This window comes from Epinephelus fuscoguttatus, linkage group LG18 (genome assembly GCF_011397635.1).
Source record: "Epinephelus fuscoguttatus linkage group LG18, E.fuscoguttatus.final_Chr_v1".
NCBI classification, from domain to species: Eukaryota; Metazoa; Chordata; class Actinopteri; order Perciformes; family Serranidae; genus Epinephelus; species Epinephelus fuscoguttatus.
In genome coordinates this window covers 668,667-812,845 of record NC_064769.1, presented here as the reverse complement: position 1 = coordinate 812,845, position 144,179 = coordinate 668,667, and the positions used below count along the sequence as shown (strand labels likewise).

Sequence of the window (144,179 nt, the reverse complement as noted above, 5' to 3'; positions counted from 1 at the left end):
TATAATTTTATATAGTCCTATAAAGGTTGATGCAAAAAGCTTAAAATGAGGTAGTGCAAATGCAATATTTTTTCCATTGATCTTTTCAGGACAAAATTACAAAATACGGTATACACCATGTTACACAATAGTAACCAAAAAAGACTAAGGAAAAAGTGCTCTGACATAATATTAAACAAACAAAAATAACACTAACCTAGTTAGTGCATCAAAACAGAAAACCACTTATTAGTGCAATAGTAGGCTTAAGGGTAGTGAACGAACTCTAAGCAGTAATAATAATAATCACAATAATATTATTTTAATTACAAAGGAGAACGCTGTAAAGTAACAACCCTGAGTGCACTAAAAAATGAAAAAAGTCTGCTCTAACAGAGCTATTACAGCTCACCCAGAAGTTTTGACAGGAAGGTTTTGACATAGTCACTGGCTTCCTCCGCTGAAACGAAGTTTTTCTCAACACTGTTGTATGTGATGCAAAGCCGCGCCAGGTGAAATAATCCATTACAAGCGCTGTTGATGTCCGGAAGTTGGCGCCTGATGGTTGAATGCTGCCCGAGCCCGGGCTATCTTGGCAGTGTGGTCCGGGAAGACTGAAATGGTCAAGTCCCTGACTTTAATCTGTCGGAGCTCTCTCGCACGACGTAAGATGTCAACACAGTCACTGTGATAATGCAATCTGCACACAATGGCTTGTGGTCATGCACCAGGTTTGGGCTTGGGTTGTAGGGTCTGGTGGGACCGGTCCAAAACTGCCTCCTTTTCCAGAGCGAATGCTTCCTTTAGCAAGGCAGCTACAGCAGCAGTGGCAAAAGTGTCGGGACCCTCTGGAACTCCCACTATCCTAATGTTGTTACGCCGTGACCTAGACTCCAAGTCTACACATTTATTCTCCAGCTTGGCTAAGTTAGCAGTGAGGGTCTCAATAGTAGTTTTCATCTGAACGATGTCATCGGTACAAGCAAAATGTGCATGCTCCATTTCCCCGACAGTACCTTTCAGTGTAGACATAATAGCATCTGTAGCAGCTTTATCTGTCGACAGCTGTGTTTTCACAGCTTGTAGGTCAAGCTTGACAGTGGACAGGGCATCCCCGAGAATCTCCTGGAGTTCCTTTTTAAAATATCGGCAATGTCTTTCCTCGGCAAAGCCAGCAACTCAAGCTTGAGGGCGTCATGTCGGAGTCAGCCTGTGGCATGGCTCACTCAGCTGGAGCAGGCATCTCACTCAAGGATGTGGTCACGGTGTGTTGACTAGGCCTCAGTTGTGTCTGGATAGTATTACGAGTCTTCCTGTTCTTTCCAGACATTTTAATGTATTCCAGAGTTAAACGTGCAGACAAAAAGCAGAGCGGAGTAAGTCAAGATTGAGTGTATGAACAAAAAGCGCAAATGAATTACAGTTTTCAACACCATACAGCCTGCGCTTCTGAGGGACAAACTGGAGCACATAGGGGTGGCTAATCACCTCACATCCTGGATCCTGGACTATCTCACGGACCGGCTGCAGTATGTCAGGACCCAGGATTGTGTATCGGACTTGGTTGTCTGCAGTATGGGGGCCCCGCAGGGGACGGTGCTGGCACCGTTCCTCTTCACCCTCTACACTGCAGACTTTTCACATGACACCCCCACCTGTCATCTGCAGAAGTTCTCTGATGACTCTGCCATTGTTGGCCTCATCACAGATGGGGACGACAAGGAGTACAGAGAACTGAACCAGGACTTTGTGGACTGGTGCCTGAGGAACCACCTTCAGATCAACCAGGTAAAACCAAAGAGCTGGTGGTGGATTTCCGCAGGTGCAGACTCCTTCCCCCAACACCGGTGAACATCCAGGGAAAGGACATTGAGATGGTGACATCTTATAAGTACCTGGGTGTTCATCTTAACAATAAACTGGACTGGACTAATCACATAACAACACTGTACAGGAAAGGCCAAAGCAGACTCTACCTGCTGAGGCGGTTCAGGTCTTTTGGAGTGCAGGGGGCGCTCCTGAATACCTTCTTTGACACTGTGGTGGCATCAGCCATCTTTTACGGAGTGGTCTGCTGGGGCAGTAGTGTCTCGGCCGCAGATTGGAAGAGACTGGACAAGCTGATCAAGACGGCCAGCTCTGTCCTGGGATGCTCTCTGGACTCTGTGCAGGTGGTGGGAGAAAGGAGGATGACAGCCAAGTTGTCATCTCTGAGGACTAATGACTCCCATCCTCTGCAGGAGGAGATAAAAGCTCTGGAGAGCTCCTTCAGCGATAGACTGATTCACCCAGAGTGTGTGAAGGAACGCTATCGCAGGTCCTTCCTGCCTGCTGCTGTCAGGCTTCATAACCAGCACTGCACACAGTAAACTGCACCATGGACACTTTAGGGACGCTATGGACACTTTACTTTATGGACACCACTATAAGCATTGCTGTCCCCCATGTTGTTATTTGCACATTCAATATTCACTTGCACTAAATATGTTCACTTTAATCCATTGCTCCCTTTTTTATCCACTGCTCATTATTATTATTATTATTGTTATTATTTATTGCTGTTTCTTGTATCTTTTATACTTTTTTCTGCATGCTTAGTTTTTTAAGTTTTTAAATATTGAAAACTTTAATTTGACTCTTTACCCTTGACTGCTGTAACACTGGAATTTCTCAATTGTGGGATCAATAAAGGTGTATCTTATCTTATCTTATCTTTTAATCGGAATCGGCAGAAGCCTCCAAACTCATGTCCTACTCCATCGACAGCTCAGCAGCGCCCCTGTATGACATACACTTTTAGTAATGAGTGGATCTTTAGGCGTTTATATATACTAATTTCGGCCAGGTTATGTGAACTGCATATATTCTGATCCTCACTCAAAGAAAAGAAAAAAACCCTGAGCTTGCCTTAGAAGGACTAAATGTACAAACCCACTATTTTTAAATATCCAGTGGAGAGAAACTCTCACTGCAGCCTGTTTTATTTTGTTCAGAAAATGTCGACGCGTCTTTTGGTTCCAAAGGTACCATACCGAAACTGTTTGGCGCAAACGGGGCTTGAAAGAGAGAGTACTATTATTCTCTCGGCGCTTCTGTTACTTTTGCCACTCTTTGTAATTGAGAGCCATGCTGAGAGAGGCGAAAGCATTGTTTACACACGAGAACAGCTGATCACGCTGTGTAAACCTGTGCTGCTGCCAGAAGCAAGGCCTGAAATCCTGGGAGAGCTGCAGAGGAGTCGCTGGGCAAAGCTGGAGCCAAACAGAGAGAGAAAAGAAAGACACATAGACCTGCCGTCCCAGCAATTATCTTGGGGAACATGAAGTCTTTGGGAAATAAGACGGATGAGCTCGCCACACTGATTAAGACCCAGAGGGTATGCTGTAAGTGCAGCATCTTGTGTTTTATGGAGACATGGCTGCACTTGCATATCCCAGACCACAGCGTGGTGGTACCCGGCTTCAGGACAGTAGGGCGGGCAGAGATGTTTCACGGAGCAGTAAAAAGAAGGGAGGAAGGATTGCACTGTATGAGTGAGAGGTGGTATTATCTGGGACATGTTCATGTGAAAGAACGTTTCTCTAGCCTGGAAATTGAGCTGCTGGCTGTTACCATTGTTACTGCTGTTTAAATTCCTCCATTAGCTGATGCAGCGGTAGCAAGTGACGTCATTCACTCAACAGTTGCAAGGCTTCGAACTCAGCACTCAAATGCTTTTGTGGTGATTGCCGGGTATTTCAATCATACCACACTGAACGAAACAGTTCCAACATTTTATGAGTATGTTGACTGCCCAACTAGAGACAATAGCACACTGGTCATGGCCCACCTGAGGCCGCAGGTGATACCGTTGCTGGACCCTCTGCAGTTTGCCTACCAGCCTCACCTGGGAGTGGACGATGCCGTCATCTACCTGCTGCAACAAGGGCAGTGTTTTGTCTGACGTGGTGGTGGTGAGTAGCACAGGAGCTCCACAGGGTACTGTTCTCTCCTTTCCTTTTCTTTTCTTCTTGTACACCACAGACTTTCAGTATGACTCTGTGTCATGCCACCTGCAGAAGTTCTCTGACGACTCTGCAATGGTTGGGTGTATAAGTGATTGATGGGCGGAGGAGTACAGAGCACTGGTGGATGATTTTGTGGAGTGGGCTGGAAGAAATCACCTGTTGCTGAACGTGGCCAAGACCAGAAGGAAGAGGACGGCTTCTCAACCCCTGCGCATACAGGGAGAGGACATCAACATAGTCAAGGAATACAAGTACCTCGGCATTCACATAGACAACATGCTGAATTGGAAGGCCAACACCAATGCTGTGTACAAGAAGGGGATGAGCAGACTCTATTTCCTGAGGAAGCTGAGATCCTTCAGTGTGTGCAGCAAGATGTTGGAGATACACACAATATAAAGGACAGTAGAAAACAAAATGAAACTCATTTTCTATGTCATTTAAAGAACATATTGGACAAATCCATCTTTTTTCTTCTAAATTAACATACCGTCCAGTTTCCACAGCCAGAGGTAAAATGCCAGATCTCAGCTGGGCACATAAAGATCTCTGCTTTTTTGACAAATTATATACAACATAATTCTCTGTACCATATTCAATTTTTATCCTTGTAAAAGTACGCAGTTTTGGTTTAGTCCATATATCATCTGCCCACTGTACTTTTTCCTCAGTGAACACAGATTCTCTAAAGAAATTAATATTAAGTTTTTCATTATTAAAAAAGGCATTACCAAACCCAGAACTACAAAATAATGTACGTACATCTTTGGACCAGGAACCATTAATTTGTTTATCCCAATTGAATATTTGCCTTGTCAGCCTACTTTCTTCCATATTAAGTAACCGATTCCATAACTGAACAGTACATATCTTACAGCGAACCTCACATGATTCCCATCCCATGTCCCCCACTATAGCCAACTTTACTACGTATTTGTGCACACCCAGGAAATATCTTATAGCACTGTTTTGTACTGATTGACACATAGAAATACTTCTAAGGCCCCTAACCCCAGCAGTATAGTCAAGCACTGGACATACACAAGCTTGAAACAGCTTGGAATATGTTTGGAAACTCATATCTTTCAAATTTTTACTCTTACCAATAATTCCTCCCAGAGCTCGACCTGCGGATTCGGACAGAATTTTAACACCTTTCATAAAATTCATATGTTCATCAATCATCAATATAAAGACCAAGGTATTTATATGAGTCTGCATAATTCAGTTTATGTGATCCAACTTTAAACTGGTAAGTACTACAAATAAATGAAGGTTTTCTAAAATGAATTATTTCAGTTTTCTTTTGGTTGATAAGCGGTCTCTATTTTTTTACACCACTCATTAGTGTAGGAGAGCATCTGCTGCAATTTGTCTTCAGATGGCAATAGTAAAACTATATCGTCTGCATACAAAAGAATGCTTATCATTTCCCCTCCACACATTACGCCACAAGTTAAAGCTTTAATTTCATTAGCCAAGTCATTTATATAAATTGCAAACAGTGTGGGGAACAGAGCATCGCTCTGTTTCACCCCTGATAAGGTTGGGAACCAGTTTGTGTGATACTCATTCAATCTTACACATGCTATGGGCTCACTGTAAAGAGCTTTTAAAGCCCTGTAGAATTTTCCATTCACCCCATACTCAATAAGTTTATAAGCTAAAAGGTCCCTATTGATCATATCAAAGGCCTTCTGAAAATCAATAAAGCAGGCGTATGTTGACTTATTTTCACTTATTCCTTATAATTGTAGACAGTACAAAGATATGATCAAGACATGACCTTGTCTTACGAAACCCATTTTGCTCTTCAACAAGGAGGCGTTCTTTCTCTAAATACAGTGTGAGCCTCTCATTAAGTACATTAGAATACAACTTGTAAACTGTGGTCATTAAGCTGATCCCTCTGTAATTTAATGCACCCTCGGATCCTCACGTTGGGATTTTGGTATTGGGTTTATAATAGATTTAAGCCACATAGATGGTATTTTGTCAAATTCAAAACATATTCTAAATAATTTGCATAAAATATCAAATAATTTAGGTGATTGTAATATCTCAATTGATACATTTTCAACTCCAGTTGCTTTCCCCAATTTGGCTTTACTGATAGCTGTCCGAACCTCATTATCAGTAAAATCCTTATTAAGGTCCTCATTTACACAGTATTCCTCCTTTAATATTTGGCTCTCTAACACATTTTTCCTCAAACATATGTCTTTATAATAGTCATCATCAAAATATAAGATCTCACTGGAGAAGAGACCTTTAAAGTCTCTCTCCCACCTATTAATTACCTCAGATAACTTAATCACAATACTGCCATCAGGACCCAGGACTTCATAGGTATTTTCCAAACTCGCCTTGGACCCAATTTGTTAATTTCGGACCAAAATATCTTGGGATTTGATGTTTGAATTTTCTTCAAATTTATTGTCTGTCCTCTTTGAAAACGTCTTTTATAGAATCTGTATCTTTTGTCAAAACTGCACTGCCTATTCTTGAAAGCGTCTAAGTTTTTTCTTCTCCATATAGTTACTTGAACAATTCATAAACAATTTTTCAGCTTTACACATAGACTGCCATAATTCTTTTAACTCATTATTCCAATATGGTTTCCTGCTACGTAACTTTCTTTTAGAACAATGGTTGTCTCCAGCTTCATTATCAAGCTCTATTTCTTTATTGATCAGTTTACACCTACCATACCAATTATCTAGACTGTTGTTCTCTAAAACAAAATTGTAAATCATTCTTCAATTTCAAAAAAGTTAATTGTTGTAAACCAGAAGACAAAAAGTTGGTTGATAAAACCCTGCTGACTTTCTTTTTTGTAGAGGAACGTGGGTGACTATCTTGAAGAACTGTATGTTCATAAGCCTCAGTCTTTATTAAGAATTTTAGCAACAATAGAGAATGATCTGGGACTCTACATCTTTCTCCAATTAAATCCGTGCAATTTGCAAGTTTAATTAGTTGATTTGGAGCTAATACTTCAAATGAGTCACAGATTTGTAAGCAATCATATGGTACAAATATATAGTCAACTACAGCTTTACACTTAACAGATACAGATGTATAATTATCATTCAGGGGGCATGTCCTTCCATTAACAATGCATAATTTGGATTCTTTTAAAAATTCGATCATTGATTCCCCATGCCTATTTACAAAATCATCCAAAGAGGATCTAGGGGGCATGTCATCCACTTCTTTTACATAATCATCAAATGCACCAATCCTATTGTTGAAATCTCCACAGACAAAAATTGCCTCAACTTCTGAACACAAATAAATTTGACTCAAAAGATGATTAAAGAAAAGCGAGGCGTCCCTTCCCCATACTGACATTGCAGGTGGCAAATAAAAGGTGAAAAGTACAAATGTATATCCTGATTTCAAATGTAGGAATTTCAAACCTAAAATACCATCCACCTGTTTGTCTATGACATCTATTCTATAAAGTTCCAACAGATCATTCTTAACAAAAAAACCAATACCCCCTGAACCCTTGGGAACATTAACATGTTTCACTCTATTATAACCAAACCACTTACAACCGTACAGGTCAATTATACAGATGCGTCTCATTTAACGAAATTATGTCCGGTTTCAAAGTATGCAAAATAACAGATCTTAACTTACAGTTTCCTACATGATCTATCACTCTATCACTAGGGCACACTGGAATGTGAATGGATGGTCATCCATTCACATTCCAGTGTGCTAGAGTGATAGAGTGATCATGATGGGCCAAAGAAACACTTCATCTTCTGTGATCTGAAACACGGCGTGGGTGATCTTCATCTCGTTTCACAATGCATCCGTTCCCCGTCACCACAAAGTCTTTCCCCGCCGGGATCTCCTTTAATATGGTGTGAAAATTGAAATCCAATAGTCTCTCCACATGTGATTTTGCCGAGCAAATAAACACCTTGTTGTATCAATCATCATCCCTTAGTTTCTGCTTCCTTCTCAATATCGCAATTTTATCCTGAACTGAGGCCAGCTGGATCTTGACTGGGCCAGGTCCGCGACCTCTTGGCTTCAGCCTCTCCACTGCAACCAGGCTGGGCACAGTTGCGCACCTCAGCCCCTCCGATAGCAGTTTGGACACCAACCTCTCCACCTGTTCACCTTCCTCAAAAGGCAAGCCAAAAATCATTATGCCAGTTTCTGGGTTGAAGTCCGCCGTAGCAGTCTTCTTAATATTTCATTCCACCTGGTCAATACGGGCCATCAATATTCCGATTTCAACATCCAGACTGTTCTGCATCACCTTGGTATTTTTCTCAATTTCCATTTTAAGAGCATCGTGGTTTTCTTTTGTTAATTTTAACATCTCTTCACGGAAATTGTCAATTTTACTATTAAAGTTCTTGTCCAAGGATGCGTGTAAACTTCTTATCTTTTCGTCAAGCATCCTCTCCAGGCTGTCATTCAATCCAGCGATGCGCTCGTTTAGTTTTCTTAATTCTTGAGTTGATCGCCTGATTCTCATTTGGCTCCACGTTTTTGTCGGCATTGCTCCGCAGAGTCTTCCCACTACTTCTCTCAGTCATTGTTGCGTTTTAGTTGCAACTTCTTTGACAGATGAGTCGTGCTAAATAAACAGTCCTTCTGAGAACTAATGAATGTCGATGTAAGTTCTCTATCAGGTGTTTTTCATCAAAAAAATTCTAGACACACAGCTCCACATGTAACATTTGTCTTGAACCGGAACCGGAAGTAATAGTCAACCACGATAAACTCAACAACTGCAATAAACTCAATAAACTATTTAAATATTTACTATTTAAATCACGCTGACAGCATTTGAGCCAACCACAAGAATGTTTGGAATTTCGTTTATTTCATTTATTGTTTGCCCTGTCCCGGTGCAAACAGCGTTTTTTGACGTCCGTGGTCCAGTTGTGGAAAAATCAAACATCCCAGTACAATAAATTAAAACGCACCCCAAGCGCTGTGTTTTGGAAGTAGGGGGGACAAATTGGAGCACATAGGGCTGGCTTATCACATCACATCCTGGATCCTGGACTACTTCATGGACCGGCTGCAGTATGTCAGGACCCAGGACTGTGTATCGGACTTGGTTGTCTGCAGTATGGGGGCCCCGCAGGGGGCGGTGCTGGCACCGTTCCTCTTCACCCTCTACACTGCAGACTTTTCATACGACACCCCCACCTGTCATCTGCAAAAGTTCTCTGACGACTCTGCCATTGTCAGCCTCATCACAGATGGGGGCGACAAGGAGTACAGAGAACTGAACCAGGTCTTTGTGGACTTTGTGCAGGTTAACTTCTATCACAGCGGTGCCTAGATAGTGTGACGTGTGTGGTTGTGCTGCTGCCGTGGTCCTGCCAGATGCCTTCTGCTGCTGCTGTTATCATTAGTCATACTTCTACTGTTATTATACACATATGATTATTGTCACATACATATACTATCAGATGTTAATATTTACTTTCAACATATTGTACCACAATAGCCAGAATCATAATTATAATATTATTACTTTAATTTAATGTTGTTGTAAGCTTATTAACATTATCGTCTGTCCTGCATCTCTCTCTGTCTCTGTCTCTCTCGCTCTTATCCGCTGCGAGGGTCCTAAGGACAGAGGGATTTCGTATGCTGTAAAGCCCTGTGAGGCAAATTGTGATTTGTGATATTGGGCTTTATAAATAAAATTGATTGATTGATTGGTGCCTGAGGAACCACCTTCAGATCAACGCGGGGAAAACCAAAGACCTAGTGTTGGATTTCCGCAGGTGCAGACTCCTCCCCCAACACCGGTGAACATCCAAGGAAAGGACATTGACATTGTGACATGGGTGTTCATCTTAACAATAAACTGGACTGGACTAATCACATAACAGCACTATACAGGAAAAGCCAAAACAGACTCTACCTGCTGAGGCAACTCAGGTCTTTTGGAGTGCAGGGGGTGCTCCTGAAGACACTGTGGTGGCATCAGCAATTTTCTACAGAGTGGTCTGCTGGGGCAGCAGCATCTCGGATGCAGATAGGAAGAGACTGGACAAGCTGATCAAGACGGCCAGCTCTGTCCTGGGATGCTCTCTGGACTCTGTGCAGGTGGTGGGAGAAAGGAGGATGACAGCCAAGCTGTCATCTCTGAGGAATAACGACTCCAATCCCCTGCAGGAGGAGATAAAAGCTCTGGAGAGCTCCTTCAGCGATAGACTGATTCACCCAAAGGGATACTAGGGACACTAGGGACACTAGGGACACTTTATTAACACCACTGTAAGCATTGCTGTCCCCCTTATTGTTGTTGTTTATTTGCACATACAATATTCACATTGCACTAAATATGCTCACTTTAATCCATTGCTCACTTTTTATCCACTGCTCATTATTATTATTATTATTATTATTGTTATTATTATTATTATTATTTATTGCTGTTTCTTGTATTTTTTTTTATTTATTTTTTTGGATGTCTAGTTTTTTAAGTTTTTAGATATTGAAATCTTGAATCTGACTCTTTCCCCTTGACTGCGGTAACACTGGAATTTCTCAATTATGGGATCAATAAAGGTGTATCTTATCTTATCTTATTATATTATATTATTATTATCCATCCATCCATCCATCCCTCCATCCATGCGGTATTGTACAGCCTGGCTCAGCTGTCTATCTGTGAAACTGAAAACAGAATTATACAATCAACTCCAAATTTGCGCTAAGACTATTGGCCAACCTGTGGCAAACTCCTGTAAAGCAGCCCACAAACAGCGCATGCTTAGACTTGTTTACAAACATTTCTGACCCCTTGCATGATCTACACAGAGAATACCAACTTCTGTCCTCCAACAAGCGATTCAGAGTCCCTCCATTTAAACATAACAGGCTGAAATATTCATTTATACATCAGTCTGTCCTGTTAAGATAAGATTAACTTTATTGTCCCACATGTGGGAAATTTGTCTTGGGCTGTAAGAGGTGACCGTCACTGCTCACCATAGATTCCAGTAGAGGGCTCTGCCTGTGCTCATAGAACTAGCATTACAATATTGTAACCTTTGTTTCAGCTCATTGTCTAGCTGTTTTGCTTCACCTCACTGGTCTCATGGCAGTGTTTTCACAGCAGGCTGTTCTCAGTGAAAAAAGGTGTAAAAACCTACTGTACCTGCTCAGCCAGTAAATATTGTACGTACATTTGCCAGGTGATGATATGTCAATGTTGTGTTCACAATTTCTGCCTCCAAGTAGTCACACAAATTCTTTATTGCAAGTGTAACTGCATCTAACATCCTGTCCTACAGATGGAAAGGAGAGAATGTATCCACTACAGAGGTGTCAGAGGTTTTAGGTCTTCTTGATTTTATCCAGGAGGCCAACGTCTACGGAGTCACCATACCAGGTCTGTGAAATCTTAGTGTTAGACTCTGATTTCTAATACTGCATAATTGACAGAGTCAGTCTCTTTGCCAAGTATGTATTGCCACTATGAACAAAATGTCATGGCAGCACAGCCAAAATTGAGTACAGCCAGTGTAAGGGTTGACAGGTGCCTGATTCTTTTCAGGTACCAATCAGACAGTGATGAAGTTGAGACAGATATTGGTCCCAAGATCAAATTTCCATACCAGATAACCTTAGATGTGGACATCTATATGGACAACATCCAGTTCAGTTCACAGTGCGACCTTGGCAGTATAGACCATTCAACCCTTTTTTTTCTTCTTTTTTTTTTTTAATTTCCTGCCGACCCAGAGGAAAGAAAAATTCATAGTAAGATCTCTTCTTTGTTTAGCCTATTTCTCCTTGACATAACTGAGCTCGATATAATATCAATATGAGCCATTTTTGAGCTCATGCGTGGGTACTGTAATACAGTACACAGAGCTATCCACCATACCAAAGTGATAAAAAGAAAGTTTCGCAGAAACAGTGTTGAAGTACTTAAAACTGATGACATTATCAGAAGCCTGTAGCACAGTACGTTTGTCATCACTGGTATTATGTTGAGAAACTCTGAATGTATAACCACCCACTTACACTTGTTTTCCAAATCTAAAGTTTGCTCTTGTTTGTTCATTATGATTTTTTATTTAATGTGACATTGAGTATGTGACTTTCTCCGATGTGTGTGTATGCAGGATATGAAGGTCGGGCAGGTATGGCGGCTATTGTCTTAAAACAGGATCACAAATGTAATGGACCAAAACTCTACAGCCATTTAGTAAAAACACTTCCTGCGTATGCCTGGCCTTGGTTTCTCAGAATACAGGTAAATCATGCAGGTGTTGTTATTTTTAAAGTCCCCCTCCAGATATATTCTAAACTCTGCTATGGTTATTATTTTGTTTTAACATAATTTCCCAACATGAAAAAGTGAAAAAAAAGTCTAGCCCAGCACTAAAAGGAGGTAAGTCTGGCTATATGAAACTAATGTTTGGTTGACTGGTGGAAGAGCAGTGCAAATCAAGATAGCTAGCATTAGAGAAAACATCAGAGAGATCCAGCTACACATGCTTTAGTCTTAGTCAGATGCAGACTTAGACGAGAAGTCTGTTGTGCGCCAAAATTGGTGACTAGCAGACGTAACAGAATGCTCAGTGAAGTAAGCATCTTTTATTTGTTCATGTTGTTTGTTAGCTTTTTATCTTTTAGGCCAACTGACATAGTTTTGGTAGCTGTGAAACAAACAATATTCAGGGCTGCCAAGTTTTCAGAAAACTTTGAAGTTAGATCTGATGCAAGTTGGGTGCACACTTTGCATGCGCAGCAGGATTTTTTGGATGCCTGTTCGGGGTTGCTACCACACACTGAAGACATTTGTTTTTATAAAATTTGTACTTAAGGACAAATTACTATGTATAGCCACTTCCCCAGTTTCATGACTTCTAACCCTAACCCCATCCATTAAACAATGAACAGAGAAAAAAACATTGCCCACTAGAGGGATCATTGACCTGGTGGCCAAAGACTGCAGCCTCAGTATTTTCAGCAATGTGGACAAGATGAAGTTGGTGGATGAGTGAGTGACTGAGCCAGAGAGGGACATTCACTTTTTAGGCTGGTGCCCTACACTTCAGGGCCCAGCAAAAAATTGACTTTGTGAAAAGACAAGTAAACACACAAATACAGGCAGAGCATGGCACAAGACACAGCATGCCTCATTTTGTACATGTATTTATTTTGGTAAGGTTACTTGGTCTACACTTCATTTACAAACATGATAACAACCGCTTTTAATGCTATTAATAATTAAGAATGAAACAAAATGTGAATGAAACAAAATGTGACAAAAGATATTTTCATAAAAATATTCATAAACTAGAATTACTGCCCCGCAGTGTGGTGACACATTGGGACACAGCTCTGATAACAACTGCTATTTAAATAGCAATTTTAATGTAATATAAATAAATACACATTAGTAATAAGAATAAGTGCACTTCATGAGGACAACACAGTATAATTTTTTAATGATAATTTTTACTAATAATAGCATGTCAGAATGAAGGTAGCCTAAAACATTACTTTTATGTTATTTGAACAGTAATACACTGATGATCAGCCCCCAGCAGTTAAATAGTGGGCACAGAGATGAGGTATCCATTCTCCCACTGCCAACATCAGGTGAAGCTGAACAGCTGGGTCTGGAATGAATGTTTGTCCATTATCAAACTTAAAATTAACTTCAGTGTGGTGTGACAGCAGTGATCAGTGCTGCTGTTGTGCTGTGCTGCTCAGTCTCATCTGTCCATGTCCTGTCGGTGTCATCTTTTCATGCCGTGACATCATCAGTTATTAATTTATTTTTCACTGGGTGAGAAAATAGATGTGAAAGACAGCCCAGATAATATCTGTTATGATGGGGTTTTTGGTAGATAGTGGAAGGGAGCTCTATGGTCCGCTTTACATCCAAAACCTACACATTCCACTGTGTTTGCTCTTAAAACCTTCACTCTGCTAATAGAAACTCCGAACTCTGTACTGACAGGTCCAGTCTGCACTGGAGGTTTCAGGTTTCATTGCCAGTGTTGGCTTTTCCCCTGTGTTTTCCATATTGGGGTCAGAGTTAGGGGGTTAGTGATTGGCTTCCAGATTTGTCATGTAGCTTTCTCAGTGTACGTTTAAATCTCAGAAATTAGGGAAGTGCAAAGACTCCTTCTCCCTCTTCAGCACAGGAATGTTAAATCTCTCTGGTGACAAACTTTGCACTGATACAAGTGAGTATAGTCAAGGACTGGAAATTAGGGGAATTAACATAAGAAAAACACATTCACACGAGTGAAGGGGGCCTTTGAGTTGTGTTAAGGTTTTCAGTTATATTGTTCATTTGTATCCCCTGCCTGTGTTTTCAGAGCTCTCTGGATGTGACAGAGACCTTCAAGCAGCAGAAGATAAAGCTGGTCCAAGAGGGATTTAATCCGGACGTCACCCAAGATCTTCTGTATTTCTTAGATGTCTCTCAGAAGGATTATATTCTCCTGACTGTATGTCTTTATGATGACATAGTCTCTGGAAAGATCAAATTATAAACATTTTAGGACATGTTAATGCAGTGTGAGTACAGACCGTACATTGAAAGAGAAGTAAACATAGTCCATGCCGTGGCCACATTCCTGTCTGTCTGTATTTAAAACCTGGTTTGTGTTCAGTGCCACAATGAGTGGCTCCCAACATTTTTACTTTTCAGCCCCTCAAAATAAAGATGTACCTAGCCCGCTCACAGTTTGCATGTGTAGGCAAGTTCTGAGAAGTTGATTCTGATTCCTCTTTCTCGGATTGTTTTGAAACGTGAAGAGAATTCTCCACACGGCAGATTCGCAGTATGAGAGGATTTACGTCACCTAAAAAGTTAAACTGCCATTTGTGCCCAGAAGCTCTTTGAAATGATTTTCTATGTTAGAAACATGTGAAACTGGAGGAATTTAAAGCACAACATAGTTTAATGTGGTTTTCAATAATTTCAATAATTTGTCTCCACACAGCACATCCTCATTATGAGCAGATTTAACTTTAAAGAGCAGATTTACATCACCTAAATAGTAATTCATGTCTTTATTAAACTGAAAGAACTCAGAGAGCTCGTGGGACATAGTGAATACACCGTCAAACACAGTGGGTCAGCACTCTGAGTAAACGCTTGTTACGACCTAGTATTGATATAGTAGGAAAGTGGTTATGTTGAGGATGGCTCCAATGCGTCATCAAGCAGCCTCTTAGCTCCCCCCAAAAATCTTGGACACAGAAATGGTGAAAAAACACTTTAAGGCTCAAACTCTTAGCTCAGTACTACACAGTTCCCAGTCTTTTCATGTTTTAACAAGTATTTTCTGACATCCAATCCAATCCAATCCACTTTATTTATATAGCACAATTTTAACAAACACAAGGTTTCCAAAGTGCTGCACAACAAGCTTAAACACACTAAATAAATAAGAATAAGATCAAAAAGATAAAATACACAATAAAAAAGACCAATTGGCAAGACCATTTATTGAACTAAAGCTGTCCCCTTCCCTTTTCAGGAGAGGGAGTTATTATGTTATGGACCATTATGTTATGGACAATGTATGTGGGGTTAATCAGCTACAGTTTGTCCAGCTAATTATGTTGTCTTTTGTTTGTTAATGTTATTCATGATTCTGTCAGCAGCAGCCTGAGCAGCACAGAGACACACAGACAGGTGAAGTCTGAATTCCATGCTTTCCGGACTCAATTTTTCAGACATTTCAGGACAGTTTTCATGCTGGGTTTGGCAGGGCCAAAAACATCATGACTCTGGGTGCAGAGGATTCTGTTACAATATGCCAGCGCTTTTGCCCTTGCATATGGTTCACAGTTGCGGCCTCCCCCATGTTGGAGTTAAATGATTTTACACAAAGTTTCTCATTCCATCTGGAATCCTTAGCCACCAGGCTTTATGATTTGTGATTGATTTCATTTACCCACTGTGACTGTTAAGTTCACATGAAAGCTTTTTCAACATTTCAATGAAACTCCACTGGAAACTAACCAGTGCTATCTATAGTCAAATTTTCTCTTAATGTTTTGAATAAATAATGAACTATTATATTATTGTTCCCACCACATTTTTGGTCTCTTTTGTAAGTACGAACCAAACATGACTTGAAAAGGGTTAAACTATTTAATTTCTTTGGTGTCTGTGCAGCCTTGTTTATTAATCGATCATTTAAGATAAGATAAGATAAGATATCTTAATCGATCATTTATTTGTCACATGTAATTATACAAAGAATGAATGAATAATTTTCATTTTGGTTACATACAACTGGAGAAACAAAGATTACTTCACACAAATGTTCTCACAGTTAATAACCGAAAAAAGAATAGGCTGAAGCCCCAGGCTTATTTTTGCCTATCCTATATTAACTAAAGGATAACCCAGAATATCAAACCCCAAATTTCAGCACAGTAGGAAATGAGAACAGACGTTGTGATGTGGTCCACAGCTGCCAAACAGGTCCTCATCATCTAATTGACTATCCCCTGGGAGGAAGGAATACCAGCGGATGAGCTAAAGCAGCTCAAGTACTCTGAGCTGGTTGTGGAGTGCAGAGAGGCAGGCTGGAAAGCATCCATCCACCTAGTGGAAGTTGGGTGCAGGGGCTTTGTGGGCAAGTCTGTTAGCCAGCTTCTCCAGGCTGCTCTGCAGAGGGCCATCAAGGAGCTGGCAGAGGAGGCAGAGAGAGCTAGCTACTGGCTGTGGCTAGGGAGGAGGGACAGCTTATGGGGCCAGACACCCCAGTAGGGTCAGCTGCAGGGAGTGGCAAGTAGATGTCCCTATACCACCACTGGCTCCCCCACCAGGAAATGTACTGGCTAAATATCAGTGAAAGGTGGCACCAGCTGAAGACCCTGCAGCTGACCCCCAGGAAATTCTAAGCTAACTTTTAAGGAGTAAGGTCACACTGGAGTAAAGTACAAAAATACCACGGGGCAAGAGACTGTTTTCAATTTAAAAAGAAGGACAACTTAAAATGTCACACACCATTACTAATTAGCACCAGGCAGGGAATGTATGAGGACAGGGCTGGGGCTTACCAGGTGGCAGGGGCAAACCAAAAGTAGGAGGGTCCTTAAATTAAACACTGGTGACACTGCACTCACACACAGCGAAAGAAAATCATGAAAAAAACCACCACCGCGGACTGAACTGCTACTGCAGACCCACAGCACCTGGCCTACGACAAAAAAAAAAATTAAACAGTTAAAACATGCCAAAAATGCTATACACAAGTGATGTGTACAAACACAAGTAATTAAGTGAAATAAACAAAAGAAACAAAATACAAAGAACTATCAATAACCACTAAATTATAACAAACAAAATACACATTAAACAAATGTTACATTTAACACAAATGAAATGGTTAAAAACAGCGGAATGTCCTTTAAGTGCAGGCCCAGACATAAGCCGCTTCGTATCAGGACATTCTAGGAGAGCCACATCGGCGAGCCGAACCAGCACATTAAGAGTGAATATTAATCAAAAACCCAAAAAGCTAAAGTCAAACAAAAGGGAGCCAAAACATCAGCGTAGATTCAGGGAAAGGTGGCTGAATACTGGCCAAACAATTTACCATGGTCTGTACAAGAGAAGGCACACAACTGCAACTTAGTAGATGAATGAGTATAATTAAAATTAATATTTTAGGAAAAATGAACTCATGCTTACCACTCTGCAAAGCCATAGTGACACCCAAGAGAGCCGGAGGATGAATGGCTCAGCGCCTCAGGTCAATCACCCAGCTGCACCAAAAACGCACAGGGAAATAATCAGCTGGGATGGCAGACAATCATGGACTTACCGAAAGGGACAGGCAAGCGCATCCAGGCAAGGCTTCTGTTGGAGCGATGTGTCCCCACACGGCCCCAGCTGCCGGCCGTGAACAATGGCTGAGCACATTACCTGGAGAGGATTGTGCGCTGGGAGGGCCAAGACAGACAGGCCACAGCCACCTGGAAGGGAGCACAGGAAAAAAGAGAGATAGGTGTGGCCACATCTGCCTGATGTTTAAAATGTTACATGGCAAGACTCCTCCACCACTCAGCACTTTCATTAAACAGAGAAACTCTAACAACTGATCCACAAGGTCTGTACTGAGAGGGGACTGTGTAATCAGTCACTTAATCAATCAATTCAGTCAATTTTATTTATAAAGCCCAATATCACAAATCACAATTTGCCTCACAGGGCTTTACAGCATACGACATCCCTCTGTCATTAGGACCCTTGCAGCGGATAAAGAAAAACCCCCAGAAACCCTTTAACGGGGGGGGGAAAAAAAATGGTAAAAACCTCAGGAAGAGCAACTGAGGAGGGATCCCTCTTCCAGGACAGACAGACGTGCAATAGATGTCGTACAGAACAGATCAACATAATAAATTAACAGTAATCCGTATAACACAATGAGACAGAAAGAGACACAGAGAGAGACAGACAGAGAGAGATGCAGGACAGACGGTAAGAATAATAGCTTACAACAACATTAATGAAAGTAATAATATTATAATTATAATTCTGGCTATTGTGGTACAATATGTTGAAAGTATATATTAATATCTGATTGTATACATATGTGACAATAATCATATGTGTATAATAACAGTAGAAGTATGACTAATGACAACAGCAGCAGCAGGAGGCATCTGGCAGGACCATGGCAGCAGTACAACCACACACGTCACACTATCCAGGCACCGCTGCGATATAAGTTAACCTGTGAGACGGTGGAGCACAAAGGCTCCGGAGAAGAAGCAGAGTTAATGACATGCAGTATGGCCGAGTTAGCAAGATGCAGTAACAGGACGTGAGAGAAGGAGAGAAGGTGCCCGGTGTATTATAGGAGGTCCCCCAGCAGACTAGGGCGGAAAGTCTTTTTTGCTTAGGAAGGTTCCTAGCTGAGTGAAATGACCCGGAAGTATTTTAGTGGCCGCCGTGATAAGAGCTGTTCGAATTCTCTAAACACTAAGGAAAGGATGTTCAATGCTTCCTTTCAGATCTCCTTTAGCATAGGATACATCGGACCTTCCTAAGCGATAGGAAAGGAGATAATTTAATCCCACAATGCTTTGCGGGAGCAATATTTAAAGCGACCGACCATTCATTGAGACAACAAATAAACCCGAAGAAGTAGGAGAAGAGGAAGAACGAAAGAAGGGACAAAAGGTAAAGAAAAAGAATAACTGGCTCTCAACATGACTGAAAAGTCACGGAGATCACCATGTAAGTCACCGTTACATGAAGCTTTGCCCATCTCATGGCATAACTTGATAATATGCGTAACGTTATATGTTGGTGGCCATATTTTGATTTCCAAAAAAGAGGACACTCACCCCGGCCAGGAGATAGCCTACTTAAATGATACTCGCAGTTTACTCAAAGATGCCTTATAATTTTAATATATTTAAAGTTTATATGTATGGATAGAAAATTCAGTTATATTACAAAATAATATCTCTCAAAGACAGAAATTTAGATAGGCTTCTCAGAGGTTACTCAACTTGCTTTTTTTATGCCTAAAATAATAATCTTTTTAAAAGTTTCAATTGCACAAAAATAAATATAAATGTAAAATCTCTGGAATGAAATAATGATAGAAATAATGTCTCTTCTGTATTAGAAAAATCAACTTGTAAAATAATAGCTATCTTTTCAAGTCTTACTGGACAAATAAATAAATAATATGAAATAATGTTCTAAATAATACCTCTTCTGTATTAGAAAATCCAACTTTGAGGTCACCTTTATTAGACACAGAATCATATGTGCCAGCTTTGCACACGGTGCACTCAGCCTCCCATATATCCCGACCAGTGTTGTGTGTAACGCGTTACTTTGTACGTTGCTGTAACGCGTTACAGCAATATAACTACTTTTATTGGGTAAAAAGTAGTGTAACGCGTTACTACTGAAAATATGGTAACGGAACGTAGTTACTTTGTCAGTTGGGCACAACGTTACAGATTTGACGGTGACACTGCCTGTCTGCCTCAGCTGCGCACTAGGCAGGAACTGTGACAGTTGCCATGTCAACAGTACAGACAGGAGTGCCAAAATCAAGAATCGTATGAGGAATATGGAAACTACACACACCTCTTCGGATTATTTTAACGGTTTGCCAACCGAAGACAGGTTAGCTTATTGTAATAAGCTAACAATTAGCAACAGAGTGAGGTTTCCTGACCCGTACTTAATGTCGGGTCAGTGGGTCACCGACCCAACGAAATGGCCTAAGCTACAGTGGCCGGACATTTTTTTATATCTTGTGGAGAAACCCAGCGTTTATACGCATGAAAAACTCAAGGCATATAAATCCCTCGATATGTATAATTTTGTACTTTGCGGTCATGTCCAAGATATTGATATATACCGGGATTTATCTGATGGTTTTTGTGCTCTATGGACCGAAGTACTGCCGAGCCAGCGACAAGGACACAAAACAGTAACGTTAACTAATGTACAAGACCTGGGCGATTCTGAACAAGACGACCAACTATATACTGACAGCGAACTGCACTTGTATGGCTGGGTAAGTGTTGTTTAATGTAACGTTAACCTCGCTAGTCAGACCTCAGACATGGGCAACATACGACCCCGGAACCTCAAAGGAAATCAAAATGACCCCCAAAACATCACTAAAATGCAGCATTGTGTTAACAGAAACAGAACAATCATAACCTGCCTACCTTCCTGGTGCTGTGTGAACGGCAGCCTGTTGCAGCAGCTCCTATTTTGTGTATTTTAAATTGCTGCTGTGACATTGAAATTTCCCCCCGAGGGGTTAATAAAGTACCTACCATACCATACCAGAAGAGAAAATGAATTGATTTATTCATGCAGGTCTGTAGCTTACTGCAAAGTATGAGTCTGTTACACAGACGCAGTCTCACAGTTACACATGTAATAACAGAACAGAAAATGATTTATTCATGAATATGACGCTATTTGTTCAAAGATAGTGTCTGTGAATATTAATATTTTCCTCATTCAGTGATGCAGCAGGTCTGGCAAATAGGCTATTAGTAGTAGTAATCTGTCACGTAACAAATTCATTTAGCCTAGTTAACACAAATTAACTCTCACTCTTTAATCTTTATTTTATCACCAAAGTGGTAAATACCAGTGGGAAACTCGGATTTTTTCACATTTAGGAAATGAGATGGGGTTCTACCCAAAGTCAAGCACCATAAAAGTAATGTAAAAGTAACGAGTAACATAAAAAGTTACTTTTCACAGAGGGTAACTAAGTAAAGTAAGGGATTACTTTTTTTTTAAGAAGTAACGAGTAACGAGCAAACACTACTTTTTAAAAGTAACTTCCCCAACACTGAATCCCGACCGGGTCGGGACGGTAAATTGGGATTTTTTTCCGCAGTTCATCTGTAAAGCTGCACTTGCGTTTCGGCATCTTGGAAGCTTAGAATAATGCTGCGCCACGGGTATCTGCTGCTTCCTCGTTGTGAGTGTTGGAGATCCGCCGATAAGGCAGCCTCTCGGGGATTACACACACACACACACACACACACACACACACACACACACACACAAGGAAAACCGGACATGATCATCAATTTATAAACACCCCCCGGACGCCCCGGACAGGACGTGAAAAGTGGACATGTCCGGGCAAAAGAGGACGTTTGATCAGCCGATCCAAACTCTCAACAATATGTTAAACCCATGTGAACTATGAACGTCACGCTACTGTTGTAACATTACCCAATTCAAGTTAATATTGTGGTGTAAGATATGCTCAGTGTGCATTAATCATGTCACTATTTGAGTGTTGTTGAATCGGCAGCTTTTAGCAATATCATTAATTTTTCTTCAGTCACAGATGCTGACATCTCTGCACTCATGGGCACGTGTGCGGCTGGAGTACCTCTTCAGCGGGAGGCAGCCCTTTTTAGACTATTACGCAAATGAATTTCACCCGAACACTTTAGAATAAAGCCCACATCTCTACCCCCCCCCCCCCCCCCCCTTTTCCCCTTTCTGCTCTCTCTGTGAATTGAATGGTTTACTTATTTCTTGCATACAAATATCAGCAAACACAGAAAACCTGCCCATTTAGGCAGATATAGCCTACAGTTAATTGCACAGGTGCACCTTCATCCCTATGTATGCTCTTGTTATTTGTTCTTTTCTTTTTTTTCCTGTGTTGTTATTGTCACTAACATAATGGAAAATCCAATAAACACAATTAAAAAAATAAAATAAAATAAAAAATAACTTAAAGGCACAATCATGTCAACATTTCAAGGTGTTTACTGAGTTTTGTGGTCGTTTTTAAACTATTGTAAGCAAATGACAGATGATGATTGATTGGCATATTAACACAGAAGTTTGTGTTTCAAGAAAAAGGGATATGAAACGTTTTTATTTAGATGATGTTTTTAATAAGTTTTAATAAGTTTACAACTTATGAATGATATGTACAGTAGTAGATTTGTAAGCCTAACATATTTGCCTCTTGCATACACTTGAACATTTGTCATAAATAATCACAATGATTCAGGAGGGTGAGTGTGAGCAACCATTTTCAGCGTTTCAGTTCTGTGACTGCCTATCTATCTTTTTTAATTCAATTTAGACGTTGGTAATTAAGTCATATTTTTTACTGTGCTGTCCACGTTTATATAGCCTGCATGAAGCAACACGGTAAGTAGACACGGGGCGGAGTATGTGAGATGCGCTTTTTGTAGTCCATCTTCGGGAAACTGTAGTTTCACCACGGTCGACCTACATCACTGACATCCGCTGTCGCATGATGACGTAGCCCAGCATAAGTGCAGTCGGATTCTCTCAGCTCCGCAGTTCTCTTTTCCTAAGTCCTTATGAATTCTCCTACTCATCTTTCCTTGACCTCGTGACGTTTCCCACCGAGGTCAAGGAATAGTGATTAGGATTAGACGATAGGAGGGACTTTCCGACCACAGCCTGAGCCTACGTCAACCTAACTAGGGGCTGGTACAGGGCAAGCCTGAGCCAGCCCTAACTATAAGCTTTATCAAAGAGGAAAGTCTTAAGTCTAGTCTTAAATGTGGAGACGGTGTCTGCCTCCCGGACCGTAGCAGGAAGATGATTCCACAGGAGAGGAGCCTGATAGCTAAAGGCTCTGGCTCCTGATCTACTTTTGGAGACTTTAGGGACCACGAGTAACCCTGCGTTCTCGGAGCGCGGTGTTCTGGTGAGATAATATGGCACTATGAGCTCTCTAAGATATGACGGAGCTTGACCATTTAGAGCTTTATAAGTTAACAGTAGGATTTTAAATTCAATTCTGGATTTTACAGGGAGCCAGTGCAGAGAAGCTAAGACAGGAGAAATATGATCGCGTTTCTTAGTTCCTGTTAGTACACGTGCTGCTGCATTCTGAATTAGCTGGAGAGTTTTTAAGGACTTACTAGAGCTACCTGATAATAGAGAGTTACAGTAATCCAGCCTTGAGGTAACAAAAGCGTGGACCAATTTTTCTGCATCTTTTCGGTCAGGATGGGCCTAATTTTAATATTACGCAGATGAAAAAATGCAGTCCGTGAGGTTTGTTTTAAATGAGAATTAAAAGACAAATCTTGATCAAATATTACTCCGAGGTTTCTTACGGTAGTGCTAGAGGCCAGAGCAATGCCATCTAGAGAAACTATGTCATCAGATAAAGAGTCTCTGAGTTGTTTGGGGCCAAGAACAATAACTTCAGTTTTGTCTGAATTTAACATCAGGAAATTGGTGCTCATCCAAGTTTTTATGTCTTTAAGGCAGTTGATTACTTTCTTCTGGCTTCATCGATAAATACAACTGAGTATCATCCGCATAACAATGGAAATTTATAGAGTGATTTCTAATGATGTTACCTAAAGGAAGCATATATAGAGTAAATAGGATTGGTCCAACCACAGAACCTTGCAGAACTCCAAAACAAACTTTGGTACGTAAGGACGATTCATTATGAACGTGAACACACCGAAAACGATCAGATAAATAAGATTTAAACCAGCTCAGTACAGAACCTTTTAGGCCAATTAAGTGATCCAGTCTCTGCAGTAGAATTTGATGGTCAATTGTGTCAAACGCCGCACTAAGATCTAATAAAACAAATACAGAGACAAGTCCTTTGTCTGAAGCAATCAGAAGGTCATTTGTAATTTTAACTAGTGCTGTCTCAGTGCTATGATGCACTCTAAATCCTGACTGAAATTCCTCAAATAAATTATTATCATGGAGAAAATCACACAGCTGGTCTGCGACTACTTTCTCAAGGATCTTTGACATAAAGGGAAGATTAGATATTGGTCTATAGTTGGCTAACACCTCTGGATCCAGGGTGGGCTTTTTTAGTAGAGGTTTAATTACAGCTACCTTAAAAGACTGTGGTACATAGCCTGTTAATAAGGATATATTGATCATATCTAATATATGAGTGTTAACTAAAGGAAAGACCTCCTTAAGTAGCCTAGTTGGGATGGGGTCTAAGAGACACGTTGATGATTTAGATGAAGAAATCACTGCGGTCAATTCTTGAAGAGAAATTGGGGAGAAGTAATCTAAATATATATTAGGTTTTACAGCTGTGTTTGAGGTTAGATAGGTACTATCTGAGGACAGGAGGTCATGAATTTTGCCTCTAATAGTTAGAATTTTGTCATTAAAAAAGCTCATAAAATCATTACTGCTAAGGGCTAAAGGAATACAAGGCTCAATAGAGCTTTGACTCTCAGTCAGCCTGGCTACAGTGCTGAAAAGAAACCTGGGGTTGTTCTTATTGTCTTCTATTAATGCTGAGTAATAGTTTGCTCTGGCATTGCGGAGGCCCCTCTTATAAGTTTTGAGACTGTCTGCCCAGATTAAACGAGATTCTTCCAGTTTGGTTAATCGCCAATTCCTTTCAAATTTTCGCGATATTTGTTTTAACTTACGGGTTTGAGAGTTATACCAAGGAGCGAACTTTCTTTGCTTTTTTAACTTCTTTTTAAGAGGAGCTACAGAGTCAAGTGTTGTATTAGAGCTACCTGATAATAGGGAGTTACAGTAATCCAGCCTAGAGGTAACAAAAGCATGGACCAATTTTTCTGCATCTTTTCGGGTCAGGATAGGATCGCAATATTATGCAGATGAAAAAAATGCAGTCCGTGAGGTTTGTTTTAAATGAGAAGACAAAAGACAAATCTTATTATATTATATTTATATAATATAAATTATATTTATTATATATATTACTCCAAGGTTTCTTACAGTAGTGCTAGAGGCCAGAGCAATGCCGTCTAGAGAAACTATGTCATCAGATAATGAGTCTCTAAGTTGTTTGGGGCCAAGAACAATAACTTCAGTTTTGTCTGAATTTAACATAAGGAAATTGGTGCTCATCCAGGTTTTTATGTCTTTAAGGCAGTTATGAAGTTTAGTTAATTGATTAGTTTCTTCTGGCTTCATCGATAAATATCAGTATCATCTGCATAATAATGGAAATTTACAGAGTGATTTCTAATGATGTTACCTAAAGGAAGCATATATAGAGTGAATAGGATTGGTCCGAGCACAGAACCTTGCGGAACTCCAAAACAAACTTTTGTATGTGTAACCGAGGGAAGTGTTGAGGGAGGGATAAAATCCGCCAAATAAACTAATTGTTAAAGTTGCTAAAAAAAGTTACCCACAAGTAATAAAATACAGAGACATGGATTTCAACTGGAAGGACAATTTATTTGGCTAAAATATTTAAAACAATCAGGTTTGGGCCACTTTATTTAATATCATAGATAAAAGATCACTCCTAACAGAGATGGATGTTAATGCCAATGAGGGCAAGGGATGCGAGGGAGAAAAACGGGAAAACCGTTAACGCATTAAAAGACACCTCAATATCTACAAAAACCAGACAACTAAGTGCTACCAGGACAGACAGACACACACACAGACAGAAGAAAGCCCACAGTCCACCAACCCTGTAGTCTGGCTGGACACTAGGAAAAAAAATAAGATATGAGGGCTGAGGTGGGGCACAGTACAAAAAATGAGTCACAAAAACCCTAGCAAAACCTGGCATATGGCAAAAACATTTACAGAAGGTCCTTCCACCTGTAACTGGATCTACTGAACGTGATCTACAAAACAGCAGTGGCTATGGCAACCCTAAAAAGACAAGGGTTGAGAACATTTAATACACATATCACAAAAACGTATAAATACTAAATATTTTACAGCTTCTTATTTACCTGGGACAATGCAGTAGGCTATCTAATCAACCCAGATCTGGCTCCACTCACATACAATAACAGGATTTTCAGGGCAAACTGCAGTACAATGTAAACCAATGTTATCACAAGCAATATACACACATATACAAAACTGCATGAACTGCTAGTATGTTTTACCTCAGGATATCACTTGATTCACAAAATGACATCCCTGTGGTGAGCTCCAGCATGAACACAGGTCATCCACTCTACAGGTTCTTGTAACAGGTGCATAAAGTGCCTGTAGTATGAAACAGTAAAACTGATCAATAAAAACACTTTACAAATGTTCACCACAGTTAAAACAAAGTCACTTAAAACATACCTTCCAGGAGACCAACATATTCCCCAGCCACACTAGACAAAAAATGCATCAAGAGAGAGCTTGAGTGCTCCCTGTATATCAGAGGCCGTTTACACGTACACGGTGATTTTGATAAACGGAGACATCTTCCTTCGTTTGTGCCCGTCGTTTACATGCAAATGGAGATTTCTCCTTTGAAAACGAGTCTTTCTAAAAACTGCGTCCAGAGTGGAGATTTTGGAAAACTCCGGTTGCGTGTTTGCATGTAAACTGAGATAAACGGAGATAAACGGAGTTATAGGCAGCCGACGTCACAGTATGCACCGGAACTTGCGACTGTGTCAAAAGTGTGACCTATGTTGCTATGGTGACAATGGATACATGGAAGGTTTGAGCTTCTCGTTACACTGCCACCTACAGGTTTGGCATGCTCTTATGTATATATACACGGGTAAGTGTAAACGAAGATCTTTTTGAAAACGGAGACGGTGAAATGTCCGTTTATGAAAATAGCCGGCAATGTATAAACGGCCTCTCAGCTCTCAATGAGCGTGTTTACATGCACACTACTAAACCGATCATCTGATTTCTGGAGTTACCTGATTATTCAAGTGGTCATGTAAACAGCATAATCCGATAGGCTTTATCAGATAAAAGCCATTATCTGATTATGAGAAATCAGATAAACACACCTAGCTTTTTCCCCAATGGTCAGATTATTCGGTGCATGTATACCCTTTAATCTGGTTTCTTTTGGGTTTTGCTATTTTATACTCCCACTCCACTACATTTTAGAGGGAAATATTGTACTTTCTACTCCACTACGTTAATCTGACAGCTTTTGTTTCCTTTCAGATAAAGATTTTACATAAAATAATATATTTTTATATTCTCAGTGTTTAAATTGTCACATTTATTTTATCTTACTTATATGTTACGCACTTTGTGTGACAAGTTTATATACAATACACTTGTATATTGCTCTTTGCAGTACTTTTATTCCGAATCTACCCAAAGTATGTAAAATTGGCTCCACATTGATAAACTACACATTAGAATGCTCTCACATGTATTTGTTAATGATAAAAACAAACAGTACTGTAAGAATATAAGCTGTCAGCATGATGAGTGCTTTATTTTGCAAATATATGGCTTGCGTACTTTTCGAGGTTTTTCAAGGATATGAGTACCTACTGTAACAGGAAGTTTGAGTTTTATGTACTTTTATGTTTTCATGTACTTGAGGAGAAATCCAACTGAAGGACTGAATCATGTAAACCAGGTTTTTCTGATTATCAGATTATTGAAGTGCACGAAAACGTGTCAAATCGCATTATTACCATTACCTGATTATTCCCAGTTATCTGATTATTGTGCGCATGTAACCGTGCTCAATGAGGGAGACAATGAGGCAATCATCTCCAGGTGTGTGCCTGCTAGAGAAAGACAGAGGGTGGAGCTTCCCTGAAGAGGAAAACTGGGTGCTGGTGTAGCCAGTGCACTGTTCCTTACCCCTCCCAGTGCAGGGCTCTGGCTTCACTGGTGTTCCACTGATTGCTGGGCGGCGCCACGCACCTTTTATATACTGGTCCAGTCACACCTGCCATCCCTCTCTTCTCTTCCTCTTGCGCATGTCTCCTCTCGCAGCGTAACCGTGTGGCAGAGCCTGTGCAGGTGTTGGTGGAGCCATTGTGGCATGGCACGTCTCCTCTCGCAGCATAACAGGTATGCGCACCGCTGTTCTTTCTCCCACTTAGCATGCCATATGCACATTGGTGACACGGTCCTTTTCTTTACTGCAGTGTGGCAGACCACTGTTGCCGTGGGGCCAGGTTGCCCCACTGGAAGCCCTCCTGGTGTGGTTGTGCCTCCTCGTGGTAAGTCGGTGTTGTCCGCTCTCTTTTTCTTCTCACCTGTTGCTCCACTCCTGGCTAACTGTTAATATTCTGTGTCTCGTGTTTGGATCAGGCAGAAGCTGTGGAAATAACTCAGCTGCCTGGCCTGCTGTGACACTGCCCCAGTGAAGTCCATTTAAATATTAATTCATCGCCACGGCTCCCTGGATGATGCTGCTGTTTTGGTTTTACTGTTTTGGCATTGTTTTTGGTTCTGCTATTTTAGTGTCAATTAACATTTTGATTATTTTGTTGTTTTGGTTTTTCTGGGTTAAGTGGGGGTCAGAACCCTCAGCACATAACACTGCCAGGCCGAACCAGTCTCCTGGGTTTCTGGGGTCCTGCTGTTGATTTTGTTGATTCATGAAAAACATAAAAACCTGGATGAGCACCAATTTCCTGATGTTAAATTCAGACAAAACTGAAATTATTGTTCTTGGCCCCAAACAACTCAGACTCTTTATCTGATGACATAGTTTTCCTAGATGGCATTGCTCTGGCCTCTAGCACTACCGTAAGAAACCTTGGAGTAACATTTGATCAAGATTTGTCTTTTAATTCTCATTTAAAACAAACCTCATGGACTGCATTTTTTCATCTGCGTAATATTGCGAAAATTAGGCCTATCCTGACCCGAAAAGATGCAGAAAAATTGGTCCACGCTTTTGTTACCTCAAGGCTGGATTACTGTAACTCTCTATTATCAGGTAGCTCTAGTAAGTCCTTAAAAACTCTCCAGCTAATTCAGAATGCAGCAGCATGTGTACTAATAGGAACTAAGAAATGAGATCATATTTCTCCTGTTTTAGCTTCTCTGCACTGGCTCCTGTTAACTTATAAAGCTCGAAATGGTCAAGCTCCGTCATATCTTAGAGAGCTCATAGTGCCCTATTATCCCACCAGAACACTGCGCTCTGAGAATGCAGGGTTACTCGTGGTCCCTAAAGTCTCCAAAAGTAGATCAGGAGCCAGAGCCTTTAGCTATCAGGCTCCTCTCCTGTGGAATCATCTTCCTGTTACGGTCCGGGAGGCAGACACCGTCTCCACATTTAAGACTAGACTTAAGACTTTCTTCTTTGATGCTTTGAAGCTTATAGTCAGGGCTGGCTCAGGCTTGTACAGCCCCTAGTCAGGCTGACTTAGGCCTAGTCTGCCGGAGGACCCCCTATCATACACTGGTCTCTCTCTCTCTCTCTCTCTCTCTCAATTCAATTCAATTCAAATTTGCTTTATTGACATGAAAGTTATAATAACAATATTGTCAAAGCACTTAGAGAATTAATAACAAAATAAAATAAGTGTAAAAATAGTATAACAACAATAATAGTAATAGTATTAGTAGTAAAAGTAGTAGTAAATAATAGTAATAATAAATAATAACAAGTGATATATAAAATTTAACATTAAACTATATACATGTATGTGTGTCTGAGGGGGTTGAAGTGTTACATTGTTGTGTTTATGTGTGTGTGTGTGTGTGTGTGTGTGTGTGTGTGTGTGTGTGTGTTCATGTGTGTGTGTGTGTGTTCATGTGTGTGTGTGTGTGTGTGTGTGTGTGTGTGTGTGTGTGTGTGTGTGTATTAGTTGTGTATCTCAGTGTACACTGGTCTATCTCAGATAGTTACAGCAGCAGATGTATTTTGCTGCAGTCGTTAAACATTTGGGGATTTCTCCCAGTAAATAAGGGAGTTTCTCTGTGTCTGTTTTAAATTCAAATTCGGGGCATGTTTGTGTTATATGTGTGAAATATTTGTTTCTTAACGTTTGATATTTTGGACATGAGGTGAGGAAGTGGAGCTCTGTCTCTACCTGTCCTCTGTCACACTGGGAGCAGAGTCTGTCCTCCTCTGGCAGCCAGTTCTGTCTGTGGCGACCTGTTTCTATGGCAAGACTGTGTCCACTGAGTCTGTACATAGCCAACACTTTCCTCACTGAAGCACTTTGGATTGTGCTCAGATAATTTGCTAACGTGTATTCTCTTTTTAGGGCCAGATAACATTGTAATTTACTCTGTGTTTTGGTTGTTTCTTTCCAATATGTAATGTATTTTTCTTTCTGATGGTTTATCATTTGGTTGGGTCTGATTGGGTTGGTGTTTTGGTCTGCAGAGAGCCTCAGGACCAGCCGGCCGAGGGGACTCTTCTCTGGGCAGCTGAGGGCTTTGTGATGGTATGTCTGTGGGTGACTTGACTTCAGGTGGTTGTAAAATTTAATTGATCTCTTTTGTATTTTTAAAATAAGGGGTATTGGCGAGTTCTGCTCTGCAGGCGTTGTTTGGGGTCTTTCTCTGGACCTGTAGGATGTTCTTACAGAACTCAGTGTGGAAACTTTCTATGACTGTTTTGTCCCATTTGTCGAAATTTTGATTTAATTTAGGACCCCAGATTTCACTTCCATACAGGAGAATTGGTTCAATTACAAATTGGAATATTTTTAGCCAGATTCGAATTGGAATGTTTGTTTTTATATTTCTTTTTATGGCGCAGAAAGCTCTTCTGGCTTTGTCTCTCAGATCCTTCACAGCCATGTTGGTGTTTCCTGTGTATGTGATGTTTAGGCCGAGGTATGTGTAGTTTTTTGTCTGTTGTAATTTAGTGTTGTCCAAATAGAAATTGTGTGTGTTCATTAGATTTGTGCATTGCTTTTGAAAGATCATTATCTTTGTTTTTGTGGTATTTACAGTCAGGGCCCAGGTCTGACAGAAGTCCTGCAGGATGTTCAGGTGCTGTTGCAAACCCTCTTTAGTGGGTGAGAGCAGCACTAAGTCGTCTGCATATAGGAGACTTTTGACCTCTGTGTCTTTCAGGATGAGGCCAGGTGCTGTGGACCGATCTAATTGGTTTGCTAATTCATTGATATATAAATTAAAGAGGATGGGACTGAGGTTGCATCCTTGTCTGACCCCGGCCCTGGGAGAAGAAGGCTGTTTGTTTGTCTCCAATTTTTATGGCATATCTGCTTTTTGTATACATATCTTTGATGAAATCGTATGTTTTCCCCCCAATTCCACTTTCAAGGAGCCTGTAGAAAAGACCCTCGTGCCAGATCGAGTCAAAGGCCTTTCTGAAATCAACAAAACAGGCGTAGACCTTTCTTTTCTTTACATTTAATTCTTGGTCAATTAAGGTGTGGAGAGTAAATATGTGGTCAGTTGTGCGAATTTGGCAAAAATCCAATTAGGAATTAATTTAAAACATTATGTTCAGAAAGAAAATTTACTATTCTATTATTAATTATTTTACAAAATATATTTCCCATGTTACTATTGACACAGATCCGGTAGTTATTTGGGTCATATTTATCCCCAGATTTATGAATTGGAGTTATTAAACCTTTGTTCCAGATGTCTGGAAAAGTGCCAACTGATATAATTATGTTGAATAGTTTGAGAATCGCGATTTAATTTTATTGTTTGAGTATTTGATCATTTGTTTAATATTCCATCGACTCCACAGCTCTTTTTGTTTTGACGGATTGGATGGTTTCTGTGAGTTCTTGTTCTGTTATTGGGTAATCTAGGGGTTTTGGTTTTCTTTAGCGCAGATTCCAGGGTTTTCCATTTATTGTAGATATTGTTTTGATCATTATTTTTGTGATATTACTATACAGATCTCTGAAGTGATTAGTCCAGGTATTGCCATCTTGAAGTGCCAGTTCATCTTTCTGGTTTTTGTTTATGGTGTTCCATTTCTCCCAGAACTGGTTGGACTCTAAGGATTCCTCGATTTCACAGAGCTGGTTCTTGGTGTGCTGTTCTTTCTTTGTTTTTAGGGTATATTTGTATTGTTTCAGAACATCATCATACTGAAGGCGTATGTTCTGGTTATCTGGATCTCTGTGTTTTTGATTGGATAATCTTCTTAAAGTTTTTCTCAAGTTTTTGCATTCGATGTCAAACCATTTGTTGTTGTTTATTTGTTTATGTTTTTGTTCGGAGATTTTCAAATTAGATAATAAAGCCAAATGATGAAAAATTGAATTGATTTTGTTCACAGCAAAGTTTACACCAATGTTATTATGAGGAAACATTTCAGACAGAAATAAATGAATTAAACTCTGTATTTGCTGATTTTCCAGCGCCTCCTGGTACTTCCCTACACTGTCTGGTTTCCATCTGAATGAGTGTGTGCAGTTATAAAGCTGACATGGTCGGGGGACTGTGTTGTTGGATGGTGCCCTTTTCAGATAGATTGTGATCTTGCTGTGGTCTGAGAGGGGTGTGAGGGGGCTGACTGTGAAGGCTCTGAGAGACACTGGGTGTAGATCTGTGATGAAGTAGTCTACTGTGCTACTGCCCAGAGCTGAACTATAAGTGTAGCGACCCAGAGAGTCCCCTCGCAGCCGGCCGTTGACTATGTACAGACCCAGTGCACGACAGAGCTGCAGAAGCTGGATGCCACTTGTATTTGTGACTTTATCAAAGCAGACTTTGTCTGCTCTTTCCCCTGTTCGAGCATTCAAGTCTCCACAGATCAGAATATTTCCCATGCTTTTATAATGGTTAATGTCTTCCTCAAGGATAGAAAAAACATCAGGGTTATAGTATGGGGACTCTGATGGTGGGATGTAGACTGCACACATGTAGACATGTTGCTCAACACAAAGCATCTTTTTGTTAATTTTCAGCCAAATATATGATTCTACTTTTTTAATTATTTCTAATGAGTGAATGAGTTCTGATTTATACCATATAATCATGCCTCCTGAGTCTCTTCCCTGTGTGATTGTGGGATTTTTTGTTGATGGGATAATAATCTCATTGTATTTTTGAGGACGACCAGTGGAAACGTCTTCTCTGCACCATGTCTCCTGTAAGACAATGATGTCAGAGTCTTTTAACTCTCTAATAAAGTCAGAGTTTCTGCTTTTTAGACCAAAAGCAGAAGTTCTGAGACCTTGAATGTTCCAACATGTTATTGTGAGTGACTTCATCTGTAATTGTGATCTGTTAAAAAAAAAAGCATAAGATGAACACTGAAAGAAAAGAAAAATCATGTGTAGATAAATAAAAGGAGCGAAATAATATATAAGTGAACTGATAATATGTGGTTTGAAATATTGTTAGGAATTGTTGTTTTCTAACAAACCACTTAAAAAAAAAAAAAAAAAAAAAAATCTAAACATCATGTTTAACAGTTAACTATTATTTGATCATTAAGCTCTCTGCTCTTCTAACAATCAATTTAAAAATCTAAACATCATGTTTAACTATTATTTGCTCATTAAGCTCTGGGCTCTTCTACCACGTCCCTATGAGGCGAGAGCATAGCAAGTTTAACATGTGTTGTATGTCCCTGATGTCACCAGAGGAGGGGGAGGGCGATGCTCCTCTCACAGCAGCAGCGTAGCGCCGTCCGATGTTCTGCTGCTCTTGTAGTCTCGTCTCTGCTGTTGGGAGGAGGGGGTGCAGGACCTCCAGGCAGGGTGGTTCTCCGGCTGGGTATTGGAGGTCTGTGTTGGATCAGCTGTGGTGTAGGCTGCTCGTTGTGATGGTGGTGATGCGGCGGGTGTCGTGGGCCGGCCATTCTCTCTGATGCTCTGGGGTGAGTGTATCGTGGGGGTCTGGGTGGTCTGGAGGGTTGAAGAGATCTTGATGGTCTGCGTGGGATCTGCGCTGTGCGGTTGTTCCTTGGGGTATCTGTAGGGTTCCTGCTGAGGCAACGTCTTTCAGGGTCTTGGCAAAGATGGGGACTGCTTCTTTGTGCAAATGGACGTTGTCATAAAGGCAGTCCAGGTCTAGAGTTGGATGTTGAGCCAAGAAGACGTTGGTTTTGAGTGCGCAGTCCCTGGAGAGGCTGAAGTTCACTCTGTCTATGGTGCGGGGGTGGAAGTCTCTCCTCTGCAGCAGTGTGGAGATGACGATCCTGCTGTTGGGGAAAGTGGTGGAGGCCTTCTCGATCACTCTCTTCAGAGAGTCTGCCACTCTGTCCTGTTGGGGCCTTAAGTCGTTGGTGCCTGTATGGATGATGATGTGGCTCGGCTCACCGAGCTCACGCACCGTCAGCAGCTCCAGAGCTTTCTTCGTGTTGGGGCACCAGATCTTTTCTGCTCTGTGCCTTGGGAACAGGGGTTTCTCATCCAGGAACTTTCCATTAGAGTCCATGAGGAGGAGGATGTCAGCCCTTCTGCCTGGGAGTGTTTGTTGACTCTGGGCTGTGTCTGGATGTGGGGCTGTTCCTGCTGCTGCGGTAGTTTCAGGTCCAGAGCTGCAGGTTGGGTCTCCAGTGGACATGGGGTTGGCTGGTGGTTGGGTCAAGGACTTGCCCGAGGTGTGACTAGAGGTTGAACTTGGTATATGTATAGTGGGGAGCTGGTTGGGAGAGGAAGGTGAGTAGGGGCTACATTCGGCTGCGTTGGAGGGAGTGAGCCCTCGAGGAGAGGACTATGTTGTTCTTCAGCCGGTGTAGTCTGAGTTTGGCTGGACCTGGTCTGGATCTGAGGGGGGTCTGTGGACATAAGGGACTGTATAGAGTTCAGTCTTACTTGCTGACTGGACAATGTTCTGTCCCTCTCCTTCAGTTCCTCTCTCAATGTGGCCAGCTCAGCTCTACAGTCGTCTCTGTCTTTCTGTAGTTCCTTCACCTCTTCCCTGAGATGATCCAGCTGGTTCCTCTGGTTGGTTGCTTCTTGTTGAATCTCTCTCAGTTGTGAGTTGACATTGTCCAGTTCTCTCTTGAGTGTTGTTACGATGTCATTTTTGGGATGAGAGTTAGGTTGTTGTTGGTCCATCTGCTCCCTGAGCTGGACTAACTCGATCTCCATTTGGGAGAACTGTTCCCTCATGCAGTCCAGGTCCTCAGAGCGCTCTAGGAGAGGAAACTCGCTGTCGGCATCTGTTGGCCGTTTGTCTGGAGCCGGAGGAGAACAGGACGCTTTGACTCCCAGGGTTGTTGGTGTGCCTGTGAGATTCTCTTTCTCCTTCTCAACACTTGGTTTCATAGCAGCAAAATCGTGCTCAAACTGTCCAAGGTATCCTTGTATCATGGCAGTTCCATTTTTGAACAGGTTGATTGTTGTTCTGGTTGAGTATGGATCATTGTCTTCCAATATACTGATTTTCCATCCATTACAAATGCCTGCTCTCTTTACTGTTGAGTAATAAGAGCTGATGACATTCAGCCAGGCATAGGGTTCATCAGTCCAGAAGATTAGATTGCAGGTCCTGCCATCTTTGTAGTGGTCCAGGAACAGGGTTTCTGGTCTGTCTCGCAGTGTTTTTTGTTTATATTTGTTCCTTGCTGTTTTGCTCTTAACAGCTGGAGGATAATCGATTGTTTCAGAGCAGGTAGACATCTTGACACAGTTGTTGATATTCAAGTATCTGTATGTTTTGCCTTGAAATAGGGAGGCTTCTATTGCTGCTGCTGCTATTGATGGCGTTGCTAGGCAACCACACACAGCCAACTGTTGTTTAGCTAGGATTAGCTTGTTAGCTGTTAGCTTCAATATTTCAGTTGGAGCTTGTTTTATCGATATAATTGACAAAACTCACTGATTTCAGTGTCCAGTAGCTGGCTGATTGCTGTCACTTTCCTTGTCCTCTCCTTCCTCTTCCTTCTTTGTTTGTTTTGCTTTTTTCTTCCTTTGTTTGATGTCTCTCTCTCTCTCTCTCTCTCTCTCTCTGAAGTTTTCCTCCAACTGTATTTCCTCTCTTTCTTCCTCTTCCTTTTGCTCTCTTTCTCTCCTCTGATGAATTTTCATCACTCCTTTTACAATTTTCTCATAAATCTTCTGTGTTCATCCAACTTTTCGACAGAAAACAACTGGTTGATTCAGGAGCTATCATGAAGCATGACTGCTCTGCTGCTCTCTCCCCCTTTCACACTTCTCTCTCTCTCTCTCTCTCTCTCTCTCTCTCTCTCTCTCTCTCTCTCGTAACCTATTACTGCATCTTGCTAACTTGGCCATTCTGGATGTCACTAACTCGGCTTCTTCTCTGGAGCCTTTCATCTATTGCACGTCTGTCCGTCCTGGAAGAGGGATCCCTCCTCAGTTGCTCTTCCTGAGGTTTCTACCCCTTTTTTTTCCGCTGTGAGGGTCCAAAGGACAGAGGGATGTTGTGTGCCGTAAAACCCTGTGAGGCAAATTGTGATTTGTGATATTGGGCTTTATAAATAAAATTGATTAATGTCTGATTAATTAATTTGAACATTGATTAATTTCAGTTAGATTTCTTTTGTATTTCTCGTTTTTGTTATTTGAAGATTTAATTCCTTTTTGTTTATTTTCCATGTTACTTTATTGTTTTTGGTGTGTGTGTGTGTGTGTGTGTGTGTGTGTGTGTGTGTGTACGCGCGTGCATGTGTTGTAAGACCAGTCATACTGTGAGGGCATTTTAATTTTCCCTCTCTCCCTGTGGACAGGTGCTGTGGGTCCAGAGCAGCGCCCCAATCCCTGGTGGTGGGTTCTTCACTTGTCGTCAGCGTGCGTGTGTGCAGTGTCACGGGTGATAGTTTAGTTTATTTTTCTCCTCCCTCATTGGTTTCAGGCCGCTGCGGTAAGCCCCAGCCCTGTCCGTTCCCCTTTTGGCCCAGTATTTCGTTGTGGTACAGACTGGTAATCCTGAGACTTGTTAATAATAATAATCTGTGTAATAAAGAATATTTTTATACCTTGAACACCGTCTCCTGCCCAGTGGTGATCCGAACCTGTGTGACCTTTAGCCTCCCTAAAATAGTAACTACTTCTTGGGGCGAAATTCCTCAGGTGGCATTGTTCGGCAACACACTCATCCCCACCTCCACTTGCCACACTGGCATTACTAGGCCAAAAAACAACCTATCACATACGTAAGGATGATTCATCATGAACATGAACAAACTGAAAACGATCAGATAAATAAGATTTAAACCAGCTTAGTGCAGAAACTTTTAGGCCACTTAAATGTTTCAGTCTCTGTAGCAGAATTTGATGGTCAATTGTGTCAAACGTGTAATTTCATTTTCTTTGTGTTTACAAATACAGTACAGGCCAAAAGTTTGGACACACCTTCTCATTCAATGCGTTTTCTTTATTTTCATGACTATTTACATTGTAGATTCTCACTGAAGGCATCAAAACTATGAATGAACACATGTGGAGTTATGTACTTAACAAAAAAAGGTGAAATAACTGAAAACATGTTTTGTATTCTAGTTTCTTCAAAATAGCCACCCTTTGCTCTGATTACTGCTTTGCACACTCTTGGCATTCTCTCCATGAGCTTCAAGAGGTAGTCACCTGAAATGGTTTCCACTTCACAGGTGTGCCTTATCAGGGTTAATTAGTGGGATTTCTTGCTTTATCAATGGGGTTGGGACCATCAGTTGTGTTGTGCAGAAGTCAGGTTAATACACAGCCGACAGCCCTATTGGACAACTGTTAAAATTCAGATTATGGCAAGAACCAATCAGCTAACTAAAAAACGAGTGGCCATCATTACTTTAAGAAATGAAGGTCAGTCAGTCCGGAAAATTGCAAAAACTTTAAATGTGTCCCCAAGTGGAGTCGCAAAAACCATCAAGCGCTACAACGAAACTGGCACACATGAGGACCGATCCAGGAAAGGAAGACCAAGAGTCACCTCTGCTTCTGAGGATAAGTTCATCCGAGTCACCAGCCTCAGAAATCGCAAGTTAACAGCAGCCCAGATCAGAGACCAGATGAATGCCACACAGAGTTCTAGCAGCAGACCCATCTCTAGAACAACTGTTAAGAGGAGACTGCACGAATCAGGCCATCATGGTCAAATAGCTGCTAGGAAACCACTGCTAAGGAGAGGCAACAAGCAGAAGAGATTTGTTTGGGCCAAGAAACACAAGGAATGGACATTAGACCAGTGGAAATCTGTGCTTTGGTCTGATGAGTCCAAATTTGAGATCTTTGGTTCCAACCGCCGTGTCTTTGTGAGACGAAAAGGTGAACGGATGGATTCCACATGCCTGGTTCCCACTGTGAAGCATGGAGGAGGAGGTGTGATGGTGTGGGGGTGTTTTGCTGGTGACACTGTTGGGGATTTATTCAAAATTGAAGGCACACTGAACCAGCATGGCTACCACAGCATCCTGCAGCGACATGCCATCCCATCCGGTTTGCGTTTAGTTGGACGATCATTTATTTTTCAACAGGACAATGACCCCAAACACACCTCCAGGCTGTGTAAGGGCTATTTGACCAAGAAGGAGAGTGATGGAGTGCTGCGGCAGATGACCTGGCCTCCACAGTCACCGGACCTGAACCCAGTCAAGATGGTTTGGGGTGAGCTGGACCGCAGAGTGAAGGCAAAGGGGCCAACAAGTGCTAAACACCTCTGGGAATTCCTTCAAGACTGTTGGAAAACCATTTCAGGTGACTACCTCTTGAAGCTCATTGAGAGAATGCCAAGAGTGTGCAAAGCAGTAATCAGAGCAAAGGGTGGCTATTTTGAAGAAACTAGAATATAAAACATGTTTTCAGTTATTTCACCTTTTCTGGTTAAGTACATAACTCCACATGTGTTCATTCATAGTTTTGATGCCTTCAGTGAGAATCTACAATGTAAATAGTCATGAAAATAAAGAAAACGCATTGAATGAGAAGGTGTGTCCAAACTTTTGGCCTGTAATGTGTGTGTATGTGTATATATATATATATATATATATATATATATATATATACACACACACACACACAACGGGGAACTAAATTGTCTCAACATGTTGCCGGTCGGACACTTAAAGCAGCGCACCCACCAGATCATGCGGAATACACCACACAAGAGCCGTTTCTCAATATGCGTTCTTGTGTTCTTGTGGACTTGTGACATGTCATCAGTCACAGCCCAAGTACTGTTCCAATTCAAAGTTCACATCTAGCAAAGTTCAGTCCAAATGCCCGGATGTGTTCTCGCCATTTTGTGCTACTTTATACTTGGAGGGAAATACTGTACATTCTACTCAAGCTACATTTATTTGATAGCTATAGTTACTTTTCAGATAGTTTGTTTTATATTGTTGGGAATAGAATGATTTTATGTGTTTTACTGTAAGTTGTGTTTCACTATCTAAGTTTTAGATGTGTGAACAATGAGAATACTGAGATGATTTCAGCTGATCTGAATGTGTTTGCTTTACAGAAGTGGAGAAGTATAGGAGAGGAAGAGACATGAAGTCTGAGGAGCACATACCGCAATGCTTAGATAATTAGTTTCATATATGGTAAAAAGAATAGAAAGTCATGTACAGATAGTACGGTACAGCACGTGTAGGGAGTTGTGTTGTTCTCTTGTCTTTCAAAACAGGAACCACGACCCCACTGTCAGCGGGAAGGAGTCAGATTAACACGAGACAGGGGCGTGGTGTGGCGAAGGAGGAAGTGGAACCGCCAATGAGAAGAGGACAACGCCTCGCGTGCACAATGACTCGTGACGTTAAGTACACTGGGTCAGGAAGAGATGGTGGGTCAGACTTCGTGAATCGGCATTTTTGTTGCTTGTCAGGGAAAGAAGTTGAGACCCATAGCTCAGTAATTTTATTCCTTTACTGCTTAATAAACCACATTAACTGAGACCGAATATCTTCTCCTATTGCTTCATTAAAGAACACGCAGGACTGAGCTCACACATAGCACACTGGAGAGTAGGACGAGCCTTGAGTCCGACAATATGTTTTAAGTTTCATATTTACAAGTTGATGTGCTTTCTTATAGATCAGACTACTACACTAGTGAAAGGTGTTAACATTAGTTCTACCATGACAACATTTAAATGCTGCTTACATGTAGCCTACATTGATCAATTAATACTCAATACATATTCATGATGATTACAACACTTGAAATTGGGTCACTCTGCGTAATGAGTACTTTTCATTTTAAATAGGCCTACATTTTGTTGACAGTACCCATATACGTCTCATCCTCATCCTCCGCCTTATTCTCCGCTGTCTTTCTCGGATGTGCCTCCTCAGCTGGGCAGCCTCCTCCTCAGCCTGCAGGTAGAGCAATCCTGCTGCAATAACTGCACCAAGACGCCTTCTTCGATCCATGCCAATTGATTTTTGATTTCCAACTCGCCAATACTCACGATCACAATAACCACCAACTCTCCACAAACTCGCGCCCCCCCCCCCCGCACCTGACTTTTGATTGATTACACATAATCAGAAGCCAGGTACGGGATATGGACATCGATTAAATACACATTAATTTCTTACAATGAAAAGACGCAGTGCTGGGCTGTGTTTATAGGCTATTGTTTTATTCTAAATGCATGTATACAACACAGTACAACAGCCAAGGCGAGCGGAGGTGGTGACATCATCAAGTTCGCTGCTGTTCCAAAAGCAGAAATGACTGTACTCCCATCCTCCCGTTCTTGGGAAGTCCGGACTCTCGCGTGGACTTGCCAAGTCCGAACTGCTGAACTTGAGTAGCCTATTGCGAAATGCCAAAGGAGGAAAAGGGCGCGAGTTTTCTAGTACAACAAAGGTGAGTAACGTCAAACTATTTATTTGTACAATTGAAAATACAAGACAAGATCTTCGTCTGGTCTGGAAATGTTGTTAAATTAATGTTTAGCTTGATTTGTGTATGTAACAAGATTGAAATGATTTAGCCTAATCATTTTTGACATATAGGCCTAGCTGTAAAGTAATCACTGCAAACTTACATTACAATATAATTCAAGCAAGCCAACAGCAACAGTACTGACTTGATATTATGTGCTGTGCTCTTTTGCTTGACTGTCCCATTATTTTTTGGTCTTCAGTTTTCAAAATGAAGACAAAGGGGACATTATGTCCTATTTTGTCCCCCACCCTCGAACTATAACAGTAAGCAGTGGACAAGGTGGGTACTGATGCAGAGACAGAGTAGACAGAAAGAGAAGAGAAGCAGCATGAAGTTGAGATACTTGGAGGGACAGTTGAAAGTCACGCAGGAGAAGAAAGTGCAGATGAGGGACAGGCAGAAGAAAGATGGGCAGATCAGAGACAGAGGCTTGTACTTCTTCATCTACACTCACTGTACCATCAGGTTAGTGATGGAGACCAAACATTTGCCTGTTTGAAAAAATGTAACTATAGTATGTTCATGAAGACGGGTTTAGTCTTATGGTTTATTATTAATCAGATTATCTCATTTCAACAGTCTATTGCTGTTGGTATCTTCTTTATTGCTCTATTATATCTATTTAAAAGTGGTTTGTCTTTCTCCAGATATCAGCCAAGTTTGGCAAGATCCACCAGAGGAAGAAAGCTCCCTTTCTTTTTTTTAAAGATATTTTTTGGGGCATTTTGCCTTTAACGGACAGGACAGGTAAGCATGACGAGGGGAGAGAGAGGGAGATGACATGCAGCAAAGGGCCACAGGCTGGATTTGAACCCTGGCCGCTGAGGCAACAGCCTTGTACATGGGGTGCCTGCTCTACCCACTAATCCACCAACAACCCAGAAAGCTCCCTTTCATTCAAGATTTATGAACTTTAGTGTTTATATTGGATTGTTCTTTTCTTTTATCAATGAATAAAATAAACTGAGCTAAACTAGCTAAAAGAGTTGTGTTGTTGTATCTATGTATGTAATGTAATTTTTTTTGTTTAAAAAAAGTGAACATGTAAGAATCGCTTTAGATTTCAGTTCATCATAGTTTAATAAAACTTCCTTATAATACAAATTCAACAGATGTTTTGTTCATTCTTTAGTGAATAAAAACTATTATGAGACGCAATCTGACTTTTGATTAGTAACCTATAAAAATAATTGTCCCACTGAAACCTCATATCACCAATGCATGCTAACTAACAGACCTATCAAAGCAGGATGGTTACTTGTTAATGCAGACACCATATTAGTTTGCTGTTAAATGTTTCAACAGAACAAGCTGGATGTGAACACCACAGCTGAAAAAAAAGATACACATGGAGCTTATTATCACAGAGCAGGCAGATAGTTCAGTACACAGAGCTCTGTTTCAACTTTCATGTCCATCCAACATGTCACTGCGAATGAAATTTGTTTATGTTACATTTCTGAGCCTTTAGAACATGGTGAAATGATTAATAAATTAAACAAAAATATCAAAAGGAGTTAATCCATGCATTTATGACTTGGCAATATTCAAGAGACAATTAAAACAAAATAAAATAGGGTCACTGTTGAGCAAAAATCCTTGCTACTTCTCAACACAATACTGCAGAACATAAAGGAAAAGCCACAGACAAGGTTTTGTTGCGAACAGAAGAGTAACATTCACATTAAGGCCTACCAGCTGGTAGTCTTAACAGAGTACCACTTGGTAGTTCAAATTCAAATCTGAACCATCTGCAGGAAGTGTTGACTTAATAGAGGTTGAAAAGTAACTGGTGAATATCGCATGCCTCTTCTTGTACTGATGAAATTGGTGCTGGAATTATCAAAATAGCCTACGTAAACATGTAGAAAGGTTTGTGTTTGCATTAATAACAAATGAAAATATCTGAAACAAAATCTGATAATACATATTTATAAAGCAAGGAAAACGAGGGCCTGGGGACTATCTGAACATATCTTGTAAATCGGTATCAGCATATGTCTTCCTGGAGGTAGCATGCAATGTCAGTACAGAAATGTCCTGATATATGTTTTCAGGTCATTTAGAAACAGTGTCTCTGTTAGAGTTAGTCCAGCAGGGAGCTCTGACAAGGTGGATTTTACACCGTAAAATGATCTTTGTGTACAAACATCAGCTGCGGATATTGTCAAAAATCCAGTATGGTCGAGCTCTAAAAGATAAAATGAAATCAAAGATAATAGTTCTGTACTTTGCCTAACAATCAGGATAACCAGAGAACACTAGGCCAGATTATCCTGATACAGTCAGTATAAGGTAAACTTTACGTGTCGCACAACTTTTCCACAATGAGGAGCTGGTGTTGGAGTCAGCTCCTCAACCAAATCACGAGACATCAACCATGCCAAACTACTGGTAGTTGCATACCTTAACTGGGTTGACTAAAGCCCTATCCAAGAGGCTCAATCAGATGCTGTTAAAGGGTGCTTATATTGCTGGTGAACACTGACTGTGGACAAGTGAAAGCCAGTGTGGTTCACAGACTCCTCCTCAGACCCAGCACTGAGCCCTTCTTGGCATCAAAACCCCATGAGTTTCATCAGAACAGTTAAGAGTGCGAGTTCATATGTTAAATGGGTACAAAAATAAAACTTCTAAAACAGACTCAAGCTAAAATATGTGTACATGTTTGTTTTAAATGGTGGCATCAAAACCCCATGAGTTTCATCAGAACAGTTAAGAGTGCGAGTTCATATGTTAAATGGGTACAAAAATAAAACTTCTAAAACAGACTCAAGCTAAAATATGTGTACATGTTTGTTTTAAATGGTAGTGGGAAAACAAGCAGAATTAAAAATCTACCATTTTTACAGAGGATTAACATGCATCATAGGAAATGTTTTTCAACACGTAAGCAATGTGCTCAAATAAAAAAAGCCTTTGTTCATAGACCATAAAGAATCATCTACAATTTGTAACATTTCTATTGTAACATCTTTCTGTTTGTTAGGAACTGTACTTAGAGAGGTTACTCAAAATAGTGAATAGTTCTTCTGATATAGACAAACCAGAGCTGGGTTTCAGACCTTAATACCTTTTCCCTGTACCAACCAAAATATGTCTGTAGCAGAGTATCAAAAACTGTCAAGTACCAAAAGTTGGCAAGATATAGATGGTAATTAAAACACACACACACACGCACACACACACGACAAACAAAACTACCCAATAATACTGTTGTTCATTTAACGTTCTGTTTTTGCTGAACAGTTTTCCATATCCTCTAGATGATTTTAGTGGGAGCTGTAGTTTTCTGTATGTTAAAAAATGACTTGGTCAGCTTTGTTTTGATCCTGAAGGTTTCTGCTTGTAATATAAAGATCTGTAGTAGATACTAAAGATGGACAGTAAACTGTAGACCACAGAGCTGCGGAGGCTAGTGTAACAGCAAGCAGATAAAATTCATAGAACCCTCGCTACATCTGTAACTCTCATTTGATGTTATCAGTTGAAAAGTGATCAAGTCTGTCAATAACAGTAGTTGGGACAAGATCTGCCTGACATACACGGCCCACGTTTAACAGCTGTGTTGACAAAAACAGAAACGGATGGGATGGATGAGAGAACGACATTTAAGTAATGTTTTCTTTGTTGCACCATACAGCTAAATCCATTATCCGAACATGAAAGGACAAGTGTTTAAGCTAAAATGGGATGACCAAAAAATCAGAAGGATAGTGGCATGAAGGGTCCAGACCTGGGTCGTTGTGTATGTAAGCCAAGCTGCAGGCTCATGTACACACAGTGAATGAGTGGTTAACAGAATATCAGTGACAGACATGACAGACACGGTCACAATAAGCGGTACAAGCTTGAAAACAAAATCCCATAGTATGACATTTCCTTTTGTATTTCAAACCCATGAACTGGGATTCCCTCCTGGTGCCGTGACTAGGGCCAGTGACAGGCAAACATGATGGTTGCTCTCAGACTCTTTCCATGTGAGAGAGCAAAGGCCTAACAGGTGCCCTTCATCCTTTTATCTTGCCTCTATCAAGTTCTTCAGGTGGGACATGGTTATGTGTATCACAGGCAACAACATTTTGCGTTTGTTTTGAGTAAAGAAATGTTTTTTGAAATCATATTAGTGAGATTCACTTCAGTCTTTTCGAACACCTGGCAATTTCACCTAATTTTAAAAGCCAGCTCATCAAAGCTGTATGTAGTGGTTTCAGCCAGCATAACCAGAGTCCCTCAGTGTTCTGCTTGTCTTTCAGTGTTTTCAGTTGTCTTTAAAAAAACAACAGCACAACTAACACATAGAGACCAGGACATCTCCCTGAAGTTAGAAAAGGTTTTTTTTTTTTTTTTGTGATTTTTTTTTTTCTTTGATGTGGGCAGGTCTTCAGTAGTTGTGTACAGGTCTCTCCTGATGGTGTCTGTAGGGAGAGTGTTGTTAGGAAGGGGTTAGGAGGGATCCTCAGGCCTCGGAGCTTAGGGAGGTCCTTGTTGGACTGGGAGGGAGGCGAGCTGCTGCGCTGTGCTCTGTGCGGAAACTGTAATCATACTGACAGAGGGAGATTCAATCATTATGACTTTGCAATGAGGTCTGACAAAAATCATCCAAGCCTATGCTGAATTCATCAAATCATCTGCAAAACATGTGTGTTACAACCATACAATAGATCCAAATAAAGACCACACTGGCATCTGGTGGACATGTGCCATTACAAGAACATGTCTCCATCATCTGTCAGTGGAAATGTTTATCATTTTCATAGCCACTACCTCACACACATTCTGCAAGTCAAACCAGTGCAGTTAAAGATTTAGGGTGCTTTCACGCCTGTAGTTGGATTCTATTGGTCGCACCAGAGAGAAAAAATTATACATTGTTGCATTTTAGGTAACTTGTTGATTGGACAGTTTTGGTGTTTGTCATCCTGCATCATCAGCACCCACATGGGAATATCAAGTTCTGGGGACTTACAGAAGTTTATGCAGCAGCATGTTAATGCTTCATAAGTGTTTCTTTTTCTGTTCTTTGATTTCACAAAGAGCTCACAGAGAAATAACTAATTGTAAGCATTATTAGGAGGCTATTATTAGACTGCAAATCAATGGCATGTTATGAATAATGACTAAAATAGAGACAGGATGAAAAGAAGGCGTCTTTTTAATGGACTTTATGAACAGACAAAGTACAGAGTCGGATACATTGATGGCAGTTTTAACAGCTTTTTAATCAGGAAAAATACCCACACTGACGTCCATGTGTGTTAGCATGGTTATTTAACCATGCTAACACATATGCACGTCAGTGTGGGTATTTTCCCTAATGAATTCATGTGTATTCATTAGCATAAATAGGTAATAGGATATACATGGCCTTTATCAGGATCAACGATGAGATCGCAGACAGATTTCAGGATCAGCAGATGGATTTATTACTGGTTTAAATGTTGCTAAAATCACATATTTGCTATCATAAAATCCTGTGGTTGGTTTGTTTTCTTTCACACCACAAACAAACTGCACCAGGGTCTGTTTGGAGGCGGACCGAGACCCACCTTTTCGAACTGTCTCGTTTTGGTTGTTTGGTCCACACCAGGGTTCATTTGACAGCTTTCACATCAGCCTAAACCAACTGTACTAATTGCGCAAATGGACCTGAGATTGTTTTAACTGAACCAAACAGGTAGAGGTACATTGATAAACTGTTGGCTTATCATGTGACTGCTCCTGTTTGTATACCTGTCTGACTTTGATGGGAGATGTCGATGTTCCCATATTTCAATACTTTGATGATTACTATGTTATCAATAAATGATGTACAAAGATATGAAAATTAAATTACTTTTTAATAATCTACAATTCTCCTTTATGTTATGTTATAGACATGTTATAATATTAGGAGTAACTGCAACTTCATAACCTTTTGTCCACTCACCTCTTTCTCAATCTCAGCCAGTGACTTGATTGTAATACCCATCAGATCCACTTGCTGCAGCTTAACATGAAGAACAGTGATGGTTAGTTTGTTGCTTGGTTGTCCAGTTATGTAAACAAGTTCAGCTTTAATAACTCTGCTGTTTCCTATGCAATTCTTTACTTACTGAAATATCACTGCTATAAATATTTCAAATGTGGTGTACTTTTACAGACTATGTGACAGTCAAACAGGAGTGGCTTACAGGTTAAGCATGTTTTAACACTGGTTCAGGGCTTCAGACTCAATTTGTACACTGGTTGCACTGGTGTGCCCAACTTTTTCATTTAGGTATATCAGCACATAATTTAGGCGCACCCAAAGTTTTACACTGCACCTTCTGTGGCCATAATCCATTTATGTTGCTGCTATGGTCTAAGACAGGGGTACTCAAATACAAATCTTAAAGGTCCACAAAGAAAATACATATTAAAATAAAAATAAAATAAAATGCCACTTCCATTTTGCCATAAATTCAAATAAATACTCAAATAAAACAAAACCTTTCAACACCTTTGTTTTCGAACTTGGAACATGCCATTTTCATTCAATCTAGGCTCCTACTGCTGGCCAAGTATTGGTAAGCATACAGCTTCAAAAGCGAAAGTAAAAAATTACTGTTCTCGCTAACAGCCTATCAGGGCATCGTTGGCATGGAGATGACAGCCCATTTACATGTGCTGACCTGACCAAAACACACGCAGTGAAGGAGTCACGGGTTCAGCTCGTGGTCCGCAAACAGGCGGCTCTCTGGCCAGAAGCGGGCCACTGGTCTAAGACGTTTCCAAAAATATTTATAAAAAATTAACAATTATCTCTCAAATCCAAAAACTAGGGTGTTAAAACTCAAATTTGTGATGTCATAGGGTATAGAGTCTGGAGCTGCTCCACAGACAAGGAATTGAGAAAGATGTTACAGATGACACTGAAGCATTCAGTCTGAGTGTACGGGTACATTTTCTGTTTAACATTTGAGAACACTACAATAGAATAAAGCTCATCTGGGTATTAACAAAAAATGAAAAACATTTCTTGGTTTCATCAAATCAGTCTCCCATTCATGTCTATGGAACAGCTCCTGCTTTTATACACCATGACATCCAAAGTTTGAGACCTACTTCTCTTGTTTTTTGGCTTTCACAAAGACCAGCTCAAGTTCACATATATTAACTGAACTTTGCTAGGCCATAGCTGCAATGATAGCTAATATACAAATATTTGCATCAAAATAAGACTAGTTCTTTTTCACATTGCATCTCCCAGAAAGAAATTATAAATAAAACTGTACAAAAACTTTTTACCCCGAATGAAATTAAAGAGTAGAAAAGGTAGAGCAGATCTCCACTAATCCGAAGATCGGGAGTTCAATCCCTGGCTCCTCTAGTCTGCATATTGAAGTATCCTCGGGCAAGATACTGAATCAACCCGACGGCTGTTCCCATGCAAGTGAACTAAGTACAAGTGGAACCTTTTATGGTAGCCACCATTGTGTGAATGTGACATGTAGTGTTAAAGTGTGTGGTCAGAAGACTAGAAAAAGCACTATACAAGTGCAATCATTTACCATTTACTATTCCCGTGTCCCAGTGGATTAATGACCCAACACAGTGGCTACATATTGCTTTTACATGTAAAGAAACGACACCTGGTGATCCTATCAAATATGTAGGTATCGTTAGGTTAAGTGTTGTCTGTACATAACCAACTTTTTGATCTTGGCTGAGTGAATATACTCAACTGAGGCTGATTCAGTTGGAGAGGACAGTCTGATGCTGCTGTACTGTATTACTGTTAATGTCACTGCATTACTGACAGTGAATATTTACCAATCTTATGTGTCTCTGACATCAATGTGAATGTCTTAATTAACCCTCTACACATCAACTTTCCAGCATTTTACAGTTTCTCTTCTGATGTGACAGCGTGTTTCTTTTCCCCAATGATCATGCAGTATCAATCTGGTCTATGTGTATGACATGATACTAGTGGCGTTTCAATGGTCAAGCAGCGCAGCACTAGATTTTAAGTAAGCGATTGCAATCATACTATTTCTCCTAACTTTAGACATGTTTTGGTATTTTTATGAACATATTTAAACAATAGCCAAAAAATGTTAACTTTTCCAACCGATTACCTAGCCTGAAAAACAGCTTTTCTGATTTCAGATCTTTTCCAGGAATATATTAAGAACCCTGACAAATATAATTGTGCCAAGAATATAGGCCAACTACAATAAACATGCCATCAAGAATGCAACCAAATGAAAAAAGAGTTTATTGGACACATACGTTTGGCCAAATGCAATGCCTTTGCATTGGTTGTTTTTTAGTCTGTTTTTGAGAGCTGGATGGATAAGTATCCACTGCTCTATTTTTATTTATTTTTACAGCAGTCACAGTACCATGACAATGTCAGGGATGTATGAGTTAAAGCTGGACAAGGATGGGGATTCATTGAGCTAACGTAAGCAACGTTATTCTTCTTGGCCTTCATGCATTCACCATACTGCAGTTTGTGTTGTTTTTTCAGGTGGCTGAACAAGTTAGATGTGGTACTATGCAGCACAGACAAAAGTCTCGTGCACTTTTGACATATGATTTATTCTCTCCTAAATCCGAAATACTTTGTTACAACAGATAATGATGGCTAATGAACGGGTGATTTTAGTTTTGCCATCTGCTCTCTGTTGTATGTTACTTTTCTACTCTGGACTGCAGCCGCCACATTTAGGAAAGTTTTTCTCAAGTTACTAGCGACATGATACTGTATGTGTGTATATTTGATAGGTTACAATATTTTTTCCACTATTCTATATATCTTTCTACTCTTGTAAGGAGCACCTGTAACACCAACAATTTCCCCCTGGGGATCAATTAAGTATCTCTGATTCTGATAGCTGCCATGGCTGTTAATTTAGGAAGCACTTGATTTGATATGCAGCAGAGTTTTCTTTGAGCTTTCTAAAAGTCACAGTTAATATTGCAATTGATCATATTTATTTAATTGTGGGAAGCTAAAATTGTTATTGTGATTAAATGGTAAATAGATTGCACTTGCCACTCAAGGTGCTTTTACACTACCCCCCCACCCCCACACACACACACCTCTTAGCCACAGCTGCCCCATTCATATCCGATTAATTGTGCAGCCCTGATTTTAGTTGATTAAATCTACATTAGATTTAGTCTACTAAAATTAAAACAATTCAGATAATAAAAATGTGACTAAATCGAAATGGCATTTCAGTCAAAATTAACAATGCATCAATGTAATAAATGTCAGACCCACTGGTGCAACTAATAAAGATGTTAAGTTGTATTTGACAGATTTTTGGTCACATCTGAAGCCCTGCAATGGTTAGATTTAACACAGGTGCAGAATTTGAGCAGAGGTGTTTAAGCACATGACTGGACAAAGTCATGTGTAGAGGACCACACCTGTAACCCAGCATCAGATCCTGCAAACAAAAGGCTTAAGACTCAACTCAGGGAACTTACATCTGATGAGGTGCAGGCAAACTTCTCAGAGATCACGAAAGGCACTCCATCCATTGCTGAAACAGACAGTTTTAATAAACACTTGATAAATGTATCTTATACAGTAGCAGCAAAAAAGTATCAGAAAAAAAAAAAAAAAATACATTCCTCTAGGATTTTTTCCAGCAGCGGCGCTCAGCTGTGTGATTTTTATTTTGCGCAGCTGGATGATAGTAAGCATGTACACTGATACAAGAAGAAGAAGACTTTAGACACAAATTTGTACACAGTTGTAGATTCTGAATTCAGCTTAATACATTTCTTGCCGCTGCTCCTCCACATCGAGAGGAGCCAGTTGAGGTGGTTCGGGCATCTGGTAAGGATGCCTTCCGGACGCCTCCCTTGGGAGGTGTTTCGGGCATGTCCAACTGGGAGGAGACCTCGGGGCCGCTCCAGGACATGCTGGAGGGATTACATCACCCGGCTGGCCTGGGAACGCCTCGGGGTTCCCGCGGAAGAGCTGACGGAAGTGGCTGGGGAGAGGACTGTCTGGGCTTCTTTGCTGAGGCTGCTGCCCCCACGACCCGGACCCGGATAAGCGGAGGACGACGAGTACGAGTACATTTCTTCCCATACCCCATATGCTGTTACATTTGTTCCTACCAAGTAAGGACAGACGTCACATTTCACTTTATTCAAAAAATATTGTGACTCGATCTAAAATAGCTTGTGAAAACAAATGTTAACAAGTAGAACACATACAAGTTATTAACATTTAAACTATATTCAAATAATTCAAAAGCTTTTTGAATAATCACATCAAAACAAAAAATTGGTACAATTGCCCCGTCTCCTCTAGTCATCCCTGCTCTTCCAGTCACAGAGACTTAACGACTCAAATCCTGGAGCAATGCAGATGGTAAAGAGCCAAGGCACATAAATTTGCAAAGATGCCCTCTGCCATCTGCCAGGTACAGAGTAAACCAGGATTCACCTGTGAAGAGAATGCCTGTGCCAGACGCCATCGAAGGTGAGTAGTTGCCCACTCAGGTCAGTAGCGAATACTAACTGCTGTCAGGATAAGACCCTGGTGAGAATGATGAGCATGTAGATAAGCTTCACTAAGACACTTTCTGACAGTTTGAAATTCTTTGGTTTTGCAAACCAAGTGTTGCATCAGCTGCTCTGGTGGATGGTCTCAGACAATCTTACAAGTGAAGATATGGAGGTCCTGAGCTGGTGTGCTTACAACATAGACTGTAGCTAACGTGACATCACACATTGGTTTGTGGACTCCCGTTTTGAAGCCTTTAGCTTGGGATTACTGTACATTCATATCAAAAGCTGCCAGAGCTGCAAAAGGCTCCCTAGGTTTACAGCTTTGGGGGCGAAGAATGACAAATCAAAAATTTTTGCTCATATTCGGTTCAGGTTTGGCCCACTTGACATGCTACTATGTTATGCTACGGCCTATTCAAGTACTGAACTTTGTTATTTACGTGACAATGGCTGAATGCAACACAGGCTGTGTGTGTTTAATGTTTAATGTCAGATCTATTTAGACTTTTTATTCTGTTTTCGTTGTCCAAACGTGAAAGTTTCTGTACTCAGGCAAATGCACGAAGTCACATTTCTGTGCTCCAGCCAGTAACCTGCTTTGCGGCGCCTTTAAATTGAAAAGCATAATCCAACATTCAGAATTTCATGTCTTGAGCGACCTGAGCTGCTTTTGCTGCCACGAATATTTTACCAGCAGCACTGCTAGAGTGAATTCAGCTATTTTGCAGCTCTGGCAGCTTTTGGTGTGAACGTACAGTTACAGCTGTCACTATCTTGTGTTTTTGGACCCATATTTGACCATGTGACCATATTTGGGCAAGAGGGTGGCGCTACAGGAGAGACGGCTAGGTCTGACTGAGTAGCTGAGGACACTATGGGCAGACTTTTACTCAAAACTATAATAAAATATGAATGGTTGAGTTATATAAAAAATGTACTGCCTGTACAGTTGCCAAGAAGAGTAAACTTAGCTACATGTCTAAAACTTTATTGTACCAGGCTTCAACGTGTTAATTTCTGCTGTAAAGTTGGACATATTAATATGGGGGTCTATAGGGACTGACTGGCTTCTGAAGCCAGCCTAAAGTGGACATTTAAAGAAATGCAGTTTTTGGCACTTCCGTGTTGGCTTCATATTTCAGCCTTTGGGGTCGCTGCTTGGCTTACACGTGGTCTGTGGTTGTGAAGCCAACTGGATGTACTGCCAAATTAGTGGAAACAGCTTCTGGTAGTGAAATGAACATTCTGTTCACAGGCAACAGCTCTGGTGGACATTCCTGCCGTCAGCCAGGCTTCATCAAAACTTAAACATCTGTGGCATTGTCTTGAGTGACACAACTGCACGTTTTAGGATGGCCCTTTGTTGTGACCATCCCAAAGCACACCTGTGTAATAATGATACTGTTAAATCAGAATATAAATATGCCACGCCTGTCAGGTGGATGGATTATTTAGAAAGTCTTTAATGTGCAAAAATCCAAAATCTTTAATTTAAACCTGTGAAAAATGGGAGCACAAACAAAGGTGCTGCATTTAAAATTTTGTTCAGTGTATTCAGATCAAATACTGGCTGATAATGTTTGGTGGCCGATTGAACTAAGCACCTCTATCTGGCAGTGTTTGATTTATAATCTCTGCTTGTCCCTGACTCTGACTTCTTTAAAGCCCAACTTGCAAGTTGAAGACCATGGTGAATAAATGTGTAGGAAAATGATGTAGATACTCGATTATAACAAAAAACAAAAACATATGCACACTACAGTGACTTTTGGGGTCGTTTTTGTGAGAGAATTTTGCTTCCGCATCTAAAAACCCACTAACTGGAAGTGACGTAGCGTAAGGGAGTCTGGCCGAGTTCGATTGAGTGTAACATTAATAAACATGGATTCCAGTACTAGTTTGGAGACTGAGGAGGTTGAAAATGTACATTCATATACATATGACGGCCCACAGGCATATAATTATGAGCCTGCTAGGCGTCCAAGAGACCAGGAACAGATCTGGGTTAGGAGAAATAATGGCCACAAGAGAGAAATAGAGCTGTGGTGTGAGGAGAACTGGGCAGGTGTCTTGGTGAGCGACCAGTGTTAGCTAACGACAGCTAACGACGTCTAATGCTATGTTCACGTCACAACATTAAATTTGCCATCATGCGCAAATATCAGCTTGTATCAGACGTATCTTGCTATGCATGTTATAACACCACATTATGGTGTATTGACGTCCGTAGGGGAGAGAGGGAAAGAGAGAAAGATACGAAGATTTCCTGATAATTTTTTGTATGATAGGTGCTTGTGTGGGAACTGCCAGCCCATGTCCTCAGCTGTGGAGTATGTGCTGCAGGGAGGATGCCTTCTGGGCTCTGGTGGAGAATCTGGACCCCCAGGGGGAACCCCAGACCAGACATAACATGCCTCACACTGCCCATCAACCCTCATGCCGCCCGCTCCCGTCTCAAACATGGAGGCCTCCCTCTCCGCTGAGCCCGCCCGCCCTCGCACATACCCCTGAGCCTTGGGTCCCGTGGAGAGGGAGACCCGAACCTCGGGGGTATGTGCAAGGGCGGGCGGGCTCCGCCAGGAACATAATCCTCCTGTCCAAAATGAGCGCTGCACATGACTGCGTTTTTGGTCACAGATGAAGCTGTGAAATCGCTCCTGTTCACCTGCACAAAACGCACCCAGGCAAGAAAACTAACTCCACTCCTTTTTCTGTCCGGAAAACGGTGGACTCGATGTCCGGACAGACTCGAGTTTGTGCAACCTGCATAAACACAATAATTCAGCATATTCACAAATGGTGAAATGTACTGTTAACAACCGAAAAAATACTAACTCACAAGTTTACTACCGCTCAGACTCACTACCACCTACTACTGCGCAATGGACAGAGGCAGGAAGGACACAGAGTACCTCTCGTGGCGTAGTATCAGGCGATGTTGAAAAAAAAAAGCGTTTTTAGAGGAGGAGCTAAAAAGAGCCACTTTTTCCTCTGAATTTGTGCCCTTATGTCATGTAAACCATAATAAATTCTGAATGTAAGAATGTGGCCAAAACTGTTACTGCACTCAAATTCAAAATTCGAGGTTGCTGGACAGCGGCACGCTGGAGACTGATTTGTTTGCTCATGGGCGCTGCGTCGCCGCGTCCTTGATCTTCGGTTTTCCAGTGGACCGTTCGAGCAAGTCCGGCTTCTCTGCTGCTAACGCTGCTGCCAGGATACAGCGGTGGAGGAGCCGGCTGCTAATGCTATGTATCGGGACACTGTTAACGCTGCTGCCAGGATACAGCGGTGGAGGAGCCGGCTGCTAATGCTATGTACCGTATATATATTGTAAAAAAAAATTTAACTTGCAAGTTGCACTTTAAGTAGAGATAGTGAGTTAACAGCTTATAATTAAATGTTATTTTACTCAGGATTACACAGTGCAGCACTGCTGCTAAATGCATACAGATGTACAAAAATAACCAAGGGACCTATTTTAATAGCGCAAGCACAAAAACCAGAGCATAGTTGTAGTTTTAGGGTGCAATGACTGTGCCACAATGACCTGCCATTTTGGTTTGTGCAGCTGCAGTAGCACCAATTGCAAAGAGAGTGGTTGAATTAGAACATAGATCAGATGTAGGGCTGTCCCATTCAGAAACTTTAGTTGGTGATTAACTGTCATGTCATTGCAATGTATTTAAATGGCAAACCCCTAACAATTAATTGTCTTTTTCTGTTCATTTTAAAGAACCATACGGGAATAGTCGCTGAAGTTTTACAACATATTCTTGCAAATGTTTCACAATAAAAGCCTTGTAAGGAAATTAAAAGATCCTGTCCACTGAAATTCTATTAGGGCTTTAAATGTGAAATGGACACTTTAGTATTAATAGCATAATGCCACAACAAATATTTAACAGTGCAAATGGGAGGAGATCAGAAAATGAGGCTTCATACTAAAATAAGCCCACATATACTGTGTGAATAGACACCTAGGCTTCTTCTAATACAAGCCTGCCTGCTTCAAATAAGACTTGTGAATTTCAAGGACAGGAAAATACCAAACTGTCAGAACCCTGGCTTTGCTTGCTAGCTTTGCTAATACCTCTGCCAAGTTACTGTTACCAGTTTGATGTTCTTGAAACCATCACTATGTTAAAGCCAAGAGGAAAATTTGTAGTTTTCAAAGTACATTTCTAAACATACCAACATTGGCACGTTTTCTAAGATTATTTTTAGGGCCTTTTGCCTTTATTTTAGTGCAGCTAGGGAGTGACAGAAAGGGAAGGAGAAAGTAGGGGAATGAGATGCAGCAAAGGGCCATGGGTTAAAATTGAACTTGGGCCACTGCAAAGGACTCAGCCTATATGGGGCGCATACTCAAACAGATGAGCTGACAACTACAGGTCACCCCTGTTGGCACATTTTTAATAAGGCATTTGTGATTTGGTGGATAGGATGTTGAAAAGATGACAAACTGCTGACCTGAGATAGCATACAGGTTGGAGTTCTGGTGCTCATAGTCTGGTCTGGTAGTGTTCTTCCCTCTGAAGCTGGCTGGGAGTGTCATAGAAATATGCCTTGGGGAGAAAAAAAAAAAAAGAAAACAAAAACATCTGGTTAATTCAATGAAGACAAAATAATGAACCTACAGTGCCCTCCAAAAGTATTGGAACAGTGAGTCCAATTCGTTTACTTTTGTTGTAGACTGAAAACATTTGGGTTTGACATCAAAAGATGAATATGAGACAAGAGATCAACATTTCAGCTTTTATTTCCAGGTATTTACATCTGGATCTGATACACAACTTAGAAGATAGCATTATTTGTAATGGAACACAAAGTTTTTAGGTGAGCAAAAGTATTGGAACATATAAACTTAAAATAGATTAAAGTGAATGAGACTTAATATTTAGTTGCAAATCCTTTGCTTTCAATAACTGCATCAAGCCTGTGACCCATTGACATCACCAAACTTTTGCATTCTTCTTTCCAGGCTTTCACCGCAGCCTCTTTCAGTTGTTGTTTGTTTTGGGGGGTTACTCCCTTCAGTCTCCTCTTCAGCAGGTAAAATGCATGCTCTATTGGGTTTAAGTCTGGAGACTGACGTGGCCAGTCTAAAACCCTCCACTTCTTGCCCCTGATGAACTCCTTTGTTGTTTTCTTTAAATTAGCAGACAAAATGTTTCTGTAGACTTCTGAGTTCATTTTGCTGCTGCCATCATGTGTTACATCATCAATGAAGATGAAAGAGCCCGTCCCAGAAGAAGCCATACAAGCCTAAGCCATGACATTACCTCCACCGTGTTTCACAGATGAGCTTGTATGTTTGGGATCATGAGCAGATCCTTTCTTTCTCCAAAATTTTGCCTTTCCGTCACTTTGGAAAAAGTTAATCTTTGTCTCATCAGTCCATAAAACTTTTTCCCAGAATTTTTGAGGCTCATCTCTGTACCTTTTGGCAAATTCCAGCCTGGCCTTCCTATTCTTCTTGCTAATGAGTGGTTTGCATCTTCTGGTGTAGCCTCTGTACTTTTGCTCATGAAGTCTTCTGCGAACAGTAGACTGGGATACCTTCACTCCTGCCCTCTGGAGGTTGTTGCTGATGTCACTAACAGTTGTTTTAGGGTCTTTCTTTACAGCTCTCACAATGTTTCTGTCATCAACTGCTGATGTTTTCCTTGGTCTACCTGTTCGATGTCTGTTGCTTAGTACACCAGTGGTTTCTTTCTTCTTCAGGACATTCCAAATGGTTGTACTGGCTATGGCCAATGTTTGTGCAATGGCTCTGATTGATTGTCCATCTTCTCTCAGATTCACAATTGCTTCTTTTTCACCCATACACAGCTCTCTGGTTTTCATGTTGGTTCCACCTCTAAATGCAGTCTGCACAGGCAAAATCTATCGTACCCAATCTGAAACTGAGCTCAGACATTCAGTGCTATTTATTGTTTAAATAATCAATGTAATTGGGAGACACCTGGGCAACAAAACACACCTGTCAGTGACATGTTCCAATACTTTTGCTCTCATGAAAAATGGGTGGGTTCAAACAAAAGGTGCTATCTTCTAAGTTGTGTATCAGATCCAGATGTAAATACCTGGAAATAAAAGCTGAAATGTTGATCTCTTGTCCCATATTCATCTTTTGATGTCAAACTCAAACATTTTCAGTCTACAACAAAAATAAAGGAATTGGCCTCACTGTTCCAATACTTTTGGAGGGCACTGTATACACCTGTCTCTTGCTGCATGTCCATACTGTGCTGGTGTTCAGTGATTTATCTTTGGAAAGCTTTTATAATAGGGGTTTTTAAATCTCCAAAGAAATAGTTCATTTTAATTTGGTAATTCTGACATACACTTCTAAACATGGAGCAGGTACAGAGAATGGACCACAGCTGGATCCTCTAGGGCACTGTCTATTTTCCATGATTTCTCTCCTGCCTTCACTTTCAACACAAGCCAAAAGGCTTTAAGGAATCTATTTAGAATTATTCATTTCCTCTTACGTTTGAGGTAAATTACCCTACTGCATTACATGTATTTGTAATCAAATGTGCTGTTAAGTGGATTCATGATCACATAAAACCTGTAACATTCTGAACTACACAAAATAACCAAAGGCTGCTATAGATGATTGCTGCAATTAACGTCAAACGCCAGGTTCTCACTGGCAAGGATGCTACATGAAATGCTTAGATTTTCTGTTGAGCACTAAAAGTACCAAAACCACAATGTAAAAATAGTCAGGTGCCCCATGTACAAGGCTGTTGCCGCAGCAGCCCGGGTCTGAGTCCAGACTGTGGCCCTTTGCTGCATGTCATCCCCCCCTCTCTCCCCCCCCCCTTTCACACTTGGCTGTCCTGTCCATTAAAGGCAAAATGGCCAAAAAAATATCTTAAAAAAAAAAAAAAAAAGAAAATAAAGAAAGGGAGCTTTCTTCCTCTGGTGGATCTTGCCAAACTTGGCTGATATCTGGAGAAAGACAAACCACTTTTAAATAGATATAATAGAACAATAAAGAAAACACCAACAGCAATAGATTATATGGAAAGAGTATTTAAGTATTTAAAGTAAAAGTAGTCATGCTGAAAAGTTTAAGTAAATTTAATAAACCAAAATAATCAAATTGATTAAAAGCAAAAGTACCAAGTCCTCATGTTTGAGAAGCTGGAACCATGGAATGTTTTTGCTTGAAAGATGATCAAAATAGTTGCAAATTAATTCTCTAATCAATCAACTAATTGTTTCAGCTGCAATTGATTTTTAAATTGTTTGGCTCATGTGGAAAAATCTTAATTTGTGAAGCATTTGAAGTTGTCAAATAATTGCAGTGGAGTAAAAAGTACAATATTTCCCTCTGTATATGTTGGTTGAGTACAGGCTCAAGACATGAAAGTAAATACCTCAAGTAAAAGTAAAAAAAGAGTAAACATTTGTGTTTTTTTCCTTTTTCTTTTGAAGAGCAAAAATAGGAAAACACACAATGAAACCCCGAAATCACTAGGTAACGACAAAATTAAGAACAAACCATGGATCTCTAGATGGCATTGCTCTGGCCCCTGCCACTACCGTAAGAAACCTCGGAGTAACATTTGATCAAGATTTGTCTTTTAATTCTCATTTAAAGCAAACCTCACGGACTGCATTTTTTCATCTGCGTAATATTGCGAAAATTAGGCCTATCCTGACCCGAAAAGATGCAGAAAAATTGGTCCATGCTTTTGTTACCTCAAGGCTGGATTACTGTAACTCTCTATTATCAGGTAGCTCTAGTAAGTCCTTAAAAACTCTCCAGCTAATTCAGAATGCAGCAGCACGTGTACTAACAGGAACTAAGAAACGCGATCATATCTCTCCTGTTTTAGCTTCTCTGCACTGGCTCCCTGTAAAATCCAGAATTGAATTTAAAATCCTACTGTTAACTTATAAAGCTCTAAATGGTCAAGCTCCGTCATATCTTGGAGAGCTCATAGGGCCATATTATCCCACCAGAACACTGCGCTCTGAGAACGCAGGGTTACTCGTGGTCCTTAAAGTCTCCAAAAGTAGATCAGGAGCCAGAGCCTTTAGCTATCAGGCTCCTCTCCTGTGGAATCATCTTCCTGTTACGGTCCGGGAGGCAGACACCGTCTCCACATTTAAGACTAGACTTAAGACTTTCCTCTTTGATAAAGCTTATAGTTAGGGCTGGCTCAGGCTTGCCCTGTACCAGCCCTTAGTTAGGCTGACTTAGGCCTAGTCTGCCGGAGGACCCCTCTATAATACACCGGGCCCCTTCTCTCCTTCTCTCTCTCCTTCTCTCTCTCTCTCTCTCTCTCTCTCTCTCTCTCTCTCTTATCCTATTACTGCATCTAGCTAACCCGGCCATTCTGGATGTCACTAACTCGGCTTCTTCTCCGGAGCCTTTGTGCTCCACTGTCTCTCAGATTAATTCATATCACAGTGGTGCCTGGACAGCGTGACGTGTGTGGTTGTGCTGCTGCCATGGTCCTGCCAGATGCCTCCTGCTGCTGCTGCCATCATTAGTCATTAGTCATACTTCTTCTGTTATTATACACATATGATTATTGTCACACATGTATACTGCCAGGTATTAATACATACTTTCAACATATTGTACCGCAGTAACCAGAACTATAACTATAATATTATTACTTTCATTAATGTTGTTGTAAGCTACTGTCATTACCTGCATCTCTCTCTCTCTCTCTCTCTCTCTCTCTCTCTGTGTCATATGGATTACTGTTAATTTATTATGCTGATCTGTTCTGTACGACATCTATTGCACGTCTGTCCGTCCTGGAAGAGGGATCCCTCCTCAGTTGCTCTTCCTGAGGTTTCTACCGTTTTTTTCCCCGTTAAAGGGTTTTTTTTGGGGAGTTTTTCCTTATCCGCTGTGAGGGTCTTAAGGACAGAGGGATGTCGTATGCTGTAAAGCCCTGTGAGGCAAATTGTGATTTGTGATATTGGGCTTTATAAATAAAATTGATTGATTGATTGATTGATATGAACACAAATAAGAGCAAATTTGTTAGTAAATTGTTTCTGGCGTGAGGCCCATTAACTCTTATGTTTTGTGTGATTGCGTTTCGAAGACAATCCTCTGTTTGTGCGTGTAGACAACTGACAGATTTAAGCTGTAACTGATATGATGGGCACCTGTGTCTGTTATGGTACTACACAGCTTCCAACAAAAAATGTTCTCATTTCTGACTATATGTGGACAAATGTAAACAGTATACTTGGTGTTTGTTTACTGCTAGAGCTGGGACAATATCCCTGTCTCCATTTTCATAAGTATCATGATACTTGGGTGCCCATTGGATATGCATTGCCATTTTTAAGTATAGTGATTTTACAAGTATTGGGATTTGATAATAGAATTTATTGCGACTTTTGTTACATTTTTTTTAACAGTAGGAAGTCCACAGTCCACAGACAAAGCTCACATAAACAACTGTAGCAACCTGAATTCAGCCATGGCAGACTCCAGAACCAGGATTCTCTGTGGGCCAGTAACCTAAACCAGTAACCATAGTAACAGAAAGTTTGCTGATCCGGTGGGGAGTTTGCACTGGGCTGGCTGAATTCCATCGAGCTGCTGATGGTCCACCATCTCTGCTTTGGCACTTCAGCTTTGTTTTTCTTGAAATACATATGACATCACATTACTCATAGATTGCCACAATAAAAGCAGCAACTTCTTTCCACCTGAGCATTTGAATTTTAGCATTAAAAATGATCTATTAAAAGATAGTCAAAACAAAAATCGTAATACTTAATTTTTTCCCCTATCCCTTGAAACTACCCGCTGAAAATGTAAAAAACTGCCTACTTTCAATTTTGATATCATCCTGGGGAACAGCAAGAGTGGGTAGTATCACTATTTCTCTCATGTCCTGACAAAATGTAAAATATTAGTACCATTCAAAACGTAATCAAATTAATTTGATAGTTCCAAAAACACAATGTACATTTCTTACCATTGTGTAAATGCAATATACATGTGACCTAGCTGGAAAAGTGAGGATACATCAGACATATGTAAGGTCACACGTGTACAAACACATCATAAAACAGACATACTTGGGCATAGAGGCTGCTGCAACCGGAACTGAGCTGGAAGAGGAGTTCACATTCTGGATGTTGTTGGTGGATGGTGCAAGTGTGGAGTCCTGGGCCCGAGGTACGTTCCCCATGCGATACCAGATTCCCATGTTGTTGAGCTCTCTGTAATACAAGGTCATAAATACTAAAAAGCAGATAAAGCTTAAAAGACTTCCTCGGGTAATGCAGAAAAGCTACAGCAGTGTTTCCCCTACCATTATATTATCTTATTTACACGACAGCATGTCATTTCTGTATTCGTAAGTGCTATACAACTGGACTTGCTTGCGTTTCTTGACGACGTTTCGCCTCTCATCCAAGAAGCTTCTTCAGTTCTAAATGACTGGTACAGATTTGCAGGCTTTAAACCTTGTGTGGGTGTGAACCCCTGCAGAGTTGTTAGGGTCACATGTGAGCTCTTAGTTTGAGAGTTCTTAAGGTCACAATGTGAGTTGTTGGCCCACCTGGCCACCATGTGAGTCGTTAGGGTCAGGTGGGATCAGGGGTAAATGGGTGTGAAGTCATCTTGAGAGATGTTTCTGTATCTACATGGTCGTGCGTTTACAATTCTCCTCTGCTCTGTATTGCGCACAGCGGAGTTCCGCCCCGATGCGTGCGCGCACGCGCGCACACACACACACACACACACACACACACACACACACACAGGTGAGCACACGGCCACCAGCAGACAGAGAGCTCGCCTCAGAAAATATATCATGTCAACCACCTGAAAAGCAAACAAAAATATGATTTTTAAACGCTCCTAGTGTGGTGAGGATGGTGAAGAAGAAATGTTCTGATGTTTAGTTCAATGTACAATTCAAATAATTGTTCAGTTGTTATTAGGGATGCACCGATCCACATTTTTTCACTTCCGATCCCCATACCTGAATTTGGATATCTGCCGATAGCGATACTATTCCGATACCAGTGCTCTGTTCGCTTTAATATTATTTTCATTATTGTTGATTTTATATGAGGCTGTAATAAACTCCTCTCTACAGGCAAGTATGATATGTACATATGTATGCATGTATATCCCAAAAGGCAACTTGAGGTAAGTGTAAGGTCAGAAAAGGAGGTCAGAAACAGGAAAAATCTCATCTTGAAAACAAATATGCAACTATAAGGGTTTCAAATTGATTGTTGTAGCAACTCATAATGTAATAATGGCTCATAATGTAATAATGCTTCATAATGTAATAACAGAAATGTAATGAAAGTTCATAATGTAATAATCGGCTCATAATGTAATAATGTAATAACTTATTACATTATGAGCCTTACTGGTGCCGCTCATAATGTAATAACAGCTCATATGGCTCATATTGTAAGAAAAGTGTTGCATTATCATCATTTTTAGGTCAAAACTGCACACACTGACAACGAGAGTGCACTTATGGGCAGAGGTCTGTGTTTGTGTTTGACTATGATTTGTTTATAGGTGGCGCGACAGTAATCAACTCAAAAGCCGGCTGAGGGGGTTGGATTAGGGAAGAAGGAGGGGGACTGTAGTTCATGTAGTTTAAAAGAGCATTTCCTTTGTTTACTATTGCTACAATAAATGCAGGACACAGTAACTTCTACAAAAAAACACATTTAAGATTGGTCTTTTCAAATAAGTAAGTAAACACTCTCTCCTTCCATACAACCTAGTGAAGACCTTCCAGTCAAAATGTTGCTGTTATTTTATTGTTGGTCTTAATGCCAATTTAATAAAGACTTTTAATAGGCATTGTTTTCCTACTACTTACATTAAATACATGATAGCAGCGTAACATATTTATTCAATTTACTTTATATTGGAACTTGTGCAAGAATGAGAAGAGCGTTTTAGAACCATGTAATAACAATGGACCAGCTCAAAAGTTCTTAAAATGTAAACACAGCCTGTCAGGACACCCAAGTAAAAAGTTAACGTAAGTCCAAATAAATTTAACTAAACAATATGCATAAATAATACATAACCATAAATTATAGTTGCCAATAAAAATCAAGTCCAGGGGGCTCCATTTGTCAGTGACTGTGCCAGTGTTCACTCAGATCAAGGCTTAACGAGTGAATGGGATTTAAAAAAAAAAGAAGAAGAAAACTTTACTTCTTCCAATGAATGTCTTTAATATGGACCCATCCAAAGGATATATGTTTAGTCACAATCCAGGCTGTAATCCACCTGGCATTTTGGCTGAAGAGCTGCCTGATATTGGATGCAAGGCCACTATTGCGTCCAGCCACTCTGTATAACCTACTAATACTTATGCAGCAGTCTTCATCCATCATAGTATTTAAACTTTCCACCAACTGCTTACCTGCAACAGTCAGACAGTGGAAGTGAGCATGGCATTCTCAAAGTCACAAAACACCTAACACGGGTGCCACCTAGTGACTCAACTTTATAAATCTTACATAATAAAATGTGAGAATGCAATTACGATTAAATAATTCTTGGTTTCACTAATTTAGTTTACTATGCGCTGAAACCCATGCTGTTTGCTTTATTTGCACCTTTAAGATGTAAAATTGATGATTATGCAGCAGTTTTCTCACAATATGAGCCATTATTACATTATGACCTGTTATTACATTATGGGAGACGCCAGTAAGGCTCATAATGTAACAGGTTATTACATTATTACATTATGCGCAAAGCCTTTATTACGTTATGTGCTCATGATTTTATTACATTATGAGCCGATTATTACATTTAGGGATGTCCGTATCGGCCGCTGATATTAGCAAAAATGTGCATCGGCATCGGATCGGACTGCATGGAAAAATGCTGATCCCAGAACTCCGATCCAGTTTTACCACGGAGAATGATCCAGGTTTTCCGGCCAGCCCAGCGCTCCGCGATTCAAGCAGTCCATTCCAGTGATCCGCTCCAGCACTTACTATCAATCCACCAGGCCAGCATGCAGACACACACAGAGGGAAGGGTAGGAAGAGTAGCGGTCAATTTAGTTAACTGACTATTTGTTTTCTGCTCTGGTTTTTTGAGAGTGATATTTTTATTTGGTTTACACTCTTACTGTTTAAGTAAAGAGCACTGATGGCATTGTTTTGGGCACAATTAGTCAAATTGGAGCCATGGATGGACTATTGCTTGTTTAAACAGTTGTACAATATTGTGTGTGGTTTTTTGTCCCCTGCAAACAGCAGGGGCAAAACCAGGGGCACTGACACTACTAAAATAACTGAAAAGGAAAGGCTGCATTGTTTGCTAAATGTCAACAATGTTTTGTGGTGTTAATCTATTTTTTATTTATTAGGGGGCCAAAACACAAGTGTGTGGAGTCTAGCTGCTATTTTAATTTCAATGTTAGACATTTTAAAGATTTCTTGTGTTGATTTACTTTCTATTTATTAAGGGGCCAAAGCAGCCAAAGGAAACCAGTTATATTTTTTATTTAATGTTAATGTTTAAGTTTAAAGTTTGTTTATTTAACCCTGTTAACAATAAACGGGTCAGTTTCTCATACCAACTGTTGTGGATCATTCTAACTAACCCGATTAAGTAGCTGTTCTTGTTAGAGTAATATCGCTTGATCAAACATTTTCTAACATGACTGACAACAAAATAAGTGAATATGTATAATACACGCTTGGATCGGATCAGTATCGGCCAAAACTCAAGGCTGTAATATCGGTATCAGATTGGAAGTGAAAAAGCTAGATCGGGACATCCCTAATTACATTATGAACTTTTATTACATTTAAGTTATTACATTATGAGCCGTTATTACATTATGAGCCATTATTACATTATGAGTTGCAACAACTGTCAATATTTATTAAGTTCCAAGACAGTGTTAAACTACTAGTGCAATATACACTATCAAAAAACAAAAAAATACCTGTCATATTAATCTGAACAGCACAGATACAAATCAAGTAGACACTACTATGTAGTAGTGTTGTCACGGTACCAAAATTGGGACCCACGGTACAATACCAGTGAAAGTATCACGGTTCTGAATAGTATCACGATACCACAGTGAAAATGAGGCAGATGTGCCTTTTGTCATTTATAAAAAGATAAATCACTTTTCAATAATACATCAACGATATTTCAATGGAATAAATTACTTACTGACTTATTCATACTTCAAAAACAGCATCAGTAAGTGATTAACATAGGGGGGATCAAAATAAAATAAATAAATAAAATAAAAATCAACCAAAAATCAATCAGCCAGCCTCCTCCCCTGACAAGTAAAGAACAGTCCCTTAAGTGCGGTGAGGTTTGTGGAAATGTGAACAGCTCGTTTCTCTTCTGACACGTCACATACCTGTGTGCCGCTACAGCTCAGCTGTTCAGGTACTTTTGGGCAGTTATGACACCAACGAAGACTTATTGGACCTGGAGCCGGACTTCTCCGTCGCCGGTAAGCTGTTATCTTGCGCTGCGGAGTACTATGGCCGCCGTATTTGACTGCCGTATTCCTGTCTGTGACCCCCCGTTCAACCCACAACCGGCAGGTTTCACCTTTAGTTTCTGCTGCTGGTTGAAATCTGTACTCGCACAGCATGCTCCTGAATGATTTCTTTTGCTGGCACAAAACTATTTTTAGTCGCAAATGCGAGTAAAATGCTCGCACCGTAGAGCTCTGTGGAAAACAAATCACTGTAGCATATATAAACAAATCTAGCCTACAAGTAAAAAGAAATTAATAATAACTTTCACTGCTTAAAGATATTCAATAGCTCAGCTAATACCTGAAATGTCACTGAAAAACAAACCACTAGAGCCGCATATCAAGTACCAGGTGGCCAGCGCGCGCCGTTATTGGATGGCGCATGGACACTCACCCTCTTGCGATTGGACTTTGAACTTATCCCACAGTAGTGGTACCTGAGGTACTCCAACATTATGGTATCATATATACTGTCGTGTTTTAGTACTGCAGTCTACCATTGGTACCAGTAAACCGTGCAACACTACTATGTAGCAATCATCATATCATTCCAGCAGACAACGGGAAAGCACAGACACGGCTGGTGGATCGGAAGTATCGGAACCTGATACTGGATCGGATCGGCCCCATCCCTAGTTGTTATATTGACTGCTGTCATTGAAAGAAACACATGAACACCATGATTCCTTTAAGTATTGTTGTTCATCTGCCAGTTATTGATAGAAATACAAATACATGTAGCCTACAATACTACCTGCTAACAGCAGGTAGCTTTAGCTATCTTGGACCCAACAGAAGCATTGGATGCAGGCACAGGCAGTTTACATTTAATATGTGAAGTCCGCTGGTCATGTCAAAATGACCACGGATGGCGTGTTTACTTGGTGTGGCAGGTGCTCCATTCCCGCCGAGGCCATTGTTTCCATCCTTACGGTGTGCTGGTGTTGGAAAGTAGGTCACTGTTGCTGCTCGCTTATTCCCCACACACACATTCTCACTGACTGATGAATTGAGCCTGGTTATTTAAATTATTGTGGCTTACTGACTATGAATACATTTATTTCAAATATTATTTAGTATTATTCATTTAGTTTATTATTGATTTATCTATGTATTTACGTATTTTCTTCTTGTTTTGTGTTTTCATTTTAATTAATTATTTATTCATTTCTTTATCATTGACATTGACTGACTTCTTAAATGAATGTGAAATTGCTAATCACATTCACTGGAATGCAGCTTCTATGCTGAAGTCACTTCTTGCATGCTCTTACAGAAATGCCTACTATATACACACACACTGCAAAACAATGTCGGGGCTAGTTTGACCATCTTTTTCTAAGTGGAGGCTGACTTGGAAATGCTATGTCAGCCACTTACATCATCGCTTTTGAGGGATCATCCAACCACATGCAAGTCATGGTCAAACAGAGGACCTCACGAGAAACAAACAAACAGTTGCATGCAAAAGTCTGAGCACCCCTGGTCGCGAACAGTTATTTGGTTTCAACTACAGTTCAAACAATTTCAATCCAAATACCTGGATAATACGGTCCTGATTTAGATTAGGTTCTATGAACAACTGTTTGTAAACTCTATAACCAAAACTAACATTTCAACATGTGATTCCAAGCTGCTCACCCTATAAAGGTGTACTGAGGGGGTGCCTGCTTGGAGCGTCCCAGGATGCGGATGTCACAGATGGCTGCCTCTGTGGAGTCCCGTGGAATAAACTTGATGCAGAGTCGCCTCTTCCTGAAGGCCTGCTCCTCTGTGGGACACACAAAAGACAGTCAGACAAACTAACGAGTCCCTCCACAGTTAACAGTCTGTTCATTAACTATACATTAACACCAGAGAGTTTCCTTTAAGACTAATACAGCAGTTCTCATTATTGGGGCCTGACATCTTTGAGGATTTAAAGATTTTATTTAAATCCTTTCCAGACACACTGTTACCACACAGTGATGTTAGCAGTGCCTTTCGACTGCTAACGACACTTTCGACACTCTTGATAACTTACGAGTGTCAACAGTCTCCTGGATCGGGATGAAACCCACAGGCAGAGTGTCCTTTATATCGATCAACTTCATGTCCACAAGAACATTACCTAAGTGGCTCTACAGAAAAAGGGACAGAGAACAGGAGAGAGAGGGGGACAAATTGGGAAGGAGAGAGAATGGAGAGAAAAAAAAGAGAATGGAGTGAATGTAACCAGCGATTCATTCACATGTGTTATGTATGATGGTTGTTGAGGTGAGTTAACTTACATTTTCTTTAGAGAAGACTCTGGTGAAGCAGAGGTAGCGTGTCACCTTCGATTTGAAAAGGCCGTCTTTCCAAAGATCAGCATCCAGGCCGTCTGTTGTTGTCGAGACCTGGACAAAAATTGCACAATCTGATGTCACATGATTCTTTTAACCTGTCTCAGACCTTTTTGTCAATCTTTCAAAGAAAGATTGCATCTGATTTCTTGAACAGGCTACATGCAGAGGAAATGTCACTGCCACTTAACTGAAGGTATATGCAGGAATCCAGTGTGACACACTTTACAGTGTTCCCACAGAATTACATTTTACTTGTGGAAATAGTTTTCTCTACCAACAGTGATAGAGTGAAGGCAGCTGTCTCATATAAATGGGTCCAGCATGGGCTGAATGCACATCTGCAGGTCCCCATTATATACATGTGGTGTATGAAATGTCTGTATCCTTACTACACTGCATTTTTATAAACTATGATAATCTGCTTACAGAATCACATTATTTTGCCGCATTCCGACGCCGTTTCACTCACTCTCTGAAATTACATCGCAAAACTACTAACGGCAGAGCACAGCTGAAACACTGAGTGTTCTTGCAGCTTCAGTATACATGACTGCGATGTTTATAACAATGTCAGAAACATATTATCACTTCAACCTTGTTACATATCGCTGCTTGGTCATGGACTTTCCATGTCTACATATGTGGTGCAAGGAAGGTACCCTAAGTGCATCTGTTGTTGACATTCTGGGATCCTGTTACATGCATTGTGTCTTTTCAAAATACACTTCTGTTTTCACACGAAATGAACAGTTTGCAAACAGTCTCTTTCAAAATAAATGCACTACATTAGTACAACACCCAAAAATTGATACTTTTTCCTTCAACAACCAACACAGGTGGTTATGTTGAGCCAACAAACACGTGGTTAGGCTAAAAAAAAAAAAAAATAAGAACAGGGTTTGGCTCTACATTCATACAGGAAGTGAATACCAGCCTCCTAGGTGAAAGGTCAGTAATTTTTCCCCCACCCCTCCCGCCCACCCCACTCAGACTTTTCACCCCCTTAACCTTCATTGTTGTCCAGCCATGTTTCACTCTGATGCCATCAGGTGCTGTAACAAGTCAAGTCAAGTCAAAATTTATTTATATAGCACATTTAAGAACCTTGGTTGACCAAAGTGCTGTACAGTTCATCCAAAGAATGAATGAATAGCAAAAACCACAAAAATTATCATTAAGATCAACAATAGGTTTAGACAATAAAACATCAACACTAGAGTACAAGTAAAATACAAATAAAAGCTGTAAAAGACATGTCTGTCTCAACTAGAGGTGAAAGCAAGCGAAAAGAGGTAGGTTTTTAAAAGAGATTTAAAGTGTTCCAAAGTTCGGGCTGCCCTTATATGGAACGCTAAAGTATTCCATAAATTTGGCGCCACAACGGAAAAGGCTCTGTCACCTTTGCTTTTAAGTTTAGTTCTGAGACAGGCCAGCAGCAGCTGGTTGCTTGATCTCTGGCTGTCGTGTGAAGCTGAACAAGCTCAGATAGATAGGATGGAGCTAAGCCATTCAGGCTTTTAAAAACAAATAATAAGATTTTAAAGTGAACTCTAAACTGGACAGGGAGCCAGTGCAAAGAGGCCAGTATCGGGGTGATATGATCACATCTTTTCTTTCCTGTCAGCAGTCTGGCTGCTGCATTCTGGACAGCCTGCAGGCGTTTCAGTGACTGCTGGTCCAATCCAACATAAAGAGAATTACAATAATCCAGATGACAGGTAATGAAAGCGTGAATTGCGCTCTCAAAATCAAGTGGAGGGAGGTAGGGCTTTGCCTTACTAAGTAGCCTTAATTGAAAGAAGCTTGATTTGACTACTGAACTAATCTGTTTTTTAAATTTAAAGGCACAGTCAAAAATTACTCCTAGGTTCCTTGCAGCAAGGTGACAGAATGGCCAAATAAAATAATTTCAGTTTTGGATTTGTTTAGGCTCAAGAAATTTGAAGCCATCCTTGTGTGAACATCACTGAGACAGTTCAGCAGAGCTGTTTGTTTGAAGAGGAAGGTAGATCTGTAAGTCATCTGCAAAGCAATGAAATGTTATATTGTACTTTCTAAATATAGCGCCCAGGGGCAGCATATAAATGGAGAAGAGAATGGGGCCCAAGATGGAACCTTGAGGCACCCCACAATTGAGTGAGGATGCAGCAGATCTATACTGGCCCATGTGAACAGAGAAACTCCTTTCTGATAAACAGGATTCAAACCATTTGAGCGCTGTACCTTTAAAACCTACACACAGGTCAAGACATGATAAAAGAATCTTATGATCTACTGTGTCGAAAGCTGCAGTCAAGTCTAAGAGCACCAGAACAGCAGTGTTACCAGAATCAACAATTAAAAGCAGATCATTAAAGACTCTTAAAAGGGCTGTTTCTGTGCTATGGCGTTCTTTAAAGCCTGACTGGAACTTTTCAGAAATGCCATTTAAGTCCAGATGCGACTGCAGTTGTTCATACACTACCGTTTCTAAGACTGTGGACAAAAAAGGGAGCTTAGAAATAGGTCTGTAGTTCGACAAAACTGAAGGGTCAAGATTATTCTTCTTGATGAGGGGCTGCACCACAGCATGTTTGAAAGCAGCGGGGACACAGCCAGACATCAAGGAAGAATTTATAAGGTCGACAATACAAAGCCCCAGCGTGATAAAAACATCCTTGAAGAAACGGGGTGGAATGCTGTCTAGGGGGCAGTAGGAGGGCCGTAGATGCTGAAGTTTTTTCGTTAAAGAAGGAAGAGACACTTGCTCAAAAGCCTCAAAAATAACTGGGGCTACAGGGGAAGCAACGGGGTCAGAGGCCAGAGGAGAGGGAATGGACCTGATGGCAGAAATCTTGTCATTGAAAAATTTAAGAAATTTTTCACCTAGTGCAGGAGAAGATACAATGGAGGTAGAATTACAGGTATTTAAAAGCAAATTAAGAGAATTAAAAAGAAACTGAGGTTTATGGCTGTTATTTGACACAAGGTTTGAGAAGAAATTAGTTTTTGCAGCTTTAACAGCTCTCTGATATTCAGATAAACTGTGGATACACAGCGCGCAGGAGCGCACGGTTTAACATGGGAAGAAGGCACAGTAACAGTAAATAAAACAGCGAAGTGATCAGAGATATGAGTATTACAAATCTCAGTAATGCTTAAGTTTAAACCAAGTGACAGCACAAGGTCCAGTGTGTGTCCTTTTTCATGCGTTGGCCCAGCCACTGACTGGGTGAGATTAAACGAGTCAATAAGATTCATGAATTCCCTGGCCAGAGGTTTTGATTCACAGCAGACATGTATGTTAAAATCACCAACAATTAAAACCCGATCATATCTCAATGTTGTTTCTGCCAGAAAATCACCAAAGTCTTGAATGAAATCCTTACTGAGGTGAGGTGGGCGATAGACCAGTGCACACAGAATTGGAGATGTTAAGTTTAACACAAATGTCTGCAGTTCAAAAGAAGAAAAGGAGCCAGGTAACGATTGTTGGCATTCAAAGCTGGATTTGAACACCGACGCTAGCCCCCCTCCTCTGCCGGTTAATCGCGGGGAGCTGAGAAACAGACAGCCATTAGGGAGAAGTTCCGAGAGTGGGATGGACTTACCAACATGTAGCCATGTCTCCGTCAGGAACATAAAATCCAGTTTACGTGAGACGAAGAAATCGTTTAGCAAAAACGTCTTGTTTGCTATCGATCGTGTATTTAAGAGAGCCAAGTGAAGATCCTTTTCCTCTGGTCCGGGTAAAGTGGCGCGGTCCAGCGCTGAAGGTTCCTGTGATTGACGCCGCCATAGCGCACCCAGCTCCGCCTAGAGAGAGGAATCTCCACCGGTGAGTGAGGCAGGATCCCAGGCAGGTGAGGGGGAACAATAGGCCGGATCCACCAGATTCCCATAGACCAGCATGCCGCAGACAATCCGTTGGAAAGACGATGGGGATTAGTCCCTAGGCCGGCCGTCAGGTAAGCCATGATTCTAACCAGCACAACCCCTCGTTTCCCTCGTCTTCTGGAGCGCCTCTTCCAGAGGACAGGTGAGCGACACAGGTAGGCTGGTATGGACGCCAGGAACGGTGGCGGGCTTGAGGTCCGATCACCATAATCAAACGTTAACAGCTTCTCATGAGATGTTTTAATATCAGTAAGTGCTTGGCGATCATACACCAGGAGAGCAGACACATCTTGACAGAAAATATTAAATACAACTGCAAACACTAATCTCAGCAGAGCTGACAGACGGCTGGCCGCACACGCTGGCGCCATCTTTTCTTAATATGTTAACAGACCAATGGCGACCTGCAGCATATCATCCCAACATGAAAGGATGGCTTTTTTTTGTCTGTCTGATGCTACAGTCACTGTTGAAGTGCTCATCTTTAATGACTTCAGGACAAGAACAAGTTGTAATATCTTGAGTCTTGTGTTCGACACACAGCTATGCTTGCTCACTGAAGTAGCAGGTTCAGGGCAGTGAAAAAGGTGAAAAAATAAACAACAAACGGTGAGGGTGAGACACCCTGCACCCCATAGCTTCACTGTCAGGTGAGGGAGAGACACCGTGAGCTCCAGAGCTTCACCCTCAGGTGAGGGACAGATACCGTGGACCCCACACCTTCACCCTCAGGTGAGGGAGAGACATCGTACGCACCACAGCCTCACTGTCAGGTGAGGAAGAGCCCGGTGTGCCTCTGACAGCTTGACATTGGTTGTGACACGCCATAGTTTGTTGAGTTAAAATGCTCCAACAGTTACTCAATATAAAATGACCTCGTCTCCAGCAGAAAATGGACCAGCTCGGCTGATAACTGACTCTCCACACTGTATTTCCTTGCCAGAGAAGCTACCTGCTTCGGCCAGGAAGATGGAACAAGAGCCTGGGCAGGAGATGATATCAATCAATCAATCAATACATAACATCTACAACTTGTGGATTAACATGTTGGATTAACAATTATATTAAATATCTTTTATTTAGCAGATCGATTCCACATATAATCAACATTTAGATTTAAGACTGTTTCTGAATTTCTCAATTTTGCACAATACCCTGAAATAAAAAAGGGATCAAATGTTATAGTGGGCACAAAGGTAGAATCAAATAAGGTGGTAAAATTAAGTAAAATAATAGTCAAATAATATAATAAAAAAACAAACAAACAAAAAAACCCCAAACAAACAAAAAATATAGCTGCAAGCAGCAATTCCAGGGTTCAAGCCAGCATGGACATTTAAAACTTGATAGCTGGGTAGAATAAGGACCTCTGACAGTTAAGGCGGCAGAATTAAAGGTTACTAACAGGTTTTATGACAATCAGACAGATGCTCATTAATGTCCCAATCCATACCGGGCCACACTCTTCTTTGGAAACTCAGTCGCTTCCGATTGGTCAAGTGCAGAAACATTTTGGGGAAATGGTTAAATGGCTTGGTTAAAAAAGTCCACCAAGTTTGGTGATGTTTGACTCAATGAAGGTTTCCTTTAGGGCTGTAGTCTCCTGGTCAACTAGTCGATTATTTGGTCGCTATGCTCTCGTCTGACCAAATTCTCATTAGTCAAATATTCGCCATGTTACTTTCATAAGGAGAAAAGCGCTACATCAACAGCTATCCAGGATTAATCCATTATTTCCTGCGGGGGGGGGCACAGGCTAAGTTACCTGTGAAAATGGGGGTGTTGTTGTTGTTGACAGAAAGTTGGACTCGCCCACCCTCATGCTCAGCATCACGGTGACGCAGACCTCCTCTCTGTTTCTGTAAGCTGAAACCATTTCCCTCAGTGGAACCGAAGCTTGCATTTACTTGTATTTCACAGATAAACAATAAATTGTGGAAACAGTAAAGCCCTCACTAAAACAGCATTTTAAGTCGTGTGTGTGAGTTATCCTTCATGGATTTATACTTCAGGATTTATCCTGGCTTCTTATGAACAGAGGAAATCTCCGCTCATTGCTAGGCTAATTTATACAATGTAAAATGCCATATGCTGAGACTAATAACATTAGCATGTTGTATTTGCTTGGAAAACGTGTTTAGTATAAGACAGTTGTTTTGTCGGTGAATGTTGTGAGTTGTAATGGAGCCAAACTGTGTGCCATTACCTTTGTTGCATGTTGCTGTTGTCCCTGGTTTTATATGAGAAGAGGAAAAGATCGCTAGATGCTACGTTAATTTATACAATGTAAAACGCCATAACCTTGTGCTAATAACGTTAGCATGTTGTATTGGTAGGGGAAATGTGTCCAGATAAAGACAAGTGTTTGTCTGTCAGTTCTGCGATTTATAGAGAAGCCAGTTTGCATACTTGTGTTTGAAACTGTCTCTATTAAGCCATATTTAATGTGTGTTTTGAATCAACGATATAAATAAAGTTTGATTTGAACTAAACTATACAGCACGTAACACAGCCCTCCACCGCCGACTAGTGTTTTGGAGGTGTACTGCGGAGTGACACAGACACACCACTGCAGGAGTTTTTTTTTTTTCCCCCCACGACGAATCGATTAGTTGAAGATCATGTGCTGACGTATTGTGGTAAGTGAGTTGTGTCATTTCTGTGATGAGTTTCTGTGATGTCTCTGTACTGCTCTGGTGATTTCTACTAGCCTGCTTTCTGCTTTCTCACTTCAGTTGCTTTAACATCTACTTCAAGTCTTAACCCACACTGATTCTGTTTAAGCACTTATAGCTCTCCTCCTTTCTACGACTTTCTTGCTAATCTCTTAGCTGTTGTTTGCACGTTACTAGCCTTGGTAGCTACATTAGCTTTACAGTTAGCAATGGCTTCTCCCTCTGCTCTTTCTTGCTCGGTGTGCCCAATGTTCAGTTATGCCTCTGCCTCCTTTAGCGACAGTGGTAATTGTAATAAGTGTAGCTTATTTGCCGCGTTGGAGGCGAGGCTTAGTGAATTAGAAGCGCGGCTCCGCACCATGGAAAACCATTCAGTAGCTGCGGTAGTTAGCCAGCCCCCAGTAGCCGATGCGGAGCCACATAACATAGTCTGAGCCTCTGCTAGCGGTCCTCTGGTAACGCCTGTTCAGCCGGGAGGTTGGGTAACCGTTCGCCAGAGGCATAGCTCCAAGCCGAAGCCCATGGCTCACCACCAGCCTGTTCACGTTTCCAACCGTTTTTCCCCACTCAGCAACACACCCGCTGAGGATAAAACTCTGGTTATTGGCAGCTCTATTCTCAGGAACGTGAAGTTAGCAACACCAGCGGCCATAGTCAAATGTATCTCTGTGGCCAGAGTGGGCGACATTGAATCAAATTTAAAACTGCTGGCTAAAGATAAACTTAGATTCAGTAAGATTGTTATTCACGTCGGCGGCAATGACACCCGGTTACGCCAATCGGAGGTCACTAAAATTAATATTGCCTCGGTGTGTGAATATGCAAAAACAATGTCAGACTCCGTAGTTTTCTCTGGACCCCTCCCAAATCTGACCACTGATGACATGTTTAGCCGCATGTCATCATTTAATCGCTAGCTGTCCAGGTGGTGTCCAGCAAACGATGTGGGTTTCGTTAATAATTGGCAAACTTTCTGGGGAAAACCTGGTCTTATTAGGAGAGACGGCATTTATTCCACTTTGGATGGAGCTGTTCTCATTTCTAGGAACCTGGCAAATTTTATTAGTAATTTGAATCCCTGACAACCCAGAGTTGAGATCAGGACCAGGGTCCAAAAATTTCACTTACCAGCCAGGCTGGCTGGTAAGTGAAATTTTTTACCAGTCAGGCAGATATTTTACCAACCAACCAAATAAAAATTGCTTTTAAGTGCTGTAATTTGCTATCAGTATTATTTAGCATGTCATTTGGGTCTTGTAAGCGATTCTCAATCAATATTTTAATAGTGTGTACTAATATTAGTAATAATGTATGCTAAAATATGAAGAACTGTTTCAATAGTTAAGTGTAATATTTGGGTTAATAAATTCTGTAGCATTCTTACTACAGTACAAAAAGAATCTTTTATTAAGGAATTTTACATGAATCACTGACTTCAGTCCCCTTTGGACAGTTGAGACATAAGATTTTAGCTCGACCAGACTGCAACAGCAGGGCCTGCCCTATACGTATAAACATGAATGTCTGACCAGTGATGGACAAAGTATTCAACGACATGACTTGAGTGAAAGTAAAGATACTCTTTGTCAAATATTACTCCAATACAAGTGAAAGTTGTTCAGTCTTTTTTTTTTACTTAAGTGAAACTGCACCAACTGATTAACATACAAGTAAAGAACAGTCCCTTCATAAGTAAAGAACAGTCCCTACAGTGCAGTGAGGTTTGTGGATGGTTACCTGCCACAAACAGAGAAATGTGAACGGCTTGTTTCTCCTCTGACACAACACATACCTGTGTGCTGGGCTGTTCAGGTACGTTTGGGCAGCGATCGCAGCTCACCGAAATTCTCGCGCGAGCCCGTTCACATTACGGCCGGATTCCACCGGCTGCAAAAGTAAGCGTCACGTCAGCGTAGCATCGCCGCGTATTCATTTGGGCTCCACTGACTGCGTGGAAGCGACACATAGAGAAGCCAGCGGGGTTGTTTACCGTTTGCTGAGCCATGAAATGTTAAAGCATTTTCCACCTAAGTTATTACATATATCTGAGTTATCTACAAGTTTACTGTAGGCTACTGTTTGTCATCTACTCGCTTTCAAATGTCCGCCACGGACATTTACACAATGTCACGGATAAACATGGGTAAATGCCTGAAAAAAAATCATCCCATAGGCCTATCACCTCTGATAATGGTTTATTCACTTAAAAACACATTGTGCTCGTTTAGCACACTATTTAATTGTAGTGTAGTTTTTACACTACACTATGTAGTTTTTATCTGCTAGAGGGTCGCGTAGGGGAGCGTAGCGTGACAAAAATAGAAGAGCAGCCTAAAATAGAGAGTTGTCACACCGCTCCCGTTGCCGGTGGAGCCGCTGTAATTGATTAACAGGGGGGCGAGCTGCTATGGGACTCGCGCTGCAGTAGTGTCGCGCTGCTGACGTGCCCGGTGGATCGCGGCCGTCAGACGCGCATTTCTCAACGCCGGTCGACAAGTGGTTCTGCTCCCAGCTGTTGTCTCCGTCACATTTGGGGCTGTTTTTCTATCATGGGTAACTGCCCGGCTTGACACATTCGCTCGTGGCTCGCGCAGAAAATAGACCAGACGCCTAAACGATCACTGCAGGGCACCTCTGCGGCCGGTGTGGATGACACAAACGGTTAACATGGGTGCCGAAAGGAAACTGGCTTCGCTTCGAGGCACTTTGAGGCTATTCACAGCGCTTCCGCGGGCGGTGTGGCCCTGGCGTTACGTGACCAAAGATCGTCTCTGCCTGAAACACACATTACTCTGCCAGGAAATCAGCCGATACCAGCACCATTCTACAGTAACAAAAAATGCATTTTTTGCTGGTTAAAAAATAACTCGCCAGAGTGGCGAGTGGTCTTAAAAATTTACCAGCCAGAGACAAAATCTACCCGTAATTGGCGAGTGGCGAGTGTTAGTTTTGGACCCTGATCAGGACTCAGAGTCGCAGTTCTATACGCCTCTCTGAGCTTCTAGTGCAGTTACACACCCATAGTTTCATAGTTTTATACAAACGGTGTCTGTCCCCCGACCACCTAAATTATTTAAATCTAAAATTAAACAAAGAGGAGTTGTGCATAACAACCTCATAAAAATTAAAACCTCTTCTGTGACAGAAAGACAAAACAGGAGAATTAAATGCGGAATGTTAAATATCAGGTCTCTATCGTCTAAAGCAGTGTTAGTAAACAAATTAATATCAGATAATCATATTGATTTACTCAGTCTCACTGAAACCTGGCTGTGTCGAGATGAATATGTTAGTCTAAATGAGTCCACTCCTCCCAGTCATAATAATACCCACATTCCTCGAAGCAGCGGCCGAGGAGGGGGAGTTGCAGCCATTTTTAACTCTAGTCTGTTAATCAGCCCTAAACCTAAACTAGACTATAATTCATTTGAAAGCCTCGTTCTTAGTCTTTTACATCCGACCTGGAAAACCTCGCAGCCACTTTTATTTGTTATAGTGTACCGTGCTCTTGGCCCGTATTCTGAATTTGTATCTGAATTCTCAGAGTTTTTATCCAGTTTAGTTCTTAAATCAGATAAAGTTATTATTGTATAGGCAATTTTAACATTCATGTCGACGTTGATAATGACTCCCTGGCTTATCTCATTATTAGACTCCACTGGTTTCAGTCAGGGTGTACATGAACCCACTCATTGTTTTAACCATACCCTCGATCTAGTTCTGACATATGGAATTGAAATTGATAACCAAACAGTCTTTCCACAGAATCCCTCGCTATCGGATCATTATCTGATTACTTTTGATTTCTTTTTACTTGACTACACGCCACTCAGCAATAGTTACTATACTAGATGTTTATCAGATAGTGCTGTTGCAAAACTTAAGGAAATGATTACTCCGTCGTTAAATTCAATACCAAGTCCTTCAGTAACAGAGGTTTCCCATACCGACTTTAACCTCTCCCGAATTGATCATTTTGTCGATAGCGCCGTAGGCTCGCTGCAAACAACACTCGACTCTGTAGCTCCTCTTAAAAAGAAGTTAACAAAGCAAAGAAAGTTCGCTCCTTGGTATAACTCTCAAACCCGTAAGTTAAAACAAATATCGCGAAAATTTGAAAGGAAGTGGTGATTAACCAAACTGGACAAATCTCATTTAATCTGGGCAGACAGTCTCAAAACTTATAAGAGGGGCCTCCGCAATGCCAGAGCAAACTATTACTCAGCATTAATAGAAGAAAACAAGAATAACCCCAGGTTTCTTTTCAGTACTGTAGCCAGGCTGACTGAGAGTCAAAGCTCTATTGAGCCTTGTATTCCTTTAGCCCTTAGCAGTAATGATTTTATGAGCTTTTTTAATGACAAAATTCTAACTATTAGAGGCAAAATTCATGACCTCCTGTCCTCAGATAGTACCTATCTAACCTCAAACACAGCTGTAAGACCTAATATATATTTAGATTGCTTCTCCCCAATTTCTCTTCAAGAATTGACTGCAGTGATTTCTTCATCTAAATCATCAACGTGTCTCTTAGACCCCATCCCAACTAGGCTACTTAAGGAGGTTTTACCTTTAGTTAACACTCATATATTAGATATGATCAATATATCCTTATTAACAGGCTACGAACCACAGTCTTTTAAGGGAGCTGTAATTAAACCTCTACTAAAAAAGCCCACCCTGGATTCAGAGGTGTTAGCCAACTACAGACCAATATCTAATCTTCCCTTTATGTCAAAGATCCTTGAGAAAGTAGTCGCAGACCAGCTGTGTGATTTTCTCCATGATAATAATTTATTTGAGGAATTTCAGTCAGTATTTAGAGTGCATCATAGCACTGAGACAGCACTAGTTAAAATTACAAATGACCTTCTGATTGCTTCAGACAAAGGACTCGTCTCTGTACTTGTTTTATTAGATCTTAGTGCGGCGTTTCACACTATTGACCATCAAATTCTACTGCAGAGACTGGATCACTTAATTGGCCTAAAAGGTTCTGCACTAAGCTGGTTTAAATCCTAAATCATGGCTGCAAGCCAACTTCCTCAAACTCAACTGTGACAAATCTGCAGCAACACAAATCTTCACCCTCAGCATTGACAACACCACCCTCTCTCCCTCCCCATTCATCCGCAACCTTGGTATCATCTTCGACAATAACCTCTCATTTGAACATCACATGAGCCGCCTCGCCCAAACTGCCTTCTTTCACCTTAGAAACATTGCCCGTCTCCGCCCATTGCTCTCCTTCTCTGCCGCTGAAACTCTCATCCATGCTTTCATCACCTCAAGACTGGACTACTGCAACAGCATCCTCTACGGCTCATCATCCAAAGTCCTCAAAAAACTTCAGTACATCCAAAACTCTGCTGCCAGCCTCCTCACCCACACCAGCTCCTGTGAACATATATCCCCTGTCCTGCAAAACCTTCACTGGCTCCCTGTCCCATACAGAATCAATTTCAAGATCCTCCTCCTCACCCACAAAGCCCTCCACAGCCAGGCCCCCTCCTATCTCACGGACATGCTCCACCACCACACTCCCTCCCGCAACCTTCGATCATCCGACAAAAACCTCCTCTCACCCCCACACAGGACCAAGCACAGAACCTGGGGCGACAGAGCCTTCTCCATAGCCGCCCCCTCCCTCTGGAACACCCTCCCTATACACATCCGTGACTGTCCAGATCCATCCACCTTCAAATCACTCCTCAAAACCCACCTTTTCAAATCCGCCTTTAACCTTTAACATTAGCTTTTCGTTCTCGGTTCCTCCTGTGCCCTCCTTTTCTTTGTTTTGCACTATGCTTTTGCACCTTGTTGTTTTATATTGTCCTTGTCTTCTGTTTGTCTTTGCACTTACATGTATGTACTTCTTTTCTTTGGTTTTAAATGTAAAGCGTCTTTGAGAGCTGTAAAAGCGCTGTATAAATAAAATGTATTATTATTATTATTGATCGGATCATTTTCAGTTTGTTAACGTTCATAATGAATCGTCCTTACGTACTAAAGTTCGTTTTGGAGTTCCGCAAGGTTCTGTGCTTGGACCAATCCTATTTACTCTATATATGCTTCCTTTAGGTAACATCATTAGAAATCACTCTATAAATTTCCACTGTTATGCAGATGATACACAGTTGTATTTATCGATGAAGCCAGAAAAAAGTAATCAATTAACTAAACTCCATAACTGCCTTAAAGACATAAAAACCTGGATGAGCACCAATTTCCTGATGTTAAATTCAGACAAAACTGAAGTTATTGTTCTTGGCCCCAAACAACTCAGAGACTCTTTATCTGATGACATAGTTTCTCTAGATGGCATTGCTCTGGCCTCTAGCACTACCGTAAGAAACCTCGGAGTAACATTTGATCACGATTTGTCTTTTAATTCTCATTTAAAACAAACCTCACGGACTGCATTTTTTCATCTGCGTAATATTGCGAAAATTAGGCCTGTCTTGACCCGAAAAGATGCAGAAAAATTGGTCCACGCTTTTGTTACCTCAAGGCTGGATTACTGTAACTCTCTATTATCAGGTAGCTCTAGTAAGTCCTTAAAAACTCTCCAGCTAATTCAGAATGCAGCAGCACGTGTACTAACAGGAACTAAGAAACGAGATCATATTCCTCCTGTTTCAGCTTCTCTGCACTGGATCCCTGTAAAATCCAGAATTGAATTTAAAATCCTACTGTTAACTTATAAAGCTCAGATCAGGAGCCAGAGCCTTCAGCTATCAATCAATCAAATTTATTTATAAAGCCCAATATCACAAATCACAATTTGCCTCACAGGGCTTTACAGCATACGACATCCCTCTGTCCTTATGACCCTCGCAGCGGATAAGGAAAAACTCCCCCCAAAAAATCCTTTAACGGGGAAAAAAAACGGTAGAAACCTCAGGAAGAGCAACTGAAGAGGGATCCCTCTTCCAGGATGGACAGACGTGCAATAGATGTCATACAGAACAGATCAGCATAACAAATTAACAGTAATCCACATGACACAATGAGACACAGAGAGAGAGAGAGAGAGAGAGAGAGAGAGAGAGATGCAGGACAGACGGTAATGACAGTAGCTTACAACAACATTAATAAAAGTAATAATGTTATAGTTATAGTTCTGGCTATTGTAGTACAATATGTTGAAAGTATATATTAATATCTGGCAGTATACATGTGTGACAATAATCATATGTGTATAATAACAGTAGAAGTATGACTAATGACTAATGATGGCAGCAGCAGCAGGAGGCATCTGGCAGGACCACAGCAGCAGCACAACCACACAGGTAACGCTATCCAGGCACCGCTGCGATATGAGTTAATCTGAGAGACAGTGGAGCACAAAAAACCCTTTAACGGGGGAAAAAAACGGTAGAAACCTCAGGAAGAGCAACTGAAGAGGGATCCCTCTTCCAGGATGGACAGACGTGCAATAGATGTCGTACAGAACAGATCAGCATAACAAATTAACAGTAATCCACATGACACAATGAGACACAGAGAGAGAGAGAGAGAGAGAGATGCAGGTAATGACAGTAGCTTACAACAACATTGTAACAACATGACAACAACATTGCTGCTGCCATCAGGCTCCTCTCCTGTGGAATCATCTTCCTGTTACGGTCGGGAGGCAGACAGGCCAAGGCTCAGGCTTGCCCTGTACCAGCCCCTAGTTAGGCTGACTTAGGCCTAGTCTGCCGGAGGAACCCCTATAATACACCAGGCACCTTCTCTCCTTCTCTCTCTCTCTCTCTCTCTCTCGCATCCTATTACTGCATCTTGCTAACTCGGCCATTCTGGATGTCACTAACTCGGCTTCTTCTCCGGAGCCTTTGTGCTCCACTGTCTCTCAGATTAACTCATATCGCAGCGGTGCCTGGATAGCGTTACCTGTGTGGTTGTGCTGCTGCCGTGGTCCTGCCAGATGCCTCCTGCTGCTGCCATCATTAGTCATTAGTCATGCTTCTACTGTTATTATACACATATGATTATTGTCACACATGTATACTGCCAGATATTAATATATACTTTCAACATATTGTACTACAATAGCCAGAACTATAACTATAACATTATTACTTTTATTAATGTTGTTGTAAGCTACTGTCATTACCGTCTGTCCTGCATCTCTCTCTCTCTCTCTCTTTCTGTCTTATTGTGTCATTCGGATTACTGTTAATTTATTATGCTGATCTGTTCTGTACGACATCTATTGCATGTCTGTCCATCCTGGAAGAGGGATCCCTCCTCAGTTGCTCTTCCTGAGGTTTCTACCATTTTTTTCCCCTGTTAAAGGGTTTTTTTGGGGGAGTTTTTCCTTATCCGCTGTGAGGGTCCAAAGGACAGAGGGATGTTGTATGCTGTAAAGCCCTGTGAGGCAAATTGTGATTTGTGATATTGGGCTTTATAAATAAAATTGATTGATTGATTGATTGACTTTAATCGACCAAGATTTTATTTGGTTGACTACAGCCCTAGTTTCCTCATTGATTATGGTCAAATTTTGCAAAGGGCCATTGTACTTGTTTGTAACTTGTGGTGCCCCCTACTGACCGAATTTCAAATAATTTAATACACGTGGATGATAATTGTTATTCAACATACCCTGCAAGTTTTGTAATGATAGGACAATCAATTTCTGATTTTTAGTCTGATATGTGTTACTGTATGCCCTTTTTTTGTATTTGTGATTTATGTTCCTGGTACCTGTTAAGACATTGCTTGCAAGGTTTGTGATGATTGGCCCACACGTTGTGGAGTCATTTGCTGAGTCACGCCCCCTGTAAAGTTCATTGGTCACTCTCTTCAAAAAGAAATGAGATATCAATAACAGTTAAAGCGTTGGTAATAAATTCTGAAAAAAATCTGACATCATTCTGCTGAAGTCCGGTATATTGTCAAATATTCTGGTGACATTTGGTTAAAAATGAGATAACATGGATAACACGATAATGAATATCACTGTGAGCTAGCTTTCAAAAAAGAATTTCATAGAACCTTAATTATAGTGCCCCCATCTGGCCCATTGGTATTATATTTCTTGAGCATCATTTGCACACAACTTCCAACCGTGGGTGAAAATGTCATGGCTCTACAATGTACCATCTCACGAGAATTCGCAAAAAAATTTCTGAATAATAATAATAACAATAATAACTAGAACTGCAAGCAGTTATGAACGGGGGCCAAGCCTCCCTGCGCAACTCGGCCCCTGGGTGTCGCGGAGCCCTTGGAAGTCGGCCCGACCAAACATCACTAAGCTTTATGGCTGGCCTCAAGAGCAACTCTGCATCACGCTCACCAAATTTCATGCGAATCTGATCAACTCTCATGTCACTTGATGTTTCTCTGTTTATAGCGCCCCCTACCGGTTAATTTGTGGCAAATTTGGCACAGTCGCCCACTTTGACCAGTCGTGATAAACTTCAAGTTATGGCCTCAGGAGTGACCCAGCATCATACTCACCAAATGTCGTACAAATCAGTGTTGCCATTTGAGAGATATAAATTTTCCATATTTGCAGCGCCCCCTAGTGGCCAACATTAGTCAAATTTGGCTCATACCCTCAGAGTCACATGCCAAGCAAGGATCTCAGATTTAGTGTTGTTAGCATTTATTTTGACTGAGATATGCAACAGTTCGCGTTTTTGTAGGCCAAGCCTCCCTGCGCAACTCGGCCCCTGGGTGTCGCGGAGCCCTTGGAAGTCGGCCCGACCAAACATCACTAAGCTTTATGGCTGGCCTCAGGAGCAACTCTGCATCACGCTCACCAAATTTCATGCGAATCTGATCAACTCTCATGTCACTTGATGTTTCTCTGTTTATAGCGCCCCCTACCGGTTAATTTGTGGCAAATTTGGCACAGTCGCCCACTTTGACCAGTCGTGATAAACTTCAAGTTATGGCCTCAGGAGTGACCCAGCATCATACTCACCAAATGTCGTACAAATCAGTGCTGCCATTTGAGAGATATAAATTTTCCATATTTGCAGCGCCCCTTAGTGGCCAACATTAGTCAAATTTGGCTCATACCCTCAGAGTCACATGCCAAGCAAGGATCTCAGATTTAGTGTTGTTAGCATTTATTTTGACTGAGATATGCAACAGTTCGCATTTTTGTAGGTAGCTAGCAAAATGTATTTGTTAATAATTTGTGCATATTTGTACCGAACAAAATTCTTTTGATAACTTTAGATCAGGTCCAGCTGACGACTGTCTGTGCCAAGTTTCATGCCGATCGGACAAAATCCCAAGGAGGAGTTTAAAAAAGCAGGTTTTCCAGTTTTCATGATTTTGTGAAAAAAACATTATAGCCGGAAATGGGCGTGGCCCAACCCAGGTGATTCAGCACTATTCAGGGAATCTGGGGATATGAGGCTGCTGAATGTGTGACATACAGTGTGGGAGTTATAGCCCAAAACACGTTGACCTTGGTTATAGCGCCCCCTGCTGACGGACCTATGTCATTTTTTGCGTCTGAGGTACGTGCAGGGGTCTGGACCAACCCTCCAAATGGCACCACCCTCCCTTGCACGGTTTAGCCTGCAGCATCACTTTTACCAACGGAAAAATAAAAATAGAGAAAAACTATAATAATAATAATAATAATAAAAACCCGAACAAAAACAATAGGTTTCCCAGCACCGCTGGTCCTGGGAATCGCGTATGCTTGCATTCGCGGTTCCCCCTAATAATAATAACTAGTCCATACCCATTGAGTACACAGTTGCCCACAAACAGTTTCACATGGTGTGTGTTTGGGATACAGGTCATAGGAAATTGCAGATTAAATAGTCAACTGAACCCATTAAGAAGACCAATGTATTCAGACAGAGTTTTTGTGAATTTGAGTGCGATTGCTTTACTGAAAGTACAGTAGTACCATTGCCAATAGAGGGACAGTTAGGGGGCTAAAACTGTACGTTAGTAGTTGAGGTAGCACGTTGAAAGGCAGATAGTTAAAGTGTTTATATGTTGAATTGACTTAAAAGTGGGGCGCACTGGTAGTTCACATGGGAAAGGTGCGGCTAGCCCTTGTTGCAGCAGCATACCATACCATGACTTAGTCATATCAAAAAATAGAAAAAAAAACCCCAACATTCGGCCACAGGGGGAGCCACAGCGATCGGTTGCATTTTAGCCATTTTTAAGTATTTTTCTGTTATAGCGCCACCCAGTTGCCAATTAGAGTTAAATTTCTTCAGTCACCTTGAGCAACCTGTTCTACATATCTACCAAGTTTAGTAAAAATCGATATGGCGGTTTGGCCTAGATAAGAAATTAGCTCTCTAGCGCTCCCATTTTGTTTGATCGGGTCAATAATGGAGGGGTCCTCTCAGATTTTGTGTGGTCATATGCCTACACAGTTGCGTGGTGATCGATGAAACCCTTGAGATGTTATACACCTTTATGTGATGAGCCACACCCTCCGCAATATTCATTGCCTTATAGAAGCTCAGTTTTAGTAAGTTTTCCAACTTTTGCCAAAAGGGAACTTTAGATATTGGTCCCTAGTTTCATGCCGATCGGTCAAACTTCCTAGGAAGAGATCGATTTGAAGTGTTTTTCAAAAAATTCAAAATGGCGGAAAATCTATATAACTGGACGTTATGGGTTCTTGAGGCAAATTTGTTCCTCGTGAGGAAAGGCATCTCTGTGCAAAGTTTCATGTCTCTACGACATATGGGACAAAGTTTGCAAATTCAATTGGTTGCTATAGGGCCCCCCTTTGGCCAACTGATGTAATATTGCTTCATTCGCATCCTCCCATTAGCCTCTACCACTGTGCCAAATTTCACATGGATTGACCAAGTCAGTGCAGAGAAAAACGTGGAACAGACACACAGACACACCCACAGACAGAGTTTTCGTCATTATATAGTAAGATAAAACAGCACAAAAACAAAAGGGTTTCAGCCCTCCAGGCTAGAACCCCTAACAAGCTGACCATTATCCCCAAAGTTGCAAGGCTGCCCTCCCATTAGGGATGGGCAAACGATCAAAATTCATTATTAGATCATCAAAAAAATTAACAATCAATTATTGATTAATTGATAAGCGAGTATTTCAGAAGAGAGAAAACAAAAGAGTGCAGTGCAGACTGTTGCCACAAGAGAGCGCAGCTGCCCCAGTTTTAAGCTTCAACCCCCCAGGCCAAAGAGGAAGAATGGCGCACATGTGCAGTTCACCCCTGGGTGTTTACAACTGTTGCCAGCCAGTGGTTACAGTCTTCAGTTTTCAGCAAAACCTCCGTCTTTCAATGGTGAAGTGTTTTCAGAGGCCTCAAGGGAAGCCGCCGAGGCTTTGGAGAGTGATGAGAGCCTCCGTCTGTTTATGATTTTTTGCCTGGCATAGGTCCAGCGGCGGGTCTCGTTGCCGGGTCTCGCCGGGCAGGGGGTCTCGTAGGCACGGCGGCTCGCCGGGCCTATGCCAGGCATTGTAGGGGAAACACTGCGACTATAATTCAAAATTATTTGTGATCGATCAAAAGCCTTAAGAATCAATCACCGATAATCGAAAATTGTTGCCCATCCCTACGTCCCATATCCACATCACTTCTCCACTCCTCCCACCGCCCTCCACCCACAGAGCCCCATCACTCATCAGTCATTTCAGTATAGTGTATAGTATAGTGTGTGCTGGGGTTGGACTGTTATTACATAGTTGAAGCCTGTGTTTCAGAGCAAATCTTATCCTTTCCAAATGGAGTGTGTTAGTTAAGTCCTCTAGCCACATCTTGGCGGTAGGGAAAGGTGTGTTCTTCCATAGTATGAGAATTAGTTTCTTTGCCATTATGAGGCAACAGGAGAGAAATCGTTGCTGTGTCACGTTTAACTTTCTGAAGGTCTCAGATATTCCAAGAATAATGAGCAGAGGCTCTGGCTTAATCTTAGTGTTCATGACCTCAGACATTATGCTGCAGTTATCAATCCAAAAGGGTTGAATCTTTGGACATAAAGCAAAACTATGTAGAAGTGTTGCCACAGAAGATTGACATTTCACACAGAGGCAACACCTCTGGGTAATATACTATGTAGTTTCTCGTTTGAATAATGAAGCCTGTGTATAATTTTAAATTGGATGAGGCAATGTTTTGCATTATTTGAATGACAGTTTCAGACAATCATCTATTTTTGATTGCGTTTCCGTTTCAAAATCTTTTAAATATTTCCCTATGTAATCTCGAACTTGTAGGTAACGAAAAAAAGTTATTGTTCTTCAGTCCATATTTCCTCTGTAGTTGTATAAATGAAGTAAAGACACCTTCTACATACAGGTCTCCAATACAATGGATACCCCTTTCGCTCCAAGTACGGAAGGCTCCATCGAGGTTGGAGGGGACAAAGGTGGGATTTCTGGTAATGGGCAGTACAAGGGATACCGGTTTAAGATGAAAATTGGACCTAATTTGCTTCCAAGTACGAATCATGTATAATAGGATTATTGTAATATAACAACTTTTGGTTTACATTTAAAATAAAGAATAATTTGATAAAGGAAGTGTGGAGTACTCACTTTTTAATATCTATTTATTTGATTGGGGGGGGGGGGGGGGGGATCCCCACAGCCTGAGCCCTACCTACCTCAGTGCACATTTTCAGCCCGAACTTGATCCAACTTGTCAGGCTTTTAGGGACCCATCTAGCTCAGGCTGCGATTGAGAACTCTATTAATAATAACACAATTTATTTATTAATTATATTTTGTATTGTTAATCTGACTGAAATGTAGTGTCGTAAATATTACAATATTTACCTCTCAGAAGAAGTATAAAACAGCAAAAAATAGAAATTCTCGAATTAAGTGAAGAAGCTGAAATTTGTACTTAAATACAAATGATGTATTTGAATTCAAAACAGTGAATTTTGCCTGAAAGGTACTGGTTTACAGGTATGTCGAACCCACCAAATTAGAATACAGTATGCAATGGCGCAGAAAATACTGGCTGAAATTGTTACAACTTAATCAGCATTACCTACATGCACAGAAAAACACAGACACCTCCTTGGTGTGTCACTATATTAATGCTAAGCTCCACTTTTGGAAAAAGTAAAAAGAAATTAAAGGCTGTAACAGTTAAAATTAACTTTATTATTTATTAACTGGTTATTATTCAGGTATGACGGCAAAATGACGCAGCACACAGTGCATCAATTACTAATTACTTTTTGTCTGCCCTAACTCATATATTCACAAAACACAGTGTTTCTGAAACCTCTTTGTTGATATAATCTGTGCACATGTAATTTAGACAAATTGTTTTTTCTACAACCACAAATAATTTCTGTACATTACAAACTATCTTCTGCAGAGTTTTTGACAAATTCAAAGGATGATTTACGAGCTCAAACTAAATAATATGACAACTAAATACTACGTTAAGACAACAAGACAAACATTTGTACCCAGGTTCACTATAAACTGACTTCCTTAGCTCACTGTTAAGAAGCAGAAAAACAACTTTATCTGAGTCTGAATTCGTTCGAAATCTGCAACATGTTAGTCTGGAGGTTTAATCTCATGTCCTCTCAAAGAGTCGATGATTAAAACTTAACTTTCAGCTCCGTCAGAGAAAACTGCACTGAGTTCAGATTGTTTACTTAATACATATGCTAAACTGAAGTACTTCAAATACCCCACACACCCTGTATAAATTCTGCCACCTATAGAGTTTATATGAATGTACTTTCAGACCATTCTGGGTCAGAGTTAGGGGGCGTTTGCTTTCAATCACTGATTCATGACTTTTGTTCATTTGGCAGTTTCAAAGTATATCTAAATGTGCATTTTTGCATTTTCATGATTTAAGACTCAAGAATTATTTTTGGCTTATATAATTAAAATTGCTAACTGTTTTGGTTTTTAAATAAGCCGTCTATCTGTCCTAACTTATGTTCAGTAACTTACCACATCATATCCAGTGGGTGCCCTGTTTCTTGAGGCTACTACACCAACTCCAGTGATTGGGTCCATGGGCATCTCTGGCAAAGCTTCAGAAAGATCCCGAACCTCAGGCATCTTTGTAGCTTCTTCTGCAACATAAAGCAACATGACAGATGAAATTCTTGGGCAGTCAATGTAGTAGAAGGGTGAAATTACCTGGATCAGAGTCTGTATATATATATATATATATATATATATACATACAGTACAGGCCAAAAGTTTGGACACACCTTCTCATTCAATGCGTTTTCTTTATTTTCATGACTATTTACATTGTAGATTCTCACTGAAGGCATCAAAACTATGAATGAACACATGTGGAGTTATGTACTTAACAAAAAAAAGGTGAAATAACTGAAAACATGTTTTATATTCTAGTTTCTTCAAAATAGCCACCCTTTGCTCTGATTACTGCTTTGCACACTCTTGGCATTCTCTCCATGAGCTTCAAGAGGTAGTCACCTGAAATGGTTTTCCAACAGTCTTGAAGGAGTTCCCAGAGGTGTTTAGCACTTGTTGGCCCCTTTGCCTTCACTCTGCGGTCCAGCTCACCCCAAACCATCTTGACTGGGTTCAGGTCCGGTGACTGTGGAGGCCAGGTCATCTGCCGCAGCACTCCATCACTCTCCTTCTTGGTCAAATAGCCCTTACACAGCCTGGAGGTGTGTTTGGGGTCATTGTCCTGTTGAAAAATAAATGATCGTCCAACTAAACGCAAACCGGATGGGATGGCATGTCGCTGCAGGATGCTGTGGTAGCCATGCTGGTTCAGTGTGCCTTCAATGTTGAATAAATCCCCAACAGTGTCACCAGCAAAACACCCCCACACCATCACACCTCTTCCTCCATGCTTCACAGTGGGAACCAGGCATGTGGAATCCATCCGTTCACCTTTTCTGCGTCTCACAAAGACGAACCAAAAATCTCAAATTTGGACTCATCAGACCAAAGCACAGATTTCCACTGGTCTAATGTCCATTCCTTGTGTTTCTTGGCCCAAACAAATCTCTTCTGCTTGTTGCCTCTCCTTAGCAGTGGTTTCCTAGCAGCTATTTGACCATGAAGGCCTGATTCGTGCAGTCTCCTCTTAACAGTTGTTCTAGAGATGGGTCTGCTGCTAGAACTCTGTGTGGCATTCATCTGGTCTCTGATCTGGGCTGCTGTTAACTTGCGATTTCTGAGGCTGGTGACTCGGATGAACTTATCCTCAGAAGCAGAGGTGACTCTTGGTCTTCCTTTCCTGGATCGGTCCTCATGTGTGCCAGTTTCGTTGTAGCGCTTGATGGTTTTTGCGACTCCACTTGGGGACACATTTAAAGTTTTTGCAATTTTCCGGACTGACTGACCTTCATTTCTTAAAGTAATGATGGCCACTCGTTTTTCTTTAGTTAGCTGATTGGTTCTTGCCATAATCTGAATTTTAACAGTTGTCCAATAGGGCTGTCGGCTGTGTATTAACCTGACTTCTGCACAACACAACTGATGGTCCCAACCCCATTGATAAAGCAAGAAATCCCACTAATTAACCCTGATAAGGCACACCTGTGAAGTGGAAACCATTTCAGGTGACTACCTCTTGAAGCTCATGGAGAGAATGCCAAGAGTGTGCAAAGTAGTAATCAGAGCAAAGGGTGGCTATTTTGAAGAAACTAGAATATAAAACATGTTTTCAGTTATTTCACCTTTTTTTGTTAAGTACATAACTCCACGTGTTCATTCATAGTTTTGATGCCTTCAGTGAGAATCTACAATGTAAATAGTCATGAAAATAAAGAAAACGCATTGAATGAAAAGGTGTGTCCAAACTTTTGGCCTGTACTGTGTATATATATATATATATATATATATATATATATATATATATATATATATATATATATTGTTATGCCGTACAAGGATTCATAACAAAGGCCTACACTTTATCCATAAACTTTTGGGCCTACATGTAACAATCAAAGCCTGAGACCACATGTTGGCGCCCAAAAGAACAAAGGAATCAGTCAACCCCCTTTCTCTGTGTGAATCAGCTGATTCAACCACAGCACCCCAGCTGACCAGCAGAGGTCCCCTGAAATACACAGCTCCCATTGGGTGAAATCCGCCACGGCCAACCCCGCACCGGTGACGTCACGCTGGGGTATATCATCACAGAGCGTACCTGAGGGAAACGCTTCTGGCTGTGATCCTCATAGCTAATAGAAGTACCCACAACTGTTCCTAAAGCTTAGCAACTCGTCCCACGTGGCGAACGCTTTAGGAAGAGTTATTACTGTGCACAGTTAGACGCGTTTTAGGCCTACGGATTTCCCTCGCTGGTCGAGCTGATCTCCTCTCCTCTCCCTCACTCTGTGCGCCGAGGAACACAGAATAGCCCGGTACGAGACCACGGATTGACCCTCTCACCCGGATGCCCAGCGGATCTGAAGTTTGGTAGATAACAAGGACTGCCTGCTTCAAGAAGAAGGACAAGGGCCCCCTTCTTTCCCCGAGTGATTCCCCGCTACGAGCCGGAATTAACTCGCCTCGCCAGAGACTTGCCCCCTTGCCGAGGACCCGTTAGCCGCTGTGAGTCGCTAACCACTTCACCTCTGCCGTAACAAAGGACGCACGAGGAACGACCGACACATCACTCCACCTTCTGCAACAGTAAGAGGCTTTAGCTCTGGGCAGATAGTAGTTAGTGTGTGTTTTCTTTTTAAGTTTGTAAGGGCTTGTTGATACGGACCGCGTCCGATTTTGGCTGCATTGTTATTGTAAAAATATTGCCTGTGTTGCTGCTGTCTGTTATTCTCCGGCCCGCTTGTGTCTGCTTGTAATACGTAGTGATCCGACCTCGCCGGACCGCTTATTGTGTCGCCGCACGCCGGATTGATCAGTACTTCGGCTGTGTTGGTTCAATGTCCAGATTCACGCCGCTCACCAGCTGAGCCGAGCGCGTCTCTGCGTAACACAGACGGGTTACTGCATCTCAATACCGCCTGCGTGACCACACTGCTGAGTGCTTCCCTTTCTCTCTTCCTCTCTTCCACTAACCTACACTTGGAGCCGAGCAATTCGAACTTCCCTCTACCGGCTCCTCCTTTTCTGAGTGCGTGCTTTCTTGGCAAGCCGCCATTGCGTGACGTAGCTCGCAGCGTCACAGCCGCCATCTTGCTACGCTCACACGCATCTCTCTCACACACCCACTCGCTCAGACATACATACACACACACACACACACACACACACACACACACACACACACACACACATTCTCGCTCACTCACCCACTTTCTCACACACCCTCACACACACACACACACACACACACACACACACACACACACACCCTTCTTGATGCTTGCTGGTTGGTTCGGTAATGTTTTATAGTTGATAGGGTTTATAGAGCAATGTTGATGTTGGTTGTAAATTAATGTCATCAGTGTGAATAAACCCTGTTATACTGCAAAGAGAAGTTGCTTTGGTTTTTCATTGTATACTGTGATGAAGCTGGTTGACAAAGTCAGTGCCTGAGCTCCACTCCTTCCTGTTCATCTTATAGTTGCTGATATCTCCCTAGAATTAGCTCCCTAAGTGAACAATCTTGAGACTGAATTTACGTGTGATCATTGGTCCGGTTTTCCCGGTGGTGCCCCGCTGTAAGCTAATTCGATTATTATGCTTATGTAATAATTAATTAATTATTAATTAATTAATCAAATATTTTAATAATCCATAATTAATATTAATAATTATGAATTATTGCCAATGATCATATTTAGCTCCTCCTCGTCCCAACAATATATATATATATTTATTAACTGTTGAAACAGTTATTCATATTTTAGCATACATTATTACTAATATTAGTGCACACTATTAAAATATTGATTGAGAATCGCATACAAGACCCAAATGACATGCTAAATAATACTGATAGCAAATTACAACACTTAAAAGCAATTTTTATTTGGTTGGCTGGTAAAATATCTGCCTGGCTGGTAAAAAATTTCACTAACCAGCCAGCCTGGCTGGTAAGTGAAAAGGTTAGTTTTGGACCCTGATCCCACCACAGGCCAACATGCAGGACGTAGGCTACAGCGCACACTCGCTGACCAGATAGGCTACTGTGTGTGGAGCAGACTTACCCAGACTCCTTAGTTATTGTCCTGGGCGACTTTAACAAAGGTAATCTCACCCATGAACTCCCCAAATACAAACAATTTATAAAATGTCCAACCAGAGAGAAGAACATCCTGGATCACTGTTACACAACTGTTAACAACGCCTATCACGCCGTCCCCTGCACTGCACTGGGCCACTCTGACCATGCCACCGTCCACCTGATTCCCTCATACAGGCAGAAGTTAAAGCTCTGTAAACCTGTTGTGAGGTCATCTAAGAAGTGGATGAGTACACAGAGGCTGTGACATCATACATCGGCTTCTGTGAGGACTGCTGTATATACCATCACGCACTACGAAGAGGTATAATGGAGTTAAATGAAATGAAGTTTTATAGACATTTTTTTCTCTCTCTCTCACTTTTTTTACTTGGGCCAGTAAGAATATACAAGGGGCTAGTAAAACTCTGAACTACTGGCCCAAGGGGCCAGTGGGGAAAAAATGTTATGTTGAACACTGCCTACACTATTCAAGTAGCGTTTAGTAGGCCTAACTATCAATAACTATTTTACACTTTCATCCATTTTTTCCCCCCGCAGTAGAAAAACCCACAGCGTTACATCCGTATTGCAATGAATTGTGGGTTATTAAATCAATGAAGTCTGTTTAAGTCTGTATCCCAGGCAGGCTCTCTGGAAGTCTGCCAAAAGTCTGCTTGAGGCCCCTTATGGACTACATAAATTGTAGCTTGGACAGCCCTAAGGACTCCCAGACTTCCTGGGGATGTGCCAGTATGGCGTAGTTCAGATATTTGGATACCGCCAGACAGTTTCCCGACACTTTCCAGCCTTCAGTCCATACAGGAAGTCACAGAAGCACAATATGATGATGACTTTCAATGACGTAGATTTCTGAAATTATTCAGACTCGGATATCAGTTTGCTCTCAGTCTTCTATTTTTTTTAATTATGATACACTGATTTATTAAAATGCTTTACAGGCTTTCTGTAATTTCTTTTCATGGTTCAACCTCCATCGCACATGAATTCTCATGTAAATCAGCATCATATCAGTTTGCTGCCGCAGAGCAGACCTGTCCCATCAACTACATAGGCTAAAAAAATTGTGTCTGACTATCAGATTTGTTTTTTTTCTCGGAGGAAAAAAACAAGACAACAGCTTTCATTAAAGATCAGTCAGATATAGTAAGGGCTTCACATCTGTACAGATGTTATTTTGAGAATCCTCACCTCCCACTGACCACAAGTCTCTGATGTTAAATACTTCAATAATTAAAGCAGTCCAATGTAGACAGTGGACTACATATAGTTTATGATACAGTAAAAATGGCAAAAAATGTGAATAATTGCATTGCAGGACAATTTTCTGCTTGTGCTCCTAAAATATTTCAGTTCAAGGCTACAGTGCTCTGACGAAAAAAAAAGTTGGTCTCGAGCCCTGCTGAAGCAGCCCTACTTACTCTTGACACTCATCTTGAGCAATGGAGCTGTTCACTCCGAGCTCCGACACCGGCTAGAGATCTGCAGCCATAGTTTTGGTGTCTAGTGTACTTTTTTCGCGAGCTAATCTGGCAGGAAAATACATCGAAGATCCATTATGTAGGATAGAAAGGCTATATTAGTAATGTTATAAATAATCTCATTATTATAAATGATAAAATATGCACCCCAGGCTTCCGCATACATGTCAGTTGTGAGTAAACAGCCAGCAAGGTCTTTACGTGTGATAACAACAGAGCAGAGGTGCAGAATCACTTGCTGACCTGAGGCCTGTATTACGAAGCCAGTTCAACTTCTTCTTCTTGTTATCTGGTTTGACTGACCCTAACACTGGCAGCCTGGATAACCGGTACTACAAAACTGGTTATCAAACAGTTCAGTTAACTCTGGGTTTTCCTATCCAGCCACAAGCTCGTTCACGTGAAAGAAGCGGGATTATTAATTGCAAGCAACACCGTCAGAACCATGAATGAAGTGAGCTGCTTCATATGATATGTGATGAAACGGTAATGAAAATGTCTGCGATAACGAGAAACAAATGTCAGTGGCTTGGGATGTGAACAACAATCTGTAATTTAAAAACGTAAAATCTAGAAACATTGAAAACACTATCCACAAATTCACTGTCATCCGAGACTTAAATTATGTGCAGGTATCACTGAGATATGGGCTTATGTGACATTAGTATAGAGTATTTTTTGATGTTTAGTTGGATGATACTACTCTGATTATGTCACATTAAACAATTTAAAGTGTTTCTGCGACTGAAGTAAAGGGTGGAAAAGGAGTTAATGACTGATGAGGTCTATCTGACCAAAATGTGGCATTTATAATAACAGAAGCCAATTAACAGTGTGTGGATTATTTTACTGATAAAATATTATGTTTTGTCCTAGTTCTCATAACGTGTGTAAGTGTCTCATTATTTTGAGCTGCAGTGATGAATCACAGTATAGAAGTAGCAGCACTATCACTGCAGACTGAAATAAATTTTGCATAATTTCAAATAAAATCACGTGTTTAGTGAGATTGTAAACAATCTCTCCATTTGTTAGAGGCTCTGTTTTAAAACCATTGGAAATTCAGCCCTGGAACATTTGAATGATTCTACTGACCGATAACAATGTATAGGTTACTCTTTTTTACCTGTCACTTCGCACTTTCGTTCATGGATTCTTTTTTCTCTGTCCCTGGAGCCATTCTACTCCCAGCGCACAGTCGGTTCAGTGTCTGCTCGATTATACGAGCTATCACAGCAGCTGTAAAATGGTCCAAACAAGTTCATCACTGTGTGTGAGAACAAACTCACAGCAACTGTGCCCGGTAGGGCTGGGTTAAAGTAATTGATTCAACTGATTCAAATCAATCAAATTTGAGATCAATCCTTTAATATGTCTTTTAGTGGTGGGCAATAAAACGATAACATATCGTCTCGCGATAAACACTTATGCGCCGTCGCTAGAAAAAACGTTCGATATAATGTTCAATAATTTCTGTCAGGAAAAAAACACTCAAGTTACCCTCTGAGTCGGGCTGTGCAAGGTTGGTTGCATGAACACACTCACTTGCTCCCTGATAACCTAGCAACAGTGTCACGCAAACAGCTAACAACATCAGGTTTGGTTGCACCATCCTCGTGTGTGAACACACTTCAAGGGTTGCCAGGTCCGCTTATAAGCCGCGACTTTGGGCTTGTTTCTTTATGTAAAGTCGCTTACAAATATTGGTAGTCGCAGGCTGCGTTTTTTGGGCTTGTTTCTAAAGTGGAGTTGCTTATTTGGGCTTGCTCTCTTAACGTCGCCTGGTAACCTAGCAACAGTGTCACGCAAACAGCTAACAACATCAGGTTTGGTTGCACCATCCTCGTGTGTGAACACAAGTTCAAGGGTTGCCAGGTCCGCTTATAAGCCGCGACTTTGGGCTTGTTTCTTTATGTAAAGTCGCTTACAAATATTGGTAGTCTCAGGCTGCATTTTTTTGGGCTTGTTTCTAAAGTGGAGTTGCTTATTTTGGCTTGCTCTCTTAACATCGCCTTTCTCTATATATATCTGTCCAATAAGTTATTTAAACTCATGATAGTATGTGGGACTACAGAATGTTTCCACAGCTTCGCTCCTTCCGCCCCTCTCCTCCGCATACACACATGTGACGGACAGTCAGTGAGACTTTTCACATTTGAATTGTGCAATTAATGGAGGTTCTTCAACTATTTCGCTAACAAGCGGGAGAAATATGGAAAGAATACAATAAAGATTTGTAGAAAGAGAGGATTAAAAGATTCGACTTCAAGAGGAGGACGATTCAAAGGCAGTGTGCAGAATCAGATTCTGTGTGAAATATGTACTCATCATTCAGATCTTGTTCAGCATACCAGTACTGTTACAGTGAAAATAAAATGGCTCGTTATATGCAACTTCTTTACTTTCATTTTCATTCATTTGTTTATTCTTTCCACATTTTTGGTTGGCTAGTTGGTTTGGTAGAGTTCAAGGGCAGTAAAAAATAATGTATTTGTAAAGTAATTTTGGTTGCAGGTCCTGGTTGCTTGTTTCTCTCCCAAGATCTGGCAACACTGAACACAACACAGCGTGGAGTGAGTCGCAAGAATGAGTGCAGATAGGGAGGAAATAGTCCAGTAGTAGTTTTTATACCATCTTGTGTATGTTCATTTATTTGAGTGTTTGATAATGGTGGTGTTGACATTACATTTTCCTCTGTGTGCCTTGACTGATGACTGTGATTGAAATCAGAAGAAAGCTATAGAGTTTAAAATAAATGTGTTAAAATTTATTTATTTTCTCCTGGTCCTTATTTTAAATAGGTTATGGGTTACTTTTCAGCCATATCGCTCACCACTAATGTCTTTCTCATGGATGTCTAAAGCTTTAACCCTGTTAATCTGGTGTGTATTTAACAGGCCCCAGTGCTTAATTATTAAAGACTGGAATACTGATAAGCTCCAACGTTACCGTTTTTTGTTTGTTTGTTTGTTTGTTTTTTAAATCTGTGCTTTTTAACATTTTGGTTGATTTATTATCACACTGCAGCTTCTCCCCTCCTCTCTGTGTCAGCTGCTCCTCCACATACACACAAACACAGAGCAAACAGCAGAGTAGAGTGGCCACAGTGGAGACAGTCAGTGCCATGAAGATAACCTAAAGATTAGGTCGGGCTTCCGGGTTCTACTCAGCGTCCTCCGTCACTTCGGCTCTCAGTTTTAGCTTTTAATTCTAGTTTTTATGCTATCTTGAAAGATCTACGTTTTCAATTTTAACTGTTTAATGTGTGTACTTTGGCCAGATGGCCGATTGTGTATAGTTGCTAGGGCTGTCAAAATTGCTCAAAAATGATGTTCGAATATTCCTTCTAAAAATAACTCATAGGTTTGAACCATTCGAATATATTTTTTTTCCGCATTATGTCCACAAGAGGGCAAACTAATACAAGGAAACATACTTGTATATGTATTAATACAAGGAAACATAACTACCTGTAGGTATTTTTATTTCAACATAAACGTCTTTGAAAACACATAAAACAATTATAACATTACGTTATAAACAACCGCGGACCTCTTGCTCGCCCCCCCTCTCTGACCCGTCAGGCCACACCGCCCGCGGAAGCGCTGCGAATAGCCTCGAAGCACCGGACCGTGACCAGCTTACACCCTGCAGCGATCGTTTCGGCGTCTGGTCTATTTTCTGCGCGAGCCGCGAGCGAATGTGTCAAGCCAGGTGACGGAGACAACAGCTGGGAGCAGAACCGCTTGTCGACCAGGCTGGAGAAATGCGCGTCTGATGCCAACGCCCACTCGCAAAGAGGACAGCTGCGGTGGTGTTTTTTTTTTTCTCTCCACAATTGAATATCAATTTTCACATTCGAATGTCCTTTTTTTTTTTCAAATTCGAATTTAAATTCTAATTTAGAATATTCGTTGACAGCCCTAATAGTTGCTCGGCGGTTTCTGAGTTATTAGGGCGTCTGTGCGGTCAGGGACACAGCCTCAACCAAACTACATTAGCGTTCCGCTAATTTTTACCAATACACGTCCTTCTTTCCGGCTATAACTGGATTCTGGACTATGATACCGCTCGCACGACAGTAAGAAACCCCCCATAAATATATCGGCCAACCTTGATGCCTCTTTAACACCCTGGAGCGCTTCAACAAGAGTGGATTAACACGACCAGACCTGCGTTGACAGCGTGGGAAAATTTCTGTCAGCTGATTACAACCTAGCTTACCGGACTCCCACTCTCCTCACCGGGCCCTTGTTTGGGCCCTCACCGGTAAGTTTTCGCCTCCTTGGGGGATCCAACCCATCTCATATCTTGACACTATCTCCATAACGCCGCGGACTCCAATCTGGAGTCCTCGTGTGTAAGTTTACACTGCAGCCGATTCCTCTCCAGCTAACTAGCAACTAGCTGCTAGCTCTGTAATGTAAACAAAACACCTCACTGTCGAAGCTACTTCTGGTTCCCCAGGTTGGTTACCATCTGTTTCCACCATGCCACCACTCACCTCACCATCGGGCTGTGACAGTTGTTTTCGGCTGAGCCTGAGGGTCACCGAGCTGGAGGGTTGCATCTCCAATCTCTATCAGCTCCAAGATGAGGAAAACTTCATGGAATCGCTAATCATGGCGGAGACAACAGCGATTGCTCCTGACGGAGCCGCTCTGGATATTAACAGGATGGACGCAGGTCCCACAGGCTCAGCTGAAGGCTCCCATCTCACTGGCCGCTCCCTCCACTGGACCAGTGTTGCAGTCCTCCATCCATTCTGCTAAGACCTTCAAGGATGGTGAGGTATCCATGGAATCGCTGGTTTCAGTAGGACCTGCGGCTGTTACCACCAACATGGCTGAGCTAAATGACACCATCCCAGTAGCCCAGCCTGCCACAGGAAGCGCCGAAACCCGCTGGTTGCAGGAAGGTGCAAAGCCCAAAGAGTTTAAAAAAGTGTTTTTGGGCTACTTCACTCCCAACCCAAAAGCTGGTAGTTCCACTCCCACTCAGTTTCCCTGGATTCCAGCAAACAATAACAGAAAGAAAAATAAGATATCCATTCGTGCTCCCTTTCCTCCCGGAGATATTCCTCTCTCAAACCGTTATAGTCCTCTGGATGATCTGGATTTCCCCCTGCTTTCCTCACCCACTCTTCACCCCTACCACACTGATAGTGGGTGATAGCATCACCAGAAATATTCGCTTTTTTAACGCGATCACAATATGTTTTTCTGGAGCTTCTATCAAAAGCATTTCTGTTAAACTTCCTGAGCTGCTGCTCTCTTTCCCACCTATCCATGTGATTGCGCATGTTGGCAGCAATGACACGGCTACAGTCTGAGCTGACAAAAAGTGATTTTAACAACCTGTGTAGTCTTTTATATATAAATATAAAATAGTGGGAAGTCTATTTTTATCAGCGGCATTCTCCCCTTGCTGTCCCGCAGTGCAGAGCGCCTCAGTCGTCTTCTTGGCTTAAACACCTGGATGCAGTCCGCCTGCAGAGTCCACAACTTCGCATTTATAGACAACTTTAACTTATTCTGGAACCGCTCCTCCTTCTACAGGGCAGATGGTGTGCATCCAAACAATTTGGGAAGTTCAGTGTTGGCAGCTAACATACAACAAGCTGTGCAGGTACACTAGTGCGCACCTCATGACTGACACTTTACAAGACACACCTCTCTCCCAGAGTCTTCTTTGATGTCTGTGCTAGCATCCCATCACAACAACGTTCCTCTCTCTAGCTCCCCCCAGAGGCCCCAGTCAATACTACCACTTTCTTCATTATTCCTAGACACCATGGACAGTAGCTCTCCTCTAATGATCCCAGTCAGATTCACTGACTGCAGTTTTTAACTGCAAGTTGGCTGCAACTTAGTGAATGCAGCCAACTTGTCGAGCTCTGTCCTCCTTATTATGAGTGTTTTAATCAACCCAGGATCAGTCGTTGTGGTGGTGGCCTATTATGTGTTGTTAGGAAGAATTTTAAATGTCAACTGTTACATTTTAACAATTTTTCTTTACTTTCTCACTTGCTGGCTCTCAACCGATTTTATTTGCCCTCATTTATCGTCCTCCAAAACCTATTGGCAGCTTTTAGCAGAATTCCCCGAGTTTTTATCCATGCTTGTCTTAAATCATGATAGAATAATTCTCTGTGGTGATTTTAATATTCATGTTGATGACTCCGCCAATTCACAGGCTTTAGATTTGTTAAAACTTTAAACAACATGTGTCTGGTCCAACGCACAATCGAGGGCATACTCTGGACCTTGTTTTTACCTTGGATGTAATTTTATCCTCCTGAAATTCTCTGGATTGCATGCTGACACCAACAATCTGGCTAATAATGTTAATTCCACCTGTCTCACTACCGTTGATGTCATTGCCCCTCAGAAGCTCATGATTAAATCACTAAACAAGAAGCAGCCTTGGATTAATGACAACATCCTCAAACAGAAAAGGGAATGTAGAAGAGCAGAGCGTAGATGGAAAAAGTTGGGTCTCCAGGTACATTTTAATAGCATGAACAATTTATTGTCAATTTTTAACTGTATGGTAAAGGAGACGAGAAAACACTACTTTTCAGACTTGATATTGCACTGTCCGTGCGGGTGCCTTCCGGCATGTTTTCCGAGGCCAAACATTGCAAACTGTGCATGCGCGCCTGTGTCTGAGGGACTGCTGCTGCTTTTCCAGGCAATGAGCAGTATCACCGTGAGTTTTTCAAAGTGCGGTAATCAAACATGGTTTTAATGATAATTATAATTTGAAATGGTAATACTAACCGTCAAGAATTTTACCGCGGTTAATCATTTTCCCGGTAATTGTTACATCCCTATTCAGATGCTAATCACTGGTATTCACAGAGTGAGTTGCTGTACAGTTAATCATTTGCATACATACACCACTCAAAAAGACAAAAAAAGTGAGGGATGCTTTAAGGGCTGGGGCGACGCGTCGACGTTGACAACTACGTAAATACGTTGATGCCAATTATTTGTGTCGATGCATCGGTTCAAACAAAAAGAAAATGGCAGAGGAGAATTGTAAACATGCGACCATGTAGAGACAGAAATGACATAAGATAAATAACATAAGGCTATTTAGTTTGTTTAATATAAGGACAAGGTATAAACCAGGGGCCTCATTTATAAAAGAGTGCTTAGGATTCATACTAAAAGTTGACGTACGCCCAAAAGCTGAAAATGGCGTGCGGCAAAAAATAATCTGATTTATAAAACCGTGCGCACGCACACTTGCACACAACGTTCTCTTTATAAATCACAGACCTCCTGAAGTTGTGCGCACCCAGATCCGCCTCACATTCCGCCCTCTACACACCCTAGTTCAATCATAAATGGTCATGCAAATCACCTCATGAATGCGATCTGCATATAAGTAAGACGGCATGCGAGTGTTCTCTCATTGTGTGAGTCACGGCGACGGGTGAGAAACGAACCAAAAACCGAAATTTCTCCGAGACTGAGCTAGAGACCCTTTAACGGGAGGTGAACGCTCGGGATGCCTCTGTGAACACTCGCAAGATTGTGCGCGATTCAACATGGCAGCCTGCTGCTAGACAACCAAACCAAACTTTTAACTCTTGCAACTATTCCCCTCTTTTTTCCGCTTTAATTTTTCCATTTTCTCCTACTACATAAACCAGATTACATTACCAACCTGGATCATCTGGAGTATTACATCGACGAATGCTACAATAGACTCATCAGCATCATGGGACACTCACAAAAATCCAAAAAAAAAAACCACGCACACAGGACTCACCTGCCTCATCTGCTTCTACTTCACCGTCAGCATCACCGAAACCACCCTGCAGCTCAGAGGTAAGCGACATGTTCATATCCATAGACAATAAACTTACCGGACTGGACACCAGAGTGGCATTAATTGAAGTATTACACAGGGAATTTCAACAACTCCGCCACAGCCCGGAATACAGCCAACAACAAATAGACACACTTGCTAAGGAAAACAAATCACTCCAACACTCTGTCTCAACCATGTCCACCCAGCTCTCCTCTGTCACCACTCAACTTACTTCTGTCACTACCGAAAACAAGCACATGCTGACGTGCTGACGTATTGCGGTAAGCGAGTTGTGTCATTTCCGGTGTTTCTGTGACAGCGTCTCTGTACTGCTCTGGTGAATTCCACTTGCCTGCTTTCTCACCTCAGTTGCTTTAATGCTGCTTTTACATCTACTTCAAGTCATAACCCACACTGGTTCTGTTTAAGCACCTATAGCTCTCCTCCTTTCTACGACTTTCTCGCTAATCTCTTAGCTGTTGTTTGCACGCTCTTAGCCTTGTTAGCTACGTTAGCTTAGCCATGGCTTCTCCTTCTCCTGCTCTTTCTTGCCTGGTGTGTCAAATGTTCAGTTATGCCTCTGCCTCCTTTAGCGACAGTGGTAATTGTAACAAGTGTAGCTTATTTGCTGCGTTGGAGGCGAGGCTTAGTGAATTAGAAGCGCGGCTCCGCACCATGGAAAACCATTCAGCAGCTGCGGTAGTTAGCCAGTCCCGTGTAGCCGGTGCGGAGCCACATAGCATAGCCTTAGCCTCTGCTAACTGTCCTCCGGTAACTCCCGTTCAGCCGGGAGGTTGGGTCACGGTCCGCCAGAAGCACAGCTCCAAGCCGAAGCCCACGGCTCACCACCAGCCTGTTCACGTTTCCAACCGCTTTTCCCCACTCAGCGACACACCGCTGAGGATAAAACTCTGGTTATTGGCAGCTCTATTCTGAGAAACGTGAAGTTAGAAACACCAGCGGCCATAGTCAAATGTATCCCTGGGGCCAGAGCGGGCGACATTGAATCAAATTTAAAGCTGCTGGCTAAAGCTAAACGTAGATTCAGTAAGATTGTTATTCACGTCAGCGGCAATGACACCCGGTTACGCCAATCGGAGGTCACTAAAATTAATATTGCTTCGTGTGTGAATACGCCAAAGCGATGTCGGACTCCGTAGTTTTCTCTGGACCCCTCCCAAATCTGACCAGTGATGACATGTTTAGCCGCATGTCATCATTTAACCGCTGGCTGTCCAGGTGGTGTCCAGCAAACGATGTGGGTTTCGTTAATAATTGGCAAACTTTCTGGGGAAAACCTGGTCTTATTAGGAGAGACGGCATTCATCCCACTTTGGATGGAGCTGCTCTCATTTCTAGGAACCTGGCAAACTTTATTAGTAATTTAAATCCCTGACAACCCAGAGTTGAGACCAGGACAGAGAGTTGCAGTCCTAAACGCCTCTCTGAGCTTCTAGTTCAGTTACCCAGCCATAGTTTTAAAAGTTTTATACAAACGGTGTCTGTCCCCCGACCACCTAAATTATCTAAATCTAAAATTAAACAAAGAGGAGTTGTGCATAACAACCTCATAAAAATTAAGACCTCTTCTGTGACAGAAAGACAAAACAGGAGAATTAAATGCGGACTGTTGAATATCAGGTCTCTTTCGTCTAAAGCAGCGTTAGTAAACGAATTAATATCAGATAATCATATTGATTTACTCAGTCTCACTGAAACCTGGCTGTGTCAAGATGAATATGTCAGTCTAAATGAGTCCACTCCTCCCAGTCATAATAATACCCACATTCCTTGAGGCAGCGGCCGAGGAGGGGGAGTTGCAGCCATTTTTAACTCTAGCCTGTTAATCAGTCCTAAACCTAAACTAGATTATAATTCATTTGAAAGCCTCGTTCTTAGTCTTTTACATCCGACCTGGAAAACCTCGCAGCCACTTTTATTTGTTATAGTGTACCGTGCTCCTGGCCCGTATTCTGAATTTTTATCTGAATTCTCAGAGTTTTTATCCAGTTTAGTTCTTAAATCAGATAAAGTTATTATTGTATTTTAACATTCATGTCAACGTTGATAATGACTCCCTGGCTACGCGTTTATCTCATTATTAGACTCCATTGGCTTCAGTCAGGGTGTACATGAACCTACTCATTGTTTTAACCATACCCTCGATCTAGTTCTGACGTATGGAATTGAAATTGATAACCTAAAAGTCTTTCCACAGAATCCCTCGCTATCGGATCATTATCTGATTACTTTTGATTTCTTTTTACTCGATTACACGCCACTCTGCAACAGTTACTATACTAGATGTTTATCAGATAGTGCTGTCGCAAAACTTAAGGAAAAGATTACTTCGTCATTAAATTCAATACCAATACCTTCAGGAACAGAGGTTTCCCGTGCCGACTTTAACCTCTCCCGAATTGATCATTTTGTTGATAGCACCGTAGGCTCGCTACGAACAACGCTCGACTCTGTAGCTCCTCTTAAAAAGAAGTTAAAAAAGCAAAGAAAGTTCGCTCCTTGGTATAACTGTCAAACCCGTAAGTTAAAACAAATATCGCGAAAATTTGAAAGGAAGTGGCGATTAACCAAACTGGAAGAATCTCGTTTAATCTGGACAGACAGTCTCAAAACTTATAAGAGGGGCCTCCGCAATGCCAGAGCAAACTATTACTCAGCTCTAATAGAAGACAATAAGAACAACCCCAGGTTTCTTTTCAGCACTGTAGCCAGGCTGACTGAGAGTCAAAGCTCTATTGAGCCTTGTATTCCCTTAGCCCTTAGCAGTAATGATTTTATGAGCTTTTTTAATGACAAAATTCTAACTATTAGAGGCAAAATTCATGACCTCCTGCCCTCAGATAGTACCTATCTAACCTCAAACACAGCTGTAAAATCTAATATATATTTAGATTGCTTCTCCCCAATTTCTCTTCAAGAATTGACTGCAGTGATTTCTTCATCCAAATCATCAACGTGTCTCTTAGACCCCATCCCAACTAGGCTACTTAAGGAGGTCTTTCCTTTAGTTAACACTCATATATTAGATATGATCAATATATCCTTATTAACAGGCTATGTACCACAGTCTTTTAAGATAGCTGTAATTAAACCTCTACTAAAAAAGCCCACCCTGGATCCAGAGGTGTTAGCCAATTATAGACCAATATCTAATCTTCCCTTTATGTCAAAGATCCTTGAGAAAGTAGTCGCAGACCAGCTGTGTGATTTTCTCCAGGATAATAATTTATTTGAGGAATTTCAGTCAGGATTTAGAGTGCATCATAGCACTGAGACAGCTCTAGTTAAAATTACAAATGACCTTCTGATTGCTTCAGACAAAGGACTCGTCTCTGTACTTGTTTTATTAGATCTTAGTGCGCCGTTTGACACAATTGACCATCAAATTCTACTGCAGAGACTGGATCACTTAATTGGCTTAAAAGGTTCAGAACTAAGCTGGTTTAAATCTTATTTATCTGATAGTTTTCAATTTGTTGGCGTTCGCAATGAACCATCCTTACGTTGCTAAAGTTTGTTTTGGAGTTCCATGAGTTCTGTGCTCGGACCAATCCTGTTTACTCTGTATATGCTTCCTTTAGGTAACATCATTAGAAATCACTATAAATTTCCACTGTTATGCGGATGATACTCAGTTGTATTTATCAATGAAGCCAGAAGAAAGCAATCAATTAACTAAACTCCATAATTGCCTTAAAGACATAAAAACCTGGATGAGCACCAATTTCCTGATGTTAAATTCAGGCAAAACTGAAGTTATTGTTCTTGGCCCCAAACAACTCAGAGACTCTGTATCTGATGACATAGTTTCTCTAGATGGACTTGCTCTGGCCTCTGCCACAACCGTAAGAAACCTCGGAGTAATATTTGATCAAGATTTGTCTTTTAATTCTCATTTAAAGCAAACCTCACGGACTGCATTTTTCATCTGCGTAATATTGCGAAAATTAGGCCTATCCTGACCCGAAAAGATGCAGAAAAATTGGTCCACGCTTTTGTTACCTCAAGGCTGGATTACTGTAACTCTCTATTATCAGGTAGCTCTAGTAAGTCCTTAAAAATTCTCCAGCTAATTCAGAATGCAGCAGCACGTGTACTAACAGGAACTAAGAAACGCGATCATATCTCTCCTGTTTTAGCTTCTCTGCACTGGCTCCCTGTAAAATCCAGAATTGAATTTAAAATCCTACTGTTAACTTATAAAGCTCTAAATGGTCAAGCTCCGTCATATCTTAGAGAGCTCATAGTGCCATATTATCCCACCAGAACACTGCGCTCTGAGAACGCAGGGTTTCTCGTGGTCCCTAAAGTCTCAAGTAGATCAGGAGCCAGAGCCTTTAGCTATCAGGCTCCTCTCCTGTGGAATCATCTTCCTGCTACGGTCCGGGAGGCAGACACCGTCTCCACATTTAAGACTAGACTTAAGACTTTCCTCTTTGATAAAGCTTATAGTTAGGGCTGGCTCAGGCTTGCCCTGTACCAGCCCTTAGTTAGGCTGACTTAGGCCTAGTCTGCCGGAGGACCCCTCTATAATACACCGGGCCCCTTCTCTCTCTCTCTCTCTCTCTCTCTCTCTCTCTCTCTCTCTCTCGTATCCTATTACTGCATCTAGCTAACCCGGCCATTCTGGATGTCACTAACTTGGCTTCTTCTCCGGAGCCTTTGTGCTCCACTGTCTCTCAGATTAACTCATACCGCAGCGGTGCCTGGACAGCGTGACGTGTGTGGTTGTGCTGCTGCCGTGGTCCCGCCAGATGCCTCCTGCTGCTGCAGCCATCATTAGTCATTAGTCATACTTCTTCTGTTATTATACACATATGATTATTGTCACACATGTATACTGCCAGATATTAATACATACTTTCAACATATTGTACCGCAGTAACCAGAACTATAACTATAATATTATTACTTTCATTAATGTTGTTGTAAGCTACTGTCATTACCTGCATCTCTCTCTCTCTCTCTCTCTCTCTCTCTCTGTCTCATTGTGTCATATGGATTACTGTTAATTTATTATGTTGATCTGTTCTGTACAACATCTATTGCACGTCTGTCCGTCCTGGAAGAGGGATCCCTCCTCAGTTGCTCTTCCTGACGTTTCTACCGTTTTTTTTTTCCCCGTTAAAGGGGTTTTTTTGGGGAGTTTTTCCTTATCCGCTGTGAGGGTCTTAAGGACAGAGGGATGTCGTATGCTGTAAAGCCCTGTGAGGCAAATTGTGATTTGTGATATTGGGCTTTATAAATAAAATTGATTGATTGATTGATTGATTGATTGAAGATCATGAAAGAAACCATCCTGGATTTACAGTCACGCAGCATGAGAGACAATCTGATCTTCATCGACATTTCCGAACCACCCACAGACCAACCCGAAAGAGCAGTCAAGGATTTCATGGTCAAACAGCTCAAACTCTCCACTGCAACCGTCAACAATATCACATTTTACCGCATTCACCGTTTGGGACAGAAACACACTAACACTACCCGACCACGGCCCATCATTGTCAAATTCGAGCACTTCAAACAGAAAGAACTGGTACAACGACAAGGCAAACAGTTAAAAGGAACGGACTATGGACTCAACGACCAGTATCCACCAGAAATCCACCGCAGACGCAAGCAGCTCTTTCCCATCTGTAAGCAAATGATGAAAGAAGGTGAGAGAGCAGTCATATCAGAATTATAATTATTCAAAGATAAGGACATTACCCCCTGGCTATTCTAAACATCCAAAACAGGAGGACATCAATTCATTTTTTAGGAATATTAAACTTCCAAAACTTAATACAGAACAAGTCAATACATTAGACTCAGCAATTACAGAAAAAGAACTCTCCATTGCCCACAACCTCATGCCAAACAACAAAGCACCAGGTCCCGATGGCTTCCCTGCTGAGTTCTATAAACACTTTTGGTCCATTTTAGCCCCACTCTTCATCAAAGCAATTGAAATAAAACAAAATTCAAGATTTCCAGTACACATGAACACAGCCGTAATCTCACTCCTCCCAAAACCTAATAAAGATCATACCCTGCCATCAAATTACCGCCCCATCTCCTTAATCAATGTAGACATAAAAATCATCAGTAAAGCTCTCGCTCACAGGATAGAAAAAGTCACTCCTTACATAATTCACCCAGACCAGACCAGCTTCATCAAAGGCAGACAGGCATCCAATAATACACGTAGACTGTTCGATTTAATCCATTATTCATCATTACAACAGGAAGATACCATAATAGCCACTTTAGATGCAGAAAAAGCTTTTGACAGGGTTAATTAGAAATTTCTCTTCACCACGTTACAAACATTTTGCTTTGGGGAATCATTTATTAACTGGATCAAGATTCTGTACACTGCACCTTCAGCCACCGTCACCACTAATGGACTAACATCACAAAGCTTTACACTGCACAGGGGGACTAGGCAGGGATGCCCACTCTCTCCCTCTTTACCATTTTCATTGAACCCTTAGCAGCAGCCATCCGTCAGAACCTCCATATCCAAGGAATTCAAACTCCCCAAACACAGCATAAGATTAGTTTGTATGCAGATGACATTTTACTCTTTCTTCAAAACCCTCAATCATCTCTGCAAGAAACAATTAAACTCATCGAATCATTCTCCAAGATCTCCAACTACTCTATAAACTGGAATAAATCCTTCGTCCTCCCATTGCAAAACACCAGATGGGATGAGGCAGCCCATCACATGAAATCACATTACATATTTAGGCATCAATGTTTCCCCCAGGGGCGGCACGGTGGTGTGGTGGTTAGCACTCTCGCCTCACAGCAAGAGGGTTGCCGGTTCGATCCCGGGCATGGGAGCCCTTCTGTGCGGAGTTTGCATGTTCTCCCTGTGTCAGCGTGGGTTGTCTCCACAGTCCAAAGACATGCAGATTGGGGACTAGGTTAATTGATAACTCTAAATTGTCCATAGGTGTGAATGTGAGCGTGAATGGTTGTGAGCGTGAATGGTTGTTTGTCTCTATGAGTCAGCCCTGCGATAGTCTGGCGACCTGTCCAGGGTGTACCCTGCCTCTCGCCCGATGTCAGCTGGGATAGGCTCCAGCCCCCCCACGACCCTCAAGAGGATGAAGCGGTTAGAAGATGAATGAATGAATGAATGTTTCCCCCAGGCTGTCAGAGCTGATTGGAATCAATTTCACTCCACTACTAAAAACAATAGATGATGATCTCCACCGTTGGATGAATTTACCACTATCCATTTTGGGCAGAATAGCAATTATTAAAATGACAATACTTTCCAAAATAAATTATCTCTTTTCAATGATTCCAACTCACCCTACTCTCACCTGGTTTAACTCTCTAGACTCAATAATCACTAAATTCTACTGGAAAAATAAAACACCAAGGATCAAACTGACTACACTTCAAAAACCCAAATCACAAGGCAGCTTAGATGCACCACATTTTTACCATTACTCCCTGGCAAATCAACTGCAGTATATATACAAGTGGACACACTCCAATCACTCAGACCTCACCTGGCTAGACATAGAACAAACACTCTGTAAAGACATCCAGATTTCAGATACTCCATTTCTCAGTCAATCAATCAAACGCCATTCATGTTTCAGTGCAGTAACAATAGCGTCGGCTCTGACAGCCTGTTGGAAATTTCACAAGATCACCAACTCTTCTCTCTCTCCATCCAATTTCACCCCCATTTGGAACAATCCTGACTTCTTGAGCAACAAAAAAACACTCAACTTTCACACATGGGCAGAAAAGGGCATCACACATCTAAAACACATTTTTCATACTAACACCCTGGTATCATTTCCTCACTTGGTCCAGGAGTACGGCATCAGGAGTAACCAATTTTTGGAATATTTACCATTCAAATCATCTGTTAAATCAAAAATCAATATTAGAACCACTAGTCTATGCCTTCCCCCCGCAATCTCAGAATTAATAAATATCCCCTCCCCAAAAAAACTTCTCTCCAAAATATATAAGATAATATCACAATCTGACAAAACCATATTTCTACCTTCAATAAAATGGGAACAAGACCTTTCCATTTCTCCTGATGCCGACTTCTGGAAAAATGTTAACCTACAACTACATATCTTATACATACAGTATAAGATACACCATAGAACTCACTACACTGGGCAAAAATTGTACAAAATGGGATTCACAACAGAAATATGCTCACACTGCACACAAAACTGTCCTGACACTTACATTCATGCCACCTGGCACTGCACACCCATCAAACACTTTTGGAAAGAAGTCAATGAGTCACTATCCCACTTCATGGGCTGCCGCATCCCAGTATCTCCCTCACTCTGCCTTCTAGGAGACTTATCAACATTCAGCCTAGATGGAACAAACCATAGACATCTCCTTGTGGCCCTAACTATCGCCAAGAAAACTATCCTCATGAACTGGAAATCACGGAACACCATACATCTGGCTCACTGGAAAAACTTACTCACTGACTACATCTCCCTAGAATATGCATCCTCCCTTCTCATTAAGACAACAGAACCTCAGTCCTTCTGGTCAGCTTTCATTCATTTCTTAACATCCTGAATACCATCTGACTTATTTTTTCTTGTCTGTCAGCCAATCATCCATAACACTATCAATATCCTTACGTGTACATGTTGTGATGTCCTGAGAGGCTGAGAACTCTTGGCCCTCTCAGGACATCACAACACACTCGCACACACACATACATACATATACACACACACATAGATCCTACCACATGCACACGCACACCGAAACCGAAGCAAACAAACAAAAATAAGAATAGGGCAAGTGGGGCATGCATGCGATGACCGGCGGTCGGGCGGGCCCCGCACTGCAATGCCCACTTTGTTTTTAATGCACCACATGTCTAGTCACAGACCAACACATCTATATGTATATATTTATATTTAGGGCAAGTGGGGTGTGCGGCATGGGGCCCGGGTGCCTGGAGGTGGGGGGGTGGGGGGGTGGGGGTGTCAAGGAGGAGAGATTGGTGGGTGCATTATTCCAGGTGCCGCATGGTGCAGTCTGCTCCCCTTGCGTCCCGTAGCTGACATGGGCGGAGGTCGGCCTGCTCTATGGCTGTGTGGGGATCCGAGGCAGATCCTTCGCTTCTCTTCCTCCCTTTATATTTATTTATACCCCCCCCCCCCTTTTAAATTTATTACTATCATTATGACGATGATAATGATGGCGACGATGATGATGATGATGATTATTGTGTGTGTGTGTGTATGTGTATGTATATATACTTTTGTTATTATAATTATTATTATTATTATTTTATTTTATGTATTCATTTTGTTTATTTTTTTAATTTTTCTTTCTATTCGCTTATTTTATTTGTTTATTTTCTATTGTCGTCTCCCCCCTTCAGTGCCTATGATGATAATGTTGTTGTTGATTATTACTATTTTTTATTATTATTACTATCATTACTATTATTGTTATGTATGATGACACGCACGCACCCACGCACTCACGCACCCACAGTCACTAATTGTTGTTTCGTCATGTCGTATGTCTCTTTATGTATGTATGTAGCCTTTTTTACGTATCCTTACATGTATCTTGTATTGTTTCACAATTAAAAAAAAAAACAAAATGGGAGGTGAAGGACTGAAGAAAGATTTCATTTGGTGGCCACAGCAGCGGGATCACCAATAAAAGAAAGAAAGAAAAAAAGTGGCAACACATCAGCGCTGCTGATGCTGTCAGCTGTGCCTGTGGGACTGCACAGACAGTGACAGAACAAAAAAAAGTGGTCTGATCTAATGCGACATAAAGAATCACATTTATTAAAGGTGGAGGCAAAAAGGAGTATGTGCCAGTGCCATCTTGCGCAATTATGCACGAGGGTCACCGCAGTATTTATATGTTTAAGACAATTAGTCTGACCAGACACCCGGCCTGAATTACAGCATGAGCCAGTGGTATCCCTGTCCCCAAAATACAACGTGTAATTTGAATACAATTCAAAGATGAAAGTGTAATAGGTAAACACGTTTCTTCATGCCGGTTTTGTCATGAACAGCACACATCTAAGTAGGGCTGATGAAATGAGTGTAATGGTTGTGCTTAATGGCTGTATTTCGAGACATGATAAATGCACTGGAAATATTTAGCTAAATAAATAAATACATTCCATGCAGTCGCGCCATCCTCTCCCCCTCCTGCACTCACAAAGTGGACAATACGTATTTACAAAGAATTTCAATTCAGAATTTGAGTTGGATTTTACAACGTTTTTATGAAACAATTATCACTCACTCCAAGCACAAAATAGGGCTGCTGGATTTAATTTCAATGATAACGTGGATCTAAGGTGGATATAGCGTGACATTAAATTTGTGTGTTAACCTGCAGGCATGCGTCTACCTACACATCGTTGTTTGTAATAGTCACGAGGAGGAAAATAAATTAAACATTCATGGACACTTTTGTCAACGCTTGAATGCCAAGAAAATTTAATACTTCATAAAATCGCGATTAAGACTTTTTAATGCTTTTTAAGGGCCTTAATTTTCCGACATTTGATTTATCAACTTTTAATACTTTTTAAGACCCCGCGGACACCCTGGTGCCACTTGAAACTGACGAGATGCGTGTCTGTGTGCCAAAGATGCGCGTGTCCGTGCGCTTACTAGCAGGCGCGTCCTGAAGACCTGTGTGAATTTTCCACAGGAGATATTTTTACTTTTTTGTCTATTCAAGAAATTACCCACAAATGCTATACACCAAGAAATATTATTTTATTTATCCAATTTTTTCATTTATGTATGCCTTTTTTACTTATTTATTTTAATATTGTACCTGAAGTTATATTTGAACAAAAAGGAAAATGTTTCTTAACTTGTGTCACTGTTTTTGTTTGTTTGAGATGATTAAAAAAAATGTTTAAGATGAATGAGTATGCAAAGTTAGTATGGCCAAGTGTACGGTCTGGATGTTTCTCTGTAGTGACTTTAGCATGGAAAGGGGTTAAAAGCATCATTAACCTTTTTTTAAAAAAAAAAAAAAAGTGTTGTGGGGGAAAAAAACACTGTTCCGTGTTCTAAGTAGCCATATTCCGAATTCACGTCAACGCTCGCACTCTGATCAGTTATTGTCAACTAACGTTAACTCAAGCATCTCTGCTGAACAGAAAAGCATTAACAGCCGTGACCATCCTGTAACGTTATACCAATGGAATTTGACATGTCCTCTTTATACGTTATAAGGCACACACTAGTTCTGTAAAACAGCTAACGTTAACCATGTAGATAACCAACCCAAATAATCAACCCTATCTAACGTTACGTCACAACAGAGACAGCACGCCATTTAATGGTAACCAGCTTGCTTTTGTCACCCTTGTTCTCTTGATATGGACCATGATTTAAACGATAGCCGAGATAGCTTAGCTATGTGACAAAGCTAACAAGCTAGTCAGCTAGCGTTAGCACGCTAGTAGTAACCAAACACTCGCTGCGACAAATGGGCAATACTGTCAGGTGTTAACGTTGGCTGAGGTATTCCTGGCCTGCGCGTTGTGTAACGTTAAACCTTATCTGCCAGGCGATCTCAGTGTTCACCATACAGATCTAATTCAATAAATTAACCTTATCCCACCGAGCAAGAGAAAACGCAGCGTTAGGTGCCCGAAGACACCGTATCTGCAGTGGTTGCTAATGTTAGCTAGTAAACTAGCTAGCTAACTGGCTGAGTATCGTTAGTCCACTTACCCAGCGAGGGTATCAGTTGAAAGCGGCCGGTCTCCGTGTATTATCCTCTGTCGCAGAGCTTTTCACAGCTTTGAGGAGAATCGCATCGTTACGAAATTGCTAACCAATCCAAAAAATAAGCTGCTTTGTGTATATTTGCATGGTGGTTCCCCTGCTAGCGGTTTCAGGAAGGTGCCATCGGTGGAGCTACGGTGGAACTAGGAACCGTGAAATAATCACTGAAGCAACTGGCGGAGCTTTTTTCCTCCAACTCCCGCCCCGGTGCCTACGTACTAAACATCCATGTACTGACAACAATTACGACGATGCATTATCTTGTGTGTTTAAACCTTTGAGTTGGTTGAGGACATGCGTTTGCATTCTTCCAGATCAACAGGCACGTGGTATTGCAGGAACATATCAAGCATGAATAACATGCAACATTTTTTTAGATGCACAAGACTGGATAACCAACCAAGCAAAGAAGGCAACTGCCCAGGCCCCAGACCCTCAGGGGTCCCAAAGACTCCAGATTTGCCATGTGGCAATTAATTTGTGGTAATTTGCTAAATTGAATTTTTTTTAAAGATATTTTTTAGGGTATTTTTGCCTTTAATTGACAGGACAGTGAAGTGTGTGTGGGGGGAGAGGCATGCAGCAGAGGGCCACAGGCTGGACTCGAACCCGGGCCGCTGCGGCAACAGCCTTGTACATGGGGCACCTGCTCTACCACTAAGCCACTGACGCCCCATTTGCTTAATTGAATTGATTGTGATTACTGTATGCACCACTAAATGGCACAGTAACCTGGTCTGATGGGGGCCCCAAGACAAACCTGCATTATTGCCTGACTGTTAGACCCCATGTTGCCCTGAATGAAAATGTTGTTGAGAGGCCCTCATTGTTTCAATATTGTGTTTGGATGTACTACACTAAACAAGCTGTTGTGTTTCTTGCGTTAGCTGTCCAATAATGTCTGGCCTAATGCAGGATATTGCGCCTTGAACAACTTGCCCTGTGCAGTAGCCATGTACAAAAAGTTGTCACCAAATTACTCTGAGAACTCATAACCACCAGATTAGACTACTGTAACTCCCTTTATGTTGGCCTGAATCAGTCCCCCCTCAACCGTCTACAGCTCGTCCAGAACGTTGCTGCTCGCCTCCTCACAGGAAAGAAAAGGCACGACCACATCACGTCAGTTTTAGCCTCCCTCCACTGGCTCCCAGTCCGTTTTCATATTGATTTTAAACTTCGTTTAATTGTTTTTAAAGCCCTCAATGGTCTGGCCCCTCTGTACCTCTCTGAGTTCCTTTTGCGCCACACCCCAACCAGAACTTTAAGGTCTTCGGACCAACTACTGTTGGTGGTGCCAAAAACCAAACTAAAGTCTTGAGGTGACAGAGCCTTTGCAGCGGCTGTCCCCAGGCTCTGGAACAGCCTCCCCCTTCACATTTGATCTTCCCAGTCCCTAGAGACTTTTAACTCCTCCCTAAAAACCTTTCTCTTCCACCTGGCGTATCATTCAGCCTGAGCACGATGATCTCAAGTTTTGTTTTGGTTTGGTTTTTTTAAATTGCTATTTTAATGTCTGCACTGTTTGCTCTGTTTTCTTATCGTTGTTTTCTATATCTATTCTATTTTATTACTGATGTTGTTTTAACTCTGTACCCACCTATGTGCAGCACTTTGGTCGACTGCCGTCGTTTGAAATGTGCTCTAGAAATAAATCCTGACTTGACTTGAAGTTTAGTATTTTCCGATCTTGATTTTGAAAGATTCTCTTAGTATGTGTTGTGCTCTCGCCTGCTGACACATTAAAAATTCTCATCAGTGTATGTATCCTGGTATGCGACTGCTGACCTGGTCCTAGACCTCACGGCACGTTACTGGTGTTAGATACATGTCAAACTGGATCACAATGACAGACTATGAGTTTGATTTGATTTTAGTTAAGAACTTGTCTCCACACAGCAGATTATTAGTTTGAGGTTATTTTGTGGTAAAACACATATTTTTTATTTCTGTCACCCAAGCAAACAGCATCAGGAAGTATCGCCTTTGTTCTTAGGACATCAGCAGCATTCAGAGGAAACATATTAACGTACTCTGAATAGTCTCAACTGTCTTTTTTTTGTGGTCTTTTTATATTTTTGAGGTGACCATCAAGCCTCACTTTTTGTCACTGTTTTCCTTTCAAAGCTTGCCAGTCGGCCAAAAGGAGTTAGACGATACTCCACTTAAGTCGAGTGTTAAGGTAATTTTATTAGACATTCATCTGAAATAACATCAAGAAGCCTTTTGCTGATCCCTATCTGAGATTGGGCAAACCACCACCAGCTATCACTGACAAAAGCTGTCAGGTTTTCTCACCCTTGGTACTCGTGCATGGTGAATCATTGCCTTCAGAGGTGCCTGGGAGCATCACCAGAGGCCGGGCCCCCTTATGATCACCATGCCAGTGTGGACAACACAGCGCACAACCTGGAAGTCAGCCTGGCCCCCTCTCTGCAACACCACTTCAAATCAGTAGGCTGATTTAGCTAAATAAGTCAGCCAAAACCCCTCTTTCATGTGATCAGAGGTGACATTGAATAAAACTAATTAATTAATAACCTTAGAACAGATGATTTTTCTCACATTCCGCATATTACGTGTGCAAAACGCATTTTATAACTTCTTCACATCACTGTCACTTATTAGAGTTCATATATCACAGTTCATCATCATCCATTATCTGTCTGTTCTTATGATTTTTGTTATCACATGCATTTGATTATTTTTTTATCATATATATCAGTTCATTCTTGAGTCTAAATGGACATTCTTGCTACATTTGAAGCAATGCCCTCAAGGTGTTCCTGCAATTTGATGTTCATGAGAATGGGACATCCGTACATACGGACAAACAGCCCCGAAAACATAATGCCTCTTGGGCTGGTGGCATAATAATGGCACACACTGCACAGAGAGTGACAGGTGAGGGGCTAGTAGGGGACCCACAGTTCATTCAGTAAGTAAATTGGCTATGCTCTCAGCATACCGAGTGTCTGGTTTGTTCCTCAGTGTGCCAGTATATGTATTACTCTATATCTAAACCATGGTCTCCCAGTCTGGATTTTGTAATAAGATGTGTCACGGGGATGCCCCGTGACCTCTAATGGTAAAAGACAAACACACACAATGCTTGTCCACCTCCAGGCACTTTCGCACACCATCTAGCCGGCAGGTGTCTGGGGTTGGTAATTAGCACAATTAAGGTTGAAGCCTGGTAGTTGTAGGTGTGTAGTTGTTTTGGTGCTTCAGTGTCACAGGCACATTTACATGAAGTCAGGAAGAAAAGTCTGACAATATTGTGGTTTTAAATCTCTTTATTTGACTAATTCTTTTGTGTGTCTCACCTCTCCTCTAGACTGCACTTGGCCAACCTCTGGTTTGGACTCAGGAACTGCCATACCAGACCCCGCCCATCTGGATTCCTTTTATAGTCAAGTTCCTGGGGGAATGTGCCAAGTGTAGTATGGATGAGGGGGAGTTTTGGGGAGATATTTGTGCAAGTGTTGATTTTGAGCAGTTTAAGAACATTTTTACTCTTTTGGAGTGTGTAGCAATGTTTTTCACTGTTGGCTTATAAAAAGTAGTCTGAAGAGTATGAATTAATCACTGCTGATTGTTGATTGATTTATTCATTGTATTTCCCATGTGTAGGAGGAGCTACGGTCTATACATGCAGGAGTTGGAAACTTCTCTCGAGTTTCTGAAATCTGTCCAGCAAGCCGGCCACAGTGGCTGTTACTACCAGGGGCCCAAACTTAAAGGGGGCATAGTCCGGTGCAGAGTTGATTTTTGTTTTAGTTTTTCTTCAGTTTTGGCCATCTGAACTGCACTGTACATATTGCTGCACCTAACCCACTGCTGGAAAAGAAAAGGGAAATAAAAAAATTGGACTATTGAACAGTTTAAAGTCCTCTTCCTTTACTGCCTTCACCGCTCGACCAACCTTACAAGATGTCTTTCTCACTATGTCATCACATATGGCACGTCATGCTAGGAAAATGATCAGTGCCTACAGTTTGCCTGAGGGTGGTGAAACTTTGACAGACCACTACACAATCGTAATGTACAGTACAAACTGATGCTACTATACACCACGTGGATGTATTACAGAGCAATATAAAGTCAACAATTTTCTGTACATAAATTTTATTCTGACTTCAGTGACTGAAGCTGAAAACAAAGCAACATACATATAGCAATGCAATGATAAGAAATAACTTAGCAAAAGAATTACAGACTGATCATCACAACCCAGAGGTCATCTCTTTCACAGTTACAATACCAGAAATTTTGTACACAAAAATACATGCAATGTTCCTTAGAACACAATCTGTTTTTTTTTTTTTCAGTGGTATATAATTTGAACAGAAACATGATTAAATCTGACATATACAAAAACAATTCAAAGCAATACTTGTTGAAATACTTAATTAAAAAATGTGATATAATCTAATCATGTAAAAATTGATGCTAGCACTACAGCTAGCTACATTACATTTGGATAAATGATAAAATAATTAATTCTAAAGGTTTGGTCTTTTGCTTATTGAGTCAACACTTCAAAGAGAAATGTTGCTGCATCTGAACTAACAATGGCTGGCTTTTTGGTAAACTCACATGCTGACATGACATATTCAGTATTTATTTGGGAGACAAATAATAGAAAAAAGATGCATTTTTAAACCCACTTATCTACCATAATAGCTATGGTTCACTTGAATAACAACAGACAAGTTAACCTGTTTGGATGACTTTCTCAAAGATCCATCAGCATTGGCTGTAAAAACATTACATTCACTAAAACAACTGTACAGAGATAAGCTAATGAAAACTGTGGCAGCACCCACTCAGCATTAAACTTATGAGTTCAGCTCAGAACAATGTAAAGCGTCACAGTTCTTCACTTTGATGCTTTGGAGAAAGTGCTTCTTTGCCCCATGATATACTTGCTGTTAATCAACCATTTGTGTGTGAATGATTGCTGTACACATGCGTTCCTTTACAGTGTTATCTAACACAGCGGTTTCCCAACTGGTCCAGATTTCTCTGTAATCACTAGTTCAAGTCCCACACTGTTTAATATATTCAGTGTCAGACTTGTGTTTGGCCATGTCATCATGCTAGTTTGCTGTCTCTGTTAAGTAGCTGTCTGTTATTCAGTTACTCAACAGCAGGAAACGGCACTTCAAAATAAAAGCTTTTGCCATAAATTCACCGTACTTCAAAAATAAAGTGTGTTTTTTACAAACTTAACATGTTTGATAGTCACTTGCGGTCCATTCAGAATGAACCCGCGACCCACTTTTGGACTGCAACCCACCACTTGGGAACCACTGATCGAACACACACACACTATAATAAGCAAGATGCTAATGGGTGCATGACCTTAATGCCAGATACTAGGATATGAAGTAAGACTACGACAGAAGGCTTTGTAGGGATATGAATAGAGCTTGTTGTCATTGTCTGCCATGATCTTAATGCCAACTCTATTGTTATTGCTGAGTGTCTCCATGTTACTTTTGTCTTGTGCAAAATCAGAAGTTGGGGGTGGATGTTGCTACATAACCCAAAACAGCCCATCCTGTCTGTTTATTTTAGCTATAATTAATTCATTTTTGAGACAATGTATATATCGGTATATATATATGTATGTATCAAAATGTTGAATGTACTATGTATCATGTCATACAGTATGCAATGTCATATAGAATAATATCCGGCTCTGCTTCTTGGAAATGCATAATAAAAGCTGATGGAAAAAAGAAGCCATTATATCACAAACTTTTGATATCTTCCCCAGAGTCAAATGATAAGATCAAAAAAATATTATTGTCCAGATCACCTGGGTTGGCTGTTTAGCCTAGCTAGAGCACAAAGACTGGAAGCTGTGGGAAACTGCTATCCTTGCTATAGTGTCAGGACTGATCCCAACAAAACACTTTTTCTGAGAGCTTCTTTTAGGAAATAATCTTTTTTATTTTTCAATGATCTGAAGTTCTCAGATGTGAAATGTTTACACACAACCTACACAAAGTCTTCCAAAATTTCTGATCAAAGGAAACATGATTACAAATCTGACCAGACATTTAATGGCAGCTTTTGGTACTTAACATTTACCTATACTGAATACTAATACTAGAATACTAGAAGTCCTGTCCTCTTAATGGTAACTGGTTGAATTGATAACCAGCTTATAGCTAACCTGTAAATGAGACAGATCTGGAGTTGCTTGAAGGCACCATTGACAGAGCAATAGGTTCACAGCTTCCCATGCTTCGAGGCTTTGTACAGTAGCTTGACCAACACATCCTGGACATACAGTGCAGTTACAAAGAATGTTGGACAGTGACAGTTCAACTCCAGCATAATAGAACAATGAGCAACAACGAGGAGGTTAAAGTGCTCTTGGTTTTTAACGTAACATGTCACATCCACACTGAGTATAACCATACAGGAACTGAAGTCTTAAGACAAAACCCCCTATTTTGTTCAATCACTTAAATTTGATATACAAAAGGCTTTAGATCAAACACACTTCACCTGATGATGTCTATAAGGGCATGATTTCCACGCAGAGGAGAGGTGTTGATAAAAATGTTAATACACTCATCTGACTTATCTTCAATAATGATTGGCTGAAAGGATACGTTCAAGTTCACATCCCACATCTGGACTTCAACAGAGCAAATCTCGATCACCTCTCTGATCACTGTCTGGTTTATCTTCTCCTGACTTACAGACACAAACTAGAATCTGCTCAGCCTGTGGTAAAGACTGTGAGGAGAGTTACAGGCCTGCTTTCACTGCACACACACACACACACACACACACACACACACACACGTGCACTTTGATGTTGGAATTGGGTGGGGCCTACAATTGTGTCTACAATTTCTGTAAATCAGCGGGTTCTCAAGCTTGTATAACACCCACCCACCTTCCCAAATAAGTGATGAAAAAGAAACATAACATAACATAAAAATGATACTGTAAGTTAACCTTAAAATATTTTTTTAGAGTGTCTTGCCAGCTGTGTTGAGGTGAGAAAGGAACTAGGGTTTGAATGTCTCTCTTTAGCTCTCTCGTTTTTTTATTAATTACATAACTATCTCTGTCACTTCTCACATGAACACTACAAATGTCTTCTGGGATATACTGTCTGAAAATCACTTTTCCTCCTTCCTTTGTCATGACCGGCTTTTCACGCTGCCTATAGACTTAAGATTATAGGCTTTGATAAAGCATGTAGTTAGGGTTGGCTCAGGCTTGCCTTGGACCAGTTCCTGGTTAGGCTGATACAGGCCTTGTCTGCCAGGGGACCTGCTATGATACACTATATCTCTCCTTCTTTCTCTCCTTCTCTCAGATTCTAAAAGGTTGGTTCTTCTACATTCTCTAACATTCATGTCCTATTACTGCATGTCACTAAGTTGGCTCCTTCTCCCGAGCCTTTGTGCTCCACTTTTTCGCAGGTTCCCCCGAATCGCCTAGATTGTGGGTCGTGGTTGCGCTGCTGCCATGGTCCTGCCTGATGCCTACTACTACTTCTGTAAATATAAGTCATACTTCTACTATACTATTATACACATATGATTATTATTGTCACATACATATACTACCCTATATTAACACATTCATTTAACATATATATAGAGCCTTTTACTGTTAGTAAACAGTATGACGTTGTTTGGTGGGTGGGGCTTAGCTGGAGACAAAACAATTCTCCACAGACATTAGCTAGCACTAGCTAGCAAGTTCTATTGGCTTGTTTTTGACAATAAAGAAAGATGATATGAGTTTCTCTGAAGGAGTGTGTTCGGAAATACTCATTTCGAGTGCCGGAGTGCACTCCGGCTGTCGGAATGTACCGTTCGGTCTCTCAGAGCACCACAAGGAGTAGCAAACAGAGCGCAATCTGGGCACTCCATCTGGGGAGACAGAGCAGCAGAGCACCGAGCGGAGTGAATGAGTGATTAACCATTCATTAAAGCGTGTAGAAATATAATGCTCTGTTTCTTTAAACAACAGGGCTCTCATTTTAGTGTAGAGCATCAGACTGAATTTACGAATGCATCCTGTCAGGTCACTCACTCTCCGGGACCACGATTGTTACTTTAATAATCAAACACTGACCAACAGGACCAGGCTGGCCGACCCGTATACTCTCACTCAGTGGATGGATGATTTGACAGGATTGCTGGTGGGATGGCCGGCTTTGTGGTCGATCACTATATGGCAATATTACAGTGGAAGATGACACTTGAACAGTTTCCTCTGCTCTATTTTGTTTTGCAATCAAAGCTAACATTAGCTAATGCACTAAAAATCTAATATTCCTCTTAATATCTCCCCAATTTCTGATTAGGTGGACATGATAACCCTTAATACACATAACATTATTCATCCCTATGACAGTAAATACTTTCTCCCTAACCTGATATGAAGTGTGCACTGAACATGCGAGCATTTTTGATGATCACCTCTATCCAGTCCTTTCGTCTTATCACATTTAACCATAATTGTCTTTTTTTTGTTGATGGGCAGTGGCAGCTGGTATTCGATAAAATTTAATTTACACAACAAGACCACATTTTAAGACTCCTATGTAGCCTACAGCCATGTGGTGGTGAGTTAAGTTTTGCCTGCAGCTAGTACCGTGATGTCATTGTATCGTCGACCCTAAAAGGGTCTACAGTGCCAAAATACTATCATTATAATATTATTATTAAAAAGAATTTTATTTTAGTTATTGTCATTTGCCATGCATCTCTCTCTCTCTCTCTCTCTCTCTCTCTCTCTCTAAATCATCATGATGTCGTATGGATTATTGCACATTTATTATGTTGATCTGTTCTGTACATACGACGTCTATTGCAAGTCTGACCGTCCTGAAAGAGTTGCTCTTCCTGAGGTTTCTACCATTTTTTTCCAGTTAAAGGTTTTTTTGGGGAGTTTTTCCTTATCCACTGTGAGGGTCCAAGGACAGAGGGATGTCATATGTTGTAGCCCTGTGAGGCAAATTGTGATTTGTGATATTGGGCTTTATAAATAAAATTGAAATGAGTGTGGCCATTGGGCACAGCTATGACCCCTTTTGCCTTTACACATGGTTGGACAAATTGTTGTGAAAACTGGTTCTTCTCTGGCCCAACAACTTTATTCACTTCCAGTGCCCTGGAGAACATTGTTGTAATTATAGATAGGACTGATGGGCAAACCTATATAGGAAAATACAGTCAAATACAAGTTGTAATAAAGCATAATTCTACTTTAAATTCAAGCTAACATTTTGCTTGTGAAGACGGTTTTTAAGAGTCCCTTATTCCAGTGCTCTTCAGCTGGAGATCAGCAGTTCAAACTAAATTTTAAGGTGGCTTCTCATGAACAAGTTCTCTCTGAGCAGCAGCTTCCTGCAGCAGGTGGTGAATCAAAGATAGTCATGGTACCATTTCCCTTTGATGGCCAGCTGTTAAAAAATAAACTCTTTTACAAATAAATACAGTATTTATACACATAATTGTTCAAAGATTGGTGCTTCATTGTAAATTGCTTTAGATTGACTCTCACAGCTGCCCCTGCATAACAATGTTTTCTGCATTATGGACTGTAATTATCAGCTTGTTCAGTACCATTTCCATGGTGTTTGACATATTTTGATTTGTTCTGTAGAAAATATGAATTGTTGCTATTTGTAAACCTTGTTATGCACATCAAACACCTCTTACAGGAGGACTACCAATTGAGATAGTGAGGGGTAAACAAGTGAACCAATCCAGGGCTGCCTCTTCAATCAACCTGCAGTTCAGGCTCTTAAAGCCAACTTCATGGTTACATTATCTTTTCTGTACAACTAGAAATTCTCATTTTAAAACAAATTCAGTCCAGCTGTATTCACATTCACATTCGTTCAGTCCACAGGGCTGAAGGTGATGAAAACTCATCGGCTGTTCTTTTGGCTACAGTGCTGCTCATTAATGGTAATAATGAGACCTTCGGGCAGGGTCACGTTTTCATGCTCACAACTCCAGATCTTTCCTCACAGATCCAAGTCCACAAGTGGATATGTGTGTTGATGTCCTTGCCCTACTCTTCCTCCAGTACGATGCTGAAATGCAGAAAACAATTGCAATAGCAGTTCCACATGGATCAATCTCACCAAAGTCTTGAATTGGCTGGATTCTTCCAGAGTTAACATTATGTTAAGTCCCAGTGAAAGAGAAAGCAAGTGTGTTGGTATATGCAGTCCCACATCCAGTATTAAAGAGCTTCTTCTAAAGTACTGGATGCTTCTCAACTCTCCCATTTCAGTGGATACCTTCAAATTCCACTGCATTCCATTACTGAGTCTATACTTCCCAAACAAATGGATTTGGCACAATATGTCCCACTGGGTAAGGTCTGCTCTCATTCAAATGACATGAGGTTTGCTGGTAACTGTTGAAAGAACAGAACAGATATTTAGCACAAGGTTTAGGATCAAATAAAGCTGCTATATAGCTCTGTCAAAAAGTGAAAAATACACCAAGCCACTTGTAGGCCTTACTTAGAGGCTACTCTGTGTCTGTTTGAAGCAGTTTGAATAGATTGACTTGACTGATTTTGGCAACTTGGGGGCAGCGCAACAAGCTATAAATTCTGATCTGATTTGAATTTATACCTTTATCTGATATGGCCTCATGTTTTAATCTTCTGATATTTACCTTTTGCTTTATTTTTTCAATCTTTTAATTTCTCTATTTGATTTCTATTTGACTCTGTATAACAGAGGTTAGTTGTTTTTTTGTTTGTTTTTTTTCACTTTTGGTTAAATAAAGAGAGTCAGGCTATTCACATAATTTTTTTGTCATGTTTTCCTATAAAAAGCAATGCACCCAAATTCGTACATATCCCACATATTTTAAAAGGCTGCAATCACGAGACCAATGCATTGACGGTGGTAAACAAAGAAGCAGTCCCAAGCACGTGTAAGGAGGCACGTCAGGGTGTTTGTGGTCACAAAAAACTGGACTTTCGCCCAGGACTTTCCCCAGGAATGACATGATCGGATGCGTGTGAACTTTGACTTATTTCAAAGTATGTCCTCACCATGTTTCTTTTCTTAAACCTACCCTCAGTAATTTCTCTTGCCTAAATCTAACCTCTGTAACTTTATGTTAATTACATAAATGTATATTAAGGACATAACATCATTGGTCAGATATACAAACAGTTCTGTGAGAATAAGTTGAGAGAGTAATTTTTTTACTCTTTACTCTTTTTAACTGAAAGGGAAGAGTCTTTTTTGATTTTTCACTGCCTGCTGACAGTCTTGGTCCTTCTCACTGCCTTAAGGTAAATGCCTGTGCCCGGTCAAGTGGTCCATTCTTGGTCTGAGACCAAAATAGTGGGGGCAACCAGCTGCTGGTACCTCATGTCCACCCCTCTGCAACCTGCACCCCCAGCTAAAGTTTTTTGTCTCAGAGACAGAAAGTGATAGGTACATCAGGGAAGTCTCAATCTTTTGGTTAACTGCCTGCCAAAGGTTTAAGTAAATAAGTGAGGGACGTTTAGTTCCAGTGCTGCTTACACTTAGTTGTAAGCATGTGCTGCTTACACTTAGTTGAAAGAGGCTATTAGGGAATGGATGAATGCTGAGGCAATACAGTAAAGGAGAATGCCTGACCTGTGTGGACTTGCCCTTGAATTTTTTTATATTTGCAAGAGATTACGAAAGAAAAAAACTAACATTTTTTTATGGAACAGATAGTTGATTGTTCTTTTGTCATTTTATACCAGGGAAAACACCCAGACAAACTCATAGCTTAAGATGTATATTAAGATACAAAATTTTAAGCCATCACATGGCCTTTGCTTCAGCCAAACCCCGCAAGAAAGGATGACTAGATTGCAACTGTCAACTAAAAAAGTGTATGGAGAAATAGACCTTTACCTTGAGACTACGATCCGATGTAAAATAGCGGTAAAAATGGACAACATATATATGCCTATAAAATGTAACGGATGGTTACGGAAGGTAACTGTGGTTCTATGAATAAACGTCAACACGCCATCGTATGGGTCACTCTCTCCGAGGGTGAGCTGTTTCAGGAGACAATGTAGCAAATTAATTACATGCGGGCACAATCAGAGCCTATATATACAGCTCTGCGATTGCCTGTTCAGTCTCTTTTCTCCGACTGAGGCCGAACCAGCCTTCTGAATGACACTGCAAGCTGGCGTGTTGACTTTTATTCATAGAACCACGGTTACCTTCCGTAACCATCCGTTCTATTTCATATCAGGTCAACGCGCCACCGTATGGGTCAACAGTATACCAAATAAGGTCAGGCAGGAGGTGTAGTGAGGCAAAAAACACTCAGAACAACAGTTCGGTTTAGAACATAGTTCATTGAGGAAAGCCTCAGGTTGTGATAAAACAGTCAAAGGCCGATGAAGGCCACCTGTTGTGAAATAAAACATTTTCAACTGAGAAAGGAAAAGGTCCCCATAAGCAGAACCTCCTTAATCAATGAAACACAACCACCAGGTGAATACCAAACCTGACGCCATGGTCCAGCATGGCAGGGACCACACAATTCACTAGTCTGAAGCCATGGTCCAGTACGGCAGGGACCACACACTTCACTGGCCTGAAGCCACGGTCCAGCATGGCAGGGACCGCACAGTTCACGGGCCTGCTCCCAGAATGGCAGAGGCCATTGATGAAGCAAAATTTAGTCTGTAAAACCTTGCGAAGGTCCCAGACGAGGCCCAACCGGCTGCCACACAAATGTCCTCCAGAGGAAGCCCCCTTGAAGAGCGCACAAAAGGCAGCCATCCCTCTGGTGGAGTGGGCCACCACTCCCCTAGGTGGAGGAACTTCAACTCCATCATAGGCCAGAGCTACGGCTTCAATGACCCAACGCTGCTTGGACAGAGCTTAGCGCAGCTTAGCTTCCCCAAAGCACACAAAGAGCTAATCGGTCTGTCTAACGGGGTGTGTGCAGTCAATGTACACCCTCAGGAACTGGACCGGACAGACCAAGTGCAACTGGACTGCCTCCGCAGATTCATGTGGAGGAGGATGGAAGGGCTCCAGAACCAAGGTCCTCAGCACAAAAGAGCGAGGGATCACCTTCGGTAAAAAAGCTGGATTAGGCAGGAGAGAGATGGCAGATCCCTCTCCTCCTAATCTCAGACAAGACGGATGCACAGACAGGGCATGCAGTTCAGAGACCCGCTTTGCTGAGGCCATGGTAAGTCCATGGCTGTTTTGAGGGAAAGAAGCTCCAGCCCCACACTGGCTAAAGGCCCAAAAGGAGGCTCTGACAGAGCCCGCAGCATCAACTGCAAATCCCATGATGGGACCATGTGGGACCTTGGTGGCCGTATACGCCTAGCCCCCTTCAAAAACTGGCTAACAAGGGGTTGTGAGCCCACTGTCCTAGGGATGTGACGGTCAGATATGGCCGCCACATAGCCCCTCAAGGTGGATTCTGTCAGCCCTTTCTCCAACAGTGTCTGTAAAAATAAAAGGACCCCCCGTGTCCCACAGAAGACCGGGTTCCAGCCCTTTCCTGCACACCACTGGCAAAACCGTTTCCATCTACCAGCGTAAAGCACCCTGGTAGAGGGAGCTCTGGCTGCCTGCATGGTAGCCATGACAGCAGACCTGTAAATCCCTGGGTTCTGGTGCCGGAGCTGCCCTTGAGCCTGCGACAGCATGTCCGGCCTGACTGGGAGACACCATGGGGTTCCTGCCAGCAGCCTCTGCAAGATTGCCATCCATGGCTGATGTGGCCAATCTGGGGCCATCATCCCCACCTTGGCCAGAATGGCTGGTATGAGGGGAAAGGGAGGAAATGCATACAGCAGGCCCTGGGGCCACCGGCCTGCAAGAGCGTCCACCCCCAGTGTTCCCATCGGCCCCGCTATGGAGTACCACAGCGGACAGTGGGTGGACTCCGGTGAGGCACACAGGTCTACCTGGGCCTCTCTGAATCGAGACCAAATGGCTTCCACAATCTGTGGGTAAAGTCGCCACTCCCCTGGCCTGGGGCCACTCCTGGACAGGAGATCTGCTGCCACGTTCAACTCCCCCGGCAAGTGGATGGCTTTCAGGGACACACCCTGAGCATGAGCCCAGAGGAGGAGTTTGTGTGCCAGGTCGTGCAGGGACCATGACCGTAGACCTCCCTGGTGGTTGATGTAGGCAATCACGGTTGAATTGTCAGTCCGAACCAACACGTGCTTCCCCCAAAACACGGGATGGAAATACACCAAGGCCCGATACACTGCCTCCAGTTCGAGCAGGTTGATGTGAGCCCCCCTCCAAAAGGGACCCCACCGGCTCCGGGCTTCTGAGGCGTCCGTAGTTACGGTCACCTTTGAGCACACCGGGCCCAGTAGAACTCCTTCCCTCAGGCCCAGGGCCGTGGTCCACCATGCAATTGTTGGGAAGCAAATCAAAGACACAGGGATAGCCCTCAGGCCATCCTCATGGGGGCTCACCTTGTGCCTGGCAAGCCAACACTGCAGCGGCCGCATATGAAGCAACCCCAGGGGCACCACCTGGGATGCTGCCGCCATGAGGCCCAACAGCCTCCGGCCATGCTACACTGTTATGTGCTTGCCCACAGTTAAATGTGACAAGCTGTCCATCAGCACCACTGTCAGGACAGCTCTCATTGAGGTTGAATCTAGAACCAAACCCCGATATTCCACTGTCCTGGATGGAACAAGGCAACTCTTCTCCCTGTTCAAGGCCAGCCCCAGGTCCTCGAGGTGTTTCAACACCGTTGAGGTGTCGAGCCGGGCCTGTTGTTCTGTTGGGGAGCAAACCAACCACTCGTCCAGGTAATTCAAGATATGAATACCCCGGTGATGGAGAGGGGCCTGCTCCGCTTCCATGCACTTTGTGAAGGCGCGAGGGGAGAAGGACAGGCCAAACAGGAGGACGGTGTACCCGTATGCGTTGCCTTGAAAGAAGAAATGGAGGTACTTCCTGTGGTCTCTGTGTACAGGAATGTGGAAGTATGCGTCTCACAGATCCACTGTAGTGAACCAGTCCCTGTGCCTTATAGATGACAGAAGGCACAACAGACAGAGCATATGGAAGGGCAGGCATTTCAGAAAGCCGTTGAACCCCTTTAGGTTCAAGATAGGACGGAGGCCTCGGTCCTTCTTTGAATAAAACCCTTGGTGCATCTCGCCACGGGTGTTATTGCCTCTTTCTTCAGAAGGGCCAAGACCTCTGCCACAAGGGACTGACAATCTGTCATGTCACTTAGGAGGGTAGGAATGATTCTGGAAAACTGTGGTGGTCTGGTTCGGAGCTGGAGTCTGTACCCTGACTCCAGTGTATTCAGTATCCAAGGGCAGCGAGTACGCTGGCGCCAGTGAGCTGGGTGCTGAGGAGTGAAGCGTGAAGCTCGAGGCCGATAACCGTCAGCGACGGAAACGGCCGCCAGCCGACTGGGTTCTGGTGCCCCCGAGAGGGGTGGTCCCACTGCGGTCATTGCGAAAGGAACACTGGCAAGCCTGGCCACCCCTGAGGCCGTAGAGATGGCCGGAAAGGACCCACGACCCCAGCACAAACATGAGGCTGGTACATCCCTCACAGAGCGCGTCAGCTCCCTCGCCCTATGAGACTGCTCCAAGGCTGTCTCACAGGGTGGACCAAAGACCTCTCCTGGCACCACTGGAGCCGCCAGGACAGCAATGCAGTCCTGGTCGGACAAATTGGACTGGGACAGCCAGACTTGGCGGCGCGCCTGGACCATTGAGGCCATTGACTGACCAAGGGCCTGAGCATGCACACTGGTACCCCGCAGCAACATGTCCGCTACGCAGAGCATCTCAGCCGTCTCACCACTCGGGGTTGCTGAAGCCACATCCTGCAGCAGGCCCTCCAAATAAAGCAGCAACAAGGAATTGGTGCACGCCAGCCTGGCTGCCAAAGCTGAGGCATGATAAGCTTGGTGGAGCTGGTTATCAGTTGCCCTGCAGTGCCTGTTAGGGTGATTTGCATCCCTGCCGGCCCTTGCCACAGCTCCTGCTAGCATAGCAAAGCTAGGCCCAACTTAGGGAGCCGTGGCCACCCCATATGTTTCAGCCCCTGCAATGTTGGCCAGCTGGGTCCTCGGAAGGGCTGCGGAACTAGGAGCCCTCTACGAGGACTGCAGCTCAGTCATAAAATCAGGGAGGACAGGGAGCCCATCTGACCTGCGTTGGCATGAGCTGTCAAACACTGAAGCAGCTGGAAGCAGAGCTTGGCAGACCAGCTGGAAGCGTGCTGCTGCTCTCACAACCACAGCTCTATCAGAAGGGTCCATCGGCTCAGGCTCCGAAGCCTGCGAAGCACCATCCCCCAAATCAGAGAGCGACTGGACATCCTCCTCGGACTGGGGGTCATGCAGATAGTCCAGATTGTCAGAGGCTGCAACAGAAAGCACATCTGGATCGTTATCCCAGACCTAAGGGGCTGGCCTGCTCATGTCATGCAGCCCCAAAGGGTGCTGAGCATGAACAAGCTCCTGCTGGGTATCTTGCATTGCCTGCACCTGCAGCTGCAGCTGCCCAAGCTCTGCCTCCGGGCGCTTCCTCTTCCGCGCACACCGTCTATCCACCAGCGGCGGGCTGCGTGCTGCCTCTGTCTCCAGCTCATCCCCCGCTCGCTGATCTCCTTGGCCAGGGTGAATTGGTGGAGGGGGGAAAATGACGCCATCACCGTCCTGTGACATGGTCTGGCACGCCAAGACAGTCACTCGGATCTAGCAGGAAAATACAGGTGTGGATAAAGCCTCGGGCAGCGTACCACCTCGCGGCCGCAGCGGCTCCTCTCAGCTCGAAAAAGTAAGTCTTTTTACTGCTAACCTGGTCAAAGACCGCAACAAACAATTTCATCCACGTGAGGTAGCGTTTTCCCTCACGGGAAAAGAGGCTCCCGCAGCGCCACACAATAAATATAATTCCAAAAACGATCCGATGATCCGTGCACTCTTCCTCACTGCAGCAACAAGCTGTTCCTGAAGGAAGAATAAGTCAATAAGTAATTTATTCCATTGAAATATCGTTGATGTATTATTGAAAAGTGATTTATCTTTTTATAAATGACAAAAGGCACATCTGCCTCATTTTCGCTGTGGTATCGTGATACTACTCAGAACCATGATACTTTCACTGGAATCGTACCGTGGGTCCCAATTTTGGTACCGTGACAACACTAGATGTCACAACCATTCCATTCGGAGTTGCGCAGTGAGGCGGCTCGGCCCACTTTTGAGAGTGGGGGAACACTGCTCTCTCAGAGGCCAAAAGTTTTCCCCTACTTCTAATTTTACAAATTAAGCACTGTATATACATATATATTTACAATATATTTTATCAAAACTGGAAGTGGCAATAACACTGTGGAACTGTAGGGTTCATTAATTAACCATTAACGGAACCTGAATACTACTGTTAATCATTAAAAATAATAATATAATAACTATGATTTAATTATCAATATTAACTATTAATTCAACAGCAATGAATATTTATCCGTTATACAAAAAGCGAAACACGCACGCACACACACACACACACACACACACACACACACACACACACACACACACACACACACCCTTCCAGTCTGGTTATTGGCAGCTCTATTCTGAGGAACGTGAAGTTAGCAACACCAGCGGCCATAGTCAAATGTATCCCTGTGGCCAGAGCGGGCGACACTGAATCAAATTTAAAACTGCCGGCTAAAGCTAAACGTAGATTCAGTAAGATTGTTATTCACGTCGGCGGCAATGACACCTGGTTATGCCAATCGGAGGTCACTAAAATTAATATTGCCTCGGTGTGTGAATATGCAAAAACGATGTCAGACTCCGTAGTTTTCTCTGGACCCCTCCCAAATCTGACCACTGATGACATGTTTAGCTGCATGTCATCATTTAATTGCTGGCTGTCCAGGTGGTGTCCAGCAAACGATGTGGGTTTCGTTAATAATTGGCAAACTTTCTGGGGAAAACCTGGTCTTATTAGGAGAGACGGCATTCATCCCACTTTGGATGGAGCTGCTCTCATTTCTAGGAACCTGGCAAATTTTATTAGTAATTCAAATCCCTAACAACCCAGAGCTGAGATCAGGACTCAGAGTCACAGTCCTATACGCTTCTCTGAGCTTCTAGTTCAGTTACCCACCCATAGTTTTCATAGTTTTATACAAACGGTGTCTGTCCCCCGACCACCTTAATTATTTAAATCTACAATTAAACAAAGAGGAGTTGTGCATAACAACCTCATAAAAATTAAAACCTCTTCTGTGACAGAAAGACAAAACAGGAGAATTAAATGCGGACTGTTAAATATCAGGTCTCTATCGTCTAAAGCAGTGTTAGTAAACTAATTAATATCAGATAATCATATTGATTTACTCAGCCTCACTGAAACCTGGCTGTGTCCAGATGAATATGTTAGTCTAAATGAGTCCACTCCTCCCAGTCATAATACACTGCCTGGCCAAAAAAAAAAGTCACCACCACCAAAAAAAAAAAAAGGTCATACACTCTAATATTTCGTTGGACCGCCTTTAGCTTTGATTACGGCACGCATTCGCTGTGGCATTGTTTCGATAAGCTTCTGCAATGTCACAAGATTTATTTCCATCCAGAGTTGCATTAATTTTTCACCAAGATCTTGCATTGATGATGGTAGAGTCTGACCGCTGCGCAAAGCCTTCTCCAGCACATCCCAAAGATTCTCAATGGGGTTAAGGTCTGGACTCTGTGGTGGCCAATCCATGTGTGAAAATGATGTCTCATGCTCCCTGAACCAGTCTTTCACAATTTGAGCCCGATGAATCCTGGCATTGTCATCTTGGAATATGCCCGTGCCATCAGGGAAGAAAAAATCCATTGATGGAATAACCTGGTCATTCAGTATATTCAGGTAGTCAGCTGACCTCATTCTTTGAGCACATACTGTTGCTGAACCTAGACCTGACCAACTGCAGCAACCCCAGATCATAACACTGCCCCCACAGGCTTGTACAGTAGGCACTAGGCATGATGGGTGCATCACTTCATCTGCCTCTCTTCTTACCCTGATGCGCCCATCACTCTGGAACAGGGTAAATCTGGACTCATCAGACCACATGACCTTCTTCCATTGCTCCAGAGTCCAATCTTTATGCTCCCTAGCAAATTGAAGCCTTTTTTTCCGGTTAGCCTCACTGATTAGTGGTTTTCTTAAGGCTACACAGCTGTTCAGTCCCAATCCCTTGAGTTCCCTTTGCATTGTGCGTGTGGAAATGCTCTTACTTTCACTATTAAACATAGCCCTGAGTTCTACTGTTGTTTTTCTTCGACTTGATCTCACCAAACGTTTAAGTGATCGCCGATCACGATCATTGAGGATTTTTTTCCGGCCACATTTCTTCCTCAAAGATGATGGGTCCCCACTATCCTTCCAGTTTTTAATAATGCGTTGGACAGTTCTTAACCCAATTTTAGTAGTTTCTGCAATCTCCTTAGATGTTTTTTCTGCTTGATGCATGCCAATGATTTGACCCTTCTCAAACAGACGAACATCTTTTCCACGACCACGGGATGTGTCTTTCGACATGGTTGTTTAGGAAATGAGAAGCAACTCATTGCACCAGTTGGGGTTAAATAACTTGTTGCCAGCTGAAAGATAATCGCCCATGCAGTAATTATCCAATAGGAGGCTCGTACCTATTTGCTTAGTTAAATCCAGGTGGCAACTTTTTTTTTGGCCAGGCAGTGTAATACCCACATTCCTCGAGGCAGCAGGCGAGGAGGGGGAGTTGCAGCCATTTTTAACTCTAGTCTGTTAACTTAATCAGCCCTAAACCTAAACTAGATTATAATTCATTAGAAAGCCTCGTTCTTAGTCTTTTACATCCGACCTGGAAAACCTCGCAGCCACTTTTATTTGTTATAGTGTACCGTGCTCCTGGCCCATATTCTGAATTTGTATCCGAATTCTCAGAGTTTTTATCAAGTTTAGTTCTTAAATCAGATAAAATTATTATTGTAGGCGATTTTAACATTCATGTCGACGTTGATAATGACTCCCTGGCTACCGCATTTATCTCATTATTAGACTCCATTGGCTTCAGTCAGGGTGTACATGAACCCACTCACTGTTATAACCATACCCTCGATCTAGTTCTGACGTATGGAATTGAAATTGATAACCTAACAGTCTTTCCACAGAATCCCTCGCTGTCGGATCATTATTTGATTACTTTTGATTTCTTTTTACTCGATTACACACCACTCAGCAACAGTTACTATACCAGATGTTTATCAGATAGTGCTGTCGCAAAATTTAAGGAAATAATTACTCCATCGTTAAATTCAATACCATGTCCTTCAGTAACACAGGTTTCCTGTGCCGACTTTAACCTCTCCCGAATTGATCATCTAGTCGATAGCGCCGTAGGCTTGCTGCGAACAACACTCGACTCTGTAGCTCCTCTTAAAAAGAAATTAACAAAGCAAAGAAAGTTCGCTCCCTGGTATAACTCTGAGACCCATAACGGCTTATGTGTTTGTCACTTTCTTTTTCATTTTAACCCACACCATGATCTTTTCCTGACCCTAACCAAGTGGTTTTTGTGCCTAAACCTAACCAGACCTTAACCACAGGGCATCATGATGATTTCGGAACGGACTTAGGAACAATGAGTTTGATATGTTCGGAACAATGGGATGTCGAACCAATGGGCTGTCAAACCAATGGGCAGTTCCCAGTTATTGCGAAAATTTGAAAGGAACTGGCGATTAACCAAACTGGAAGAATCTCGTTTAATCTGGGCAGACAGTCTCAAAATGTATAAGAGGGGCCTCCGCAATGCCAGAGCAAACTATTACTCAGCATTAATAAAAGAAAACAAGAATAACCCCAGGTTTCTTTTCAGTACTGTAGCCAGGCTGACTGAGAGTCAAAGCTCTATTGAGCCTTGTATTCCCTTAGCCCTTAGCAGTAATGATTTTATGAGCTTTTTTAATGACAAAATTCTAACTATTAGAGGCAAAATTCATGACCTCCTGTCCTCAGATAGTACCTATCTAACCTCAAACACAGATGTAAGATCTAATATATATTTAGATTGCTTCTCCCCAATTTCTCTTCAAGAATTGACTGCAGTGATTTCTTCATCTAAATCATCAACGTGTCTCTTAGACCCCATCCCAACTAGGCTACTTAAGGAGGTCTTATCTTTAGTTCACACTCATATATTAGATATGATCAATATATCCTTATTAACGGGCTATGTACCACGGTCTTTTAAGGTAGCTGTAATTAAACCTCTCCTAAAAAAGCCCACCCTGGACCCAGAGGTGTTAGCCAACTATAGACCAATATCTAATCTTCCCTTTCTTTCAGAGATCCTTGAGAAAGTAGTCGCAGACCAGCTGTGTGATTTTCTCCAGGATAATAATTTATTTGAGGAATTTCAGTCAGGATTTAGAGTGCATCATAGCACTGAGACAGCACTAGTTAAAATTACAAATGACCTTCTGATTGCTTCAGACAAAGGACTCGTCTCTGTACTTGTTTTATTAGATCTTAGTGCGGTGTTTGACACTATTGACCATCAAATTCTGCTACAGAGACTGGAATACTTAATTGGCCTAAAAGGTTCTGCACTAAGCTGGTTTAAATCTTATTTATCTGATTGTTTTCAGTTTGTTCACGTTCATAATGAATCATCCTTATGTACTAAAGTTTGTTTTGGAGTTCCGCAAGGTTCTGTGCTCGGACTAATCCTATTTACTCTATATATGCTTCCTTTAGGTAACATCATTAGAAATCTCTCTGTAAATTTCCATTGTTAGGCGGATGATACACAGTTGTATTTATCGATGAAGCCAGAAGAAAGCAATCAATTAACTAAACTTCATAATTGCCTTAAAGACATAAAAACCTGGATGAGCACCAATTTCCTGATGTTAAATTCAGACAAAACTGAAGTTAATTGTTCTTGGCCCCAAACAACTCAGAGACTCTTTATCTGATGACACAGTTTCTCTAGATGGCATTGCTCTGGCCTCTAGCACTACCGTAAGAAACCTCGGAGTAACATTTGATCAAAATTTGTCTTTTAATTCTCATTTAAAACAAACCTCACGGACTGCAATTTTTCATCTGCGTAATATTGCGAAAATTAGGCCTATCCTGACCCGAAAAGATGCAGAAAAATTGGTCCACACTTTTGTTACCTCAAGGCTGGATTACTGTAACTCTCTATTATCAGGTAGCTCTTGTAAGTCTTTAAAAACTCTCCAGCTAATTCAGAATGCAGCAGCATGTGTACTAACAGGAACTGAGAAACGAGATCATATTTCTCCTGTTTTAGCTTCTCTGCACTGGCTCCCTGTAAAATCCAGAATTGAATTTAAAATCCTACTGTTAACTTATAAAGCTCTAAATGGTCAAGCTCCATCATATCTTAGAGAGCTCACAGTGCCATATTATCCCACCAGAACACTGCGCTTGGAGAATGCAGGGTTACTCGTGGTCCCTAAAGTCTCCAAAAGTAGATCAGGAGCCAGAGCCTTCAGCTATCAGGCTCCTCTCCTGTGGAATCATCCTCCTGTTACGGTCCGGGAGGCAGACACCGTCTCCACCGTCTCTTAATACTTCCTCTGTCTGTCTGTCTATAATACACCGGGCACCTTCTCTCCTTCTCTCCTTCTCTCTCTCTCTCTCTCATATCCTATTACTGCATCTTGCTAACTCGGCCATTCTGGATGTCACTAACTCGGCTTCTTCTACAGAGCCTTTGTGCTCCACTGTCTCTCAGGTTAACTCATATTGCAGCGGTGCCTGGATAGCGTGACGTGTGTGGTTGTGCTGCTGCCGTGGTCCTGCCAGATGCCTCCTGCTGCTGCTGTCATCATTAGTCACACTTCTACTGTTATTATATACATATGATTATTGTCACATATGTGTACTATCAGATATTAATGTATACTTTCAACATATTGTACCACAGTAGCCAGAACTATAATTATAATATTATTTCTTTCATTAACATTGTTATAAGCTACTGTCATTACCGTCTGTCCTGCATCTCTCTCTCTCTCTCTCTCTGTCTCTCTCTCTCTTTCTGTCTCATTGTGTCATACGGATTACTGTTAATTTATTATGCTGATCTGTTCTGTACGACATCTATTGCACGTCTGTCCATCCTGGATGAGGGATCCCTCCTCAGTTGCTCTTCCTGAGGTTTCTACCATTTTTTTTCCCCGTTAAAGGGTTTTTTTGGGGAGTTTTTCCTTATCCGCTGTGAGGGTCCAAAGGACAGAGGGATGTCGTATGCTGTAAAGCCCTGTGAGGCAAATTGTGATTTGTGATATTGGGCTTTATAAATAAAATTGTTTGAATTGATTGAAAATTGACAGTCTAATCTTTAACTCCCAGGCTTATTAAATCACCACATTTATCATCATAACTGCTTAATGTTATCATCTGTATGTGTGTCTATTATCAGTCTTACAGTCTTAGTCATACTTCTACTATTATTATACACATATGATTATTATTGTCACATACATATACTATCATATATTAATATATACATGTAACATGTATACTACCAAGATACAATAATCAAACCACCGGGATCAAATCAGTGTGCATTCAAGATGGCAGACAGTCGGCGTCCTCCATCACTTCAGCTCTCAAATTATAACTTTTAATCCAGTTTTATGCCACTTATAATAGACTACTTTTAAGATTTTATTTGTTTTAAAGTCTGTACGTTGGCCGGATGGCTGATCTCATGTTTTCAATCAGCGGATTTTAAGCTTTTTGGGACACTTGTGTGACTGGTGCCGACACAGCCACACCCCAAACTACTTTAGCACTTCGCTAACTTTTAGCAATAAACTAGTTTTTCTCCATTCTACAACCGGATCAACCACAACGATACTGTCCGCCTGAGAGGGAAAGTCCCTGTCAACACTTCGGCCACCCCAGAACCCATTTTTACACCTCATGTGCTGTTTTCTGGACACCGGACTGACTGCAGCTACCTGGCAAAATTCACTGGTTTCTTCCGGACACCCATTCATCTCAACAGGCCCAGTGATTGGGCCCGCGCCGGTAAGTCCCGCTTTCTACTGGATCCAAACCCACCCTGTTCTGAGACAACACGAAGCCGCGGACTCCTTTTGGAGTCCCCCGCGCGTAAGTTCTTTCTGCTATGGCTAATACCAAGCTAAAGGAAGTAGTTTCCTGGTGAATATAATCACGCCATTACACATTATACTGTTGCTGCTGGAATTTGTTTTCTGTTTCCTAGGCTACCCCATTGCCCCCAATAGCTCCACTCACCTCTCCGCATAACTGTGACAGCTGTCTCCACAAATCCCAAAAGATCGTCGCGGCGGAGGGGTCGCTGTCATCTACAGAGACAATTTCTTTTATAAGCCTGTTCCCTGTGGGGAATTCTCCTCCTTCGAAAACTTAACATTTTGTGTTAATAAGCACTAGCTGATTTTATTCCTTTTAGTTTACCGCCCTCCTAAGCTCAATGGCACTTTTATCTCTGAATTCTCTGACCTGCTCTCTCTGCTTTTACCTAATTATGACCGGGTCTGCATAATCGGTGACTTCAACATTCATGTTTGTTGTCCTGGTGATGCTCTTGCAGGGGAATTTCTTAATCTTTTAGAATCGTTTAATTTTGTTTAACATTCCACAGGGCCCACCCATGAGAAGAGCCATATCTTAGATCTTGTTATTTCATATGGTCTGAAGATTGATAATGTGGAACTTAATAACACCTGTATATCCGATCACTTTACTATTGTTTTAAACTTGTACTCCTCTCCTTCCCCTAAAGTCTCACCTGCCCCATCCGCTCCCGCATGATTAACTCAACAACAGCAGCTAAATTTTCACATGCTTTTTCATGGCTCTCTTCTGAACTACCTCTCTCCGATGATACCAACCCTCCTGGTGAATTCTTTCAATGACCTCTGCCTGAATACAATGGACTCAGTAGCCCCAGTCAAAACCAGAACCAAAGTCACTTCCTCAGTCACTCCATGGTTTAATGACCATATCCGCTCCTTAAAAAGAGAGGTACGCAAAATAGAGTGTAAATGGAAGTCCTGCAAACTTCAAGTTCACTATGAGCATTTGAAAAGCCTAATGAATGATTACAACGCTGAAGTTAAGGACGCACGAGCAACTTATTTCTCCAACTTGATCTCCCAGAATGCTCAAAACTCTAAAGTGCTGATTCAAACACTTGACCGAATTGTTGACGCCCCCACCAATATTAATTTACATGCATCCCCTGAACTAGTCATTTTTCACTGAAAAAATTGAAAACATTAGATCTCACACCATCAGCAGTCGACCCCACAATTCACTTGTCCCGGAACCGCCAACTCACCGATCCTACTCTATGTCAGTCCTCTGCTCATTTAGTTCAGTGTCACTAACTGATCTCAACACAATGGTGATGCGCATGAAATCCTCCTCTTGCCCTTTGGATGTGGTCCCTACCAGACTACTGAAGGAAATTATGCCCACTGTTGGTCCCTTCATTTTATCTATCATCAATCACTCTCTGACCTCAGGTGTGGTTCCTGCTTATTTTAAATCTGCTCTAATTGAACCTATTCTCAAAAAACCAAATCTAGACCCATCCATTCTGAACAACTACAGACCTGTCTCAAAGCTCCCTTTTTTATCAAAGATCCTAGAAAAAACTGTATTCAAACAATTAATAACTCATCTATCAGTCAATAACTTATTTGAAAAATTCCAATCCGGCTTTCGATCACTTCATAGCACAGAATCAGTTCTCCTTAAAGTTTGCAATGATCTCCTGTTGGCTGAAGATGCCGGCGAGTGTTCCTGTTTTAGTTCTCTTGGACCTTAGCGCCACATTCGATATGGTAGACCATGATATTTTAATTGACAGGTTAGAGAAGTGGGCAGGAATCACTGACATGGCCCTGAATTGGTTCAGGTCTTACCTTTTTAACAGATACTCTTCCGTATCTATAGCTGGCTCTGTTTCTGCCCCCACTAACGTCTCTTATGGTGTCCCCCAGGGGTCGATCCTGGGCCCTATTCTCTTTTCCATTTACATGCTCCCTCTAGGTGATATCATTCATAAATACAACGTCCATTTTCACTGTTATGTAGACGACACACAGTTATACATCCAAATCAAGCCCGGTGATCAGTCTAATATAGCAGCCCTCCACAACTTTATCACAGAAATAAAGTACTGGATGTCAGATAGTCTTCTCCAACTCAATCAGTCAAAATCCGATGTCATTGTTATAGGTCCATCCACAAAAAGAAAACTAATTTTGGAAAGCCTTGGCGATTTAACACCTGTAAAACCCTCAGCCAGAAACCTCTGTGTCATTTTTGACCAGGACTTGAGCTTTGAACTTCATGTAAAAAAAAAAGTGGTCCAGACATGTTTTTATCATTTGAGAAACATAGCCAAAGTCAGGTCTTTTATCTCAACCACAGATTTGGAGAAACTCATCCATGCTTTTATTTCTTCACGCCTCGACTATTGTAATAGCTTATATACCTGTCTCAGCCAGAAATCACTTCACCATCTACAGTTAGTACAAAATGCTGCAGCTCAGCTTTTTTTTTACTTTTTTTTTTTTTCTGCAGCTCGTCTTTTAACTAGGTCCAAACAATGTGACCACATCACTCCTGTTTTAGCATCCCTGCACTGGCTGCCTGTTCATTTTAGGATTGATTTTAAAAATCTTTTATTTGTTTTTGAGGCCAGACTTGGGCTAGCCCCTGCCTATATTTCAGACCTTCTATCCTCACACAAACCAGCTTGCAGTCTGAGATCCACTGGTAATGCCCTGCTAACTGTTCCAAGGTCTACGCTGAAAACAAAAGGCGACAGGGCCTTTGCAATCAGGGCCCCTAGACTCTGGAACGATTTGCCAGAGGAAATCAGGTTTTCAGAGTCTGTTCCTCGTTTTACCTTGCTCCTCAAGACACACTTTTACAGGAAGGCTTTTATGATGTAATGTTTAAGTTGATGTAATGTTTAATTTGTATGTATTTTGTGTTGATATTGACTGCGTGCTGATATTTTATGTTGTAAAGCACTTTGTTATTTATATTGAAAAGTGCTATACAAATAAAGTTATTATTATTATTATTATTATTATTATTATAATTATATCATTACTTAAATTAATGTTATTGTAGCTATTGTCATTACTGTTTGATGTCATCTGATGTTTTATCTCTCTCTGCCTCTCTTTCAATGTTTCATTTTGTCACATGGATTATTGTACATTTATTATGCTGATCTGATCTGTACACACAACATCTATTGCACATCTGTCGATCCTGGAAGAGGGATCCCTCCTTAGTTGCACTTTCTGAGCTCTTTTAAAGGTTTGACTCTTTCCTTATCCACTGTGGGAGTCCAAGGACAGAGGGATGTTGTATGCTCTCTGAGCGCAATTGTGATTTGTTGTATTGGGCTTTATGAATAAAACTGAATTTAACAGAATTATTTTATTTCTTTTTTTCTTTTTATTTCTTTCTATGTATATATGCTACTATTTTTGTCACATTATTTCTCCAATAACAAAAAAAGTCTTTGCATTCAAAGCAATAGTAGAAAATGCTGCATGCGCTACCATTGCATATATGTTGATAGCACCGTAGGCTCGCTACGAACAACGCTCGACTCTGTAGCTCCTCTTAAAAAGAAGTTAAAAAAGCAAAGAAAGTTCGCTCCTTGGTATAACTGTCAAACCCGTAAGTTAAAACAAATATCGCGAAAATTTGAAAGGAATTGGCGATTAACCAAACTGGAAGAATCTCGTTTAATCTGGGCAGACAGTCTCAAAACTTATAAGAGGGGCCTCCGCAATGCCAGAGCAAACTATTACTCAGCTCTAATAGAAGACAATAAACAACCCCAGGTTTCTTTTCAGCACTGTAGCCAGGCTGACTGAGAGTCAAAGCTCTATTGAGCCTTGTATTCCCTTAGCCCTTAGCAGTAATGATTTTATAAGCTTTTTTAATGACAAAATTCTAACTATTAGAGGCAAAATTCATGACCTCCTGCCCTCAGATAGTACCTATCTAACCTCAAACACAGCTGTAAAATCTAATATATATTTAGATTGCTTCTCCCCAATTTCTCTTCAAGAATTGACAGCAGTGATTTCTTCATCTAAATCATCAACGTGTCTCTTAGACCCCATCCCAACTAGGCTACTTAAGGAGGTCTTTCCTTTAGTTAACACTCATATATTAGATATGATCAATATATCCTTATTAACAGGCTATGTACCACAGTCTTTTAAGATAGCTGTAATTAAACCTCTACTAAAAAAGCCCACCCTGGATCCAGAGGTGTTAGCCAACTATAGACCAATATCTAATCGTCCCTTTATGTCAAAGATCCTTGAGAAAGTAGTCACAGACCAGCTGTGTGATTTTCTCCAGGATAATAATTTATTTGAGGAATTTCAGTCAGGATTTAGAGTGCATCATAGCACTGAGACAGCTCTAGTTAAAATTACAAATGACCTTCTGATTGCCTCAGACAAAGGACTCTCTGTACTTGTTTTATTAGATCTTAGTGCGTTTGACACAATTGACCATCAAATTCTACTGCAGAGACTGGATCACTTAATTGGCTTAAAAGGTTCAGCACTAAGCTGGTTTAAATCTTATTTATCTGATCGTTTTCAATTTGTTGACGTCAATGAACCATCCTTACGTACTAAAGTTTGTTTTGGAGTTCCGCAAGGTTCTGTGCTCGGACCAATCCTGTTTACTCTATATATGCTTCCTTTAGGTAACATCATTAGAAATCACTCTATAAATTTCCATTGTTATGGATGATACTGAGTTGTATTTATCAATGAAGCCAGAAGAAAGCAATCAATTAACTAAACTCCATAATTGCCTTAAAGACATAAAAACTTGGATGAGCACCAATTTCCTGATGTTAAATTCAGACAAAACTGAAGTTATTGTTCTTGGCCCCAAACAACTCAGAGACTCTTTATCTGATGACATAGTTTCTCTAGATGGCATTGCTCTGGCCCCTGCCACTACCGTAAGAAAC

The 144,179-nt window shown here is 41.5% G+C and overlaps 3 protein-coding genes across 8 annotated transcripts in view; 1 reads left to right on the top strand and 2 right to left on the bottom strand.

Annotated features, from left to right (window-relative positions):
- LOC125905812 (long-chain fatty acid transport protein 6) overlaps nt 1–21,976 on the top strand; it is a 63,358-nt gene extending 41,382 nt beyond the window's left edge. For both annotated transcript variants that reach the window (XM_049604047.1, XM_049604046.1), the window contains 3 exons: nt 11,279–11,376; nt 12,116–12,246; nt 14,330–21,976. In XM_049604047.1, the coding sequence (XP_049460004.1) occupies nt 11,279–11,376; nt 12,116–12,246; nt 14,330–14,506 (406 nt within the window). In that variant the 3' untranslated portion in view covers nt 14,507–21,976. The remainder of the gene's footprint in view (nt 1–11,278; nt 11,377–12,115; nt 12,247–14,329) is intronic.
- Nucleotides 21,977–43,738: 21,762 nt separating this feature from the next.
- Nucleotides 43,739–115,388, bottom strand: LOC125905851 (multivesicular body subunit 12B-like). Of its 5 annotated transcripts, none has more exons than XM_049604125.1 (10): nt 115,031–115,377; nt 89,769–89,890; nt 68,248–68,355; nt 68,001–68,097; nt 67,619–67,748; nt 61,539–61,682; nt 55,932–56,026; nt 50,421–50,476; nt 46,885–46,944; nt 43,739–45,501 (listed from the first exon to the last, which is right to left on the bottom strand). In XM_049604125.1, the coding sequence occupies exons 2-10, from the start codon at nt 89,877–89,879 to the stop codon at nt 45,415–45,417; spliced, it is 888 nt and encodes a 295-aa protein (XP_049460082.1). In that variant the 5' UTR covers nt 89,880–89,890; nt 115,031–115,377; the 3' UTR covers nt 43,739–45,414. The 5 variants fall into 5 exon arrangements, with proteins under 5 accessions (XP_049460082.1, XP_049460081.1, XP_049460083.1 ...); XM_049604124.1 differs by having other exon boundaries at nt 89,769–89,893; nt 115,031–115,374; XM_049604126.1 differs by lacking the exon at nt 115,031–115,377 and adding an exon at nt 99,952–100,249 and having other exon boundaries at nt 89,769–89,893.
- A 7,984-nt stretch (nt 115,389–123,372) lies between these two features.
- Nucleotides 123,373–144,179, bottom strand: part of ralgps1 (Ral GEF with PH domain and SH3 binding motif 1) — a 315,193-nt gene continuing 294,386 nt past the window's right edge. The window contains exon 19 of the mRNA XM_049604028.1: nt 123,373–125,503. Within this exon, the coding sequence (XP_049459985.1) occupies nt 125,474–125,503 (30 nt within the window). The 3' untranslated portion in view covers nt 123,373–125,473. The remainder of the gene's footprint in view (nt 125,504–144,179) is intronic.

Coding starts and splice junctions, on each gene's coding strand:
- LOC125905851 (XM_049604125.1), bottom strand. CDS start 89,879: ATGCCTGAGGTTCGGGATCTTTCTGAAGCTTTGCCAGAGATGCCCATG. Junction 61,683..67,618: donor CCTCAGTACACCTTTATAGG/GTGAGCAGCTTG, acceptor CTTGTATTACAG/AGAGCTCAACAACATGGGAA. Junction 46,945..50,420: donor TTGCCTGCACCTCATCAGAT/GTAAGTTCCCTG, acceptor CTTCATGTTAAG/CTGCAGCAAGTGGATCTGAT.